Genomic DNA, 110,383 nt, shown 5'->3' on the forward strand with positions numbered 1-110,383 from the left:
TTAAGAATATACTTTTTACTTTAAAACAATAATATTAAAAGATCCCATTGTGTCAGTTTTCTGCACCTGAATTGGTTCTGCCTTTTGACGATGTGTCAGATGGGATTTCACAAGTATTTGACTTCAAAGAGCACACCATTTATGGTTTTAGAAACTTCTCCCTGTGGCTGTTTTAGTCTGTAGGTATTGTGAAGAAGCAAATTGGCTTTTTTGGATATTTTTAAAAGCTGTGCTGGCTCCCAGTAAAGGATAATGGAGAAAGTGAAAGGAATAAAAACAATGCACGCAAACAATGCTACTTTCAATTAAGAGAAGGAGAACAGTCATGACCTTAATTTGCTATGAAGCAACATGACCTTTTTGGGGAGTTTGCATCTGTTCCTTTTTAAAATTTTCCTCAAGTGAACTAGCTGTTGAAATTTTCCTTCTGCAGCTTTAGTGGAATCTTTTGTCTACCCATAGATGGCTTTTTACATAATTACTCAGCTTCTGTATGGCACTTGTCACGTTTCTATTAAACAGCCTGGCTGGTTGAAAACAAGGATGGGTAAAGCTCCAGGTTGCATCAGGTTGGTGTTTCTGCAGTGGGGAGAGAGGTGCCAGGAGGATTTGGAGTGTGTTTCAGAGCTCTGAAGTCCATCAGCCATGGCTGTAAGTGGTACACTTGCTTCACAGATGTTCCACTGCAGAGTGTGCAGCTGTTTGGTGCTGTAAGGTCACAGGTGTTGGTGTTGCACTGAGGGAATGCTGCTGCCAGGGCAGAGCCTTGGTGATCTGAAATGCCTGTGACAGGTCTGCAGGCTTCATCTTCCTCGCTGTGACAAGTGTCCTGGCTCCTGGGTCATCCAATCTGCCTTTTCTCAGTGACCAGGCACTTTTTTGATGTTGAAAGAACATTCCATAGCACTCATTATTCAAAATGTGTCAGCTCTGGCCCGTGTGCTGTGCTGTTAAGAATCATAGTGATATGCATTTAAAATAAACATATGCAAGTTTAAATTTTGCCATAACTGCTATTAAAACAGTGACTTTGCAGTGTTTTAAAATTAGTATGGCAGTGGTGATCTGTGTCAGTAATCAGTATTAAAACAGGAAATTCCTTCAAAGGCCGTCTCAGAGGGATTTGAAAAACGTTTTCATGTAAATGAAGAGGAAAATGCAGTCAGTTCTAAGAAGTAAGCAAATAAATAAACAAAACTCCTCAGAATATGGTGGCCAGAAAGCCTAGAAAGCCTTTGTTCTTCGCTCAGGACTGCAGGAGGGTGTGTCAAGGGCACCAGAGTGGCTTTGGGAGCTGTGGTGGGGCTCCCTGCTCTCCTCTCCCCTGTGGGTCGCTCTGCTGTACAGATTTGCAGGCTCTGGGCACATGGATCAGTTCCAAGGGCACCTAAATTTGGAAGAATGGGAGACCTGGAGAGGATTTTGCCTTTAGCTTTTAATTCAACACTCTCAGGCTGTGCTCTGCAGATGCAGTTTCTGAGGAAGAGAGAGATTTCTAGTAATCATTACCAGTTGGAGTCCAGAAAAGTGTGGATGTGAATGCAGTTCAATAATAGTAATTCCGTGTCATCTGAGGGAGTTAATCCACATTCTCTCTCTGGAGAAAATCAGGCCCTATTGCAGGAGCCTGCCCAACGTGCACTAGTTTCCTTGGGGAAGGAAGCAGAGATAAATTATTTTCCCTTTGCTATTTCCTTTTCCCAGAGGGAATGATCTGGGAACACAACTTCACTTTGTCCATTTCTGGACACATCCCTTCTCAGTGCTCTTCAGGACTGGTCTCTAGGGTTGAAGCAGTTTCTCTCAAAGGGTTTTACAGTCCTGAGCACTCTGTGTCCACCTGTCCCTATCAAGTTCTGTGCATTTGTATCTATGCTTGCTTTTTTTTTTTTTTTTTTTTTTTTTTTTTTCTTGTTCCCTGTGAGGTTGGAAGAGTGAATATTTGGGTGTGTCTTTCCTCATTACAGGGATTGGGATATTTTTCATCTCTCACAAGATAATAACACCATTAAAATAACAGTTCTTCAGGGCATCCTTGCCTCCTCCTTTTGTCATTGTTTGGGAAATATGACCATTTGGTGGGTTTCATCATCATTTGAGGACTCTTGATGCCTTCTCCATGATTAAAGATCAAAATACCTGTGGTTAGACCGGGCTCACTGGCAACTAGTCCCATCCCCTGGTGCCAAACAGATCCAACAAATTTAACATCTATTTCTCAAGTTTCCATGGATACCTGAGTAGAGCACTGGCAGTAATCAGAACGGCAGGGCATGCCATTTACAAAAGCTTTCAGTATTGTCACTGTGGAAGGGCTGCATTCAAAAATCAACCTTTTGTAGGAGCTCTCTTGCTTACTCAGCCATGCTCCTGTTATGATTTTAGCCACAGGAACTCCTTTGAAGGTTGTGCCAGGGGCTTGTCACCGTGACAGTGTAAATTTGCAGTTGGTTTTCTGGCTGGTCACTGTGGTCTCTGTGGATGCACTGTCATGGCACTTGAACATTACCCTGATGGATGTTAGCATAAAAACTTCTGGAAGTGGATTTTGGTTGCTGACCATGTGATTTTTTGATCTACTCTACAAATACTAATCAGGTAATTTCTTCTTATAAGGTATTTTTTTCTTTAAGGTTTCCTTTAAGCCTGGTAACTATGTGTTTTCAAGACCATCAAATAAGAAAAAATCTGGGTTTTGATACAGCAAGGAAATGTTGCTCAGAAGTTAATCAATAGCCATAGACTGTGGTTTTATAGGGGACTTTGCTAATGATTCATCAAATGCAATACCAGTTTTTGCAGTTTTTTCACAGTTACTATCCTTTTATTTTTTACATCTTTGAGCAAGATTTGGTTTAATAGGCTTGAAGAATATGAAGGGATTTATATACAGCATCACTCATGCTGACTGCTATAAATAATGGCTATTCTAGTTTGGCTTTTCTTTTTACCCTGCCCCCTGCTTATCCCTTTTTTTTCTTTTCTGTCAATTGATGAGAGTGGTTGGTTTTCTCTTGTCAAGACTCTATAAATGTGTGAATCATGTTAAGCCTTCCAGAAGATTGTCAAAATGAAGATAAACATATTCAAATTTTTTTCCCAATTCATGTTTTAAGAAAAAGGTGTCACTACATTCATCCAGCTTGATGCATTGCAAGATACTGTTTGAATCTAGGAATGCTTGAAAACTACATAACCTTTTTGCCTTCTAGGTAAACAAATGCCCTCCACAATGTTCTTATTCCTGTGTGCTGGATGCACAGTCTGAGAAGCTGAACAGTGATTTATTTTTCCTTGAGTAATATTCCTTTGAATATCTTGATTGAGAAGGGTAGGATTGCATTCTTTTCAGGATACAGTTGCATCTTGAGATGGTTCTTAAATAGAAACTTATAGTAAAACAGGGGTTTATAACTTTAGAGTTATATTTTGATCTTATTTTGAAAAACGAGAAAAACACCATTTCCCAACTCAAACTGGACTGGTTCACTGCTTTTTCTAAGAGAGTGATTAACATCACAAATGTTCTCTTTTATGAGTTTGGTCCTGGGAATTAGAGCATAATCTTAATAGTGCCATTCCTGACAACCTTGTGATGAACCAAGCAGAGGAGGTAGATGAGGACAGACATGAAGACGAAGGAGAAGCAGGAAGCAGCAGGAAGCCTTTTCCAGGAAGGTATATTTTCACAGGATCCTGTGTTTGGTTTTCTGTTCCTTACATGTTCCTGGAAGCAAGGAGCGTGAAGGTGTGAGATACAGGCAGACAGTGCCTGCTGAGAGGCAGATAGTGCAAGGAAGTGTGAAGGAAGCAAGTTCAAAGAAGAGCTTGTTGAAGGAAGAGAAGATTAGTTAGTGAGCACTGAAGGTGTATTGGGGAATATTTAGGGAGATCACAAAACATTGTCTTTTACCGCTCGGAGCTGCCAAATCTATTGTTAATCCACCTTTATCACAACGTGTAGCCTGCCTTTTGCAACAGGTAAACCAGGATCAGAGCTGTCTCTCTTGGCAGTAGTGCATGGCTATGGAAGAGCTGGAATGTGGGAAGAGAGGGATCACTGCAGGGCACTGCTGGTGAGTTCCTTTAACCCCAAACTCCGGGGCACGAGCAGGTTTTGAGCACACTGGAACCCATCAGGGGATGGGGAAGGAAATGGAAGGGAAAATGGAGCTGACTGATATCACAGAAGCTGGAAGACTCTCAGGTCATGCAGGGTGGAGCTGGATTTGAGACCTTATGGAGTAGATGGTGAAAGGGTTTGAGTGGAAGGCAGCTGAGGGGCGCATTTAGCTGTTGGTGAGGACCTGCTGGGGCATGACAGACCCAGCGTGCAGGGAAGTGTGATTGCTCAGCTTCAGTCCATCTCACCAAGCATTAGTGAGTTCAGATCAAATGTAGGTAAAGTAGTTTAGTCTATGTCCTGTCAAATAGAGGAGAAGTGAACATGACCCATGTGGCATTTTCAGAAGGTTATTGAGAGTTCTTGCGTGTTTCTTTCATCTCAAATTAAGTTCACAGAAAATTGGTGCCATCTTTTGGTCTCCTTTTGCTGCTGAGGCTCAGGAAAATGAATATTGTCCACAGAGTGAGTGATGGGATGAAACTAGGGTTGGGTTTTGATACTCTTAGCAATAATGGTAAAATCTTAAAATTACCTTAAAAGCACTCATAGTGTTGTAAAAATGTAATTCCTCTAAGTCAAAGCATAATCATGATGGGAAACAATATAAAAGCAACAAATGGAAAAGGTCAAAGTTGTAATGACAAACATGTCTTATTTTTAGAATTCTGTGCAAAGTATTAGGAGAGTTTGTTTTTTGGGTTTTTTTTTACTTAGGAAATCCTTGTGCTCTAATTGGTATCAGTGCAATGAATTCCAGTTCTTTGGGGGATCAGATATTATGAAAGGGTATCAGGAAACTTGGATTTGTATCAGAGATTAGCTATGGCTGTATTCATGGAAGAGAAGTGTATTGCAGTCTTCAGCAAACCAGCTGGATGCCTACTGGCATTTTAAAACAAAGAACTCTAATTCCATTGATGGTCATAACAGTGGTGCCATTGGTTTCAGTAGGAACAGAAGGTTCTTACTTCTGATATGAAATATGGGATCTTTTTATTATGCCTAAGAATATTTTAAGTGGATTTTTTTTTCTGTATTTGCTTCTCTCCATCTCTTTATTTTTTCTGTAATTGTTTTAAAAGGCCATCTTTGTATTTACAGTAAAATGCTCTTAGTTGTCATGTTACATTTGGAAGCTCTCATATTTTGTGCTTAATGCAAAGGAAAATTTCAGCAACAAGGAAAGCTGAATTAGGTTTTCTTCATCACTGCAGCAGTTGCCAGCTAATAGCAATATGGTAAACCCTTCTTTTCTTGTGCAAACATCATTAGGAAGGTTTGCTTGTGTCAAAATTATTTTGATGCTCAAAAGGTTACAGTCTTTTGAATGAAAAATGATGGGTTTATTCCATTCTTTTGTTGCCTGATGACTACTCTATAGAGAGTAAATAGAGTATAGAGGTATATACTTTATATGTACTCTATATAAGGTTCAGTACATCCTTCTTTTTCCTTTTTTTTCACCCTTTTTTTTCCTAAATTTTAAGTCCATATATAAAGCCTGAATGGGAAATAAAGAATTTGGCTAAGATTTTGGTATTACCAGCAACCTGACTGAGAGCAGAGCTGTGTATATACACATAGCAGCAGGCACCACATGCTGGATGGCTGGAAATTCCAGAAAAATGACCTTGAGATATGTGCAGGTGTTTGATTTGTGTAGTGTTCAGTGTGTTCGTGGTGAATTCAGTTAACATGGATTTATTGGAGTCACAAAGTTCAGCTGCAATAGTGACATTTTTAGTGGGTCTAATGCATCCCAAGTTCCCCTGTGCACCTGGTTCATCAGCCTACAAATAGCTGAGTGCTCGGATGATCTGGCATTTGGAACAGTGGGTGTGCATTATACAAATCAAAAAGGGTTCTTGCAGCTTTCCTTCTCAGCCAGGGTGCTGTCCTGCAGCCATTCTCAGCTGGGAGTTTGGGAGAGCCTGGAAAAGGCTGTGCTGGGACCCACTGGTGTCTTTATTGAGAAAGCACTTGTTTAAAATACAGGAACTATGATCTGAAGTGGGGAATGGTATTAAAACCTGTTGTTGAATCAGAAAATTGTGGGAAAGGTTCGTGTTGGGTTTGTGACCACTCTGTCAGGATAGAAATAGAAATTAACTTGTGTTGATTGGGATTCAACATACACACTGGTGTTCAGGCATGTTCTTACAGAGGTGATATCATAGTGATGCTCCTTTGCTTATTCTCTGATTTGTGAAACAGCTGTAGGAGAGAGATCCAGTCACGTGGGAGTGAGGTCTGAAAAGGTTTGGAAAGTGCAAGTTCTCTGGTGAAGCCTTTGCTTTTGTACTCCTCACTCTAAAGTAGTGCAGAACGTGCCTGAAATGATTTCTGATGAATCCTTGTTTCTTCTTTTCTAAAAATTTCAGAAATGTCCCGCCTTCCCTGGTGTGCCAGCATTTCTGGGCATTATGCTGCAAAGCCCAACACCCTGATTCCCAGGTTCCTGATTTGCTTGTCCTGGTAAATTCTAACTGGAGACAAAGCCCTCTTTAGGTTATCCATTGTTTCTGGCACTTGGGCTGCAGGCAACCTTCTGTTAGACACAATCCACTGCTCTAGCATCTTCTTTGCTGGGGAAATGAATGAGGTCCATAATATGTGAAGCAGAAAATTTTACTGATGCCTTATGCCGTTGAATTTTAAACAGATGAAATATTTAATAGGAAAGAAAAGATTTTTGTGTGGCTGCTGAACTTTTTTTGTTTGAGTGGCTTGTGACTGGGAGGTCCAGCCATCACCCTTCTTTAAGCTGCTGGCTTGAGACTGATTATCTGGGACTGTATTGGTCCATGTCTGGCTTTTTTAGTAGTTCCCTAAAGTTCATTTATCCAGTCCTGAATAAATGTGTGGCAAGGGCTCTCAAATATTCAGAACAGAGTGATGGCCTTCCAGCTGCCATTAACTGATTTTTCTAATGAAATAATTAATTTGGTCCTGCTGTCCAGATCTGTCAGAAAATCAGATTCAGCTGAACATGCAATCAGTGAAATATCCACACTGCATCAGCAAAGTTTTTGGCAATGTTCTGGACTTTGCTTTTAGTCTGCATTCTTTGACAGTTAAAGGTTAATCCTTCAATGCATTTTGTCAAAATCTACAATGTTGATGATCTCCTGAAAAACGGAAAGAGCTAAACAGATCAGGCACTGCAGGAAACCACAGAAAATAAACTCTTGCATCTGTTTAGATGAAAAGAAGGAATAATTTAAATTAAATCTGCTAAACCAGCAATTTGAGCTAATACGATAATGGGCATGATTTCATTATTAATACAATATCTTCTATCTCATAATTTCACCAATTCTGTAATTGTTTGGGAATCTGCAAATCAGGGCCCTTTGAATTGTTAAATAAAACTCCAAAGGCTGAAAATAGGAGCCTCCTCTGTTTTCACTTCAGTTTCTGATCACCTTAAAAATGCATGAGGTGTTCTTTGGCAATTGCTTAGGTTAGGACTAAAGTCAGAAATCCTAATTTGTTCAAATTTAGCCTATGCACGTGGATTGAAATTTTTCAAGCTATATTGCAGGTTAATATTCATATCAGAAGTAAATGTAAGAATTTTTATTCAAGAAATTTGCATCATATTTAGAAAAATATTATTTAAATACTGGTTTGTTTGAGGACTTATTTAATTTGGATTGTAAATCAGATTCCTTCATTTAATTTGGTGTGTAAATTGGCAAGAATTTAGGTGTTTATTTAATGCATACTATTTAGCTGTGTTTTTGTCATAGCATGTAGTTTGACAGAGATAAAGATCTTTAGTAAACATGGAGATAAACCTGGAACTTGAGCTATGTAGAACATTACTTGATTATAGTTTTTTGTTGCAAAAGCCATAATAAGTCATTCGAAGTCATTCTGCTTTTAAGAACTGTTCCAAATACCCTGATCCTATCCAGGACAGCCTAGGCATCATTTTTCAGTATTGTGATTGCACATCAGGTTCCTTGCCACACTTTTCCCATTCTCTGGCTTGGAACAGATGCTTTTGTTTCTGTCAAATCAACCAATCACAATGCTTTAGAGATAAGGGATTTTTAAATATTCTGGAATATCCATGCATTTACTGCTCTTCAGAACACAGCTGTAAAAATTGTTACACATGCACATTTTTTTTCACCAAGGAAACACTAACTCAACAAAATATGTAAGCTCCCACATGGACAAATACATTTTAACACCTTGCAGTTCAGATGGGGTAGATAGTATAATGTTACAAATATCCTATTTTCACTTGCTTTTAACAGTCACTTCACTACGTGTTGAGAAATTTTGGCATTAGATCCAGGATGCATTGTAGAATTATTTTATTTAGCTGGAGGAGCCATGAATGTAGTGCAGAATGGTCATGGGTTTGGAAGGGTTTTTTTTAATTAATTAACTTGAATCAATTCTTGGTAGGACACCACCCAAGTTAGTGTTTTCATTGGATGGATGTGAATATTGCTCTGGATATTTATTCAGTGCTCTCTGAGATATAAAAATGTGTATCCTGTCACACAGAATTTTCTGAGCTGCACACAGAGATATAAATAACTTTTCAAGGCTGATAGCTGAAGACAGGTTGGAAAATGCATCTTAGAAACACAGAATAGTTGGGGGGGATTGGAAAGGACCTTTAAGATCATCTTGCTTCAACCGCCTGCCATGGGTGGGGACACCTTCCACTATCCCAGGTTGCTCCAAGCCCTGTCCAACCTGGCTTTGAGCACTTGTAGGGATGGGGCAGCCACAGGTTCTGTGGACAACCTGTGCCAGTGCATCTCCACTGTCAGAGTAAAGAATTTTGTCCTGATGTCTAATGGAAATCTGCCCTTTTTCATTTTGAGGCCCTTACCCTTTGTCCTGTCATTACATGCCTTTGTAAAATGTTCCTCTCTGACTCTTTTCTAGGCCCCCTCTAGGTACTGGAAGGTTCTCTAAGGTCTCCCTGGAGCCTTCTCTCCCAGTCTGTCTCCACAGCAGAGGTGCTGCAGCCCTCTGATCATCCCCGTGGCCTCCTCTGGACCTGCTCCAGCACATCTCTGAAACATGAGTGCCGAAACAGGTGACCAAAAGAATCGGTGGCAAAGTGAAATTTGCTGAAAACACGTGGTTTGATGTCTACATTTTGTGCCTCGAATCAGCATCCTGAGTGTGGGCAAAGTGCTGGTTTCCAAAGGTGTTGAGTCAATGTTGCAATGTCTTGGTCTGCTCAGGAAGTACTGGTTTAGGTCCAGCCAGGAATGACAGCAGGATGCAAAGAATATATTTTATTAGCAATATTCTTTTTTTTTTTCTGTGTTCAAATACTGTTCTTTAATTCTAAAATAAGTAGTGTGTTGCTGGTGCAAAAATTAGGAGGCAAAAATTGCACAAAGGAGGCTGATAACAGCATCTGTTCCAAAGAGATCTTAATGAACCAAGCAGATTCTGTGCTTGTCACATTTGGCCTGTGACTTTTTGTACTTCACTGCAAGAGCAGTAACTTAATATATTCTTGGAGAACTTGTGTAGAAAATGCAAATACTGTGCTTCTGCAAATGCTTCTGAAAATCAGGCTGAACATGCATGTTATAGCTTCAAGAAATAAATGAAGTCACAAGAGCAATATTGGAGGATTTGGAGGAAGATTTTTTTTTTCCCTGGCAGGCAAATTATCTCATACTTGCCCACTGCAGGGTTTCTGAATCTTCCCTGGGAAACAACACATATTTGATTACCATTCTTCTCATGGTGATTCTAAGGTCTTGGAGAGCAGCTCCAGTATCATCTGAATTGTCAGTCATGTCTAGGAATTACACGCTATGAATGTATGTATGTGTGATGCATACAAGTAGGTGATAAAAATACATTGAAATGTATTACTTATTATTTGATTATTATTAATGTTGAGAGGCCTCTTACATCATTCTGCTTTACATCTAATTATAGCTTGTATTCTGTGCAAGAGAATTCAGTAAGTGCTCAGGGTTTAAATTCTGGAGCAGAGGGGTATGAGCATGGACAGGGTGTGTGGTACCTTTTCTACATTCTGTTTTGATAAACTATTGCATATTCATAAGAGTGCAGATTATATATAAATCCATCTAAGCCATCAGTGCTTAATTGTTTTAAGCCATTTCCTTTTCTATCATCGACAATGAAAATATAAAAGAAGGAAAAATAAAAATAGTGCCTTACAGTACTTGTCACTCATTTGGTCTGTGCCTTTAAATGAAGTTGTAGTATTGTATGCTGGGTAGAAATATTTCTTTGATGACTTGTTAATAATGCTTTCCTTTTTCCCAGCTGGATTCTGTTCTGCAGTAGTATTAACAGCTGCAAGATGTTCCAGTGCAGAGTGTAGGGAAGGATAAAAACAGAGACAATATTGGGAAAGTTTCACAATAAAGAGTCAGGATGGACAAATTGCAGCTTACTCTTCCAGCTTTCTCCAGTTGCTCTCAGCTCCTCTTTTCCTTGTAAATGAGTCTGTCTTTTTGGATCTCACAGCTTGCATTTAGTTTCTGCATTCATACATTTAAATCCTAGGCATGGTGTGTGGTGCTCAAGCTGCTTGTACCATCTATGATTTTTGAACATATTTAGGAAGACTTTTAAGATTGTACATGACAATGCAATGAAAGAATGGTAATAGTCATGAAGGTCAGATGAGTATTTTAAAACTGAAACAGCAGTTGTGTCTTAGCATGTTTTAAAGGCAAAACATGTGTTTTAGATGGCAGCTGTGGAATTTGCTTTGTGTTTTAGCAGATTCTTTACAACTGGAAAACAGTTTAGCAGTATGCAAAGTAACTGTTGTATCTACTCACTCTGCTTGCAGACACTGATGGGTGTTTGTTTCCTTTTAGATGCAGTTTCCACATCTGCTTACTCATCACCAGCCAAAAGTTTGGGAGACCCTGGAATAACTCCACTGTCTCCATCACACATTGTGGTAAGAAATGCACTCTTAACATACGTTGCATGCTTATTACCTTCTCCTGCCTGCTTAATGGGACATAATTTCTTTAGGGTTGTCATCTCCTCCGTACTGATCCTTTTATGCTATCCATAGTATTAAATGAGATTTTGGTCACACTGGAGTTGTTGACAGAGCTCTCATTCCTTTTGCTGGGGTCCTGGTTTTGCTGTTTTTTATTTGCTAAACTCATAGACTTGCTCCTGCATGTTTCTATATCAAACACAGGGGCTTCTTGATCCTCAGGTTTCCCAAGGTCTGTCCCTGTCTTCATCACTAATTTGTTTAGGCAGCCCCTGCCAAGTCTTCTTCCTTTCAGAAAAAAAGAAGGATATATAGGGTACTCAACAGTAAAACCCAGATTCTCACGGATTCTCAGAGAAAAGAATCTGCTCTGAGAGAGAGAAAAAAAAATAGAACTGATTTTATTTCTTAAGGAAAATAACCACTTCTGTAAGCTTTTAGAACCAGGAGCATGTACCATAGGTGTTTTAATCTCTTATACATCATGCTGATTTTGTTGATGAACTCCTATTAAAACCAGCTCCCACCCATTTTTAAGATCACCTGTATCATTTGTAACACAGTACATGCACAGTGTATTTCATGTTATTGCAAGGGATTGTGCTCAGAGCACATTTTTATCCTTGTCAGCCTTCTGCCTTAGCTTTCTGATTGAAGCTCAGAATTGTGCAAAAACCCATCTTCAGGATTTCCAGTGCTCTCTCTCATAGTTGTTGGCTCTTATTCCCTTCTTTCTCTCCATACTCTTGAAATTCCTCTTTTACTTCTGTCATACTGATGAATTATGTCATGTTTCAGGTACCAGGTATATGGAGTGATCTTGGAAAATGTAGGGACACAAGACAAATGTGCAGGAAGTGGGAGGTGTGGAATTAACAGAGATCTGTGAGGAATACAGTGGAACACTGCCCATAGAGTGAGAGCATGTGGCAGCTCCTCTGTGAAAGATAACAGTTGCTTTAAAGTGTTTCTGGGAGTACAGGCTGAGCAGCCTTTAGGGCAACAAGGCTGGTGAAGGGTCTGGACCATGTTGCCCTTGACTGTGCTTTTCAGGGATTGCAGGATTACAGGTAAAAGGCAGGGAGAAGGATTGAAATTCATCCTAAGCAGCTGAACAGCTGCCCACATCCTAGCACAGGAGGAATGCAGCATGTAGGGCTGGCTAAATAGGTGGTATATAAATTCTTCTTGATGGGATATACATGGGATGGATATCTTGGTGGATAATATGGGATATAAAGCCTATTGCTGTGTTTTGGGTGGGTTTGTCCCCATTATTTTTGAATGGTAATAGTATTTCATGTTCATACTTATGATATAGTTAACTCCTAAAACCGCCAGGTCCCAAATATATCACACTGATGTACACACTCTTCAGTTGATCAGTTTAAGAAAAAAAACAACAAAAACCAGCCCCAAACCCATAAGTTTTAATAATACAGGATAAGAGGTATTCCAAAAATGAGGATGAAGGAAGCTTTGATTAGAAAATGGTGTATGAAAGGCTCCAGCATATATGTTGAGTCATGTGTTGAATTTCCAACTCCATTGGAATGTGTAGCTTTCTGGTATCAACTTTGTCCACAAAGGCAAATTTAGGGAAATCCTCATTTTCACTGAAGAGATATGCAGGTCCTGCAGAGCAAAACTTCTGACAGGTTACAATGACTCTGCCCAGTGACTCAGTGTGTATTCTGCTGTTCAACAGAAGGACTCTGATGCAGAGGATGCTGTGGAACAGTTATTTCTCGTTGTTGTGGCTATTGATTTTGGCACAACATCCAGTGGTTACGCCTACAGCTTCACCAAGGAGCCAGAATGTATTCATGTAATGAGGTAAGGGCTGCAATGCAGCATTTAGTTTGTGACTGTGATAGCATGGGTTGCCTGCAGTAGCCACAGATATTTTCTGCAGGAGCCTGAAGTGACTGGATTTGTCTGGCATTACCACAGTGTGCAGATTTCTCATGGTTATGATTTTTTTTGTTGCATCTTATTGTATTCTGATTTGCTTTGGTAGTCAATGGGAGTACATCCCCTCTCTTATTTTGCTGAGTTTACAAGATGACAGAGTAAAAGGAGGAATCCGAGTATTCAGAATTGTTCAGGGAGCACAGTTAATTATTAAGTCAGGATGCCCTTATCTCAGAGACTGATTTTCTAAGGGTCATGGAGTTGCCCATCCCCTGGAATCACACTGTGTATATATAGTTGGGTGTACAACATCTGATTGCTTGCACTGGGAGTTTGTTTGGCTGATTAAAGGCTTTGTGGCATTAAATCTGAATCAAATCTATGATAATGATCCATTGATATTGGAAAATAAGCAATCAAAAGGCATGAATATGAAAATTATGGTTTGATGTGAAATCTGTCTCTGTTATATGTATGTAAAGGACAGGCTTTAGGTGCTGTGATGTTGGGGGTTTTATTTTTTATTTCTTGATTAAATCAGCACAATATAAGTCTGTGCAATCACAAATGCAAAAACTGTTGTGGCAGCTACCTGAAAGGTTTGCCCTGCAAGCCATTGTTATAATACTTTATAGATTTTTTTAAAGTTATTTATAACTTAAAACATATACAATTCTTGTTAAAATATATTTAAAATTACTATATTGTAACAAGAGCAAGACATAGATAATTTTAGACATAAAGTATATATGAAAAAGTTCTTGTAAACAATACTGCTGTTACAGAAGTAGGTACTGTGCTGTAATGCTGAGAACAAAAGGTCAAAAAGCCTGATTTGCTGCAGTCCAGTGTGATATATTGCATTTTTTTCTAAGCTAAGGTGGTAGCTGAATGCAGCTCCCTAAATCTCAGCAGACGCTACTGGTTGTGCAGTCAGTCTGCATAGTTGGTTTGTGTTTGTGTTTGTATTTCAAAGATCTACTGCAGCTGAGGGATTTGAAATACTGTCCAAAGGGAGGTAAATTTGGGAATTGTATTCTCCCATCAAGTTGCAAAGATCTCTACCATTTGCAGGATGAACAAGTAATGCTTTCCAGGTCTTTTCTGCATTTCAGCCATCCCTTGTTCTCTGAGCAGCACAGGAAAGGCCACAGGGCTGGAAGTCAAAGGACACACCCTGTGTTGCTGTCTCAGCTCTCAGGATGGGCAGGTTGGAACCCGTATTTATCAATGCCTATCAGTTCACTTTTGGCAGCAAGTAATTAATTGAAGTTATTAAGGAAGTTGGATGGAATGAGGGAAAACATTTCTGAAGCTGTATCTGAGCAAGCTTAAATTGTGTTGAGAACAACTCTGTGCTGTTCCTATAAACGCTGGAGATTTTACTGTGTGGAATTGCTGCTGTTTCTGGGGGAGTCCTTGAGGTGCTTTGGACTCAAGTTTTACCTTATGACCTGATTTTGCTATTGGAGTCACATTATAGGTTAGGTTCTCCTTTCCAGGATTCCTGCTGTCAGTCACTGGGCCATTGACATTCCAAGTCTGATTTGACATTTTGCTACTTGTGGTTCAAAACACATTTTCTTCCTTATACAATAACGGCAGCATGGCTGTGATTTCAGACCTCTGTAGCTGTGATATGAGATACTGATGTTGAAAGAAATAAAATAAATTACTTAATGTATTTCCAACCAGAAGAGAAAAACTTTTTTGGGGGGTGGAGGTGTTGCATTCATATTTTCAACAGGTATTTCAAACAATGGAAAATATTTCAATACCAATAATGATTTTAATTTTTTTTTAAATAGATATTTCGGTCTGGGAAGGATTTATTGGCAAGACATAATTGAAATGGACTTATCAACTAATATATGTAATATTTTTACATATATTAATACTCATGAAATCATGAAATTCAATTAAAAGAATGGTATATTTATTAAGATAAGTCTTCAGTAGTTCAGAAGGTATTAAGGGGCTCAAACTGTGTATATAATGAGGCTTACATATAGGATAACTTACAAATATTTCAGCAGAGTAAATGTAACTTCCCTCTGGCACTCGAGAATGTTTACATTAAAATAAAGCATACAAGTGATGCATGGTCCTCTCTATTTCCTAACATTTTTTCCACCTTCCCTCCTTAGTGTTGATCCTTTCCAGATACTTAGATCTCTGACTGCTTTTTAACAAAGCTGCTTTTCTCTAAAAGGCTAAGATGGGTTTATTAAAAGGTCCTGCTTTGGAAAAGAGTGAACACACAGGGCTTTAGCACCAGGTTTGAGTGTACATGATTCTTGTAATTAGGAGGCAAACAAAGTCATGGTTTTGACTGTGTGTGTTTATTTGCTGTGATGCCCAATGCTAAAAAAAAAAAAAAAAAAGTTTATAAGCATTGACTGAACAAAATTCTTTAAGAATATATTTGAATTATTTGAATGTATGAGTGGCCTCACTCATCTCAGTGTGTTTGGAGTTGGGTGTGGGTTTGTAAATGTTCAGGAAATGACTTCACTTTGATTGCAAAACATTGGTTACTGTTTCATCAGCTGTAGGTAGTACAGACAGCTGTTGATGGTGGCTTCTGTTACTGGTAGCTGTGGTTGGGGTTCTTTTTGCAGAGTGAATGTGTTACAAGGAGTGCTGTTTGCAGCATAACTTGGGACTGGAGTCCAGACATCTGAGCTGCCTTGGCCATGAGCTCAGCACTTCAGTGAGCAGGGCAGTGCCAGAGCCACACGGAAAATTTGCTGCTGTAGGAGTTAATAACATCTCATTGGGAGGGAATATATGAGAAATGACGCAGTTCTGAAAACTCCTCTTGATTTATATGCACTTACGTGAAGTTACAGATGTTTGGGCTACTGGCTAGATAGCATCCAGCTGAATGGGAGTATTTCACAAATGGAGAAGGGTAAATGAAAAAATGCAAATGGCTATGAAACAAATCACAGTCTGGCTTTGGAAGGAGGGAGAGTGTGGTCTCTTTTCAGTGCAACTTCAACCTTCAAGTTTTTCACCCTTCCATCTCTCCCCCGTTGGACTATAATTATTGGGAGACACACATTTGCCTTTTTTCTGCATACACATTGCTGATGGCTTTCAGCTGCATTTTGATGACCCCAGTGTTTCATTTCCTTGACTGTGGTGCTGCAGGTCTGGATCAAATTCTCATCACTCTGCACAAGTAACTCTTTGCTCTATCTTAGCCAAACTGAGGTGTGAGTAAGGGCATTTCTCTAACCTTTGTATAAGCTCATGCTTCTTTCCCCACTGACTCTCTTGTCTCTATTTTCACTTCTAGTATACAGTTAGATGCTTTGTGCCTATAAACAGGTCTATGTTATTTATACTTCTGTTCAGATACTCCACTTTATATCAGCCTAGGAACTCATATTGTCTGCATTTGAAAGAAATCTATCTTGGTTTTGTTTGAACAATTTTTTAAAACTGTAATTCTGCACTGTATGAATATCCCTCACATGCATTTACAGCATTTCTGGTGTGTAGAGGTTTATGCTTTTGATAGGCATTTCCTTTTTCTTTTTCTTTTTCCTAGTTATTACCATTATTTCGCCTGTACTGATACCGTGAAAGGAAACTGCAAACGAAAGTGTTGCAGTCCTACTCCTACTGACTAAAATCCTCCCAGAACTGGAGTAGGGCCAGGGCTCCACCTGGCAAGTGTATTGCAGCCAGGAGTTACCATTCTCATGCTTTTGCATCTGCTTCTCTCTAGAAAAACATCACACAGGGATATTTTTAAATCTCTGATTGCAAATGATAGAGTCCTGCTTCTCCTTCCTTACTGTCCTTCCTGTGACAGAACAGTAATACAAGCTGAGGGCTTTAGAACTGAGTGCTGAGCAATTACTGTGTCCAGTTTCCATCAGAAACTCATCAGGAAGTGAACATCCAATTCTCCAGGTGGCTTTGAAAATTTCATCTCGCAGCATTGGACATAAATTTGTCTTCATTTAAACTGCACCTTAAGCGTTCTTGTTCCGGAAAGAGAAAATGCGCTTGGCCATCATGAAAAACAAAGCAGCATTGTTATTAGCCACAGCCTATTTATGGCATTTCCCACCAGTGACTCAGAATGAATCATTAATGATTCCAAGCAAAAACGATATCAGTCTGTCTCCTCTCTGCCTGCAGCGGGTGTGTGGGTTTTAACAATCTGCTGGAATAGCAGTGTTTTCTGTTCATGAGCTGTGAGATCCCAGCTTCTTTGCATTGGAACCATATGTTTGCTGTAACACCTACTCAAAGATTTTTGGAGTTGACCAAGTGCGTTCCTAACAGCAGGTTAGAAGAAATGACCTGGAGCAGAGCCCTTGCCAGCTGATCGTAGCTCAGAGGCTGAGCAGTGGAACTAGGCAGATTTAGGAAAGGTTTTTTTCCCAGTGGATGAATTTAGAAATCATTCCGCTCCTCATCATGCTGTTTCTGCTTTCAGGACAGTGGAATTGTCCTCTGCACTGAAGGAAGTTCAGACATGTTATTCTGCTTGTGTAAAAAAGAGATTTTTGCTCTGTTTGATCCAGTGGAATGGTCTGAAGGGGTCCCAGCACTTCAGAAGATCCCATTCCTTGTTCCTTTGCCAAGAACCACCCCCTTAGATTGCAGATTTCCGTGTCGGTTTTCTGCCTTAGTGTGGGGGTCAGTTAATTCCCAATGGATCCAACTGTTTCGAGAGTGAAATGGAAATTATTTTTTGTACATATTCTTCCTATGTCACACAAACATCTACCACAGAAGGCAGACTTTTTATGCTTCAGAACGAGGGCTTTGGCAGGAGTATATTCTGAAAGTGCGTTTTGCTATCTTTAGAAAAAGCAATCGACGTGCAGTTTAATAATGAATGCAGTTGCCTGTGTGATCTTAACTTGGCTCCTGTTTGAGCTGTGTTATGATTATGTCTGAGAGCATAAACAGATTTTCCACTGATGCTTTTTTAAGAAAATATTTTCTGGTAAATGTTTGTTTCTCATACAGAAAGTACTTTGTATATGTTGGAGGGTGGAACAGTAATGTGAGTTTCTTCCATTCTGCCTTTTTTTTGGGGATGGAGAAAGAGGAGGAGGCAGGAGTGTTCACAGCTGTTTTTACAACTTTCTACTGTCTGACCTTTTTGTCCTGCCATGCCCCACTTCAGTTCCTGCTGCTGGGTGTTCCCATATTCAGTGTTCTTATTTATTTCCTTATTTATTTCCTTATCCGTTCTGTGAAAGCAGCTTTGGGATACTTTTGCCTTAAAGCTTTCACGGGTGTCTCCCAAAGATACCATCACAATATTGATGAGATGAGATAGTTTTATTGACCAGCAGTGACAGAAATATTTTGATGCCTTTAAGATCCTTGGAGCTTGGGGAAGTCTGCTTCATTTTTGACACTTTAAAACTTGTACAGCACTTTGAACATTTGAAACACAAAATCCATCAACTTCACATGAGTAGAAAGTGCAATGCAGAGAGCTCAGCATCTGCAGGCATGGGTGCCTTCAGAGTTTCAAGTGTCTAGGAAATGAAGCACATGATCAGATGTTGGTTGAACTGGCTTGTCTTGTTTCAGAGAATATTCTGGGACAGAAATGGGGATTTAATCAACCTCCTCATGGTGATGTTAGATGACTTAAGCAGGTCCCCAATTCAAAATGGGAAAAATGTCCTTTGCAAGTAACCATTCATGAAGTCTGAATCACTATTGGAAAGGCCATATTTGGGGTTTTATTAGTAGTGTTCTTGGATAATTACTGATTTTTTTTCTCTACAATATTTGTTGCGTGTGTTGGCTTAGGTAGAAATTTGAGGTACAGAACTGTTTCCCTGATTGTGTATGGCTTACTTCAGGAACCTGTGTTCTTATCTGAGTGTGATATATCCTTAAGAATTATACACTAACCACAAAAATATGTTGAGTTACCTGAAATGAAAATTGCACTCCTTTTTTCTTAGGTGGGAATAAAACCACTTGACTTTGATATTATAAGGTTTGAAATTACTGTCTTTGGAGGGAAAAGCAATCTGTGCAATTTGCCATCACGTGGCTTTTTCTCATGATACACTTGTTTTTCCCTGCTGCTCTAACCCTGAGCATCACTTACCGGAGCTGTTTCACTTTTTGGCCAGACGATGGGAAGGTGGAGATCCGGGTGTTTCCAATCAGAAGACCCCAACCACAATCCTCCTAACACCAGAGAGAAAGTTCCATAGCTTTGGCTATGCAGCAAGAGACTTCTACCATGACTTGGATCCCACTGAATCAAAGCACTGGTTGTATTTTGAAAAGTTTAAGATGAAGCTGCACACCACTGGTGTAAGTAATACCCAAACTGTGTTTGCTACTCAAGTTGTTTTCCTCTGAACACTGCTAAATTTTTGTCAGCTAGAAGGGAAGAATCTCTGCATTTAGAGAGTAAATTGAGTAAATTAAACTCTTCAGTTAGCATTATGATTCGTGTTGTTTCTCATTGCATTTGGCAACTGTATCTTGCCTGCCTTTCTTGTAGATCTTAGAAATTCAGTTATCTGCTTTGCTTAGATCTTCACGCCCTCTCTGGGGAGCCTGCATGAGGTTGGTTTGCTCAATAAATCTGGTCAGCAGAAATGGGATGTAAGAGCCAAACTGAGCTTTAGAGCAGCCGAGCAAATTCACCCAGAATTTATTGCCAGAACTGCAAGTGCCATTAATTTGACATTATTCCTACTGATTGTGTTTTTGTCTTTAATCCATTCTAGAGCTTTGGGAATCAGCCAGTACTTTCTGTTTAGAGGTGTTTTCTGGTTTCTTCTCTTGGTGGGAAACCAAAAATCTGTACTTTCAACTTGGATTCAATATTTGCATGTGCAACTTTATTGCAGTTATTTACAGATGCATCTGTTGCAATTGTTTAATATTTGGTGCATATTTCTTTCTCTGCCTGCAGTTCTCTGTAGGCATGGCAAGTGTTTAAAAACAAAGTCTAAAATAAGCAGCAAAGTGTCATGCTCCAGGAAATTCAAGTGATGAGTTAAATCCTCTTCAGAATAGTTTTGTCACTTTTTCCTAATCAGGTGAATAATGAAGAGTTCGCTGTCCTCAAGCAGTGGGAATTAATTTGATGTTTGCCTTTTTCTTTTAATAACTTCCAGTTATTTTCTTTCATTTAGAATCTTACCATGGAGACAGACCTGACAGCTGCAAATGGCAAAAAAGTCAAAGCACTTGAGATATTTGCTTATGCTCTGCAATTCTTTAAGGAACAGGCATTAAAGGTGGGGTAATGCTTCCTTAACAAGATTTTCTGTATTTATAACTAGTATAAATATGAGCTTAATATTTTTAACCTTGCCAAGCTTTGACCTAAGTTGTATTTGATGTAAACAAAGCAAGGCAGGTGTAGAAACTCTGGGTAGGCTGTGGACTCTGGAGAGCTCACAACAGCCTGAGGTAATTTCCCCTTGCACAGGTCAAGCTTGATTCACTAATAGCATCACTGTGATGCAGAGTTCTGAATACCTTTTCCCTGGCTTAGGTGTTTTCTACAGTGTTTTTAATGGGAAAAAGAAAGGTAGATTTGACAAGAAAATTTAAAAGCTTATTTTCCATTTCTGATTTGAGATGTTGCAGTGCTCATTTCTAACCATGTTCTTCTTGCATGACAAGATTGTTTTTCTTACTCTCCAATGAAATACAAGTCCCCAGTAAACAGGTTTTGAGGTTTTAAATCTCGTGTAAACAGCCAATTGTAAGTGAAGTAAACATTGGCTTCCAATGTGCCACTATAATGTCAATGTGAGCAGAGCAATTCCTGGGTCAAATCAGAGTATTCATCCAAGCAAGTGCTGTTTAAAATAGCCTTGTGGTGAAAAGCTAACCTGCTTTTTTGAATGGGTTTAATTTATTTTCTCTGAGATTCCAGTCTATTCCTTATGGCTGCAGAGAAACAATCCTGCCACTACAACTCAAATGCCTCATCTTGTCAAAGACATTTTCAACTATATTTTTGGGGGGTTGGTTGTGGAGTCACAGACTTGGACCTGTGCATAGACTGGGGACATTCTTAGCAAATATGAATGTTGGATAAAATCCCACATATTTGCTGAGCTGCCTGCTCAGGGCTCCATCCTTTTCCTGATGTTCATAACTAAATCCCTGGCATTTGTGAGTGAATCCTGGAACTAATTAGACAAGCCTTGTAAGTGAGCTGGTACTTTGGACTGTACTGTGTCTGTGCTGCCCTGTGCAGTATAAAGGTGCTACTTTTTCAGCCTGGGTTTTTGAACTGCAGCATAGCTAAACAAACACAACACCTTGGCTCAGCACACGCAGAAAGATTTTTTTACATTCTAAAGGCCTGTTGTCCACCTTTCTGAACCTTTCTCTGTTTGGATGGAGGTTTAGATAGGACATATGGTAATGACATTTTACTTGGAACCTTGCCCAAAACATGTCAGTATATCACCTAATTTGCAAATGCAGTACAGAGTTTCCTCTTTTCTTAAGGAGAGGGAAAAAAAGGACAATAAAAGTACTAAACTAGTCTTGAATGTTTACTTAAAGCAAAATTTTGAAGGACCAATAAGTCATTTTTTTAAACGGTTAACTGTAACTTCCCCTTGTTAACTGCATTATAAAAATTTGATTTAAAGGTAAGTGGTGTATAAAGAAGTCATTGAAAAATCCAGATTGTAAAACATAAATATTCATCAGTGATACCCCAAATATTTTTCTGTGTATTAATCAAGATGCAAGTGTGAATTCTTCAAGCTAAGAGCAAATCCGACACTGTGGCTAAGAATGTACATAGATGTGCTGTAATATTCTGTCAATTGCTGCTTTTGCAAAAGGCAACTTTTCTACTTTATTTTGAGCAGTAAACTTTTCTGTAGGCCTCCTTGAGAAAACTTCAACCTTAATCCCACCTTTTGGCACGGTAAAGCATTCTTGGCAGGTTGGAAGTAATTCTGATTTGTAGCATGGATGTAAGGAAGTAATTCTGATTTGTAGCATGGATGTAACAGGAAAAATTTAGAAAGAGGGTTACTGTTGTCAGAGCCAGCAGAAAAGAATGTTTTCCTGTAGACACCCATCGTTTTGTATTCACATCTATTTTCCATTTTTTTCTTTTTTTTTTTTTCTTTTTTTTTTTTTTTTTTTAGGAGCTCAGTGACCAAGGAGGCTCAGACTTTGAAAACACTGAAGTAAGATGGGTCATTACAGTGCCTGCTATTTGGAAACAGCCTGCAAAGCAGTTTATGAGACAAGCTGCCTACAAGGTAATATTACAGGCTGAATGCAGAAATACCCCTGTAAAGCCCTAGTTGATAGGCTAAATGATAAAATATATTTGGGGCAATTTATTATAAACTGTATAAATACAGTCTAGAAATGCTGAAAGAGGAGTTAACTCTACCAAGCAGTAGCTGTAAGTTATATGTATTCACCTCTTAAATGCCTTTTTCTTACTATTTGCTTTTATATATTGGTGTCCCTCACTGCAGACTCTGATATTTCAGTCATCTTGGACAGTGTATTCCTGCTGAATTCAGTGCGCTGGAACAGATGCAGTTTTGAGACCCTAGGGAAAGCTGAGTTTAAAATACTGGACACAGTCTTGTTTTGTTACTTTCTTTAGGTCGTCACAGACTTTTAAAGTTAAAAAAAAAAAAAAAAAGGAAAAAGAAGGGAAAGAAAAGAGTCTTTTTTTTCCAGTTCCCGTTTTCCCACAGTAGGAGTGAAAGGACTGTGAACCGGATAGTCTGGATAAAAAATTAAATTCAAATGTTATTTTCGCCAGTAAGAGGTTTATCTGCATTTAACTCTTTCCCCCCAACCTCCCCTCAGATATATGCACTTTCCACATGCACGTCCTTTATTTCAAATTCAGTTTGTGTCTTTAATACATGAGATGTACACATTCTTCTTTTCACCAGGATATTAATTTTTAGTTTGGTTTGGTTTTGTTTTTAGTTTATTTTTTTGGTCAGAGACTTGTGTAACCCGTTGGCAGCAGCTATGCAATGCACAGTTTGTAAAGTATCTTCTAATTCCTGAGTAATTTGCAGAGTGCTCCTGGGGAAGCACCCAGATTTTTCTGACTCTGTTTCTAACTATCTCTAATGTTGAGCAACGTTTTTCTTAACAGTCTGTATTATGGGATTGCTAATGCTAGTGCCAGAAGCAAAACACTCTTAAAGTTCTGATGGAAGGACACGGTTGTAGGTAAATCTGAAACACTAGAGACCCATTCATTTTCTCTGTATATTGTTGTCTGCCTGCTGTCTGTGTGCATGTGTGCTCGTGAAGTGGGAGCTGTGCAAGGAGCCAGGGCAGGGCCCAGGTAGATCTCTTGGCATTTCTCATTTGTGGCACAATGGAATGTTGTTAATTAGTGTCTGTGTCCGTGGTTGTGTCTGTGGTTGTGTACTTCTATGGGCAAGCTTGACAAACAGCAAAGTTTGACAAGGCTTTTAACTCGGGGTGTGTGATCCACTGCAGGAAAACTTGAGTTTAGGGAGATAATTCATGTTAACTTGACACGAGGCTGATTTTTTTATTTTTTTTCAAAGCAGTGGGAATGAAGAAACAAGTGCAGAAAACAGAATTCTGAATTTCCATTCAGTCTTTCAGATTCCTGTTGCTGGATCCAAATGTTCCACATGGCTGGATCAGAAGTTGCAGCTCTTGTTAGCTATTGGAAGATGGAAGCATCTTGAAAATGAGGGGCATCATGTAGAAAAAAGTGTGAAAAGGCAGTGGTAGAAACCTTGTAACAGAAGACACACTGAAGTACAACCACCAGTCTGAGCTGAGAGTTAACTTTCAGAAAATATTAATGAGCTGTGGAAATCTGCTGAGCAATCCATGTCAAATGAGGTAGCTCCAAGAGAACTGAAGTGCTAAAACAGCTTCAGTCACTGGTTCACAGTGCAAAGCACAGCCTTTCTGGAATGGTTAAGTAGCTGTCTAGCCAAAGCTAATGGAATGAATAAAGTAAGAAGTGTTGGAAATCTGCTTCTGTGCTCAACATCCATCAGCTCTTGACTAACCTATGATCTCAGTGCGCCTCTGATGTCCCCTCCTCTCTGCTTTGCCTTAAAACATTGCTAACCTGGAACTCCTCATCTGCCCAAGGGCTCCTGCATTGGCCCCTTCCAGCTGCTGTGCTGCTTTCTCCCTGAATGAGTAATCTGTGTGTTCCCTTCAGTCACAGTTCTTCCTCTCTCTTTCCATCCAGCCTATCAAAATCTGCTAATTCTGTCTGCATGACAGCTTTTCCTGTCTTTGCACACTGCTGAGCTTTCATCCAAGCTGTCAGTGATTCTGCATCTTGGTTACTGCAACATCATTTCCTTGCCTTCAGCAGCTGTAGTCTGGCCTGGTTTGTATCTTTTCAGAATACTGCCGCTGGAGAGTTTTGTAGCCTCACATTTGACAGGGAATCAGCCCACATTTGATTCCATCTGTATCATCTCAGACATAAGCTGCATGAGCATCTGTATTGCTTATTTATTTTCCTCTTCTGAAACCCTTTTTGAAAATGCTGGTTTTTTCATGCCTGCAAAAACTTGACTATGATTAACCTACTTACATAGGAAAAAACTACTCCTCATTGCTTCTTGCTGTTACTCTGCCTGCCCTATCTGTATTCATCTTTTGTGCTTTTTGTATCCTTAACAATTTTTATAGCTGAGTTGCTACCTCTCTGAAGCAGGTATTTGTTTATTCTTTCTGGGGCCTTCTGAGGGACTAACTCAGAGGTTGTAGAGAGTTGCTTGTCTTTACGGACTATTTTGCTGAATCAAAATTACCTTATTGCTGAATAACAGTTCACAGCTGCTTTTTCCTATCCCTCATGCTTAATTCCTGTGTATCCAGAGATAATTCTGAAGCTCTGGGACACTTGCTGAGGTCTGGTCAGAACTGGAGAGTGCTCTGTTGCAAGAGCAGAGTGTCAACTCTGTGGAACTCACTTAGCTTGAAATTTCCTTTCCCAAAACATGTCTGCAGGGTTTGTGTGCATTGCATCAGCATTCACTACATCCCTAGTAATGACTTGGAGGGTTGATAGTCATATTTGCCATTCTTCCCACTTGTAAAATGTAAGACACCATAAATAGCATCAACTTTCTTGTTTCTGTGTCCCAGTTGTTCTGCTTCACATTCTTTGGGCACAGTAAGTGCAGAGCAGAATCTGCAGGCTGGAATTCCTTGAACATGCTGATAGGAATAAGGTCTTAAGGAAGAGTTTGGAGTGTGACAGGAGTGTGTGAATGCAGAAGCTGTAAGATAAGAAAGTAAAACATGGCATAACAAATGCACTCAGGGCAGGGCGAAGGAAAGGGAAGGCTGGTGCATTTTCATAAGCTTGCCCAAAATACCCTCTGGACTTTCAAACATCAGTACTCTGAGGTACTGAGAATTCTTTTCTTCTTAGTATGAACTCTTTGAGTTTTGAAATTGAGTTCTAGAGCTCTGAAGCAGATTTATTTTTCAATTACAAATAGCAAATAAAATCATTTGGATAGTAAGATCACATAAACAAAAAGAGAGGCAGTTTAGGTTATGGGATTAAAGCATGTGAGCCTAAAATTCCAGAAACTTTATTGAACCATGCTGAACCTATGCTGAACATTTGTTATTGTTTTCACATCAGTTTTGCCATGGAATGTGCACAATGAGAATTATTTAACATGTTGTGTTCCGTGGTCAATGACATTACGTTGATCAGTACTACTTTACTCTGGAGAAACCTTTGGAGAAAAATAAACTTGCTGAAAGAATAATGTGACAGCACAAGAAATTCCTTGCTAATAAAAATGTGACATGAAGTATATTTTATTTTTAAAGGGGAGCTTGGGAGGCTTAACCAGATTGAAATTTGTGAAGCTATTCTTATTCCCTCGTAAGTCTGTTCTTCTGTACATAAAATGCATGCAACTAAAATTTATTTGTGTAGGGACAGTGTGGCAGGCTTCTGCTATAAGCTGCCTAAGAAGGTGTAAGCAGCACTGGGAAGCTGGTTATTTTTTTGAAACAGCACTTAGTGAGGCAGATGAGGCAGAAGTGTGTTAATACATCAACCATCCTGATTATTTGTAGCTTGTGGGGGTCACTTCTGTGATATTAAGATCTTTTTAATCAAGAGGATTAAATTGTTTATCGAGTATTGTTGGAGAGAAGATTCTGCATCTTATAGCTCTGTTTAATTAGGAAATGATAATTAATTGAGAGGTGAAGATTACAGAGTGGAAAATGTGTACTAATTGATCTCTGCTCACACAGTTGAATTCCTCAGCCAGGTTCACATGAAGGCAGAGATATCTGCTAATCCAGTTCTGTACATTTCTGTTTGTCCACTTTTGTGGCACAAGTTGGAGCATTTGGAGTTTTTTCTTTTTCTGAATGAGTAAACCAAGAGGTTTTCATGGCATTCTGTGTAAGAGTGAATTTGTACCTATCTTACAAAGTTCTGAAACACATTTCTCAAGTTCTTAGAAATTGCCTGAAAGCAACAGAAATAGCCAAAAAACAGTCTTCATTCTGCCTGGTGGAGAGACTGTGCCAGATGGCATTTACCAGCCCAAAAAGAAAATGATGGTTTGAAAGACTGTAAACTACAATCATTAGGGAGTGATAGAAATCCACAAATGTAACTCAGGACAGGGTCTAAAACTAAAGGGTTGGATTGTAATAAATTCATAGAAAAGGTCAATAGATTGGTCTAAAAGACATCTTGGATGCCAATATTCGGTTACAGAGAGAAGAAATATGAGCTGAAATTGGAACTGTAGTGAAAAATATTGAGGCAAAATCAGAAAGCCCAAGGTACAAAACAAGATGCAACTTAAAGAAAATAGCAAGCATGTATTTTTCTCAGTGCAAGTCCTTTGTCTTTTTAGTAAAATCAGCCTGAGCCATAAGGACCCACAGTGAGAATGTTTCTAAATAAAGGGAAAGGAGGGAGCCTGAGACATTAGGAAGAGACTTAAATAGAAGGAGTCAGGTTTTGCTGTTGTGGTAACTGGTGCATGCCCCGGGTACAAAAAGCATTTCTAGAGTATTATAACATGAAAAATTGAAAAGCTTATGAGAATTTAATGGCTTCATCTTTCTAATGCATGCTACTCATCAAACTTGCAAGTAATGTTCTCCTGCACCTTGGGGGATATAATGTAATGCAGCAAAAAATTCTTGGTAATGCCACTTGAAGCTGGGCTTTCAGTTACTGCCCAAATGTGATCTGTGACAGGAGCCCCTTGGGAAGGAGCTGCAGCAACATCACCCTGGAGAAATATGGACCAAAAGCCACTGTGGTCCCATTTATCTTCAGCTTGTCAAAAAACATGACTTCTACTTGTTGCCATTCAGCAATATGTGACTCAGCTGTAGTAATGCTAATTTGGATTTATTTATGGTCTCAATACCTGAGAAACTTTTTGAGGAACGAGAGGGCAGAGGCACAACAAAACAAGCAATTCATGCAAAGAAAAATATTGGTGATTTCTTGTGGTTGTTCCTTGCCTAATAAATGATCCAAGATTCCTCTTCTTGAAAATTGTGTCTGGGATTATTTCTGAGACCAAAATATGATAGGCTAGATCTAATGTCCTAAGTAAGGTCTGCTGCAATTACTCGTATTCTTTCGTGTCTCACAAATATAAGAAATCCTTTTGTCTCTCATGGTGACCCAGAAAGCTTCTGCCTTGCCTGTGTGTAACACAAAATTATCTTTCTTGTGAGCAGTTAATAAAACTTTTTGTCAAATAGGCACAGGTAAACTGCAGAACTTCCTCCATGACTTATGAAGAAAAATGCTGCTTCATGATTGTTAGCCAGTGATCATAATCCAGATATTTCCTGTCTTGTGTTCCACCTCCCTTCCTAAAGGAAAAAAAATTGTTTTATAAATTAAAAACGGGAAATTGTAATACAAAATCCAAAAGACACCCAGTAAGTATAAATTTTATTAACAGTGTCAAACAGTCTACATAGTCTCAAAGAATTCCAAGCTCAGATTGAAAATAAAAGAATAGATAATAATAGTAACGTATAAAATATGAAGTATGGAAATGCTGAGGTAAAGCAATCTGTACTCTTAGCTCGATAATAGCAACACCAGAAAAATAAATTGAGGGAGTCTGACTGTGCTTAGCAAAGGCATTTGTCTCAATCAGACAGCCTAGCTGTCTGTGACAAACTGGTTCATCTAATCAGTGGCCACACAAATGCAGCAGCTCTGGCTGTAGCCAGTGCAGCTCCACACATTCATTATTTTAAGTGTGTTGAAAATAAAAGTTACACTTCGTTATGGATCCAGATACCCCATTTGTTTTCTTGCTTTTCAGAATGAGATAATGCCATAGTTTCTGGGCAGCCATTAAGAGGGAGGAATGTTCCATGTTATTTCTTACCACAGGAATAGCTTTACTGACAGAGTAGTAAACTGAAGTGAAATATCAAATGGATTCTTCTTTGGCCTGGAGTAACTTGCTGAGTAACATTCTCAGGTGTGAGCATGCACAGATAGCCAGGGTGGTTATTCAGAGCCTGAGCACCCCTCATTCCAACAAACTTCACCAAGAGCTCCACTGAAAACCCTTGTATTGATCTGGGTGCTCAGAAGTGGATGCTTTTTCATTAGTGAAATTTGTTCTTAGTGATTTGCAAAATGTTATATAGGAAGCTTGTAGCAGAGCTGAATGCAAAAGTTGGGTTTCCAGTCCATGTCTGCTATTTGTACCCTCATGTTTTTAGGCAGTAAGACCATTTTTACCTCTACAACCAATGAAGGAATTAATTAGGAACTGAATTTCCTTCTCTGATCAGACACTGGACTGAGGCAGATAATTTGTTTCGAGTGCAGATTGTTTTAGTGCTACAAACTCAGCTTGTGCATCCTTAATGTATGAATCCATATGTTGTATCACTTTTTAATGTGACTCATGGCTGATGTTTAGGATTACAGAACTGCTTGAGGCCTTTGTGCTCCATATATTTTTAGTTTTAAAAATAATAATGAAAAAAACAAAAGTGCTGTGACAAATGTTTCCTTTTGATTCCAAGACACTTGAACAAAAGTTCTAATTACAATCCATACAGAAACCTGGGAGGACCTGAATAGCTGCAGGCTTGCTGCAGTGAGGCTGCTACTGCTGTCACCCTGTCAGACAGGATGAGCTGTCTCTCACTGATACATGCAAGGATTTGACACAGGAGTCACAAAGACAAGGAGAGAAAAGGTTGTGTAGGTGCTCAGCCCTTGGGAAGGATTCCTTCCTGCAGTCCTTTCTCAGTGTAGAATATCTGCAGCATTTTAGAGTCATGGAAGCACTAAGTGGGAGTGTTGGTTGGAGGTCATCTAGCCTGACCTTCCAGTTGAAGCAGGCTTGTTGCCAACACTGCACCAGCAGTGGCTTCACTGAGTCAAGTTTTCAAACTCTCCAAGGACAGAGATGCCTTTCTGAGCAGCTGTTCACGTGCTGCATCCTCACCTTTAGTGAAAAAAGGGGTTTAGTACCTCATTTTGGACCCCATAAGCTGCAGTGTGTGGCTTTTGTCCCTCCTTGTATCTTCTGGCAAGACTGAGAAAAATTGTGCTCTATTGTCTTTGGACCTGCCCTTCAGAGAGCTGCAGGCAGCTGTCCACCTGCTCCTTGGCCTACAAGAGTTTCTCCCACCATAAAACTAATTTTGACTAAGTAAAATGCTAATCTAATCCTCTTGGTCCTTCAGCATACGTGGTCGTGCACAACTATTAAAGGGAGAGTGGTGTAACTATTAACTGGAATTAGTTTCTGTGTTGTCAGTGGTGTCCACAAACCAGCTGTACAGGTACAAATGTGAGGTACCTTGTTGTCATCTATCCTGACTGGCTGCAGGTGAGAGGATTTCACCCCAAAACCCCTTCCACAGCAGCTCACTTATGAGTTCCCTGTTTGAAGTGGGAGCAGCAGTAGGTTCAGTGAAAAATGTGGGAAGGTTGTGAATTTTCTGTGGGTTAAGCTCCTTTATGCAGGTTTCTGGTATGGGCAAGCCCTGGGAATTCAGAAAGCACTGCCAAGCCTACCCCCTGGTATTTTAAAAGCAGGGAAATAGTGTATAAATATATAGTGACAATATCTGCTTCCTCATGGCAGAAGGGAAAAAATCATAGGCACCAGAGAGCCCTTTCAGGATAAACTCAAAGTCCTAAGGAAGGCTTAAAGGCTGATTTTTACTTTGGATTTCATCCTTTTATGCTTTTCATACTATTTCATCGTTTATGTTTGTGCAAAGTGAGTAAATAAAAACTATTTCAGGGCTCTCTTAGCTTCCAGTTTGTGCCTCTCCATCACTGGCTTTTTCATCTTCCATAGCTTGTATTCACCTTGTCTGCAAAATGAAGTTACCACTATTTTACCATAGCCTAAGATGTCCTTTATGCTTTCTCAAGCAGTTTTCTTACAGAGAGATGAGTATATTTGTCCTACCCCTGAGCTGCACAGATGGGGAAGCTGACACTGAAAGAATTCTGCAGCTGTGATAATCATCTAAAATGTTCCCACTTATGAAATGCAAAGTATCAATGACACCTGATCAGAGTAGGACTAAGGACAGGCTGTTCCACAAGGCTGATTTTAGTTCACCCAGCAATAATAGTGTGAAAATGTAGGCATTCATGTATATCTGTTAGATATCTGCATGTATGTGTAGTGAATGTTAAGAGTAAGTGAAATGCTCTTGTTTCTGTAAAGCAAGTGCCTCTGTGACACTGTAGATGACAGATCTTTGCAAGATCAGCCACCACCCAAACATTGTGTTGATTGAATTTAAAGGAAAAAAAAAAGTCAATATTCAGTTTTTATCTAGGCTCTTACATACAGACTATATAATTTTGAAAGGAGGGAAGCACCCAGCAGCTCTTTCTCCTGCCTTTGGCAAAGCCAGCCTCTCTGCTGTGCTCACTAAGAGGAATCTTTGAAAATCCTGTTTATTTTGTGGCTGTTGAGCAATTTTAAGAATCTGCCTTTGAAGAGATAAATGGGCAGAGCTAACTGGGCTGTTTGACCTCAGTCGTCTATTCTGTTTATCTGTGATATTTCCTGTACTGCAGCACTCTTCATCACTCTGAAATCTAAGGGCAAAACATCAGGGTATGTGATGGTGTGGTGATTTTCAAACATCTTTTTTGGAGGCTTCTCCAGCCTGAAGATCCAGCAAAAGTGAATGTACTGTACTTTTCCTGCAGCTTTGTGGTACCCACTCACCCCACTCCCTGCCAACCCTGCTTCCTCCCCTCGGGTGCCTCTGGAATAATGCTGGGAGTCTTTTCCCATGTTGCTCATCTTCTTTTCTGGCACGCTCTGCCTCCGTAATTAGATCTCACTCATTTATTTGTGACATCCCACAGTCTGATGCCATAGGACTGGAGAAAGTGCTAGCTGGTGAAAAAGGAGGAGGATTAGAGGAGCTCACTTACCCAGGCACTAAGTGGATGGTGTTATCACGAATCCCTTAACACAATGAACTGATTAGTTTAAACAGTGGAAGTTTCACAAGGCACTTAATTTCCAGCCCCTGTTTTGTCTTGCCTTGATTCAGCCTCACAATACTTTCTTCATGCAGTCTGCACAGTGCTTAACTTGCAATCATGCCTTTCCTACTGTTACTAATTATAATAAGTAACTTGGAAAATAGAAAAATGTTGATGTTGATTCTCAGCTTCTCTTGTTTTGGCTGAATGATGTCCTGCAGAGCTTGGTTTCATAATGAACCTCTTGTTCTTTACAGAGCTGTTTCGTGGGCTCCAACTTGTAAGTTTTATTTCGGGTGCCTACAAGAGTGGTAAAACAGGTGCCTTTTTAGTGGTAAAACAGGTTTAAAATGTTTTTCTTACCAACTGGAAAATGGATCCTTGCACTCATCTGGTCTGCAGCATTGCTTTAGAGGTGACTAAAATAGTGCAGTTGAGGTGACAAAGTGGGAGGGAAGAATGGGAGCCCAAGGCTGTGGTGAAGCTGTTCTTGCAGCTTCTGCATGTGCTCCATGTGCCACAGGCAGAAATGGAGCTTTGCTGGCTGGGGAAGAGTAGCATTTGGCTGTGACACTGGAGTTCTGGGCTTGTGGAGGGAGTTGCCACCTTCTTGTGGGTTCCTGTGGAACCCTGAGGGAATCCTTTTAGTCCCTGTGGCTTGTTCTTCCAACTGTGTAATGAGGGTGGCTCTTTCTCATGTGTTTATCTGTTTATTTATGCTATATTTGTGTGTCTGGAAATGCTTTATTAATTGTGAATGCAGTGCCTACAGCCCTGCAGCAGCACTGAATTTGGTCTTAGGTGACTAAAAAAATATATCTAAGCAGAAAAAAGTAGAATTCATCCAATCAGTTCTTTTAATAAGTTTTATAATTCAAAAGAACAGGTGCACTCCACGTAAGGCATGTTCCTTGTGTTACAAATCTGTAGTCAGGGTTCCCTCCCCCCCTTTAAAATATATCTGATTTATCTTTCTGAAAAAAAAAACCAACAAAAAAGGAACTTTATCTGTTGGTTTCAATAATTTGCAAGGATACGAATAGGAAACAGGTGCCCTGTCAATGATGGTGTATTCCCTAACACTGTACTTCTTTTGAGGTCGCTGTGGTGTAATAAATAAAGAACACACTGGTGTTCTATCTGTCTGAGGAGAACTGCAGCTAAATGCTGATGCTTCTAATTACAGCTGCATTCAGAGACAGGACATTTTCATCCAGGCCTGCCTTAAAAAGACTGACTGTATGGAATATTCTATTATGATGCTGTCTTTAATGTAATATACATCACAATATTGTATACAAAAAAAGTGCATTGATATTTTCTCTTTGTTTGTTTTTTTTTTTTTTTTTTTTTTTCTGTGTGTTGTGGCACATGAGGGTGGGTTTTAAAAGCAGCATCTTTGAATTTGTAGTAATGGTGATTCTGCGTGTGCACTGAGTGAGAGCAGTTCTCTGGAGTGCTCAGAGTGTTATAAGTGAGTCCAGACCTCAATATTTGCTAGTGGCGAGCAGTTGGCAGCTGATGCTGTTCAGGGACTCAGGAATGTGTTGTGGTCAGCTGTGGCTCTCCCCTGGTGACACCTCTCTGGCTATAAAAACAGCTGGTGGCCAGGGTGAGAATTTACCTGCACCTGGATGGTGAAGTTATTTCTGCTCCACTACGAGGCTTAGAAATTTGCTGTGGATGATGCATCTTGGCAAATGAACAGCAATGCACTGGCACCAGCACACAGACCTGTGCTACTGCTGGGAGTGAGGTCTGGGAGTTCTCCAGTCAAAAATGAAATCCTAGTCCTCAGGCCTATCAGCAAAGTTGAATTTTAGAGCAGTTCTTTTCATAGTATTCTTCTTCCAGGTGTATAAATGCAGCAATATCTTCCAAATTAATTTAAGAATTTTTTTTGTGCTCAAAGAATTTTTGTAATCCCATGATGAGTTTTCCACTTTTGTGTTCAAGGGGAAACTGCTGTCTGCTTCCTTCATGTTCCATAAGTGATGACTGCTGATGAGTGTTATGGGAGCAAGAAAATCTTAGCAGGCTGGAGTTCAGACACTGCTCTGTGCTAAAGTCTGCTATAAGCTGCCCTTGTCAAAAGCAAATTGGTGTGTCTGTCCCACTGCCAGAATGCTCTCTAGAATGTTGAATATTGAGACATTGTTTAGATCTTGCTCAGGCCTGTTAACTTGTCCCTGATCTTTATTACAGTAGTACTTGGGCAACAGTGGGCAAGAACACAGAGTGAGGCAGACAGAAAGTGTAAAATACAGCAAATTCCCAAATGCCTGCAATTAATAATTTTAACAAATGCATCACTGTTTCTTCATGTTGACTGCCTGCTGTTTCCACTCCTCTTTCTCTGCATGCTCAATATTTTTCTCCCATCTGTCCCTTGGCCGTAATGTTGGGACAGATGTACTGCCTAAGTCTTCCTCTTGGAACCTGTATTAAAACAACCTCATTGCTTCATTCCTCCCCTGCAATATTTATGTGCTCATGTTTCTCTATCATCCTCCCTTCCCCCATTTTCTCTGTGCTGTGTATAGATGTATAGATATATATGTAATGTGCTCTCTCTCATGGTGTAAGTAGAAATACTATATACAGAAGGTATGAAATACTGATTGCTGCATATATATATTTATATATATGTATGTGTGTATATATGTACATATGTGTGTCTACACATAAAAATATGTGTTGGATGCCTTGTACCTTTTACTGTAAAAGATTGTCTGTATGGTCTTTTTATGATGTGAAACAACACATTCTTCATTGTAACTGGTCCTTCAAACTCCCTAAGAAAAGCTTTTAAGCTAAAAACCTCAGCACTTTCTTCATGAGGTTCTGTTAGGATCAGCTGTGCTTTGAACTGTTAAAAACTGTCATTTCTGTTGGATGTTTTCCTCAGGAGATATTTGGGGTATGTTAAAATCATAGCTAGAGAGAAAAAGGAGCAAGAATAGCATCTGCTGTGCACGGAGGGTCTGAGAACACAGATCCCAGTCCATCCGCTGCAGGTCCCTGCCTTCCCCTCCTGACTGCAGTGTGAAAAGTTCATGGTTCAGGCTGCTGCTGGAGGAGGGGAGGAAGCAAATGTTATTGTAATGGTTTACCGTTTGCCTTTAGCAGAACCAGCCTTGGGAGTTAGTACTAAAATTCCCCCTGGAACAGATGATTGGCAATGAATACAATCTTCTCCCCACCACCACCTCCAGCTGGGAAATACCAGTGCATTCCATGTGTGTGCAGCTCAGTTGTCACCTCTGCAAACGCTTCACGTTGTAGCCTTTGGATTTTAATATCCTTGGCAACAAACTATTTTTTTCCCTAAAATACAATTTTGTCTTTAGTGCGTAGGTTTGCCTGAGACTGAGAATTGTCTGTGCTGCTGATGCATGCCCACTACAAGGAGCAGACTGAGCACTCTTGGGTTCATCCACTTGGCTGGATATAGAAAAAATCCACTTGCTGCTCAGATCCAGAGCTCTCACACAACATGATAGTGGATTTAATACAAGTGAAAACTGAAGCAGGGTAGTTGGGAGCTATTTGTTCTCCCAGCCCTTATTGGATAGAGCAGAAAGTGCCACCCTTAGAATTGCAGCAAGATCCAGATCAGGCTTTTAGCAAAACTCTCCAAAGGCAAAGAGCAGAGACAGTTTGTGTGCGGGCACCATACGTTTTTGGAATTCTCCAGCAGATCAGACAAATCTGTTTGTCAGAGACCTGAGTATTGATTCATATCTGGAACGTTGCTCTTTCCAATGCAACAAACCAAAGCTTCCTTTGTGGAAAAGCTCAGCTGGAGATCAGTGATGTTGAGGTGAGCTGACATGAAACCAGCCCTGCCTGTGCCTGCTACATCCAGATGGGTCACAGGAGGGAGAGGGTTTATCCTAAGTCATATCTTCATCCCCAGTGCAGCTCCAGGGCTTTACCTAAGCCTGCATCTGCCAACATGCTCACATACAAGTGCAGTGATGGCAGAAGAGTCTGTGCTTAATTGATACACTTTTTATACATTTTAGGGATACTCTGGCTCCCTGTAAATCTGTGTTTTCCAAAGTTTGAAAGTTTAGTTGCAAACGTTCTTTGTGATACAGTATTTTTTCAACATGTGTTGCCACAGAGCAAACCTGGCAAGGTTTGATATTCTGTAGTATTTGCACAATATTTTCCTTCCCACACAGTTCTGCTAATTTTGGATCATGCTGTTTAGTCCAGTGGATGTAACTGAAGCAGAAAGGTTTGCCCAACAGCAATAAAGGCTGCAAAGTGACCATAATCCCAGTCATGATGTGCTTGTAAAATAATGAGCAACCATGATTTAAGAGTTTAACTCTTAACTCTTTCTCATTTTAGAACTTACTTGTTCTTGTTTTGCATATTTGGTTTTTGTTACCAACAGTGAGGAAGATGCTTTCTTTAAGAATCTATTTATTTTACTTAGGATGGAGAGGATAAAATGAGTCAGTAAATACAGGAAAAAGGACAGTTTCATGTCTCCAAGTCTTATCCTGGTTCTACTTTTTAAACCAACTTTACTTGGAATTTCTGGGTGCAGGTGTCAATGAGGCAGCGGTCTCAGAGCCCACAGTGTAGCTGTATGAAAGAAGCCAAAATCTAGTCCAGGTCTGCAGACTTTCCATGTGAGTCTGCCTTCTTTTGGGGATGCTCTGGAGACACCACAGTGTGTGTGTGTATGAGTTGAAGGCTGCAAGACTCACTGTGGAAGCAGAAAAATGTTGTTTGGTTTTATTTGTTTGCTAGCAAGCTATAGTGTTCAAGCACTTAACTGAAAAGTAATAGCAAGTTACCCAAAAGTTGGCAGAAAGAGTTGAAAGACGTCTTTTTTAACAGAATATCATTCAGTAGGCAGAATTACCAGGAAGAAGAAATTAAAAGAGTTTTGCAAACTGTTCTTTGAATATTTTTCTTTAAGCCCAGTTCTGAGAGTGATGTAGTTACATAAGAACTTGTGGCTTTTTGAAAATATCTGGGTCTGAAGGCTGAAAATCTAGTAAGAAAATAGAAAGAATAGCAAATGATTTTATAATGCGATATTATTTTTAGGCCTGTTCTCATTACATTTTAGGGAGCCTGCCCCATTGTATTTTGTCTCCTTGCATATACTGAACATTTTGAAAATGTTATAATAGCAAATGTACTTTAAAGCAATGGATTTTGAAATAAAAAATGATAGTTGTAAGACAGAAGATGCATTACTGGCAGAGTGTATTGTATATTCCTATACAGTTAAACAGTGCAGGAACTTCTTTTTGGCAAGGACTGTGAATATCTGGGACATAAAGAAAGACACACTTAAAATATTGTTGTGGCAAGGAGAGGCAAAAGGAGGCTGAAAGGAGGCTGGGGCCCCTGTTAGCTGGCAGGTTCACAGGTTAATTAGGAGTTGAGGTTTTAGGCCAATTATTACAGGTTTCAGACCGATTTCCTTCGTTTCTCCACCTGTCATGTACACAAGTGCTCAGTTAGACACTTAGCATGGTAAGTGCATGCAAACGTCCCCATTACAGCCTGTGGAGTTGTGCTACACAGTGTGGGCAGGACAAGCCCCAGATGCAGACCTTTAGTGGCTCCTCTGTGGGGTGAACTCTTGAGGGGTGACCTGGCGGAGCCCAGGGGCTGAGGAGAGCCTTGTGCTGAGAGGGTTTGCTGGGCTGCAGGATTCCCCACCCCACTTCTCTGATCCCTTCTCTCTCACAGGCAGGAATGGCATCTCCTGAGAACCCCGAGCAGTTGATCATTGCCCTGGAACCCGAGGCTGCCTCTATCTACTGCCGAAAGCTGCGCCTGCACCAGATGATAGAGCTGAGTAGTAGGGCACCTGTCAATGGCTACAGCCCGAGTGACACTATTGGAACTGGATTTACACAGGGTACTTCTGTTCCTTCGCTTTGCAGATTCTCGTGCCTGGGTTTGCTTTGTCCCCGAGGGTTTCTCACCGTTTCTTGTTGTCTTTGTTCTCTTGAAATGTTTCAGGCTGTCATCGAGTTTGCTTTTATAAATGGTTTTGCTGCTTAGTCATAGTTAGACTTGTTTAGGTGTTGGCCCAGCAGACATCACAGAATGATTTGGGCTGGAAAGAAACTCAAAAATCACCTCGTTCCAACCCTCTGCTATGGGCAGGGACACCTTCCACTAGATCAGGTTGCTCCAAGCCCTGTCCAACCTGGCCTGGAACACTTCCCGGGATGGAGCAGCCACAGCTTCTCTGGACAACCTGTGCCAGGGCCTCACCACCTTCACAGGGAACAATTTCTTCTTAATATACACTTGAATTTTAGCATGCAGGTAGCTTTCTTTTCATGTCTTTATTTGGATGTTGTGGGAGTCTTTTAGTATTTTCACAACAGTATTTTTCTTCTGAAAAAGATTGAAATTTTTTTCAGTATTTTTCTATTTATCTTTCCTTAATTTAAATAAATACTTCATGTTGGATCATTTTTTCCATTCAATATTGTTGGAAGCAGTTATGTGTTTGATTATCTGCATTATTGAGGCAGTGCTAAATAAGTGGATCTACAAAGAAACAATTAGTCTGAGGTGTTCCAAAGTATTGGCAGATGCTTTTTGATGTCATGCTTATGAAATATATTTAATGACTTTCAACACTCAGTGGAACATGTGTGAATGAAGCAATGAATTTATCTGCACGCTGAAGAGCAACTGAATAATGCACTTCTGATTTATTGAGCTGGGGTCTGTTGCTACTGTCACTGTTTGAGGGGGAAGGACAGAGATGGGACCACTGTAAGTCACTTGACAGAAGATCCTTCATCACCAGAGCTTTTGGAGCTTGGCAGCCTACTGAAACCGGAGGGAAATAGAGGAAACAAAAAAGGAAAACGGCCTGCAGCAGTAACATTTGATTGCTGCATAATGTGCATATTTCTCTGTATCTCTGTGAATTGTAACAGTTGCCCAGATACTGATGGTAGTGTGACAATCTATCCTAGAAGGAATTTTGCAGAAGAGTCTGTATTTTATCACATTTGCTAGGTCAAAACAGTAGAGGCAAGTGGGAGGTTAAGCTAGTAGAGCTATTCCTGCACTTACCAAGAGCATATTTTTTTTTAGTTAGGCAGAGTGACTACATCATTCTCTCAAATCCATGGCTCTCCTAGCCAGCACTTGTCAGATGTGTTCAGTGTTTGGAGGCCCACACAGATTACAGGACACAATCTGTTTTCAGGATTCAGTCCCTTCAGGGCCCCTTGGCTTCTGTTCCCCTCATTTGTGCCCTGAACTGTTCCAGTTCCATGTGATTTTACATGAACTCACTTTCAGACAACACAGGGATTTGCTTCTGGGAAAATAATAAGGGAGTTTATCTGGTTGAGGTTTTGAAGCTGGGCAGAATCTGGCAGATCACGGATTTCTGCTAATGGGCTTTTTCTTGGGTGGGGGTACCACTCTCATTCTTGACTTTGTATGGTAAAAAGCTATTGGGGATGAGAAAGGTTTCATGTCAAAATTAATGAAAACAAAGTTTGGAGTGAATTAATTTGGGGTTGGAATTAAAATTTCATAAAGGCATGGCAAGCACCCAAGACAAGCTGAGAACAGATTAAGGAGAAAACTCCTTTAAATATAAACAGAGAGAAGCGCTCCAAGGACCATATTACTGCTGTGGAGTCAAAACAAAAATTTTAGTGTTCATAGTAGCAAGGATAAGCTTGCTTCAGTTGTAGTTAAAGACTGGCTCTTGTGTTCACTTCTAGCCCACAGGAGGGAATGAAAGGATTGCCATTGATTTCTGTGGGCTTGACAGGCCCTGCTTGGCCCCAGTGCTTGTTCTGTCATGGGATGCTTCATCTGAGCCCTCCCTGTGCTGCCAAGTCAGTGCACTGAGGCTGGGGCATCTTCCCTGCACCGTGGGGTCTTTTTGGGGAGGGTGCAGGAGCAAGTGGAGCTGCTGCTCTATTTTTCTGATGACAGGCACTGTAGAAATAGGAAGCAAAGTGTGCTCTGTGATTTGTGTGTTGATATTTAAAAAAAAAAATCCACTCATGACAGGATGCCTCTCTTGTAGTGTTTTATGAAGTGCCTTTGAAGATGAGTGATGATAACACAAGGAATTTACGGGTTTTTTTTAGTTGTTCAGTTAGAGAGGTTGATTTAGAAGCATAAATAGCAGAGGTTCTCAATACTCCTTGCTTTCTCTTGACAGACTATTCTGCATCTTTTAAACATCTAAGTAGCAGTTAAGTCTTGCAATTTAGTGGATTTTTATAATAGTCTTGCAAGATTACACCTAATTTTCATTGCTGTCTTGTGAGGATCAGTCCTGGTGATCACTGTGGCCTCTAAATTACTAATCTGAGCAGCAGTGCTTCTGGCTGCTGGTTTTGAGGTAGACTGACACCCTGAGAGGCTGGGGAGGCATTTCCCTGAGCACTCAAAATGAGCAGTGGCTTTTGGAAATGTGGGAATGCTCTCCCATCCCGGCTAGTGTGGGGGTGTCTGGGAGAGGGCTGGGGCTGTCACCTGCTGGTGGAGGCTGCTGTGAGTGCAGCTGGCTGCCAGCCCCACACCCTGCTGCCAGCACACACTTTGCAAGCCAGAGTGTATTAAAAAACTGCAAGTCAGACCTGCTTACAGTTTGCTTTTGATTAGTTTGCATTATTTGTATTAGGTAATTAATATGGATTAAAAAGACAAATAAGCATGTATGACAATATCAAGGAAGATCAGCATGGCTATAAACCATTTTTCCTTCTTTCCAGGAATGACATTCTAACGTTCCTGGTCCCAATGCAATGAATTTTGTATTTTGTTAAGAAGTGATACATACAGATCTTTCAGCCTGCTTGCACTTGTTTCCTGCAGTTTTTGATTTTATTTCTTCATGCTTTTTTATACTCAGTAACTTTTTTTTTTTTTTCTGTCCATCACTAGGGAAGGAACACGTGCGCCGGAACCGGCAGAGTCGGACCTTCATGGTGGAAAATGTCATAGGAGAGATCTGGTCTGAGCTGGAGGAAGGTACTGTCCTTTCTTGGACAAACTTTGCTCTCACTGGTTTTGTATTGCAGGCAAATATTGTGTTTCCCACAAAGGTGCTGTGCACTGCATTGTTCTCACAGTGGTTATAAAGGGAGAAAGGATAAAACCCACAAGTTCATGTGCTGCTCTTAGTTACAAGCGCTGAATTGCAATTCTGTGTTCTCTAGCATAATGAGATTTATTAATGAGATGGTGGAAAGCCATGCAACTAGAATATTTTCCTCAGAACAGGCTTTGTAAATATGGTATAATATTTGGTAGCTCACTAGGCTGTACACCAGCAGCATGAGCAGTCCCACTTTTCAGCTGTGCTACATCAGTAGCTTTTGACATCTGACTTTGATATTTGTAATCAGTCATTGTGTTATAATTACTAGCAAAGATCAGGTCTTCAGCAGGGCCATTGCTGGCTGTCTGTAGGCCATGTTATCCCTGGGGGCCCTCTCATTGCAGTGAGCTGGTGTGCTCACAGTGGTGTAAAAGCCCCTGGCCTCTGCCCTTGGCATTCCAGGTGATCGGTACATCGTGGTTGACAGTGGAGGAGGCACAGTGGATATGACTGTCCATCAGATCAGGCTCCCCGAAGGACATCTGAAGGAGCTCTACAAAGCAACAGGTAATGCCACTTTCACTGTTTGCTTTATGTAATTAGATGGTGTATTATATATTTCTGTAATGTTTTGGCTTGTTAGTGAAGGAAGTGTATGCCTTTATTGCATTTTACTGGCAGTTCTTCCTGAAATGAGACCAGCACTCAGAATTGGTATAAACCTGTCGCCCTGATCTTTTTCAGCCTTCTGATGTTTGCATTTTTGTAGTGGAGTTTCTCACAGACTTTTGATGTAAACAAAAATGATGTTTTAGAAACTGTCTTTCTTGTGTTCGCATTCCTCTCTGGAGGAGGGACAATTGATGGACTTCTAGTTTGACCAGTGGGGTTGGAGAAATGTCAACCTCATTGTCCAATCCCTGGTCATTGTCCAAAATCTATATAAATCGAGGTCAAAATAATAAATCTCTCTTTTTGCCCTGACTGCATGCCTGTCCTTCATTTCGTGTCCTCTAGCAACATAACCCAGCTGCTGGTTGGCTGAATCACTCATTTATAGTGGTAGTGTTACCGTGGCTGTGAGGATACAGGAGCAACAGTGAGGCAAAGGTGAGATCATGTGGTGTATTAGAGCAACTGTTACATTTAGGAAAGATCCTCTTTTTGTGGACCTTCTCCTATGACAGTCCTGATGGCTTTATTCTGATGTGCATGTGTCTGACTCGAAACGCCGTAATAATATCAAAGAACACCCAGAATATTAAAGCTGTTTCTTGTCTGTGCTCCAGGTGGGCCGTACGGTTCTCTGGGTGTGGACTACGAGTTTGAGAAGCTCCTGTGTAAGATATTTGGGGAGGATTTCATTGAGCAGTTCAAGATCAAGCGCCCCGCGGCCTGGGTGGATCTGATGATCGCCTTCGAGTCGCGCAAGCGCGCGGCAGCTCCCGACAGGACCAACCCCCTCAACATCACCCTGCCCTTCTCCTTCATTGACTACTACAAGAAGTTCCGAGGCCACAGCGTGGAACATGCCTTGAGGAAAAGCAAGTGAGTTGTTGAAAGCACATAATTAAAATATCCTAATTACATCAGGACTGAAAGGTAATAACGTGAAAGTGTAGTGCAAGGAGAAGGAAGTGCGGTTCCCTCTGGCAGTTTCCAGAATGAAAAGTTCTGACAGATCTCTTGCAAAAGCTTTTCTGTACAAGATTTGTACAGACTTTTCAGGTATTACAATACTTTTCGAATATTGCTTTCTACAGCTTCTGTTAGGCCACCACTGCATCGCTTTCTTTGACTGTATATTGTGAGTCTCTTGCACGTGTAATTAGCAATGTCAGATCAAACACAGAATTTGTTGCCTGGAACCTTAATTTTTAGCGGCCTGGATCCTGGAAAAAATCCAAGATTGGGAGATGTGTAAATATGTTTCTGGCTTGAGGGAAGTTATTAACAGCATCAGATCACTGGAGAAAACATACACTACTGCACAAAGCTCTGCAAGGGAAAAGCAGTCAGCTTTTGAAGTGATGGCAGGCTTTTGCTTTTTATAGTATTTTTACAAGTTTGATAGTTTTTGCTTGAGAGGCAGGGAGACATAATCCCCTCCAGAGATTTCAATTCATGATTTTCAGTATCAAGAAGTCACCCTGAGTGACAAGATCGTGAGCTGCTGTAGGAAAAAGCGAGCAGAAAGTAGAAATGAACATTTTGCATCTTTTGAAGTTACATACTACAGAAAACCTGGAGTTTAATGGCGTAAAAGAGAATGAACAAGAGAACCTGTGAATCTGGAGCAAAAGGCTTGGGACCTGAGAGGGGAAGATTTGATATTTAGTACCTGTACCTTAATTTTTTAAACTAGACAGTGTTGAATGTATTATGCAGGCTGGAACTCCTGCATCTCCTGAAGTTATTGGTAAATGCACTGTAAGCTTAAATAATTTGGCATCCAGCTAAGAGTCACTTCCTAAATGAGGCTGAGGTTCTGAAATCATTAAAAATTTCTGGAAATACTCCCCCTCACGAGTCCATGTCTTTTTTATTAGCAGTCTTAATGGTGAATCTTAGAGGAAATGCTAAATGCTCCCTCCAAATGAAATGAAATGAAATGAATTGGATAACAGGATAGAAAGAGTGTAAAGGTTGACATGTAATGTGCGTGAATGAAAGGGAGGTTACTGAGCTATACAGATGTGTATCAGTGATAGAATAGCATAATGCCTATTTTCACTTAATAAATGTTATGCCTCATTAAAAATGCTGCTCTCTCTTCTGCCTCCTGAGGCTTCCCAACTTGCTTGTTTCCTTGTGTGTTTCCAGTGGCTTTGGCCTGCTACTGCTATAATCTAAATGCTGCCCTTCTGGGGATGAATCAGTGCTGTTTCAGATGAGCGAGCACTGCATTGACTGCCAGCTGTTTCAGAGAGCAGTTGAGCATTGCTAATGCTGCAGAAGGCAATCAGGCAAAGAAAACAACAATTAGACAAGCCAAAATAATAATTCTCCCTTCAAGTTTTACATAACTGCAGTTGGTATGGGGCAAGGGTGAGGTGGGGCACTTCATTCCAAGGAAACTGCATGCAGATTCTGTATTAATTCATTTGTTTAATGGTGGTTGTTTTGCAGCTCAGCTGCAATGCTTTAATGTTCTTTCTCACTGTTCCTTTGCAGTGTGGACTTTGTGAAGTGGTCCTCCCAGGGAATGCTGAGGATGAGCCCAGATGCAATGAATGCTCTTTTCAAACCTACGATTGACCAGATCATTCAGCACCTGAGTATGTATCTCTGTGTGATTCCACTTCCTGGCTGAGCTCAAACTGAAGCTTTGCTCACCCATTTCAAACCAGTAACAGCCCTCCTGGTATGCACCAGCTGTGGACAAGTTCTGAAACTTGCAGCTCTCTACAGATCAGCTAGGAAAATAATAAAAGTAAAGGATGTGTCCTGAGCACATACACCTGCCTAGCTCTAGTGCTAGTTACTGAGTGTGATTCAGTTCTGTTACTGCCTAAGCTTCAATTACTCTGCTTCCAGGGCTGCAAGCATTCAGAGGGCTGACATGCACTGAGAAACCCAGATCCTGCCTTTATTCTTCCTCATTCAGGCAACAACTAAATTATGCCAGAGCTGTAACTCGTTTCTGACTATTCCAGCTATTAAGACCTAGAGTTCGTTCCTCTCTAGTGGAAGGTCACATTTGTTCATGACCATCCAAATCACAGACATCTCTAAAGCACAAATAGTAAATGATGCATCATGGTAAAAGTACTTCCAGGCATAGCTTAAGCAGCAATTTTATTTATTTGTCCATTAATGGAAAGTGACATGTGCTTATTGGGAAAGTTACTATTTAAGGTCTTCCTAGCAGAAGATGAAATTTGTATCAAGTAGAGTGAAATGCTTGTGAGAAAAGTGTTGCTTCCTACACGTTACAAAGCACGATTTGGAATAAATATCCAGCTTTGCTCAGTCATTAGCTAAATTTCAGAACTTAACAAGACAACAAGTATAGAGCAGCTTATATGTGAGCAAGGAGGGGACACCTGGGACTGCAGCAGTTGTGACAGGTAACTTACTTGTTTAAACTAAAAGTGAACTTACAACTGAGCTGGATGGTTTTCTTGAAAGTAGGAGACTTGGGCTAAGAAGCTAAGAAGGAGAATCTCTATAAATGTAAAGAGGGATTATTTTGCAGATGGCATTTATTGGGGTTAAGATGCTGGGGTCAGAAATAATAAGTGAATTTGAAATGGAGTGATTTATCTGGAATGCAATAAAGGTTTTTAAATGCCATTTCTGAAACGCTGTATGGCTTGAGGTGAATGAATTCATAGTGAAACACACTAGAGATAACAGAAGTGGGACTGCTGCATGCTGAGGGTGGCAGTGTGGTCACAGATGTGGCAGTTTTAGATCATGTGCGTGGAGCAGTCAGTGCACTCAGACACTGGCATTTTCCCTTGTTGAAGTGGATTTTATTGACTGGTCTCTGTTTCTGTTCAGGCGAGGTGTTTGACAAGCCGGAGGTGACCAACGTGAAGTTCCTCTTCCTGGTGGGCGGCTTTGCCGAATCCCCCTTGCTCCAGCAGGCCGTGCAGAGCGCCTTCGGCTCCAGGTGCCGGGTCATCATCCCCCAGGATGTCGGTCTGACCATCCTCAAAGGAGCTGTTCTCTTTGGCCTCGACCCTGCTGTCATCAAGGTGCGGCGCTCCCCTCTCACCTACGGCGTCGGGGTGCTGAACCGCTTCGTGGAGGGCAAGCATCCGCCGGAGAAGCTGCTGGTCAAGGACGGCACGCGCTGGTGCACCGACGTCTTCGACAAATTCATCTCAGCCGACCAGTCTGTAGCCCTGGGAGAGACTGTGACACGCAGTTACACACCTGCCAAGCCTTCTCAGTTAGTCATAGTGATCAACATCTACAGCTCGGAGCAGGACAACGTCAGCTTCATCACCGAGCCCGGCGTGAAGAAGTGCGGCACGCTGCGCTTGGATCTCACAGGAACTGACGCGGCCGTGCCCAACCGGCGCGAGATCAAAACGCTGATGCAGTTTGGGGACACTGAAATCAAAGCCATGGCTGTTGATGTTGCGACCTCTAAAAGTGTCAAAGTTGGTATTGATTTCTTAAATTACTAATGGGCCCTTTCCCCTCCCACCACAGCCTGTTTGTGAGACTGATCTTCTTCCACTGTTCCATTTTTTGACTTCCGTCTGTCACGTCTGTCACGTCATCACCTTGAGTTTCAGCAGGCTATATGAGAACAGCTGTGAGGTGGGGTATGTTGTGTTTGTGTCCTTCAGTGACCGAGGACTGCAAATTGGAAGAGCCTTAAAAAAGTTTAAGGAGCAAAAGGTCCAGAGGTAGTAGAAGTTACCAAGTTACTCAAGCATGCTTAAAGATCTACCTTTATAAAGTAAACACTGATTATTGTTGGGTCCTGAAGGTTAGTTAAAAAAATGTCAAGTTGTAATCACTTTGCCTTGTTCTTCTTCCTTTTCCTCCTGAAAAAAACTCACTAACCCACGTGGCTGTTGTAGGGGCTGTATCTGTGTGGGAAATCTGTTTAAACAGCACCATCCTCTGGCAATGGGAACAAATCAGTAGTTTTATTGTATTATTTTGATTTTGCCCAATGCTTTCAGAATTTAAAGCGCTGAAAATCAGTGACTCAAAGAAATAAGATCTAAATTACTTAAATTCCGAGCAAAGAAAATTCCCAGAAACCCTTAAAATTATATTTAGGAAATACAGATCTGTTTTGAGAGCCTGATATTGATTGCTCCAGTTTGAAAACGAAGCCTTTGTTGTCAAAGCTCTCAGAACAAGCTGTCAGATTAATTAGCTAGCATTGCTCTCATTATACTTTGGAAAATAATAATAACAATTTCTCTTTTGGGTCTTCTAAACTTATATTTTTATTAGTCTCTATTTGAAACCACAGAATCACAGAGTAGTTGAGCTTGAAGGGGACATCCATTGACTATCTGATAAAAACCTCTCCGTTCTAAGCAGTATCAGTTATTGCTTTTTCCAATTCTTATTATGTCCAAAATGAAGATCCCTAAAATCCAGGCAACTTATTTGACAGCCCTCACTGCAAAAGTTTTTTTTCTTACGCTTAAAAGGAATTTCTTGAGTTTAAATTTGTGCGCGTTGCCTCTTTCTCGCTCCTTCACTGAATACCTCTGAGAAGTCTGGCTCTATCCTCTTTCCTGTCTGCTCTCAGGCATTTGTACACATCCCTAGCATCCCCTGAGCCTCCCTGAGCCCAACAGCCCCAGTTCTCACAGCCTCTCCTCATGTGAAGGATCCCCCAATGCCTTCATCTCCTCCATGACCCTTTGCTGCTCTCAGTGCTGTGTGTCCGAGTCTCTCTTGCCCTGGGAAGCACAGAGCTGGGCCTGGCACTCACACATGGTCTCAGCAGGGCTGGATCAGGGCAAGAATCACTTTGCTAGACCTGCTGACAGTGCTGCTCCCAGTGCACCCAGGAGGCTCTCGGTGTTCTGTGTGGCAGAGGGACATTGCTGGCCCACGCTCAGCCTTGCTCCGTGTCTGCCACGACACCAGGTTGTTGTTGTGCTGCTTCCCAGACAGCTGGGCCACAGCTGCTCCTGCTGCATGGGCTTCCTCCTGCCCAGCTTCAGGGCTTTGCACTTGGCCTTGCTGAACTTCATGAGGTTCCTGTCTGTACATTTCTCCAGCCTGTCAACGTCCCTCTGACCCATCTGCTTTATCGAGCACTTACCCAAGTGATTATATTTCTTTACTTGTTCATTCCTGTGTTAAGATTTGGACAGCACAAATGATGGCTGTCAAGAAACATTTAAGCAATTCAGAAGAGACAAAACATTCAGATCAAAAGTACCATGATGTATTTTTTGTGGCAAACATTTTAATTCAGTAAAATATCTTGCTGGGTTGAATTGAATGGCCAATGAAGTGGAAGGCAGAAGCCAATAGAATGAAACTACAAATAGCATTAAATAAAGCTTACCTTGTCTGGCAGTGAGCACAGAGCTCTTGACACAGGAGAAATGCACTGATGGCCATGGTAGCATCTTGTTATTCAAATAACAGCTTTGTGGAAATGTTTGCCAGGCTCACCTGGCAAATTTCTTTTGCAACTAGAATAGTTTTTACTTTGCAAAATGCTACAGGAGGAAAACTTCTGAAACCTATGTTCTGTATCTGCCATGAACTGACAACTTCAGATTCAAATCCTAATTCCACTCCAGATTAGCAGACTGGTGCCAACCTGTAGAATCATCCTAAAATGCTGACACTTTCCAGAGCATTTATACAGAGCTGCCTGATTACCTGCTGGAATTCATTACATTTTCAAAACTTTGCAATGTTAATTATTAATCTAAACCTTCCTTTTTAAAAAGCTGAGCATGAGTTAAATCCATTACTGACACTTTTGGGAGATGAAAGCTTTATCAGTTATTTCATTAATTTATGTTCTAATCCTGCACTTAAATTTTCTGTGTTTATCCTTGGAGTTTTGCCACAGTAGAGAGCTGCAGAACTGATCCACTGCATTTTGTCATTGAGTTTTCTGTGTCTCCTGCAGAATTCCCTGGTTCAATGGGAAATGTGTTCTGCATTCAGCTTTAAAATAAAGAAATAAATAAAGGACTATGGAGAATGCTAGTCACAGTATCCTACTGGATACTTTCTATAATTACAAAGTGTGCTTGCTAGCAGTCTATTTCCTGCTGCCTGCTAAATGCTTTAAAAGCTAAATACTGGGAAAATTTTTTGTGTGTGTTGCTTTCCATGGTTTACAAACAAGAGAAACTTTAAGATGAGTTATGAACAATATAATTTTATGTATATACAATATTTAAATATTGTACAGACTCTTTCTTTCTACAGTGCTATTTTCTTGTATAAAAATGCACTTTGCCTCTGTTGATTTCATTCAGCTGTTAATTTTAAATAACACAGTTTCTCAATCAGCTTCTGTAATTATAGGCTTTTAAAGATGGTAAGATATGAAATGTAAAAGGCTGATCTCATAATAATAGGAAAGAAATGTTGGTGTGTCAGATAACACAACATTCTTCCTGCAATGCAAGTCATACCAGCTAAGCACATCACACAAATGCAATAGTCTGTTGCTGGGGTTTTCATTTCTTTGTTCCAGATGGTGACCATTCCATCTCCAGCAATTCTTCATAATAATGGATGAATCCTCCTGTAAAACCAAAAATCAGATTGTAAAATCTGGGTATACAGCTTCTTCACTAGGTTTTGGGTTTTTAATAAGGGTCTCCTCTAGTTTAAAAAACAACAACAACAACAACAACAAATGAAAAACTACCTTCCAAAGCCAGGCAACACTCTTGTATTGTAGCTGCAGGTAAGACGCAGTCTCTGTCTACCACTTCTATCTGCCAAAAAAATAAAATTCTTACAGAAAAATAGGCTTTGCTGTCTTTGCATGCTATATTAAGCTGAATCTGTCTAGTTTTGCACAGATTAGTTTTCAGTGGCCTTAACACAAGATTTGGTCTAACAAATGGCTGCCACTCCCCGTCTCCCCTGTTGAAGAGGAGGTGACCTGCAAGATCAGGTGGCCCATGACTTTTGTGCTGATTCCAGCCTGCCTACAGGTGGTTTCTGCAGCTCTTGTGAAGCACAGCAGTGATTCTCTGCCCTTTCTGATTCACCTTTTGTAAGATCCCATCTGGATCCAAGCAGGGGCTCGTTGCTGGAATCCCTGTAACTGTAAAATGTGGTTTACATATTTTTGCACTTCCTCCTTCAGTCTGATGAGAACACTGTCAAGTTTATCTTTGCAGAGCACTGAACTACTGAACAAACTCCCAGCTGTCCTTGTTGCCCTCTTTCAGAATGGAAAATTAGCTTGTCTCCCTAAGGAATGAGAATTGTTAAGTAGAATATTATGCTGTGGTCTGTAGACTATAACCCAATTAAACAACTTTACATTGTAAGAGGCATGTGGATGCCCATTTCAATAAGGGATGTTAGGCTGTAAAATTAATATGAAATTTACTAGGAAATGGGGCATTTATAGAATTGTAGTTGTGATACTTTTGTAGGACATTCCCCTGCAGAGAATTATTTTTTTTTTTTTGTAGGGGTTTCAGATGACATTGTGCAACCTGATGTTGAAAAGACAACAAGGCCAGCTATCCATAGGGAAAGCAGAAGGTCTTGGCAAGAATTTTGCCCTAAGCAGCAACTTGCAAGTTTGGGTCCAAGTTACTGAACTCTAGGCTGAAGTTTAGCAGCTAATTGTGATGGAATGATTAATTGTGCTAGAATATGATAAATGTGCAGTGGTGGTTAGGACAGTTTGTGTTGGTATGAGTATACCAATATTCATATACAGGAGTTTTAATGCATTATTATGAGAAGGCTAATTATATATTGCAGAGATTTAATAGCCAAGATAAGCTGCATATTTATGATATGAAGTGGCTTAAGCAGATGAATAGTATAAAAGTTGTTGGGCATAATGTCACAGTACTCACCTGCTTGAAATAACCTTAAACTATATTATAAAACCAACCATTGTGGTCTTGTTCACCTCTGTGCAAGATAAATTCAGATTTCACTGATACTTGGAGCTGTTCACAACTTGTCTGGATTGTATCTTGAGTGTTCTTGTGTCTCCAATCATGTCAAATAAAATACCTTAAAACTAATTTCTCTTTTTGGGTGCTACTATTCTTGCGAAAATGGCTATAAAAAGAAACCTAATTTATTATGAAAGTGAGGCAGTCCAAGTGGTTATGCATGAATGTGGGTGCTCCTTCATGTTTGCAGCTGAGCAGAAGTGACACCAACCATCTGTACAGCTTTAGTTCACTTGTGTGCCCGAGGTGGGACTTCACTGCTGCTCATGACTCAGCTTCCAGCAGAATCGGTGTAGCTCTCTGAGTAAGGTGTTTGGTGGAGAAAGAATTTGGGCAGTACCAGGAGCAGATCAGGTATTATCTGTAATGATGCTTTCAGAGAGCCAGGAATGCAAACACAAAATCGGATATATCAAAGAGAACTGTAATCTCTTACATCTTGTATTATTAAAAACTGTTTTATTGTTAAAAACGCATTGTCAGGCCAAGCTGGCCAATAACCAGGTATATTAGCATGAGAATGTGCCTCCTTATGGACCTAGGGATGTTCAGTGATGTCCAGCTGCACTGAGAAAAGCCTTGCCTAGCAGTTTGTGCAGTATTACGTTCTTCTGCTGTCAGCTGTAGGTCGTGTCCCTCTGAAATTCAGCAGTGTTGGCACAAGCTCTAGAAGTGATTCAGTGGCACAGGTGACCTTGGTCCACGATGCTGCAAAGATGCAGAGTGAGCTGAGATGCTTTAGCAGCCACTACACCCAACTTCCACCTATTTGCTGCAATGAAGGTGTTTTACAAGTGCTTTATGACTATAATTATAAACACCATCCTAATAGGCTAGGTACTGTATTTAACTTGTAATGAACTTGATTTCAGCTAAACATTCAATTAATGTTACTAGTACAATGGGAAATATAATTACAGTCTTCAGAGACACATTAAGAACCAAATTTTGCTTTCGGTGCTCTACCACACTGCTGAAGATTCCAGGGGAATTTCATGTGTGTGCATTCAGAATTTGGTTCTTGCGCTGGGCTTCTCTAAATCTTAAGGCCTTCTCATAGGAGTGTGTTTATATTTAAAGCTGCAGAGCCATCTTGATCGAAGGGATTTTGTGTAAACTGCTGGTTCTGAAAAATCACATCAGTCCTTACTGAAATTTGCAGTTTGTATTTGTGTGAATAGCTGTGGAACAAAACAACTTGTAAAAGGGCCTCCCTGACAGCAGTGTCCAATTCTCTGTCTTAGGGAGAATGAATTCAAAGCTCATTTACTCAGTGCAAGAACTCCTTGATTTTCATCAAGCAGAGATGCAGCCTGGATAAATTAGTTAGAAGTGCAGATGCTTTGTGTGACTGGAATCCAGGCCTGGTTTTTACCAGTCTAGTACTTCCTTATTTTAAGGAATAAATTTTGTTTTATTAGTTCTCATTCATGCTTTGCTGAGTTCTAACAATCAAAAACATTTTTGTGATGGAATCAATGCAGAATCACAGTAAGGTATTTGTGCATTTTCCTTCAAGTTAGAGACTTAAACCTGAGTATTCAGGAAAGGGAAGAAGTTTCCATCGCAGCCTGTGCAGTTCACAGATGCAAAGATTAGTTTCTTACAGCAAAAACTGTCTTGTGCCATCCTTACACCATATATTGTGTTATAGTTAGTTAACTGTCAGTTAACTGCAAACATTTTTCTGCAAACCAAAAATTCTGTACTGAGTTAATGTACAATTGATTAGGTACTGGCTATGATTTTATGATTAGGCACTGGGTATTTTCTCATTCTTCAGGGATTGTAATAGTAGGGAAAAGTTTACTAGATGGCATATCCCAGGAGCTCTGGCTTTGTGCCCAGAGCAGAAGTTACTGAACGAGCCCATGGTGTTCTTTACCATGTGATGGCAAAAAAAAAATTAAGAACTTGATAGATTGCAGCCACTATGATCCTCCTGTCAGTGTCCACAGGTGAGCTGACACAGACATGGAGAAACGAAAAATGAATCTAAGCTTACTCTGGGAATATTGTGTGCTGCAGCAGAGCCAAGACATCAGAGGAGGACGGTGCCAGACGGAGTGTAAGGAAACAAAGGACTTGGCTGGAGAGAAGTGTAACCACTTCTGGATGTGCTAGAACAGAGGCAGGGCAGTGCTGCAGCAGTCACAGGGTCAGGGATGCTTTCAAAGCAGAGAGTGGTGAGATAAAGCTGTGGCTGCCAGGGTTTGTTAAACTGCAGCAATCTAAGGAGTTAGAAAGGTGACTCTCCCTTTCCTAAGGGCAACAAGGAGTATTTCCTTCCCTTTGAGGAGTAATCTCTGCACCTCTAGTAGGAACTTCCGTCTGCCATCAGCTGATAAGAGCAGACACCAGACTGAACACATCCTCTTCCTTTGTAGTCCAAAGAGCAGCCTGAGAGCTGCCCTGGTGCTTCTCCCACACCAACACCCTGCAGGCGTGCCCTTGGTAACACCCGGGCTGCAGCTAAAGCACCGCAGGGAATGCATTGCCCAGAGGGCTTATTTTTCATCTTGTGACAGTCACAATGCATCTGTTTTCTCAGCTTGTGTCCCCCCACCAACACTTTGCCTGGATGAGTATTGACTCCTCAAAATGAGTGGAGCTGAAGGAAATTAGCTGTGAGTAGAGCAGAATCCAGCAGGGAAGGTGCTGGTTCTGCATGATGTATGCAGGAGTTGTATCGAAATGTGGGGTGTTTTTTTTTTACAAACAACATTCCAACATCCTTCTTCAGATGATTTTTTCCCTGTGCTCTGTGTGTTGGCAGAGGTCTGGATAGCAGAACTGTCTGCAGGGTGTTGTGAACACACAGCCTTGTCCATGAAAAATTCCTTACACAGTGGGCAGGAGAATAGATTTGTCTACTCGGGAAACAAGGTCAATGTTTCAGCCTGATAACTGTGTAAGGCAGCTGAAGAATCACCTGAGGATGTTCCAAAACACTTTAAAATTAATATTGTAGTTCTTTTGTTTTGTCTTATGGGTGAAACAGATGAGATTGGGGACCAAAAAGTGCCACACACTTATCGAGGATGTTACAGGACTGAGGATATGTACAAACTACTCTGATCCTATCCCACACCAAAGAGATTTTGATTTCTCCCCTTCAGAGTCAAATAGCATAATAATTCAGGTTTTTTCTCTTCTCTGTTCAGATCCATCCAGAATTTTTTGCTGACTGCAACTGCTGCTCTGTCAGAGCATCACAGGAGTTTTATGTAGCTGGAAAGGACCTCAGACATCAATCATATATTACCTTCTGCTGCAAAACAATGTTAGTTCTGCCCAAACTACTCCCAGATTTTGTTTAATCTGGTTTTAAAACTTCTGATGCTGAAATGGTGTCACCTGCTCGAGCAGTTTGTTTGTTTCACTGTCCTCATCTGTCTGAAGTCTTACATAATATCAGCTTTGACTCTCTGTGGTTGTCCTACCCCTAGAGAACACGGGAACAATTCATCTCATTCTTGCCCTGACAGCTTTTGACATATCTGAAGACCAGTTTCGTGCATGCCCTGAATCTAATTATTTAATTAAATCCCAGGTCCTCCAATCACATTTTCTAGACCTGTGATCTTTTTTTATGGCTCTGCTGGGAGCTTTGAGGATTAGGCAGTGGATGCTGGTTTCTGGCAGATAAGCATCTTGTTGCTGGGAGGAGATTTGGGAAGTGATGCTGAAGTTGTTCTGTGTGAACACACGTGAGGGACTCAGTGGGATCATCCCTCTCCAAAACAGCCCTGGTGAAGCATCAACAAACAATGAAATTGGATGTGGGGATTTGAGGCACGTTGTGGTTTTGTCTTTTGCCAGCATTGATTAAAGGCCTTCTTGTGTTTAAGCTCAAAGGTATGTGTTTAAACCTTGGGAGCTTGTTACAGGAGGTAATGTTATATTGGCTGGGTGTGTTCTGGATAAATGGCACTTATGAGAAAACCACAAGTCATGGCTGTGAAGCAGAATGTGAGTTTTCCACTCACTTCGCTTTTGGAATTTGCATCATTAAAGCATTTTCCTTGAACTCATATTCTGTGGAAGTTCTGATAAACTACTTGTGCTTTGCTTTGCCTGAAGTGTGTTGAGCTTTTCAGCTGCATGGAAAGTGCTGCAATGAAAAACTTCAAAGACGGTGAGAAATCTCTGACTTCATGAATGACTTGAGGGGGAAGTGTTGGCAGGGTACACTGAGCTTTTTACTCTGAATTTAAAATGCAGGAACTTAAATTTAAACTCCAGCCACAGAAAATCGGGTTCCACTCTGAGTTAAAGATTAAATTAATCTGGAACTCACTCCTACTTTTGGCTAGATGTCAGCATCCCTGTTATTAAAATCTCTGGCTTTTCTCTCTGGCTGTTATGGGACATCCTGACCTTTGTAAAATGAGGATCTAAACTGAGAGTTTTGGGAGAAGCTGCTTTAGACTTGGTTATTTAATGGCTATTTTACTCAAATTGATGGCTGGGTAAGAATCACATGATCTCTTGGGAGATTCTAAATGCTCTGTCACCTAAAACTATGAATGGTTTGATGCCAACCGTGAGTGATAAACTTGGTGCATCACTATTTCCTCTCTGCTTAACCAGTGCAGAAAGCAGAGGTGCTGTAAACAAGAGAACAGCTGACTGTAAACTCTGCACACAGGATTTGGTTCATCTGCTCTATTCCACTCCTCCAAAGCTGAAATAAAGATTTTTTTTACAGTCTCCATGCCCAAAATACCTCAGAGGAACGAAGAAGATTATGGGATTCGTATGAGAAATTTGGACAATCCTAAAAGGTCTGCCCTGTAGATGAGCGGTCCTGGTTGGGAACACCTGAACAGCTGGACCAGGTTTTGGATACTAAAGTAAAGCAAAAGCAACTGAAGAAACTCCTCAAATTTACTGAACCTTCTGGGGGCTTTTTGTGTGTGAAGTTATATTCATCTTCCCAGAGTACTATTAGCATATTCACCTACATTTAAATAATTAATTTCCTTGTTATATGCCAACTCTTAATTTTTTCTTCTTTCAGAATTATTGAAATCTGTGACAAGAGGTAGTGATACGAGGAAACGCTTAGTTTCTGGTTTGTTAATCAATTCCATAATATCTCGTTCTTCACAATTGCTTTATTTAATAGCACCAATTTCTGCTTTCAGGGCTTGACTTCCCTGTTAAGCATTTAAGTTTCAGAATTTTTTTTTTTAATCTTTTAACCTTTATCCCTTTGATTTTTTTTTCTCAGCCTATAATTTATTATACAGTCTCCTGTCAGAGGAGGAGGTAGACTAGGTGATTTTTACTGTATTGCAAATTATAATTATTATAGTTATTTGCATTAGTAATGGATTCATTCTTATCACTGAAAACAATTCCATTATCTGATCAGACAGTTATCTTCACACTGTCCGTGATCATATACTTTCATTAGGCACCTCTTTCTCTGTGGGTCAAAAGGAGAATTATTCTTTGATGCAGTCACTCTGCTCTCCACTTCTAACATTTTTCCCTGGTTAAAAAGAAGTTTTTATTACCTTACCAGGGGCTCTATGCAATAAAACCATGCTGCTGTGTTGCCATCCCTTCAGACCCAGCCGGGGATGGCACATGAGCAATGTCCCCTCTGTCACAGCCACGAGGGGAGGCGTCCTGATCCAGGTTCTATGGGAGGGAACAAGAGGCTGGTTTTCATGACCCAGCAAAGATATTTTGGCTCCTTTTGGAATTAAAGCAAAGGCTTGAGGATCTACAGCCTGTCCTTAGTGACGGGGAGAAGGTTCCTTTGCCAAGCCTTCCCTGCCTTCTGTGGGAGGTGGGGATCTGGAGGTGGGGGATGGCAGAGGGGCAAACACATCCTCTCCCACTCCCTGCTGATTTTGCCGTGCCTCTGCAGGGCTGTAAAATGGTGAGATGCACTATTTCCAAAGTGCAAGCAAGGGAGACATGGGAAAGGTTGGAAAGAGAAGTGAGGTCAGGCCACAGAATCCCTCAAGGGACCGAGAGCATCTTGGTGAGAGCTGGGGGTGGTGGAGAGCCATTGCACACTTCCCTCCTGGTGATTTCTTTCCCCTCATCAAAAGAGAGAAGGCTGGTGTTTGGGTAAAGAATTAAAGGCAGTACAGAAAAGGTTGGTCTAAAGTGAGGGTTTGTTTGGTTTGTTTTTGAGCAGCTCCTGTGGCAGTTTCTGTAGTGTGACCTGGGCTGTAGCCAGAAGACAGAGAAGTGTCAGGAGAAGGAAGGAAGGGGTGGCTCCTGCTCTTCCACACCTCAGGCAGGACAAGCTTATCCTGTATTCTGCATCTCATATAATTAAGGTGATGGCTGTATATATTCCTCCTCCATGAAGAACCTCTTCTGAGTGAGAAATGGTGCTGCACTTAGGACTGCACTCACTTTCCAAAGAGGATAATCAGGACTCCAAGAGAATTCATCCTCTGGAATAAGGAGAATGTTTCACACCCCAAGCTGTAATGTTCATTGCTGTTATTTTTCATGTGGGATTAAGACATAGGTTATATAAATTATATGCTACATTACAGTAATGTGAATGATTATCTGAACAAATGCATTACTGTGGAGGTTTAGATCCCTTTTTTTTCCCCCTTCACCTCCTTAATTGGTTAGATGTGAAGCCATTATCTACTTAATGCGATTAAGGGTAATATTTTTCGTAGGATAAACACACAACAATAATTCCATGGGCCAGAGCACAGAGGGACTTGAATGCAACTTTTGTCTTTGGGTCTCACAAAATATAGGTCATCAAAGTGATAGCAAGTGCAGTAGCCACCCAGTTGTTACTGTGTAATTGAACACGACATTTAGACTAATTTAAAGAGTACTTTGCTTCTTGTTTCTGCTTTTCCACAAGCACAGTTTAGAAGTAAGTGTCACATAGGGCACTATTAGTATTTTTTTTTAATTTAAAGCTGTGGAGCATCACATCAACCGTCTCCTTTCTTCCTCTGCCCTCTGCTGACCTTTTTTGACCAGTTAAGAATGGGGTTACATCTAATCTTTTTCTTGTCTACAAATTTTACGGAAAAAAAAATTGTATCTGAACTTATTATATAATTTCTTTGGCATAAAAAAAAGGTATTTTTTCCCAGTAAATGTCTCTTTTGTCAAAGAAACTGCTCCCAGATTATATCAGCAACAAGATGATAACAAATGTAACCTTGTTTTCCCACACTTTAATACAACCACACACAGTATATTCTTCTGGAGGATGACGGTGAGGCAAAACAGTTTGGGAATTACACTCCAATCAAGAAAAAAACAGCCTCCAGGGCAAAACATCATAAAATTCCTATTTGCAGCCTCCAAGGACATATCTCAGGAAGGTATGGAAATAAATAGGCAGCCACAACACTGTCAGCTGGGGCTAGGTGATGAAAGCTCTAACATGACAAACTAGATTAAAAAAACCCCTCCGGAGATTCGGGAAGGAGAACTCATCAATGCCAAATTAAGATACGCTCAAATATTTCTTGAGAGATAGAACCTCATTATGCCCCTGATTTATGGAGCAAAGTAATGACTGTGGACAGCATTGTCTAAAGACAACAACGAGTTCTGCTATATCGGTGTAATAATTAGAGTCATAGGAAATCTTCCATTTTTTAATCTTTTTTCCTCCAATTCTAAGATGATTTATAACAAAGGGGGAAAATGCATCGCACATAATAATCTAAAATGTAACAGAAATACGTGGCCCAAGTTGCTCCCATATTTAAAATATTTAAAATTCTTCTTGCAATGCTGCCCACCAACAAAATAATAGTAATTTCTAGCAGGAATTATAAAACCTAAACTATAGCACAAAGCGTTTTTCACCAAATTACTCACTCTATATCCACAATTACAGCCCATTTTTTTTTCCTTATGCTGATAACAAAAGATACATTTTAAGATCCTTGCTGTGCTACTCTTCCTTTAATAAATAAAGTGAGCTTTTCAAAAGCAGAAAAACGACACAGATAAAAATCAAAAAATTTCTGCATTTAAGGATGCAATCAAAGACTTGCCATGAATGGTGAGATATTAAAGTTAAAAAAAAAAAAAGAAAAAAGAAAAAAAAAAAAAAAACAATCAATTTGCTGTGTATTTTTGAACGTGGTTTGTCACAAATACCATTCCCAATAGATAAGAATGATTATACGGTAAAGAGCGTAATTTATATATCTCAAGCGTTCTGCTTTTGTCACCGCCATCGTTAAGGAATTTGACACGTTTGCAGGAGAACAATATATGTCAACTGAAATATATACCAATTAGCCCTAAATGGGACACTGAAATGAACGAGGCATGTGCATGCTATACTTACAAGTAATAACATGTGGTGCAAAGTCGCTCGCGTTTTCAAACAAGAATTCTTTTTATGTTGCCATTTAAAAAAAAAATCTAATATTTCAAAAGGTCAGGAATAAATAGCGCCATTAAGCATTAAAAGCTAGCTAAAGGGAAAGTAATTTGTTGTTCATTTAACATTGCATTTTATGTAATAGCTTTGTAAAGTGTTGGAGGGGGGGAGAGATTTTACTCTGCTAAAACAGGATGACGGCAGCTCCAGTTCATTATTAAAAGGAGATTTTTTATTATGCTATTGTCAACTTTAACGTCTTGATTCTGTTAGGTGTTTGTTAAAATTACATGGGCTGCTGAAGTGGCTATGGCAAAGGATAATGCTGAGAATATCATAACTGTCAAAACAATTGTGTAGGCAAGAATCTGCTTATTCCAAGGTAACGGAACAAAAGACAAAGGAGAAACTCTTCCGCAGTGTTAGGAAGTTAATAACCCTGTTGAGGTTTCCTCAGCAGGAGGCACTGAGATCAGGACACCAAATCCCAGGAGAGACAAACAGAGAAGGCAGAAAGAAGCAGGGGATGCCACAGGGTGGGGGGTACCTGAAAACCCAGCATCAGGCAGCAGCTCCCCTGTCTCTGGCTATTGATAAACCCACAATTATTTATCTTCCTGCAGAGGGTTTGTGTGTTCCTCCCAGGGCTGGATAAAGTGTGAAATCCTCTGTTCCTGTGGCTGGATCCTCTTCCTCCTGCCCAGTTGTGGCCATGCAGCAGTGGAAAGCCAAGGAAGGCTTTGCAGGAGCTAACCAGAGCTGGATTTAGCAGAGCCTGATGCAGGACAAAGAACTCAAAATCCTTGAATTTATTAGGCTTGACTCTATTACTCTACCACTGTAAGACTGACCGCATTTGGGAAAAACTGGAGACAAAATAAATGTCAGCTTTTAAGCGTCCTTCTGGACAGCATAGGCTGGGAGGAAAACACACAAAGAGAACTCTGCTGTGTTCTTGCTGCACTTGCTGCTGTCTGAGGAGCTGCACAGGGAGAGAAGGAATGTAACAGGGGGAATACTCCAGGAATTCAGCAAATTCAACCAGCCTGGTGTCAAATATTTCCAGAGATGGGGCACCTACCACCTCTCAGGGCAACCTACCCCTACAATAGAGAACTTCTTCTGTACGTCTAATCTAAATCAAATAGTACCTTTTAATCTGAGCAAGAAGCAGATGTGCAATTTGGAAGGGTTTTTAACATAAAAGCAAGCTGCATGTCTCTGACTAAAACTGAAATTGCTGGAAGATACTCTCTTCAGTTGTGTTGAAGCAAGGAACACTTTGGCTTTTATATAAAGAACTTACTTCAGCCCAGAGCATGCCCATAGGTTGCCAATCTTCAGTGCTAATGTTCCTTTGTCTATTATTTACATCCCCTATCTCCTTCCCATCACCCTGTGAGAGCTGGCAGAATGCATTCAATTAAAAACAACAACTACAACAACTCTGGGTTTTTTTTTTTCTATACTAGAAAAGTAGTGTTCCAACACAAAATAAATTGGTTTCCACCTCCACCACTGCACAGAATGTAAAGCCTTGCTGGGGGGCTGATGTCCTTCTGGGTGAGGAAAGGTCACCCAGAGAGGCAGAAGGAGCAGAGTGCCCAAGTCTGGGGAACATCAGGAGAAATACAGAAGGTCCTCAGGAGCAGTAGATCTGTGTAGCAGATAGATCCCAGCAGTTCTGTGAGGTTTTATCAGTGAGGATGAGCTTCCTCTGGCAGCAGAGGAGAAACAGCCCCCTTGCCCAGCAGAATGCTGAGGGACACAAGGAGGATTACACGGGGACAGAAATTGATTTGTTTTTGTTACCTGGCCCCTTTCGTCTTGCTTGAAATTATTTTGAAATGGGCAGAAAGCAGGGGAATTCCTCAGCAAGTTTTGGCACATTCACTCCTAAAGCTACTCTAAAAATTCTGTCTGTAGGGAGGTATCATCCACAGACTGAACCTCTGCCCCCCAAACCAGCAAAACCTCACCCCAAACAACACACAGCACCTGTATTGCAGATGCAGATTCCAGTGTTTTATTGGTAGCAAGGATTTGGGGATTGGAACATGGTGTGCTCAACAAGCAGTCAGAGTCTGCAGAACATCCTCCCTCACGGTCCCAGAACCACAGAAATGGTACCTGAGGATAAAGTAAATGAAAGCACCTTGAGCTGTCAGCAGTTGTTGAAATTATATGAGTGGATTTATTTTGATTTTAACACAACCTGATTTGTCATTTGAGACAACTGAATGGAACAAACCCTGAGCTTCTAAATTTGAAATATTACTGCTGGGGAAAGCACTGATAGGCTGTATTCATTCTGCTTCATTGCCCACTTACTTTAATGGTTCAGTTTTGGGGTTTCTTCCCCAGATTTTGTGCTACCATCTCTATAGGGATGGCCACAACTACTTGTGCAAAGGCCACAAGTCAGCAGAGGGGTGAGTTCCTACCCACAGAAATACACTTTGTGTATTCAGAAATGTGCTTTGGTGGAAACTGGAAACTACAACCAGACTTCGGACCTCTGCTTTAAGGTGAGTCCGAGTGCTGCTTGGGTGTAATAATTTCATTTTGCTTGAAACTGTTTCCACCTCCCATGTTGTCTTTTAAGTGATGGAATTTAAACTGCTTTTGAAAATAGGTCTAAAATTTAAACTGAACCTTCTGTTCCAGATACCAACTCAGGATGTGGATAAAATAAAATAACTCATCAAGAAAAAGAAGGAATTCATGTTTATAAGTCCAGGAAAATTAGTAAAACTGGATCAGAAAATCGTGCTTCTATAATCTGAACATCTAAGCCATACTTCACAAAGTCTAGAGGAATCAATTTTAGCCTTTTTCCCTCAGCTTTTTATAGCACCTTCCAGTGCAGGCTCCAAGTGTTAGTGTTCCTCACTGGAAGGGTGGGTTTATTATCACCATCCTCTTTAGTCAGTCATGACCTTAGGGGATATCAATACCAATGGAATACTTGGCTGGTTCCAGCTGACAGTGAATCAGACCCATAAATAATTTGTTTTTGTGAACAGTAGGAGCTTGGCAAGAATGATGCTGACAGTCCAAGCCAGCATTATTTTTTTTCACCCAAAGAGTTGTACAGAAAGTTTGCTCTTCTAAATCTTGGAGAGATTTTCAGTTTTACTTTGAGGTTATTTAAGGCAAAGGGTTGAAGTAGTGGGGGAATGGATGAACAGCATCTTGAAAAGAAGGAAATAAAAGGTTTCCTGGAGAACCTTTTCATTTTAATGCCTTAAATAGCTTTTCTTGTGAAAAGGCTTCCACTCTACTTACAATTTTGTCACCTATCTTCTGCAGTAACTTTCAAGATTTTCACAATGGATATACTTACTCTTTCCTATTTTCTCCAACTTCTACTGTGATAGTTGCAGCTCCCAGTTTAGGAAGAGTTGGGTTTACCCAGTTGTTGTTCCAAAGAAATTTAACCTTGGTAATGTCTCCTACATTAACCTCTGCATCAATATAGGTGGTGTAAGTGTTGCCTGGCTTGAGGGTACCCCTGTGAAAAACAGCATTTTATGGATGTGAGGCATGGAAACATTTACTGTTAATTATCAGTCTTGTCAAAGGCTCTGCTGTGGTGGCAAGAGGGTAGAAATTTAGCAGAGGGACAGTGTTTATCCTATTATATGGTAGCAACATTATTGACAGATTTCTGATGTAGTTCATCCAAAATCACTGTCTGTCAGAGGCAGCAAAGGCAGGTGGGGCTGATATGCTACCTTTTTGTTTCTCTCTTCATAAGATCAGTTTAAGCAGAATTATTCATTACAAATACAAATAAAGGGTTATAGAAGAAGTTTCTTTTCTATTGAATTTTTAACTTACTTGGTGATCTGGTACTGCTTTGTGTTCCCATCACTGCCATACAGGGCAACATTTACATATCCTCTTACTTTGCTCTTTCCAGAGAGGGTCACGGTTATCTTGTACCTCCAAACTGCACAGAAGAAATACGGTAATGTAGACTGCACCCATTGAGAAACAGTCTCCAAAATATCAAATTCTAGGGGGTTTTTGTTGTTATTTTCCTGTCTGTACAGTGTAGTTCAGACCAGAAGATACAAAACACCAGTGAGTCAAATCTGTCATTATGTCCCAATGAGATTAACATGAGAAATGGAAGATACTTGTGTAACTTTCTGGGAGAGAACAATGAGTCTATGTCATTGTAAATACAATACAGATCTCAGCATTTTGAAGGTTTTCATACAGTGTGAAGCTGGAAATAAAGGGGTGTCAGGGATAAATACAGATACAGAATCTAAGCAGCATGAAAAACTTCTGAAGCTCCAGGAAAATAATTTTTGTGGGTGGGAACTTCCTTTCAGTGTGCAATTAGCAAAAGGAGCTCGAGAAGATTCTGATTTGTGCTTACAGGGCAAACTAAGCAGTGTGTTGTGAGTGCTGGTGTTCAGGATAACTGAGCTTGTAAAGGAGGTTTTCTTCTCCATCCAGTTCTGAAACCAGCTGTGATCAGCTTGTTCTTTGCCTTTGTCCAATAGAGTTTTTGGCATCTCCAATGATGGAGATTTCCCAGCTTTCCTGCATTTAACCACTGCCATCATGACTGCAATTTTCATACTATTTAATAACAAATTCCCTTTCTGCAGCTTCTATGCATTGTCTCTCCTCCTTTCTCCCTGAACCTTCCAACCCACCAAACATCTCAGTAACCTCCACTGGACTCTAGAGTTTGTCAGCAACTTTCTTGTGCTGTAGGGCCCCAAACTGACATGGAGCAAAAGAGGAAAAAGCATGAAGAACAGAAGAGACTTTACATTGTGAGACCTGTTCATCTGCTGAAGTCAAGTGTCAAACAGGAAAATAAAATTTTTACAAAGGGCACATAGCAATGGAAGTGTTCAAAACTCACGAGGAAAATCCTTGTTCTCTGCAGTATTCAGGTAAAGTTTCACGACATCACTTTTAAATTTGTCCTTCAATCTGTCTGCATAGTGACCCATATTTGGGCATCCCTCTTCTGGGCACGGGAAACAGTTTCCCTAATGAAAACAAATATATCTATTAATAACATTATCCAGCCAACGAAGGAAAAGAAAACATTAGTCTAAGGCTTTATTTTTAACGATGTTTTCAACGGGGTCCATCCCGAAGCTCTGAGAAATACTTACTGCTTGAAAAAGATCATACGAAGCACAAGGATAACCTAAAAATCCGTCAGAGTAGATGATACTGTCCGAGTAATACTTGTAACTCCGCAAGTGATTGCAAGCCACAAAGTCCCGAGTCCCTACGAGAAGATGCCCCCAGGTTATTCTCCTTTTCTCTTACCACTCAAGGAAAGAAACCCGTGTCATCGATGTGCATCATTCCTCCTCAAAAGCCTCGTCACAGTTCTTGGAGGCTCAAACCTCAGGTTGGTACCTTACTGATGCACTCACGCCCTAAGGAATGTCACTGGCTCAACAGGTACAAAATGCGAACTTGAAATGCTTTGTGGAGACCGACTGTGCAGCTCAGCCCAGCCCCTGGCCCTCGAGAAACACTTATTGAAGCAATCTGACCGAGTTTAACAATAGAAACGAGAGCTGCCTGGAGCAGGTCTTTTGTAGGCAACAGTTTCATTACCATAACAAAAGAAAACCAAATGAAAAGTATTTAACAGTGAACTTCCTAGGGCAGTGCTGATTTGCTCCAGCTGAGGGCTTCGAAACAAAATTATTATTATTTGGGGGGTGCTTAAGAAAGGGAGACTCTTAAAATTAAAATAATGAATATATTATTTTCCTTTGTGTTGCCTGTATTTTCCGGACTTTAGGTTAAAAAGGAGACCATATACTATGCAGTTATTTCTTTGTGCTTAAATTCCCCATTATTGGTAACAAGTTTACGAAAAAAAAAAAAAAGGGGGGGGGTGGGGGGGATAATCAAAAAGTAATGCCTCCAGCTGCATTGAATAAAACCTGGAGTAAAAGGCCCTATCACAAACCAGTTAATGGATCCCCAGAGTTTAAGGTGTTTGCAGTAGTGTAAGAAAGAGCTCAGGTGGTGTACTGAAAAATCTCCACAGCAGAAATCTTCGGGCCTTTTAATTTAATTTTTTAATCTTATGTGCAATTTAATTTTAGAAAGATACACAGGAATCCTCTGATACTTACAGATTTTATTACAACCATGTAAAACAACGAAGAACAGTGTATTTGAGCAACTACATGCCAATCTTTTTTTAGCTCCCTAAAGACACATTGACATCACTTCAGTGCAACTCAGATTGTAATCTGTAATCTGTATTTAACAAGAAATCAAATTAATGGCTCTATCTCCGAAGATTTCAGCTGCAGATACCCTCCCAGGAGTAGCTGTGAACATCCACCAGTGCTGCTGCTGGGCAATTAGACACAAAATGCAATGTGCTGTTAAAGGCCCTTCAAAACTTTTGGCCCAGCTCCAGCAACTTTTGTTTCTGATATTAGATCCTTTAGAGGAAACCAATTTCCAGGGGCAAACCCTTTGTCTTGTTTATTTTTTTAATAAGCTCTGGAAAAATTGTGTGCTTTGAGCATTTTAACAGTTTCACCGCAGTCTGCAGCTGCCATTGCTGGTGGATACACCAAAAGCTAATGTAAAACACCTGAATTAAGGAAAAATAAGTGGCTACACTTCGAGGGATGGCCTTCCCCTGAATTTGTAATGCAAACAACACACTTACCTTCCCAGATGCCATCGATATCTACAATCTGTGAGACAGGGTTCTTGTCACACCCGGGCATCTGCTCTCCTCCATTTGGATAAAAGTCAATGTGCCCTATAGCTGGGCCTATGCCAAAACCTGGAGCATTTGAAACAGGGGTAAGCATGTTTTAAGTTAATGTTGTCTCATACCTGTAGCTGCTGGCTTCAAGTTTGCCTGTGCACAGTGTTTTAGGACAGGAGCTGTTGGTGGCTAAAGTGGTGAATTTGTTCTGCTCTGCCACAGCACAACAGCCTCGATGAACTATCAGAACAATTAAGTGCCACAGGGCATAAATAATTCGGTACAGTAAATAATAAATAATCAGTACAGTAGAGCTGCATACTCACCTAAGTAGGGGATTGTGGGAGCACAGTCTGTGTGGATAACATCAACAAAGTCTGCATCAGATTTGTCCAGTCTGACTTCAGTTGGAGTGCCTTGAAAGTAAGGTTGTGCAGGGTCCAGTCCTGAGAGCACAAGAGTTGAGTTATGTATAAATAAAGAGATGTAGGTGTAGAATCATCTTACGTATTTGATTGTATATAATGACTATCACAAATATAGTCACCTAGGGTTCCTTATAGCTAGGCAATATAAGCATTAATAAAATGAGGATATGTGCTCTCTCTTACCAAGTGGCTTTTCTCCCAGGAAGTCACCTGTGGGAAGCCTATTGAATTTTACTGCTTTACATACTTAGGACAATATTGAATTATTGGAACACTTGGAATTAACTTTTTCTTTTTTTAATTGGACTTCTCTTTAATAACACTGCTCAAACTGAGGTTACTGTGTCTGCATCCCAATTAACTGATGCATCTGTGTGGTTTCTTGAGTTCCTTGCTTGGGAGTACTCAGAGGAATTTGTTCTGATAGCATCCCATCTGCTTGGGGTTGTTGAAACCTGCCTGCCTACATTAGAATCCAGTCAGATTTTGGGAAAAACATCTCGTTTCGAAGCAATGAGCTTTGAACTTAGCAGAAAATTGAATCAATTTGCTTCCCGAATTGCTGCAGCAATTTCAGGTGCTTGTAAAGCCTTGCAAATTGCACAGGTTTTGCTGCCATATACTTGCATCTCTTCTTGTCCCTAGGCAGCATGTTTTGGGTTTGCTTTTCAACTGAGTTTTGTAGACTATTAGTCGAAGTTTCACCAAGCCTGAAATCCTCGAGGAAAAATAACAATCGGAAAGGGTTTTGTTAAAAATGTCCAAAAATTGTCTTTTATGCGTGAAAGGCCACTCTGCTCAATGCACAATGCCCTTGGCATTGCCTACATGATGAACAAGGAGATCAAACCCACAGTTTTAAACTCTGGAAGTGCTGAACATGTTAAAAAAAACCCCAAACCCTCTTGCTGTGTAACCCGTGTGCGAGCAAAAAAAATTCTCTCTTTCCTCCCATTTACCACAAGTTGCTCCTTGGGGTGCAGGGTGAAAGGGCTGTGATATTCCAATGAGCAATTACTAGTCTGCAGCCACAGATGCAGTCGAGGGAAGGTGGGGAGGGAAGGAAGAGCAGGGTTTGTTTGGTGGCCGTGGCTGCAGTCACTGACCCGTGATCCGGCCGATGCCCGGGCGCCTCCGGCCGGCCTCGCCCGCAGCGTGTGCTCCCAGGCTGTGCCCGATGATGTGAACGTCAGCTGGAGAGTACCCATAGTTGTCCTGGCAGAACAGCAACAGACAAACTCTGCTGTGCAAAGGGAAGACTTAAAAGGGGCTGGAAAATGGCTTTTAATTTGCCTGCTGACTCAGGAACTCCTAGAGGCTTTCAGCATCTCTTTTGCCAGTTACTTCTATCCAAAGCAAAGGTTTTCCAAACCCCCTTATTCAGCTGCTGCCCTGCTTTGGAGGTTGTTATAACTGCAGACAGCTCTGTCAAGAGTCCTGAAAGGCTCTGTATTCTTCCATAGGGCCCCTTAAGGTCACAGAATGCTTGTCAGCCTTGCAGCAGTCGGCCAGGCAGGAACTCTTGGTCACACCTGGCAGCACCACGCACAGCTGGTGGAGGGCATGAGAGGAGGGAAGCCTTCAGCCTTTTTGGGCAGGAAAGTTCAGTAGCTGCAGTGCACATGTGGAGAGTGAGAGGTGGGTCAAGAGCACTCTCTGGTTTTAGTATTTATAGTTCTTTTATGGGAAATTTGTGTTGAAAGCAATTGGATTAAGAGAAGGCTTCAGACCAAGCTTCACTTCTCATGTGAAGCTGGATACAAAAGGGGCATCTGTGGGTTTGTGGAACCCAAACCTCCTGTGGGTTTGGGAATTGTCCATCCCAGCATTCCCCAGGACAGCTGATGGGTCCTGTTTGTCCCCAGCCAGTGCTGCCAGCTGATTTTCTGTTCTTGTGAGCTCTTTGGTTCTGTCTCCAAGAAAAAGAAGTTTGCCATATCCATTATTTCTGCATACTTAAAAGTTCTACACTGCATTTGTTAACATCTACAGAGTAACTCTTTGTTCGTACTATGAGAATTTCCTGTAGAAATTATTTCTAGAAATGTATTTCCTCTCCTTAAGTTAGCAGGCTCTGCTGCTATCACACAGTGCCCTCCTTTAAAAAATAAAAAATAAAAAAAAAAAAAAAATTGTTCTCAGCACAACTGATCATGGAATAGAGAACAATATTTTCTGCTGGTTATATCCACATTTGTGAAAGTTCCAGAGCCTTTCTTCTTGGACAATCAGTATTTTAGCTGTAGCTTTGGAAAGAGCAGACCCTTACCATGAGAACATCTATGAAATAAGCGATTTCAGCGCCCACCACACGGATGTTGTTCGATGCCTGGGTGTACTGACACAATGCACCTCTCCTCCAGCTCACGCAGAAGCAGTTCACATCTTCCACAGTAAGCATCCTCTGTTTTGTAAAACAAAAGTAAAAACCGTGGTAAACACAGTATGGGATCAGTTCATGTTGGTCATTGTGGCTCAGCCACTAAACTTTTGCTGTGTTGTGTGAAATTGTATAAGAATGTTTTGAAAACCAAAGCTGTAGCATGGATGTGTGCTCAGAGGGGTTTGTGTGATCACACAATGCTGAAAGAGGATGATATGTAATGTAGTAATCACTTCAAATACCCAGAGCAGTATTTTTTACAGAAAGGAAAACAATATCAATTATGAAACGTTCAATTTTTATTTTTGATCAAACTAGGTATGTAACACTAAATAAGAGCTTATGCACCTATTCACTTCAGTGATTTAAAAGTACTATTTTAAGTCAAATTTAATTAGAATAGTTTTGATAGTAAAAGTCAAGAGTGGTTTTCTGATGCAAACTTGTAAGAAAGAGAATGTTTTTTATAGGACGGTGTATAAACTGTTAGTGTTCGTTTCAGATTTATGGCTTCATTTGGAAATATGCATATGCAGGCAGAGAATCAGAAGATTTAGTGTTCTCCACTGAGCTGGATTGTTTGGCTAAAAGTACTTTTTTTAGCAGCTTAAGTATATGGCAACAACTGGCAAAGGACAAAAAAAGGCAATAAAAGTGTCTGTGACCATACCATAAGTGGTAAAAATCAATATGCAGATAGGATTATTGCTTAATGGGAAGGAAAGCAAGTAACAGATACACATAGGAGGATTGACGTATTCACAATCCCCTTTGCTCCACTCTTTATTGAATAGATTCACTGAGACCAATTTGTTTCTAAATATAAACTAGAGTATTGTGATAAAACAAAGGCTACCATAAGAGATGAAGAATTTAAGGATTTATCTCATGCCTCTACATCCTGGAAAATTGATCAAACGGATTTACGGATGAGCTGAAAAAAATTGTGACCTATCTCATTGATAGTGAAGTTCCAGGAAACAAACCTCTATTTTAAGAGTGCAAAATGTAAGGCAATTATAAATTGCCTTAAAAAAAATAAAAACATCAATCTACTTCTGATACTTTAAACAAATTATTAACTGACATAATTTTTCTTTTCTTTTGTTCTAGCATCAAAAAGAAGCAGGCAAAGGGGATGCAATAAATGCAAAATACTTTGATTTTAGTTTCACATTGATCCTCATAGTGTTCTCATATGTAAAATAGGAATATATTATTTTAAAAAATTGTAATTATGTTAATGGTTGAAAAACCTTATCCTCAAAGTGACATCAACTGGTATTTTGCCCTGTGCTGCATGACTAGGGGCTTTCATTAGCTCCAGCTGCAATTAAAAGCATGTTTGGAGGACTTGAGAAAACCACAAGCTGGAATTGCACTCTGCATAGCTGCAGGGTTAAGAAATAATTTGTGGAACGAGCACAGAAATCAATAAAGCAGAGTGCTTTACTACAATCAGTGCTCATGGCAAGTCCTAAATTGAAAGCTTTGTTCGAGATGCTCCCCTTGAGGTCCCCTTTGGATGTACATTTCTACATCTTTATTGCTTTTGCTAATGGCCAGCCCATGTGCTCAGCCTCCAGCACCCACATGGCAGCCCAAACCTTCCTGATGGACCTTCCACACCAAAAACCTTCTTTTGGCTGGAGAATTAGGATGCAGGACTAATCTGGAGTCAAGCCAGCATCTTACTCCAGGGTTTGTGCTCAGTTTTACCAAGGAAAAGGGCACTTACTGAGCCAAATCTCCTCTCTCACTTCCTTAAAGAGAAAAGCTGAATGAATTTTATCTCATGCCTTTCCTCAAAGTGCAAAGCTACATAGCCAATTTGGTAACAATCTGAGAAGGCAAACTATTTTTCGCTTTCTTATCGCTCCAAATACCATGAGAAAAATTGGTAAAAATAGAGAAAACAGACCATTTATATGAATGTGTTTATAAATGCAAATTAAGGGTGTCCCTCTGGTACCTACCTGGCACAGGTCTGACAGCCAGTTTTCTTCTCCATTGTCTACAAATCCATGCACAATAAATTTGGTCTTCCTGCTTGCATTAAAATTTGAGGCTTCGATTGTTGAATTATCAACAGCAGACACCTCCTATATTGATATAGATTTTAAAAGAATAAAATTAGCATAGATAAGATCTTAATAAACCTTTAGATCTGCTTTCTGTAAATAAGTTTTCCAAGTTGCAAAGACCTGAACTGTGCTGATCTATGCAGATGTTTAAAAGTTTTGTAATGTTGAACACATCTGCAAGAGTGCACATGAAGGTTTATGTGTATCTCCATTCGATGCAAGCTTTGACACCTATCTTAGACAAGACTTTGATTTTATCTGTGGAAAAAAATTACCCCAAAATGCCCAGTTTCCCAGTAGTTCTCAATGGGGATCCTGCCAAGGAGGTGGAAGAGGAGGTCTTTTGAATAAATGGAGGTTTGGTCATTTTTAACACTTTTCAGGAACATAGTGAACATAGTTATGCTTATTAACTTTTTTGTTTGTTTGTTTGTTTGTTTGTTTTTGTTGGGGGTTGTGTGTGTGTGTGATTCCACTAAGGTTTAAACCACAACAGTTCTTACTTGAAAATCATCAAAGTTTTCTCTAGTGTACAGCAGGAAGCGCGTGTTTATATTCTCTGGTTTCCAGGGCAATTTGTAGATGGGCCTCTCCACCGTCCCAGACCATGGCACATCATCTGTGAAGCACCCAAGCCTGTCAAAGCAAACTTTGTCACCTGTAGCATGAAGACCAAAACAATGATGTGTGAATGAGGAGAGAAATGGAGCAGTCAGAACTCAAAGTATGGCTTCTCTGGGGGCGTTTTTTTTACTTGAAAATCCCACAATTTACAGAAAGCCAAGAGCAGCAGTCGCCCTTTCCCAGACCTTGAGAGGCTGCAGTTTACCCCAAAGAGAGAAGCCACCCTATTGCTCATCAATGAAGTCCTCAGAGGAGTTCCTCTCTGGTATCCTATGAAATACCTTGGGAATCCTCCCCCAGCTGTTGCTTTGCCCAAGGCAGAGAGAGCTGGTGAGTTTCTCCTAATGCCAAGCCAAAATACTGCAGATCATCAGCAATAAATTGAGACTGTGCTGAACAGCTCACATGAGAAGTCTTCTACTACACAAGCCACTGTCTTCTGTTGAATAGAAAGCTCGTCAGACTGCCTCCACCCCCTGGCCCTGGCATTTTTTCCCATTTCCATCACTAATAAGAGTACAATAAATAATTCCCTATGTTTAGTAGAGCAGTAACTTTGTTCTGAGATATGAAACATCAGCTTCTCTTGCTCACTCCTAGGGCAGAATTCCCAGAGTGGAGAAGGAAAACAACACCCATACTCTCATCTCACAATTCCTGTATGGAAAAGTGAACAACATCAACCTCAATCAGTAAGTTTTAAGGCACGAGGGCGTAGAATAATACCTCGAAAATAGGTGGGAAATACAGCAACACAGGAAGGCAATACAAACACTAACCCCATATGCTTACCTTCTGCTGCGCTGAGAAGAAACAGGGCAAGAATCCAAACTCCAAGCATCTGGAACAGCAGAAAAAGAAGCAGCTAGGATTTGCTAACCCACTCGTTTAGCAAGCACACTCAGCCCCCTGGTGCTGAATTTTCTCAAGGTGAACGCAGTGCCTGTTGTTTCTGCAGGATGTCTCCCTGACTGCTGCGTGTGCCGGACAGGTCTGAGTCAGCTTCGTGTTTGCATGCTCCACGAGAGATTGGGGGCCATAAACATACAAAAACACAGCTTAAAGCCAGGGTGATTTTTTTTCCTTCTGATCAGATGTATAGGAGCTACTTAGGCATTAGCATTAGGACTAGCAGAACATGAGCTGCCAATCCCCTTCACACTCCTGTGCCGTGAGAAGCCACTAATCTGACGAGGTACAAGGAAAAAAAAAACTGAACTACTTACGATGCAGTCTTGAAGCTCCTGGCATTAATGTGTAAACTTTTCATGTATTTTTATAGTCTGCTTTATCCTTGGAACTGTTTCTAGAAAGATAAGAATATTTGTTTCAGATTATAGCTTATAGATAAACTGGAATATAACCTTAATGGTTGGTTTCTCTCATAGCTCCAAAATCCATGGACATAGGTTTTCTTGGGCTGGATCCCACAATATGACTGGAGCACCAAAGGTTGGTAATTCCCTGCTAGCAACTCATCAGGAGTGATCCATGAAAGAAAATTATATGGATCTGTGTGTCATGTCTTGGCTGGGAAGGCTTTTATTTTTGGTGTTGTGTAGTTGGGGTGTAGGAGATCTACTGGGGGAGTTGGTAGGGAACCACATAATTTTTAAGTCCCATTCCTTGCCCCATATCAAGTGACTTCAGATGTGAAAAGCTCCTGTGTTTTCTGGGTCTTTTGATGAAGGCTTATCCCTCTTGGTAAACTCTTAGTGGGCTTGATATAGTCTTTTCATAGTGAAAGAGTTTCACCTTCTCCTGGCATCCCTTTAATTTCCTTGCTGAAATAAGTAGATGTAGAAGGACAGTTGTTTAACTCCTGGGATCTTTTCTGTACTACCCGTGTAACCCAAGTTTTGAGAAAAGTTCTGAGTGATGAACCGAGAGCAAACACACTGGAAATAAAAGCAAACAATTTATAAAATTCTTCCAAACATTGAGATATTGTTGGAATGCTACAATGATCTAGTAGAAACATCAACTAAAAGGTAAAAAGCAGGTGTGCAAATGGATAAGACTAGGTCTGGCAACCCCTTGGACCTGTTTGTCTCTAGAAGAAGGCTCTAAGTGAACTCAAGAAGAAATCAGACCTGAGCTGACTCCCCTTAGAGAGCTTTGTCAGCTTGGCTATATTTTATGGCTATATGTTTGCAGAGTTGATGCTCCCTGATCTCCACCTCTGGGAATGGCCAAATGGATACCAGGTGCTCCACTGCTATCAGCAGTGCTAATGGAGTTTATTTCTATAAACAGCTAAATTTTACTTTTTATTAAGACACCACCTTTGATACTGATTTAGAGCTCAGTGCTGCTGTCTTTAGTTGAGGTGGGATTTTGGGTTGTAAATAGGTTTGTATCAGTGGAATCAGTTCATGCCCCAGTGCACTGACAAGAATTAACACTTGCTCAAAACGAAGGGGCAACAGCTTTTCCCATTTCATATAAGAGCTGGTGGAAAAGATTTGAGTTAGGATTTTATCTGTTAGTCTGCTGCTCTTATTCAGTACTGTAATAATACAGGTCAGACAGAATAAATGGACAATTCCTTAGGCCAGCTGGATTTTAGCTGCTTGCTTCCCGTGTGGGAAGGCTGGGCAGGGCTGGGATGCAGATCCCTCAGTACAATGCAGGCTGCTCTGTGCCTGGGGGAGATGCTCTGCTCCTTGTGGCCTCATAGCTGGAGGCTTTGGAAGAGGGATAGATTTTGATCAAAATTAAAAAAGTGATAAACAAAGGCACAACTATGTTTCTCCAATCCTGAAGAAGGTGTAGTCTGGAATAGGAAGCAGGCAGAGGAGAGGACTGGATTTATGGTGCTGCAGGATGCTGTGGCTCTCTCTTGGGACTCTGTGGAGCTTCCCAGCACTGTTTATGTCTTCCTTGCCATGTGTAAATTCTCCAGGAAACATGCAGGAGTCAGAACTGCAGCTCTCTCTGGCTGAACCTCAGACTTGTGTTTAATTATGCTTTTAATTTTTTACACGCTTGTGTTTAGTCAAGGTTACAACAGGGTTGGGGTTTTTCTTTAAAAAAAATTCATTCAGAAGTCTGTACTCATAAATGTGTTCTCATGGTATTTCTACTCCTATTTCTGAGAAGTTAATCTGCCCAAATACTTGTACATCATTTATCAAACATGGGGAAATGGGAGTAAATAACTTATTAACTCTTTCTTCCTATTCATTAGCTCAGAGCTTGGGTTTTATACATGGAAAAATATCCACTGCCTTGGTCTCTTACAGCTGCAGGAGGCTCACTCATACCATGCTTTGCAGAGCAGTAATGGTCATTTTTGATGTGAAATGGTCAGTCCCAGGTTTTGCAAAGCCTGGTTTACTCAGAGTTTCCCTTCAGGGTTGTCAGTGGCCACTGCAAATGTTTGTGTTTGAAATTAAACAGTGTCCAGGAGCTGGGATTCAGTGTTTTGTCCCTTCCAAAGTGAGGAGCACTTGAGGTTTGCCTTATCTGGGTTTTCCAAGCAGGTGCAGGTACAAAGGGCTGCAGGTACAAAGGGCTCACCTGCTGCAGGAATAACCCGGCCTTGAGCCAGGTGCTGCTGAGGGTCTTCGGAGGGCAGTGCTCTTGTGTGGGGCTGGAGAACTCTGAACAGCAGCACAGGATGCAGAAAGGAGGTGTTTGAGACCTGCAGGGATATTCTGAGGACAGGTGTTGCCTTGAGGGTGTTTGATAATATCCCAGATTTTCTGTCTGTCAGTGTGGTGGGACTCAGTCCTTGCCTTGAGGAACGGGTAGAGTGAGACTGTGCAGTGTTTTAAATGGATTTTAGCACGTGTGGTCTCTGGTTGCTCCATAGTTACAAGCACAATAAACATGGCTCAAACACAAAAAACATTGACAAGTGTATTTGCAAAGAACTGAAAAAAAAAAAAAAAACAAACCCAAACGGAACAACTTTTTTTTTTTTTTTTTTTTTTTTTTTTTTAACCTGCTTTAATTGTGTTTTTTGCCAAGATTTCCATGCACAAGACTGAGGGTTTACTCAGCTGCCGTGTACAGACCTTGGGGACCTCTAGCAAGGTGTAAGTAACTGGGGATCTCCATATGCCACAGTTCCACGGCCACAGAAAGTTGACCTGAGAAGAAAAAAAAAAAGCTTGGAGCAAGATTTATCTTTTTGCCCAATGAAAAATGAAAGGGTGTCAGCTGTCACCTTGAGGGCTGTTAGTCCAACCCATAATCCCACTGAAGGCTTCCTAAAAGCCTGCTGCAAAGATTATTAGCACCTGCTATTAACAGTAACGAGGTGAAGTTGCTTCTTTTGAGGACTTTCAATATGAGGTTTGGTATGATTTACCTTGGTTTGTGATTGTTTTGCTGTGGAAAAGCCAAACATTTCAAATTATTCATTGCAGGGCTGTTTTCCAGACAGTTATTCCCCAGTGCATAGTCAAACATCTGATTTTTCTGATTTTTTTCTGTCCAAGGTGCAATGCCTTGTCCTTTCCCTTACTGAAATTCACATTGTTGATTACAAACCACGTGTCCAATTTAAGACCATTTCTCCATCTTTTCTCTCAGGGGTTTTTCCACTTGCCTTCTGACCTCTAAATGGGATACACTTACCTATGTCCATCTGCTCCATGTATTATATTGACTGTTTCTGCTCCCAGTCTTGCCCAGAGCAGAGAGAATATGGCTTTATTCCAGAGAAATTCAATTTTTGTAGTTTTCTTGGGGTCGATTTCAACATCAAGATACTCTGTGTAAATATCATCTTGAGAGAGGTCTCCACTGTGAATAGAAGGAAAAATGGCATCATTGGGTTTAACAGTTCAGAGATCACTGAAATAAATCATATTCTCCACATATTTTCAGGTTTCCCCTGTTTTTACAATAGAAATTTGTTCCCCATTTTTGCTGTTCTTCGTAAGAGCGCAGGGCACTGGCCCAGGGCTCTGAACAAGGAGAGGATGAAAACCAGTGCAGAACACTTCAAATGCGATCTTTAAATCTGTTCTGTGGCAGAAGGCTGTGGGGAGGTGACAGGAGTGAGACTGAGGCTGTCCCCAGAGCCCTTGTGTGGTGAGTTGGCAGGGGTCACCCATCTGGAGCTCAGAAACACAGAACTCATGGAAATGGAAATGCCATTTCCCTTTTACAACCATCCATCTGCCCTCATGGTTCTTTACTCAAGTAAAAGCTTCTTTCCTATCTGATGTTAAGCAGAATATCTGCAAGGCAGGATGAGTGTTACCACTGCTTAAATATGTGGAAAAAATGTGGATTAATGTTAGCAGCACTGAATAGTATAGAAAAACATTAATTTAACTTACCTGGCAACTTCATATTCTTTTGAGTTCCCCTGTGTGTCGTAGTAAACCAGGTTTATGTCTCCCCTCGTTTTCTTTACACCAGACAATTTGATAAATACTTTTTGTCTCCAAGCTGCATAAATAAAAACAAAAATAAACCCAGATTGTCAGTGGTGAGCTTGAATGCTACATTACATAAGTAATGTAGAGAGCTATTAGCAGTTATTTAAAGAAGCAGCACAGGTGCATGGCTGTAAATCACATCAAGGCACTCTTCAAACTTGTGAACAACTGTAACAAACCTTCTTCACTTACTGGCAAAAGGCTCATCTGCTGCTGTATTTAAAAAATACTTTTGGTCTACCCTCTTCAGTTTTTCTGGGAATCTGTCAGCATAGTGGCCCATCATTGGACATCCCTCCTGTGGACATGGGAAACAGATTCCCTAGGGACAATAAGAGCATCAGTTAATGAGGAATATTATTTTTCATGCTAGCTCTTATGAAATTAAGGCTCCAGATGCTATTCTGATCTTGCAAAGTGGTGGCAGTGCTGTCTGTTTTCATAACTTAACACCAAAATCTGATAAACTTGTTTTAGATAATGGCTCCTGCACCCAAGAGGGTGCAGAATGAGCAGGTTTGATGCCTGTGTATGGTAACAGTGTGAAACTTGTTAGTTCAAATATTTTTCAGTTATATTCTAGGGCAAAACACAGGCCAGACCCTCCTAGTCAAGGGGAACTTGCCTGCATTCACAAATGGGGGAAAATGAAAGGAGCATCATTCATAAGTGCATGTATTTAGGTGCTCTAATGAGTGTCCAATGTAAATTAGAGAGCAGTCAAGGATTTGGAGGCTCTAAATGTAGGGATTAGTAGGACAGATCTACCTAACTTGTGTTCCCCTTGCATAAAGGCTTGGGGTGAGAATTCCACAAGCTTTCATTTTTTATCCCAAATAGTTTGGTGACATCATTTATGCTCCAGGACTCCTTTTCCAGAGTGGGACAGTTGAACTGCTGTGTGCTGTGCTTCCTCCTACCCAGCCATACCACGGGACCCCAGCCCCCTGCATCCAAGTGGTATCTGCTCCAAAGAACTGGAATATTTTCTTTATACTTCACCCCTTCCTGGGCTGAAATACTTACTTTCTTAAAGTCTTCGTATGATTTGCAGGGATATGCCAGGTATCCAGTGGGGTAGAGGATACTTGCAAAATAAAACTCGTGGCTGCGTGAGTGGTGGCACCCCCCGAAGAGTGTGGCGTCTGCCGGGAAAAACTTTGTGAGCTTTGCTGAAATAACCACCCCTTATCCTCTGCAAGAGTTGCACTTGTCTCACCATGGAAACAGCTCAGGCACAGAACAGAACAGCAGCACGGGCCTGAAATGATTTCTTTTTGGTCTGAATTTCTAGTTGCAGGAGAAATTGTTGGGTTTTTTGTGTTTCATACGGAGAATGGTGTGCCATTACCCTACGATTTCAAGTGGGATGTATTGGTCTTCTCTGATGTAATAGTCCCTTCTAAGAAGACAGACATATATATATATATATACACACACATATATACACATATATACACACACATGTATATATATGTATCTATATTTGTATGTGTATATATATACACATATAGCTCTGTATATATATATATATATATACACATACATATATATATATAAAAAAAGATAATATTTATTCCGTTTTAAGGGCTTAACAGAGCATGGAGAACCCACCAAAATCTCTGAAAAGAGAGAAGTCTCAGGTTCAGAGGTGAGGCATGCACAGTCCCTGGAAACCCTCAGTGCTTTCACATAATTCATGCCTTGGAAGTGTGGGATGCCCTTTACAGCATCTGCAAGAAACCAGAGGTGGTGCTGCCATGCTGCTCATTTGGCCTTTCTCAGCCTGGGAAGTCTCCTGCTGGGGTTGTTGGACCTGCAGACTCTCTGATTCCTGCCTTTTTGGGGTTTGCATCAATTTCAAGTTACAGAAGCAAAGCTTAGGCATGTACGACGCCTCCTTTCCCTGCAGAGTTCTCTGTAGAGCACTGCTCTGTTCCTGCCTTTGTTGTTTCTTACTTCCTTTTTAACTTAGGAGTAAACAGGCAAAAAGCAATTTTGTTTTCCTGTTTTCTCCCAAACAGTGGGCAATTTTCACAGTTCATGATTCAGAACAGAAGAAAAACAAAACATGATGCACGCTGGAATTGTTTACCTGCAATGATGGCTTCAAAATCACTTTGTCTCATCTCTGGGATTAAATCAGCACATCCAGGCATCACAGTTCCTCCATTTGGGTAAAAGTCCAGGTGCCCAGTGGTGTTATACATCCCAAACCCTGAGACATGCATGGGAAGATGTCAGGGTCAGGGTGTGGTGCCCACCCCTGCAGGTACCTGCTGGCACAGGAGGACTTACCTGCTGCAGGAAAGTGAGCAGCATTGCTGTGTATAACATCAACAAAGTTTGCATCTGTAGGATCCAGTCTCACCATGGGAGGAGTGCCTTCAAAATAGGGCCCAGCAGGGTCTAAACCTAAAAAAAAAAAAACCCCACATTTATTGGTTGAGGAAGAGAGAGAAGTGTTGCACATGTTAATATAGCTTTTGCCAGCTCATGAAATCAGATGTTTAGTTTTGCAAAAGGCAAGCCCAATAATGAAGTGAATTCCAAGCTAAACTATTTAAAAAATGCAAATAGCATGGTTTTGTGAACCTTTTTGAGAGCTTATTCCAAGAGAAGTAAAATATTTTTTCAATAGATTATATAATGGCATACTGTATTACTAGGAAGGAGGCATTTATTACCCATGGACTTATTACTGGACTCTAAAGCTGTAAATAGGGAAAAACTAAGGGTTCTTCTTGTTTTGAGTGGGGCATGAAGTAACCCACTGGATGATGATGATGATGTTACAAACACTTTAGCTATGCCTGTCCTTCCACTAAAGAGTACTTCACCTAAAGAGAAAAAAATTATGTAATAATAACCATGTTTCTGAGAAGCATACATTTTGTCTGCTCTCATCTCCAGCAGTGCCAATAATTTAATTCCAGTCTACAGGCCAGTGTGTGGCAAGTTTTTTTTCCTTCAAAGACATGCTATTGGCTCTGGATCTGGGTGAGCAGCCTACCTGTTATCCGCCTGATGCCTCGGATCCTTCTCCCCGCCTCTCCTGCAGTGTGGGCTCCCAGACTGTGGCCAATTAAATGGATCTCGTAAGGGGAGTACCCGAACATTTTCTGATCATTAAAGTGATGGTGGTGGTGGTGGTAGGAGATAAGAACACAGGCTTTGAATAACAAGCAAAGAGAAGGTCTGACATTATGGGCCTCTGGGAACATCTAGGCCGACTTTCTGCATAGCAAACAGAGGGGGAGTTCCTTGAGTTAATTGCTGTTTAAATTACACTAAGAATTGACACAAAAATGATCCCATCTGGAATTTTACGTGCATAGTGATGAGGGGCTCACTGCTGTGGTGTTGGCATATGCTTGCTGTATTCCATTATCTGGTGTGACAAAATATGGACCATCTTTCCCATTTGGATCAATGCCTAACGCCATCTTCCGTAAAAACAATCATACTTTTTTCTTTATTTATTCTACTTTGCAGCCCTTTTCTTGGTCATATATCTGTTCTCCACGCCTATTTAGAATATGTGATCATATAATGAATAAGATTTTCCCTGCCATGCTCAGGTGGGGTCCATTCTCCTCTTTACCAGGTCTCACCTGCACAAGGTGAGTTATTGCACTTGCATTGAAGGTGGAAAGGGAGACAAAGGGTTCATTGAGATTTGTAGCAAGCAAAACCAACAATTTGATAATTGCTTGAGTTTTTTACATTGTTTTGTAATGTGTGTACCAAAGTTAAAGCATATCTGGAGAATGGGCCTGTCTGCCTATATTGTTAGATGTCAGATTCCTCTGAAAACATTTTCCTGCAGTGCTTCCATTTACAGTACAGCTGAGCCTTTCTGACAATGAAACTTCAGAAATTTTTAAATTAGGGAAAAGAAAAGGAAGTCTAAGCATCATTTTTGCATTTTTGTAAGGGAAGAAAGGGTGCCCTAGACTACTCACGATGCAGTAACAGAGACAGTAAATCAAAAACTGAACACATCTTCAAATGACCTGATATACATAGAGGAGAAAGATCCAGAAGCCAAATGTGTGAGGCTACACATGATTTTCCTATGAAGGAACAGTAGATTGTACCCCAGCAGAATTTGGTAAAGTGTTCTTTGAGCCTCAGGTTCTTGCAAGGTTGGCACTTTGCCTGACGGGCTCTGAACTTCCTCCTGCTGCACTTTAAGATGAGCAGCTCCTAGCCAAGGTGAAGCCCAGTGCCAGGCAAGATGCTGATTTTCAGCTGCTCCAGGTACTCGTGAGCCTTTCTGAAATCACTGGGAAAGGCTGCTGCACAAACTTTGCAGTCCTCACTCCGTGTAAAAGTGACCTCCCACCTTTGGGGCTCACGGCCAGGAGGCAACTGCACATTTTATCCTGCAGACAGCAAAACACGGGGTTATCAAGCGAGGCAGCTACTGCTCGTTTTGGTGGCGCTAAGCTGAGACATTAATACACTTCTGGCCCGTGTATATAGTGCTGGGAAACTGGCGGGCGCTGAATCGCCTCATTCCCATGGAATGCTGCCTTGCCGGCGACATCGCATGGAGACGTTGCCACCTGCTGGTCTCTAATTAACAGGCATCTCCTTAGCCTGGGCTCCACTTGTGCCCTTTGTGGCCGTGGGGAGTCCTCGCCGGGCCGATAATTAGTGTAATTAGCTGGCTGTGAACTGTTCAGCCCCGCCTGACCGTACGGGACAAGGCTCAGACCCAAAGCCGCAGTGTCACAAGCGCACGCCGTGCACTGAGGAATGGCAGGGGACAAAGCAGGGCCCTTTACCTGCAGAGTCGTGATGAAATAAGCCACCTCAGCCCCCAGCACACGGATGTTGTTCACTGCACTGACGTAGGTGCCTTTTGCTCCCTCTTTCCAGTCCACAGCAATGCAGTTGATGTTTTCCACTTCCAGTAGCAGCTGACGTGGGAACACACAAAGCCAAGTGTTTAAGGAAAGAAAATAACAATCAGAGATTCAATTTAAACTGGAATAAGGATTAAAACGCGACATAATAATGAAGTTTCTCATTCTTTACTAAATTCTTCACTGTAATTCTTCACGGTAGCCTGTACCACACTGAAAAACATCTTCTTACAAGACAGCATATAACAAGCCATTCCTCAAAAAAATGTCACTTATGAAAACTGTAATAAAAATATTTTACTCTATACACACGACTTTTATATTTGAAATACTTCTGCAATGCCATACAACTGCACAGTAGATTCCATGTACAATATTGTGACTTTCTTTGAGGGATATTGGTAGTTTAACTGAATTAAACTCCTAATTAAATTAGTCTTATTTACCATCTGGGTTTAAAACTGTGCACGTCAGACTTTAAAAAAATCAGAGGAGAGAAGAAAGGTTCTATTTCAGCAAAGAAAGCATTGGTCACTTTGGTACTAGGCACAGTTCTGCAGAGATAGTGATTTTTCCAGTGGAAAAATCATGTGTCAGTCTGCAGTTATAGCTGTCTGTGAACAAGGAGGTTTATTTAAGGTTACTTAAGGTTTGAGATAGAACAAGGAGTGGCAACAAAAATTAATCCATGAACAACAGCTAAAGGTGAATGACAAGGAAAACAGAAGTGAAACAGTAATGCATCCTGGATTCACTCCTTTCCTGTGGGGATCATAAGTTTATAGTGCAGAGAGCCAGAAAAAATTGCTGTTTCTTTTCAATTGAAAAAAAGAAAAAGAAAAAGGAAATGTGATATTTCAGATTAAAAGTCTTCATAGATTTGTGAACAGAAGTAGTGCTGCTGATTTGTGCCTTAGTGTCCAGTGGTGTCTTTTCCCAGCTTGGCCTTTTCCCTGCCAGCTCAGAAGCAGCAGCAAGCAGAGCAGATCTTGCTCATCTGCCACAGCCAGGCTACACTCTGCTGGTTCTGTGGGAGTTTCCACATTTCATATTTGAAATGGTGTGGGGTTTTTTTTGTTTTGTTTTGTTTTGTTTTGTTGTTGTTTGTTGTTTTTTTTTTTTCCTCCACTGAACTGTCTAATCAAACAAAAAGCAAGAAGTTTGGTCGTGTTCTTATGTTTGTTTGGGTTTTGTTGTTCAGGTTGGTTTCTGTTTGTCTCTAAGAACTGATTCGTGATGAACCAGGGTAATATTTATAGACTGAAACTTGAGCTTTACAAGTCAGGAGGGCCCCTGGACTGAAGGAAGGTTCAGCTGCTGCTGCTGGAGCAGCTGTGAGTTGGTGTCTATTCCCATGTCTGGACAGGAGTGTAGAGACTGGGGACAGCTCTGTTCAGTCATGGCTTTGATCTGATCTGCAGCATTTGTGAATGGAAACTCTAGAAAAAAACCATGTCAGAGAGGCCAAGGGGCCTTGACTGTGCTGCATCTTCCCAAGGGGGAACACTTTGGTGTGTGAGAAATTTAATTCTTGGTTTGTATCTTCTACTACCTAATGGAATGCAAAATGCATGGTGGACATTAATGCCTGAAGGATACCAACAGAGCTGACAGGAACCAGAGGATAATGTCTCATACCAAGCACATTTCTACCACCCAGCCTGTTTTTCCAGTGCTGCCAAATCCATGAATGATGAAGGAGGTTCTCCTATGTGAGGAAAAATGTGACTTCTGGATGGTCGAGGAGTTTATCGCCGAGATCACCTATAGGTTAAAAAATAAAAGGTCTTATCTGTTCCTGCTTTCAAACATTTAAAAAAGGCAGCTAGCTCATACCCTCAGGACTAAAGGGATTCTACTTTGACAGGACAAAATCTGTGGTTTTTTGAACTTGGGCACCAAAAATCTCATCTTTCTCAGTTCCACTATGGTTTACACAAAAATTGTGCCCTTGTGGTTTTTGCTGCTCCCATCTATTCTGCCTGAAGAATCCCCTTTTGCAGAATATGAAGCAACCTAAAAGTGCCACATTGTCACAGGGTGTCTCTTGGCCTGAGGTGATGAGTTTCTCCAGGGAGCAGCCCAGCAGCTCCACAATTCCTGCTCCAGCTTGTACTTTTCCTGACCTGACCTTTGGCTTCAATGTGCTGCTCTGCTGCTGAGCTGCAGCCTGTTTTTCTCATTAGCCACTCCAGAAAGCCTGGAAGAACTTCATGCAAGGACTGCCTGAAGCTGATCTTCACACATTGCTGCAAGCTACTTAATTATCTATTTTTCCTTGAGAATGTTATCTGTCTGTATTGTTCTCAGACAAATACAGGGGCTGTGATGTGAGCTCAGGGAGTTTGGGTGTGGAAGGGCTGTGTCCTAGATCATAGATAATGTTGAAGTTCAATGGGAAGTAATGGAAGCTGTATTTTGATTTATTTTATCAACAACAGAAGTGCTGGGCAACCTGCTGCTGAGTATATTCTATGTATTCTATTGTATTCTATGTATTCTATGTATTCTATTCTATTCTATGTATTCTATTCTTCAACCTTCCTCAGAGACTTAAATACAAGCAAAAGGTAGTCTGCCATAACCTATATCCTAAACCTTCAGGAAAATACCAGGAAACTTCTTGTGCCCTACAGTTCATTCATAACAATTTTTTTGTGTGTTTCACCCCGAAGTATATTCATTAGTGTACCTTCAAACTATCTTCTGATTCTGACTTGTTTGCCTATGGTGACTGACACAGACTAACAAACATTTTTAGGTTCAGTTGGCTTTTGACATTAAAAATAAATGTCACCTGTGAGTTGTTTCCTGTTTCTCTGGTGTAGAGAGAGAAGCTGATGTTCATCTCTTCTGGAGAATCAGGCAAACCTGTCAGAAGCCTCCCTGGTACCCCAGACCAGGGTGGGTCATCTGTAAAACAGCCAAGCCTGGGGTAGCAAACTTCTTTACCTAGAGTAGAAGAAACAACTTGTTTATATGCATGATTCTTTTGCTTGATGATGTATATGAGACTAAAGCAGTTTGAAGAGCAAAATCCTAAGGATTTAATTTATGATTGATTTTGAAATTAATTTTTTGAAGGTCATTTATGTGTCCTTTATGTGTACTGCCGATGTGGGAACACAAGTGGAGCTAAATAAACCAAGTAAAGGAGGATAAACCAAATAAAGACCCATACAGTGTTTTGACGCCACTTTCTAGGCGTCTAAATGATTAGTTCAGTTCCTTTTTAGAAAACAGCCTAGTAAAAAAGGCTTGTTAGAATTGGTCCTGGACACCTTCTACTCCAAAGCATTGTCATGGGAATGAAGGTAGCCTTGTACAAAGAATGATATGAATATTTCCTTCAATATAATGGGATTTTTTCTAGATCAAATGGGTCTCATGCTCACTTAGACTCAACGTTTATGTTTTAGCATTGTTGTGCTGAGCACCCTGTTGCTGACCTGTTCTTTGTATAGAGCAGCAATGTAAAGACAGATCTTGCATTGCCTTGATAGAAGTAGGGACATGGAACTCTAAATTTCTCTGTGGATTTTCAGCACAGAGTTCTGTTTCTTGCAGTTTAAAAATAAATTTTAAAGACAGCAGAGCCTTTTAGCATTGGTTCCATGCACTGTAATAGACATTGCCCTACAATGACCCAAAAATCATGCTACAATTTCAATGTAAAGGAAAATAACAGTCATCATCTGCTATGTACCACTTCATTTGAATTCATTTTCTACTGGCAGTGTTTAAAGATACAATTTCTCACCTGCTACTCTGCCAAGGAGATAAAATGCAACAATCCACATTCCGACCACCTAAAGCAAATTGAATACACAGGTTAAGCGTTTTATTTTGAGTGTTTTGTCCTTTTAAAAAAAGTTTAATGCAAAGAGAAATACAAAGACCTCCACCTGAAGAGGAATAACCTCAAACATTGGTCTGTGCACAGAGGGGACCCATCAGCCAAAGGAGGCCTGGGGGTTCTAGCAGACACCAATTGACCATAAAACAATGTTCCCCACAGCCAGTAGCACCCTGGGCTGCTTGAGGCGGAGTGTTCCCAGCAGGATGTGGGAAGGGGTCCTTCCCCACCACTCAGATTTACTGCTCATTGCATTTCTTGCACTGGCAATCCTGCATGCAGATTGCTGCTGGACTCAAGGAGATCACAGGATCCTGGGTTTTTTCCAGCTGTGATGGGAGAGGTGGGAGGTGTGGTACGACAAGAACAGTGGTATGTGTAACTTGGTGAAGTCTGCACACCTGGCAGCCTAGGCCCCTCACTGCAAGAAAAACTTTGATCAGATTCCTTTCCTCATGGTCTTTTCAATGGCAGGACTCCCATTAATCTCACCTCCTCCCTTCTCGTTTGCCTCATTCAACTGTTCTCAACTTCCTCTTCTTTTAGGTGTTTCCTACAACATCCACTTCCCATTTCCAATATACTGCTTTTCCTTTAAACCAAAAATATGAGGTGTCACCCCTGGCCACTGGGACAGCTCATTAGAAATATTAATAAAAAATGGTAAATTCCATACTTATAATCTCACTATGTGCATAGCACTCTCCAAGGGATATTTTTACAGACCTGAGAAAGCCAGAAACACAACACTCCAAAGGCCTTTGACACCATAAAATGCTTTCAGAGAGAAAGAAGAAACAATTGGGAAATTTACAGAATTTGTCCTTGAAGCTGGTGTGACACGTGTCAGACAGCAGGAATGTGTGATCCACCTCTGAGCTTGTTTTTGATGGAAGTGGGATTACTTGGCTGTAATGACATGGTTTCCCAACAAAGCCAAAAGGGATAGGTCAGAGCACTCTCTAATAAACTCTGAAGTCCCTGTTTGGTAATAGCTTGTTTTGCTTGTGTGTTAGGGCAGAGGAGTGAGGATGAATATCTCAGCAGTGAGCAGGAGCTGCAAAGTGCAGAGCTGAGAGGAATCACAAAATTTCCTTAGAAATACAGTTCTGATCCTAAACCTAATTTATCCATTGATGTAGTTACCAGAGGAAAGCTATCTGCTCGAGAAGAGTGGAAAGCAGAGAGCAAGTCTGGCAGTAAAACAGGAGGGATAAGGATCAGGAGTTACTCTAAGCAGCTGGTGAAGGGCAGGAACAGAGAGGTCCCAACTGTTAGCCAAAAGGAGCAGCTCCATTCAGCTGCAATGTCTGTCAAGGTGCCATCAGCATGATGAGAACCTGATGACAGTGCAGGAAAATCACAGCTGCTGTGGCTTGTCAAATGAATATAGGAGAGCTCCAGAGGGTTTCTTAATATTAGTGGGCAGCCCTCACACCCAGGAGATGTACAGTCCATGTCAGGAACACCACAGCAGGAAGCAGAGTAGAATTTCTTTACAGACCCAACACCTGAAAGGCAAGTAATGATTTAAGGAAATGTGGGAGATTGTTGCCAAATGAAAGTGATCAATTATTTCCTCCAGAGGATCTTCCTTTGAAGGCAGAAAATAGGAAAGAACATGTGGCCAGGGAAATAAAAGGACTAGGAGAAATTTTATCATTTATGGAATCTTGATGCATTCTGTAATTAGGTTCTGTAATTAGGAGGGTTGTAGAAGATAATTTTTTAGTGGGAAACCTTTCTGTATCAGTCTATGCAATGACAAAAAGATTGCAAAGAGGTTAAAAAGCTGGGTAAAAAAAGTCCAGGCAGCATGCAATTTGAAAATTCTTCCACTGGGCATTTAGGAGGCGTAGTGCTGAACAAGAGGAACTGGAAGGACTTGTTTGTGAATGTGATCTCAGCCTACCCAGTGCTGCTGGCAAGAGGCTGCTCAGTGCTGAGCTCAGGTAACATCCCAATGCACAGAACACAGGCAAAACCTGCACTAAATAGTCTTAAATTGATGTTCAACTGAAAAAAAATAAAATTAAAATTGAAAATATTCCTAGGCTGCCATTGTAATATATGAAAGCTACACTGGAGCAGTGGCTGCTCTCACCACAGGACACCAAGTCACCTTCAGGACACCGTTGCTCAACCAGTGACTCATGGGGAACAGTGGAGGGTTGGGGAGATATGGGAAAGTCTGCATAATGACTGTCTGCAGTGTATTTTTAAGTCCCACACATATACCCACACACCTTCCTGAGGACAGGCACACAAGCAGAGCCTCAGTGAGAAGCAAGGTCAAATCTCAGGAGTTCTCATTTACCAGCATTTTAACCAAATCATTTCACTGTCATAAAGAGATTTTTTTTAACATTTTAAACATTTGTTATGTATTGAATCGCTAAGAATTTTACTCACCATTCTCTTATAAGCCTTGTTATCTCTTTTTCTGGTGAGCAGTACCAAGAAACAAAAATGGCTGCTGTTTTCTTTAATGAAAATTAGAGAGCTTTGTGCTGAAAAAAAGGAATAGAAAATAAATTAAAAACCTATGGGTAACTTGGTAAAGTGGAAGACATTAGAAGAAAACAGGGAGGCAACAAAGGGCAATATTGGTAACTGGGAATTAATGGCTAAAAGTTACAGATTTCATAGGGAAAATAACAATGTCAACATGCATAATCTATGGGCATCAGAATTAAGGAAAAATATTTGATGCATGAAAGAATTAGGAAGATACAATGGTTTTTTTGTCTATCTTTACCAAAACCAGGTGAAATTCACAGCAGGGATAAAAAAGAATTCACAGTGATTCTCTGTTCAGACAATAATTTTAGATCTGATGTGGAATAGCTGTTGGAACTGGAAATTCAAAAATCACTGGGCTTCAGTAACTCATAGCTGAGAGTAACCAAAAAAAAAAAAAAAAAAAAAAAAGGAAACCATAATAAAAAAGATTGACAATTTTTAAAGTTTCTGATTTGTAAGAAAAGTCCAGATGCATAATTTGTGGAAAATTAATATGATATTAAGTTAAAAAAAAAACTAGGATGAATGACCTTAGGAATTTCAGACCTGCGAAATTTCAGTCCAATATCAGCCTGAGGCAGGATAATGAAAATCTCCACAGTAGAGTTTCTCCACTCACTCATGAAAGAAAAATTGTGAAAAATGGTTAAAAGATTAAGTTGTGTAATTGAATTAAATTACATGACATGACAAACTAACTGACAGTCTTATAAGATCAACATTTTAAATCACATGATTCTTGGATTTTAGGGAGATCTCTGCCACTTGATATTTTGATTAAGAAAGTAAAATTACATACATGCAGTACTACAACAGTTAAGTGGATTAAAATTAAACACATGGATTAAGTAGATTAAAAATGGAGTAATTATTGCATTTCAGGCTTTAGTTGGAAGAAGTAGAAGGCAGCTCATGGATTTACAAATGCAGTTTTTGCTACTGTGAACCATCATGTCATATAACATATAACATCATATATCAGGTCATTATCATATCATATATCTTACCATAATCAAGATGTGATTATGTTTTTTAGCTTTTTAGCTTCAGGGGTTTTTTTACTCACTGCTCATGCTGGAGCATCACTAACAAAAGTTTTAAAGGAATCAGTTACTGACATTACTCTGAATGCCAGCTTTCAATGCTGATGTTGCTGGACATGAGCTCAGACTGAAAAAATACTGACATCTAGGCTGAAGTACAGTGAAAAAAATTACAATTTTTGGATGTAGGATTATTTTTTGGTGTTTGAGGAATTAAATGCTGTCACACTGCATATAGTATTTGCAGATCTGAGGTGAACATTTGAGGAAGCTGTAACTGAAAAGACCTTTAAAGTCTTGCTAATGTATTAGTGGTGGCTTTTGAAGTGCCAAGAAAAGTTTTATTCTTTGTTTCCACGCAATTCCACAGTTGTGAGAATACTACTTTCTAATTTTCAGGTCTGCTTTATGCCCTTCAATACTGAAGTTTAAGTTGTCTACCTTCTTTCAGCTCTTTTTGATGTGTGATTCCTATTTTTTTTTAAATTTTTTTCTTGCCTTACCATTCCAACCATACTTCCTATATTCCCTGCACTGGCACTGTCCTTAAACAGAAAACATTTCTGCAGTTCTGTCTTTCCACTGTTTCATTCAAATCTTTCTTATTTTTCAGCAGTTTGGCTCAACGTTCAGTTAAAATTGTAAATCAATACAAAGGAGGAAAACCCATCCAGAGTTTAACATACAAAGCTTTGGATACAGGAATTGTAGGTTAAATTTCTTGTTCTCCCAGCAAATTCTTGCATGGCTTTGAGTGTGAGGCATTCAGAGAACTAACTGCACACCAAAGTATTGAACATTACTTTAAATGGTAAAAGAAAGAAAATGAAAAAAAATCACAATAGTATCTTTAGGCCTCATAACAGGGATCATGTACATATTTATCCTTTGTTATATCCGTGAATACCTGAAAGTACAATATGATTTTTAGTTGTTTATTTGAATGTAATTTTGTTGTTCAGCCCACTCTATACAAGACACAAAGAATACCATTTTTCCTAGGCACAGCCCACAGTCAGTGGCTCAGGCACACTACTTGAGCAGACTATCAAATAACTATCAAATACTCAGAACTGGTGTGCAGAGTACTGAGGAAAATGCTGGTGATACAGTGTGATAACTCAGGTAGCAGAGTAAATGGCAGAATTGTTAAAGACTTATTTTCATCTCCAGCTCCTCCCCTTGAGCAGCCCAATGCAGGGTCCTGATTCTGGGTGAAGGTTCTTTGACACTGCTCCAATACAAATGAGCAATAACAAGTGAAATTCTGCAGGAGGAAACTGGCCTTAACTGAATATCTCTGGAACCCACAAATTTAATATTAGAGAAATGAATTTTGTAGCAGAGCAAAGATGTGGAGAACCTTTTGCAAAAGTTCTTCCCCCAAATCACCCGATACAAACTAATAACCATGACAAGGCTCACACACATTGTCTGGTTTGGGTAGTAGATTTTTCTGAGTGCCAATTGCCCTCTTAAACTGAATCTGAAACAGTGGACTAGGACATTGACCTGAATGACTCAGAATAGTGATGCAAATTATTTTCTTGAGATATTTAATGTGAACAGTGCTCCAGTAAAAGGTTAGTAGGTATGTTGGAGGGTTCAGTAAAATGAAAGATTTTAAGATGTTCAAGTCAGTTGCTTAGAACTGGTGAACAAACTAAAGAAATTGTAGGATAATAGTGAAGAGAATATATTTAATAACAAGTCTTTGGCTCCCCAATGTGCAGTATTTGCTCAGATTTCCTAAATGATAGGGCTCTCACTTTACATGATATTCATGCATTTGGGTTTACAGAGACAATTATGATAATTTAGTCTCACTACAAGCATCATTAAAAAACCAAAACAAACCAACAACAAACGTGATTCAGTTTTAGGAAGTGGCTGTGCCAATTCTGAGTAACCAGGGAGCCTTCAACTGACTTGCAGCCACCACCTGGCCACTTGTGTGTCTTCCCTGGGTGACCTCCACTGTTCAGCTCCATGATCAGGCTGCTTTTTAAACTTGGCCAACTCCAAGACCAACACTTCTGCTATTGCTGTAGTATAGAATAGCCCTTGTTAAAGACTAGTTCAAGTTTGCCCTGTGAAGAGTAGTCTATCAAAAAAAGTCTCATTTTTCACATTCTTACACAAAACAGCTCTATAATTCTTCCCTGTTTCCATTCTCTCTTTAAATTTTCAGTGCTCCTAATAATCCTCCTTTTTCACTTCTGTTGTTGTGCTTTAATGCATTTTCCCTTAAAAATGAAAGAAATCCAGATACCATCTGCAAATACTGTCATTTTGTTCTTCCTTTAAAAACAGATACATTCAGTCTCAAATTACCTTAGCCCCACTGAATCCACCCTGTTTTCCTAGCTGCCTTGCATTGTCACAGCCCAGAAATTCTCATCCCCTACTGGGATTTCCTGCAATTGAAAAGTTTTAAGCCTCATAGCTGCTGCCCAGGGTCCCTCTCTGAGTGCTGCTGTTTGCTTTTTGCATCTCCACTCAGACCACCCTGTTCAGCCTGGCCCTTTTTGAGTTAAGGAGTCCTTGGAGTCCCGACCTTCAGCTTGTACAGACCCTAGTCCCCAAACCCCACCGATTTTTCAGCACTTACCACTCCGAATGCAGAAGGGGTTGGTGCTTTTCAGGCTCTGTTCAGCCAGCTCCCTCTCTGTCAAATCCTGGTGGCTGCTGGCCTTTTTCACTTGGAATCAGTCCCACAACAGTAGGTGCAGACCTGCCCACACGGCGTCTAATTATAGGCTTGGTGTGGGTGAGTGAGAACCTTTGTAAGAATGAACCCCTCCATGCTGGATATAACAGATGTTGCCTTTTCTTGTCTCTCCTTGTATGTGATTTATCAACGTTTTCCCGTCCTGAAATTTGGTTAGTTTGAAGGAAAGCAAGATGAGCCCCCACCAGAGGGGCTGTTGTGTGTGTAACATTCATCCCAGCCAACATGGAATGCTCTCCTGAGTTAACTGGTTATTGTGAGCTTGTGTTACAGACAGTGACTGACCCTCCACTGCGGGGGAGTTCAGAGCAGGAGCTTTATTTCCTTGCTCTGTGTCCCCCAGCAGCTGTCTTTTTGTCAGCTGTGTGGTGAACATGCCTTGTCAAAGCAAACCCTTATACATTTTCATACAATCAAATCTCTTTTTATATATAGATACTCTTTTAATCAAGAGAAGACTAGCTTATTTTAAACAAAAGGAATAGAAAAAATAGTCCTGCAACTTAAGGGCAATAAAAGTATCTGAGTTTTTACTAATGAAGTTATTCAATCTCTGTCTACCCACTACCATTTTTTTTAATCTGTGTCCTTTTAGGTCATGTGGGGTTAGCACATTAGATGTCTCTGTATCAAGCTCTCTTATCAGCTGGCATGCTCTGAATATAACTGGTGTAAACTGACATTATTGTGATCCACCTAGATTAGTGAAACCACAGGCACTTTCATTCAAAATAGTCTCAGGAGGATAGGATGATGATAATCATGTCATTTGTCCTTTCATGACTTGTCCATCATGTAAATCCCAGATTCTCTTCTGTGCTCTGGAGATTCTGAGTCAGCCACGACAGAAGCCAGTTCTTTCAGTTCCTGAGCAAGGTCTCGAGTCCCTGCAGTGCTATCTGCAGGACGGGTGCTGCCAGAATCACCTGCTCTGGCAGCTCTGTAGGAGAGACTGTCACCCTTAATCAGAGAGTGGTGCAAGTGCCTAAAGGCAGGAAGTCACTTGGACTGGATATGTGGTTCACATAAGGAGCCAATTTGTGGTCTTGAGATATGTACATTGCCTGGAAGAAGATATTTCAGAAATTACACCAAAAAAATGTTTCTCCATACACTGAATTGTATGCAGGGTAATCAGCCTGCAAGGCTTTGTAAAAACTGAATCAAGAGTGTCTGTCACTCCTTGTGGCACATGGCAGCCACAGGAATGTTTGAGTCTGGGTCTGGGACCTGGTGGAGTGGTGCAAGGCAGTGCCACATATGAAAATAATCATTAGCAAGAAGTCTGAGAGGAATGTGGAGGAAGCACTGGCCAGTAAGGGACTGCATCTCATATTTAATTTCTGCTTACATGGACAATGTGTGTGTAATTTCAGATAAGATAGAAGAGATCCAGCTAATTAGAAATTCTTGACACTCGAGTTTACCTTCATTGACTGGAAGATGGAGATTTGGCAGCAGTTTTGGGATGCTTATCTCCTCAGAACAATGCAGCTCATTAGATAGGTCTGGGGAGGAATGAGTTTGGGGAGCCAAGGAAAAGAGATAGGGAATGTCATGTGCTCTCATGTGCCTCGTGTCAAAATTCTGGCATGCAAGTTAAATGCAAAGCAGCCACTGAAACTGGTGCCTCTATTCATGATGAGACACCTTCAGAATCTGATGGACATCTTTGTGTGGCAATCAGAGCCTTTTGAAATGTTCTTCTTTTAGGGGACCAGGATTTCTGGATATGCTCAAATATTTTGCTGTTCTTTCCAGAGTTAGTTTTTGTGTGTTAGTGCCAAAAGAGTGTCACTAAGTTTCGCTGCCTGTGCATTTCACAGCAAATACACAGTGGTGTGATTAAACTAATGTAGGTCAGTACAACAAACCAGAATAATTAGAAAAAGGAATTTCTAATGCGTGTTGTAAGCTTTTGAGGTGTAGCTCCTTTTAGGAATAGTCAATTTTTCAGGGCCTGTTTCTATGTCTTAAGAGGAAAACAGAATTTAGTGGGCAGGAAGAAAAGTCTGGCTTTTGCAGCTGCCTCTGACAATGTGCAAGTGAACACATCCAGTGGTTTTTTAGATGTCAGCCTGAGAATTATTGAGAACATACAAAAATCCTTTTTGGCAACAGTGGTAGCACATACGTAGGAAAAAGTGGATCAAAACATTCACTGGGAATCGTGTTCTCCAAAGGAATCTCAGAAAAGTGTTTCAAGTGCAGCAATATATAAATTACTGAGGCTTTCATAGAAGGATAAATGTATCAAACTGTAAAAGCAACATTTTTCTTAGTCTCATTTCAATTTTAGAATGAAGATGGCTAATGAATTTCTTAGCTTGGATGGAGGTCATCCTGAAGCAGCTTTGTGTATTCCATCCTCTAAAGAATTGCTAATATGTATAGACAAAGACCCCTCAGCTCATGGAGAATCTTACCTGCAGTGTCTGAGTGGCAGAGCCAAGAATAAGAGATTTGCTTCATATTTCTATTGTTTAACTCCAGTGTTTTCTTTCTGGTCAAGTGGATAAATTTTAAATTGAATAGAGACAAACCCAATTAACCTTAGTATATGCTTTCCAGTATCACACAGCAGCAATTAAAGGCATGTTTTGGAAGTTATAAATATTTATGATTTTCCATAATACATGCTGGCTGCTAATGAAATCACTCAAAGAAAACAAAGCTAATATTACTATTGGTTTTGTGCGCTGAAGATTTATGGACTATAGTATTTGAACCAAATAGCACTAGAAAAAAGAGAGTTTTAGAACAGATGATGAAAGTAACACAAGGCAGAGGAGAGTCCCTACGGACAGACAGATCTTCTTTACAAGTAATGGGCAGAATGAAGGGGCAGAGGGTGAAATTCATTATTCTGAATGCTTTATCTGCTTTTTATGCTGGGGTATTGAACTTATTTGAACGAATCAGGTGAGATAAAAGGGAATAACTCTATATTTGCCCTGGAAATTGAAAGGCAGATGCAAATTTTGAATATGTATTTCGATAAAAACACAGCTCTGAGAAGCTCACCTCCAGCCCAGTGGCTCAGAACAACGCTAATCCTCTAGAGCTCTGGACACCATCACTTGGCCCCAAGCTTTCCTAGTGTCACAAAAAAAGGAAAAAAATCCTCTGGGATGACACCACTGCCAGCCTGTATTTTCACATATTGCTTATGCTTCCGGTGTTGCAAGACCCTTGAGGCAGCTGGGACAGGTTTGTGTTCCTCAGCTCAGCAACATGGGCGTGCTCTGTTTGTGCAAGGGCTGGTGATGAGGCATGTTCTTTCTGGAAGTTTTTATATCCTTGATATTTTAGATAGATAAAGATTATTGTGCTGGAAATAAGCCACAGAAATAGATTTGGGCATGCTATCGACTTCTGCTCCCTAATTACTGGAAACAGAGCAACTTACAGCAGCCTTCAATTTGAAATTACAAAGTCCCTGATAATACGTAATGACGAAAGGAGAATAAGAGAGCCCCAAGTTTTGTAGGGACTCCATCCAGATAGATTTACTGATAGATCAGTGATAGGTCAGTTGTTTAGTGGCAACTTCAACACCAGCCAGCTTTGGTTATGGAAGAATAACTCAAATAAATGTTGGGAATGTGCAAAGAGTTTTGCTTTTGCTTCTGTCCCAGCAGCTTGTCAAACAACTGATCCAGTGGCTTCACAAAATACCCTGACTGCATTAAAGTCTCAGCAAAATTACCTTCCAAGGGTTTGGGGTTTTTTATCCTTCTGTATGAGACAGATATTTGAGAACTGGAACCTGTTGTAGGGGGAAAAAAAACCCCAAAACCAAAGATGAAAGACCAGAAGAACTTGGAAGGCTTGCTCCTGCAAATTTCTGGTTATTTTGCAAAGATTTTATCAATGTATTGTAGTGGATTACAGTGGCATGAAAAAATCTAAAAAGCCACAGACTACGATAGCATCAAAAGTAGGAAAAAAGACATCTGCACAATTTGAATGCTGAGGTCTCTGTCTACTAGACCTATCTAGTTAATTTTAATTATTGTTGTTGTTTTAATTCTGGGCTCACAAACATTTATGAGGGGCATTTTGACAGGCTGTGATTTTGGGAAGAATAGAAAATGCTGTGCAATGCAGTAGAGTATTTTATTTTTGTTATCAGAGAATTCTGACAAAAAATAGCCCTTGTTTTCTCTTTAGCATACCTGCACATATGCCTTTATGAAAAACATGCCATCTTTTAAAATTATTTGTCTATCACATATTAAGTACATAAATATAATGTAAGTGGACCAGATAGATCATATTTTGGATTGCTAATTATTGCTGTCCCTTTTTCCATAAAAGGCTTAAGAGGTTTGTTTGTGTAGTTGTTTTACCTTGCTCCATTGTCAAAAGAGAGAAAAGAGTTTGACTTTGCCATAAAAGACCAAAGTGACTGTGGCTGAAAGCTTCATAATGGCTCTCTTATCAATTTATCATTGGCATAATTTTTGTTGTGAACACATGCTTAAGGAGTATAAAATTAAATTTGTATTGTAATTCTGAAGCCCTTATCATTTGGCACAATATTTAAATAATGTAAAAGACAGAATGGAAATCATAATATGTCCTTCAAATCCCTGGAGAAATGAGGCATGTCTGATTTCTAAAAGCACTACCTTTCCACAGGACAGCCAAACATATTGAGTGGTGTGTTTCACTTGACATTTTAAAGATTCAATTTAAATTGTTCTGAAAAGATGGCTTACCTTGTTTTAAAGATATGAAAGAATTGCCTGTCCAGAGCTTTATCAAAGGCACATTATCTCATAAATTATCAAACCCTTGCATTATTTGGACTAGCACAATTAATATGAAGTGATAGTATCCAAAGATTCATACTAGGAAGAACTTTAAATTTTAAATAGAGAAAAAAACAAGGAGGATTATTTGCTACGAGCAACACATAGCTGCAGTCAGTGTGGTTTTCTTTCACCTTTGTTTCATAAAAATAAATCTCTCTTGTTCTGTCTAAAAATAAATTAGCAAAGAAGGGCAGTGTAGATGTCTAATATACCAAAGAATAAAAATTAACTCAAGAAATAGCATTTCACACAAAGGGAAGAAATAAACACAATGTTCTAGTTTTAGCTGAAAAAGTTGGGTGAGAAAATGAATGTTTTTAAGTGGTCTAATCAGCTGTACCCCATTTGTAGCACCAGTCAGCAGCATAAATGAACTGTCACATTCTGTCAGAATGCTGTTGAAATCTATAGCTTAAAAATAAACAAAATGAAACTTGTATTTTTGAAAGAATATGGCTTAGTATTGTTCATAAAAACATCACATTATGTTTTAGAATTGCAAAAGGGGCACATTCAAGTATGGAGGCAGGAGAGGATGGGCTATAAAGAACTCTTGAGTCCAATAAGACTTTGTTTCCTTCCTGTGAGGAATGATGCCTTAAATGGCACTGATCACACTCCTGTTCATGCCATAATACCCAGTTCCTGCCCCTGCTGCAGAGATTTTTGTCATCCTCAGAAAAATACTTTCATTTATTTTGCTTCAGTTTCTCTCTGTAAGAAAGCAAAATAGTAGAGTCTCCTCAATTTGTACAACTTTGGGGCAGAGAGCCATGCATGGTTTATGGAGGATGCCCAAGATGTTGTAATTACCAGTTACAGATATTTCCAAACCATGTAGAAGTATCTGGGGGTTTTTATATATCTCCAGGGAAGCACAGGAGAGGGGAGCCCCTTCTTGCTCAAGAAGGGCATCTTCCCAAGAAGTTTCCTAAAGGGGTAAAGACGGATAAATTTCCTGCTCAAGACAGTTTCTGGTCCCACCCTGCTTGTGGGGAGATGATAAATAAAGGTATTGAAGAGTGACTCTGAGAAGGCAGACACCTGATTTATCAAATATCCTGAGCAAGCTCCTTCAGCAAACTTCATGGGAGGTGACAGGGTTCTGACTTCTCAAAAGTATTGCTGCATAATTTGAAACATCCCTGCTCATCAGCCACGTTCAGCCTTGTGTAACACACCAACACCTTTTGGTGAACCTCACTGGAAGCATTCTGGAATAGCTGGTTGTCAGGATGGGACACAACAGAATTGCCCAATGTGATTGATACACATAATTTCTGCACCCAAATGATAAACCTCACATCAGATGCAAAACTCAGTTACATGCCTGAGACAACAGCTGGTAATTAAAAAATAGAAGAATATTTGTGGGTAGCTTGTGTTGAAACAAAGGAACCTTAGCTTATTTTGGCTGATGATGATAACTCTTAGTGGTCTGGTTTTCCTGACCAGTACAATCAAAATGCTGACAAATTTGGAGTGGCAATGCTCAAGTCTGACTTCAGCATTGTCACAAAAGCAAAGTAGAGGTGGAAAATTCAGTTTCACTGGAAAAGAGAAAATAGTTTCTTACTGAAGGCTGCCAGAAAATTCAAGTTCCTCAGTAGTACAATACAGTTTTGATAAAGAAGATGACTGTTCCAGGTATAGAAAAGAGTCCCTGCTGGTAATTAGTAACATATGTGTTTTCTGTCATCATAACCATAGTTCACAGGAGTGTAGCTGCCCTGCATGGAGAAAAGGTGACAGCATTAACTTGGAAATTGAGCCTTTATATGGGTCTGGGCAAATTTCTCAAAGTCTGCTGAAGGAATTAATCCTTTGCTGCTGACTGCAGTATCCTCTTCCAGCTGGTGAGGGTTATCACAGTGTTCCAGGCATTCCTGGCCCTCAGCAAAGAGCCAGAGCTTGCCACATGCTGGGCTGCACAGTTCCACACCCACAGAATACGGACCTGGGAAAGTGGGGGGAGAGTTTAAGGAAATATTTGTCAATAAAATGGAACATTTTCATATGCTAGCCAACATAATCAGTATAAACAGTGTTTTTATTTCATGTTAGGTCAAAGCACAGGTTCCAGTAGACTGAGAATGCAGAGTTATTAATTTTCCTTTGTAAGACTTACTAGTTCATGACTGACTATTAACTTTTAGGATGTGTTTGCCTTTTTGATCAGGCTCCCTTAGCATTTTCATTTTGGGACAGGAGCATCTTTTTGAAGGGAATTGCCCCCTCCATTTTCCCCATTTACCACACTTTGGTTAACATGCTGGAATGGGGTGGACACATAAACTGCATTAATTTTGGTTAAAACTGAACAAGAGGTATGTTCCAATAGTGTATCTAATGTCCTGCAGATGCCAGTGGTTGCCAGGCCCATGGAGTCAGCATGAAGTGCCCTGCCCAGGCAGGTACAGTGTAGAACTCTGCAGAGCTGTGCTCATGGAGAGCTGGGCACATGAAACTGCAATTTAGGAGAAAATCTTTTATCTTTATATCATTAGATTATGCACTTACATATTTCCATTTTCCCCAGATATTATTCTGACTTCTTCAGCTCCCATGCAGCCTCTGTCTACATGACCTCGATGCTTTTTCCAGAGAAACTCAACTTTTGAAATGTTCCCAGAAATTTCCGTATCAATGTAGTTCAAGTATGTGTTGCCTGGTTGGAAGGTTCCCCTGCCAGAAGAAATGGACAGAAGTGATGCTTGGTGTTCTACACAAATGAGGGGAAAAAGAAAATTTGACTATAGGTACTAAGGGAGATGAGCTGTGGGGTGCGATGGGAGGTGGGGCTTCAAATACTACTGTTAGAATTTTATGAACTTTTTTAATAGATTTGCTGAAATTCCTTTGGCTTTCAGAATGAAAACACACATCAGTTAGCACAGCCTTTGTCAGTATTGCCATGACTTATTCTATATGTTACTTTCGAAAATTGAGATCTATCTTCAAATGAGTCCAAGTTGAAAAGTTCTCTCAGTGTTTCTGGTTGCTCTCAACCATGAAGGAAATGGAAAATTATAGTTTACGTTTGTGCCTTCTGGGCTATCACTATTCACTCTAACAAAACACACATTGCAATGTGCCATTAACATTGAAATTATCTGTGGGGTTATGGCTGCAGTGGTGTATTTATAACCAAAGGTAATCCTGGTACAGACCACTAATGGGGCTGCATTTAAACAAAGAGGAGGTTGCTTTTGTAATATTGAAGTTGGGTTGCTGAGCAGCATCTATTTATTGAGATTTAAATTCACATTTACTGGAAAAGGCCAGGCTGAGTGGACAGGAATCCCATATTCCAGCACAGTTCATGGGCAAGCTGCAACTTTCTTATTCACATATTCCTCAGAGGAGGGGATAATTAGATGACTGTACATCACTGAGCTCTTTGTCTTCTCAGAGATCACCAAGCCATGCCTGAGTCCAGCAGCAGTCACAGAGCTCTTGCCCACTTTGCTATGCTAACACCAGCCTCAGAAAACAAAGGAAAATACAGAGCAAGAGGGACCAGTATTGAGTTTCTCAGTACCTCTGAGGGTGTCCAGCACCTCACAGAAAACAGCTTAACTCAATAGTGAGACAGCATGGTCGAGTGTGTCTTGAAAAAGCAAAAAGGTTTTAATAGAAGAAGTAAATAATACTAAAAAACAAAGAACAAAGCCAAGCACAGTGTAGGGACAGGTCCCACACACCTGCTACAATACCTCGAGAATGCACTGAGGAGCCTCATGCTCTCCCTTAAGTATTGGATTATTTAGGTGGGTTTTTTTTGCAAACAGCCCAAAAGAGAAACAGCTACTTTTTGAGGAACAGGTAAACAGACCTATCAGTGGTTTTGTCTCAGCACTGAGCCAATCAGTGTTAGGAGAGCAAAGAAACTTCCAGTGTTCTTTCCTTAAAAGGTTTTGGGATGAACCTGAAACCCTTCCCTATATGGAGACTCCTGCTTGGGTATGGGGTGCATTCCTATAGACCAGCAATCAGATTTTTGCCACAATCTGCAGCACAGGGAACTTCAATCACTTCTCAGCTACTTTTATTACCAGTGTAAATCACAGACCACACAGGGCAAGGTGACTCATGTAAAAATAGCTGTGTATACATTCCATGTGATAACAGTGACAGAGCCACCTTTTCAACAGCCACATTAAACTTACTTGTCAATGGTGTATTTTTTTCTGAACCCATTAGTTCCAGTCAAGGCTACATCTATATTTCCCTTCATGGTTTCTGTTGCACATACTTTGACATGTATCTCTTTCCGCCAGCCTTGGGAAACAAAATCAAATGGATTACAGTTGTAAGGAGATTTCTTTCCTAAGGGCTAAATTTCTTACATGTTTCAGTGCCTCTAAGAGAGAGAAAAGGACTGCACAAATGCACTTATAAACAAAAACCACCTGTGATAAATTGCAGTTTGTTTATTAATTTTCCCGTTTCCTAGTCCTGTGGCTGTTTCTACATTAATTACTAAAATTGTATTTCTTATTGCTCCCTGCCATTTTGACTCGATGAGATTGGCAAAAATATCCTGAAATGCTCCCAAGTTTATTAACTTTGGCCAATAAAAACAATGCAACATTTTTAAATTTGAAATTATGCACTTACAGCATAAAATCCTCCCAATTTCATCCTTATAGAATTTTTAAAGCTGTCATGTAATAACCAAGTCTAACTCAAACGTGAGCATCATTTGTTCTGTTTTTACAATTATGCCAGCTTTCCCAAATAATGCTGGTACTGCATGTTCCTAACACCTAAAATTTTTAGATGTTTTATGGAGAACAACTCATTAACTGCAACATCTCTGCAGAAGTGTAAGGTCCTTTTTCACACATAATTCCTTGCCATTTTAGAACACACCACAAAATGAGCACTTACGAGCATATGGAGGGGAGGGCCCTGTGTTTAAATAAACCTTCTGCTGTTCTTTTGCAGTTTTATGTAAAAACTTATCAGCATAATGACCCATCATTGGACATCCTTCCTCTGGACATGGAAAGCAGTCTCCCTGTGGGGAAGATAAAAAATGTGTGTTATAAGACATCATCTATTTTAATCTCACTTCTCAAATTTTAGGAAAATAGGGTATTTCAGCTTTTTCCTAGGTTTTTATTTGGTTGGTTGGTTGGTATTTTTAGGTTGGTAATTTTTATTCTCAGTTCAGATTATATCTTTACTTTTTATCATTGTGTTTGAAAAAGAATTCGAGGTGGTCAGTCAGCTTATTTTATCTCGCTGAAAATCAGAGAGAAACAGGTTGGAAATCTGGCCTAATTCCTTGTGGTCTTGCAGAGATCATAAGTAAATACCATAATGAATATTGTGCCTTGCTACCTGTAAAGTCCAGGTAATATATTCATCTTTCATAGGGTCCACTGGAAGGTTTTCTGCTGGTTATAGGATGGATAACCACATTTCCAAGGGGGTCTGGCTGGATATCTGACTCATATGGTAAAGATACTCATGTTTAGGAATACTGAAGGTTGGGCTTTCAATTTGGGATTTGTTCTGTCAGGTCTTTATCTATTCCAATGCAGAGCCTTAATGAATTTAATTTACCTGCATAGATCAGACAATCAGATCAAGACCTTGACATCCATTAAAAAGGTTAAAAAAGATAAGCATGAAAGCAGACTAATTGAAGTCAGAAAAAATAGCATTGCTATATTTAGGTAGTTCAGTTTTGATATGTGGGAGGTTCTGTTCAAACTGGGTTTTGTGGACCTTTGGCTATTGGTGCATTTGATGAAAAAAAGGCTAAACGATCATCATCACTTCTCTATTGTGTAATTGTTTGGGTTTGGGTATGGTCTGAATGTAGTCTGAATGTAGTTCTGAATGTCCCTTGTGCCCATATCCCATGATCCCAAGTGTAGAAGTTGTCCCAGAAATCATTAAAAGAAGAAGGGCAGGGCTGTAGGCCCTCAGATAAATCCAGACCTGGTACTTACCAACACAAACTCTTGGTATGTGTCACATCGATATCCAACAAATCCATTTGGAGTGATGATGCTCTCAGCATAATACCTGAGACTTCTTTTATGTCCACAGCCAAAAGATCTGTATGCTGGGGAAAAAAAAAACCACACAAAACCCCAAACAAACAAACAAACAAACAAACAAAAAAACCCCCACCACCACAACAACAAAAAACCCAATGGGTGAAAAGTGATTAAAGCAATACATTAACATAAAGCCCATGCCAAAGAAACATTTTGGGGTCTCTTTTCCACAAAAGCACTTTCACATATAGTGATGTCTCAGGTAAAAGAAATAGCAATGATTAAAAGACATTTAAAGTGTGAATTATTTGGTTTTGTAGTAAGATATGGTACTTATGCCTACATACATTTCTTTCTGTTGGAAAGAGGTAGTTTTCAACAGAGGTGGAGATGCACCAAGGTGAAACAAGAAGCATTAAGGAGTATTCCCCTTTGATATTTTAAAGACTGGAATATTTCATTGCTACAGTTTTTGTAAAGCATACAGTAGTTACAATGAAATAGTTTTCCTTTTCTTACAGTTTTCCCAACATAGTATTCTGTAAAATCACAGTTTCCACTAATTTCTAGAATTAAAGGTAATTCTAGTAATTATTTTAAATCCAGTGGCTTTTGGTGTTTTTAAGAACTAAAAAATCTGCAGTCATTTGATAGCAATTGTGTGGAATCATCTGAAAAGCAGGATATTTGACAGTGTGTCCTTGATTTTGTCAGAACTCTTCAAAACAAGTACCTTTTTCCCATCAGATTGAAATTTATAAGCAGCCAGTAGGGAAAGAAGAAAGTGCTATTTGGGTTATATTGACACATCCCTTATAGCAAATGTTGTCTTCCTTGATTCCAAGGTCTCTCCTATATCAAAACACAGTATATTAAAGTTGGGTTGTTTTGTATAAAAATGGGCTCTGCTCTGCTTCAGCCTGTGGTGGGGGCTCACCAAACCACAGGGGGAAGTCTGGGAGGCACTGAAGTAGTTACAAGCCATCACAGTTTGTAGTGAAATCTAAATTTCCCCTAATGGCAATATTTATGCATCTGAAAGATAGACTAGTTGGTGTTGATCAGTTGACACATTGTTCTTTCCACAAGGAAGAAAAGAAACACCACACTAAAATCTCTCTGAAAAGTACTTGATGTCTGTTTTTCTTGAAAATAATCTGAATCATCAAAGCTTCCTGAGTATGTTTTCTTTGTAGCTCCTTCTTTAATTCAGAAGGGTTTGTGCTTTTAAACCCTCAGCTCTTACAGCTGGCTCAATTTATGTTAGTGGCAAATTCACTTAACACCTATAGCCTTTCTACTGCATCAAAAACTGTAGGGAAAAAGTCACTAAATATTATTTCTAAAGCACTTCATGCATAAAAACACTACCTAAATGTAAACATTAGCAAACAAAAGAAAGGTTACCAAACAAAGTAAGGTTTAACCAAGAGGAGGGAGTTAAGGCTGTCTCTATTTTTAGGACCTGCATAAACAACCAACTCCATCTGCTTGTGTTCAATAGAGCTGAGTTTCTCCTTCATGACAAAACATTGCAAAGAGCCTTGTGAAATGTCTCCAGATTTTTTTTTCTTCAAATGCAGACATTTTTTATGCATTCTAGTTGGAAAGTGGTTTTGTTCCAAGTGACTTTGAGCACAACCAGCTTTCAGTTCTCTTTGTTACTAAGTTCTTGACCAGTTCCAAGGGAGAGCATTTTTGAAAGCAAATTATTTAACTAGTGGTAGGGATTTCAAAACATTTAGCTGTGAATAACAGATGTTCTTATTTCTGTAGGTTAGGATCAGAAGACAGGATTTTGTGGACCTATTGTACTAGATCCCAGGGTAATTCTGATTAGCTGCTCAGCTTTCTTTGAAGAACTACTAATGGAGCAGTCATTTTATCATCTTTTATATTTCTAACCTTGAGCTGTTCCCTTTGAAGAGACTACAGTTTGATGGCATGGACAAATCCCAGTAATATTGGGAGTGATATCTTCCTAGGGAAAAGGAGAGCTCAGATTTTTAAATACTTGTTTTTGGATTATCCATGAATGAAATTTTACCAGTCCTTCATGTGAGGAATTCCCACTGAGGTCAGCCTATCAACACAGTGGGAAGCTCTTAGAAAGCTTGTGATGCACAATTTTCCATGCTTTAAGTGAAGTTTTCATTTAGAATTTGCCTTGGTTAATACAAAAGAATACTGGAGGGTATTTCAGAGGCAGTTTTAAATGTTCCATTTATGAGCATTGTCTCCCTTTTCCAAATCTGAGCTATATAAAGGTCTTACCTTATCCTAGGCTTTGTTTCTAACTGTAACTTATAATGAGGTATTACTTCTTTAAAATGTATTTACCTCTCATCAGGTCATTGATATCCCGGGTTGCAGGAGGTACACGAAGCTGGTTGCATCCCGGCATCTTCTTCCCACCATTTGGGTAAAAATCCAGGTGGCCACAAGTCTGAAGAATCCCTGGAGCTGAAATGCACAATGGATCCTGGCAGATCACTCTCAGGTGTTCTGTAGCCAAGCAGTGTGCCAATGGCAGCCTTTAAATGAAAACTTACCAAAGTCAAAGAAAAGATGACCAGCATGAGTGTGAATTATATCAACAAATTTTGCGTCTGAAGGATCCAGCCTAACCATTTCAGGAGTGTACTGGAAAAGGGGCCCAGCTGGATCCAAACCTAAATGAATGGAGGTACATCTGGTTTAGTAAATAATTGAGTAAATGAGATGCATATCATCACATACAGGTTATGTATGCTATATATGTGATTACATTTCTGCCTCTACTCCACATATAAAAATCCATTTTGTGGTCTACAGGTAGAAAAACAGGCAGGGTATTAATAGAAATCTGACTGAAGGCATTGCGGCGCAGCAAAATGCTGATGGCTGATTGGCTGATTTCGGGAACCATGATACAAGAAGAGGTTTGATTTGTTGTTTTTTTCATTCTATTGAAAAATATGGAAACTTCACATGTTACTCTGAGCATGTAGATTTATTTCTGAATTTTTATGTGGCAAAAAGTCTATTTTTATTTCCAGAATATCTTGGTTGAAAATGGTATCCCTTCACTTCAGTGTCAGTGAGGTATCTTTGGAGATAAACACAGCTCTGATCCCGTTTTCCCTGAATTCCTTGTGTGACTGCTCGTTGTGTGCATGGCTTACACAAAGCAATGTCTATGCAGAGAAAAGCAGAAAATAGTGAGGTTTAAAAGAAAGAGATGTGTGACTGTGTCACAACTTGTGTGCCACCATGCTGGCTGGACACAAATAACACATTAATTTGTTATTTATGACAAACCAGCACATTGCATTCTGTATTGTATGTTTATACAGCAGCAGTGATTCTTCAGTTCTCTTAAGTTGTGTGGAAATATAGTTTTATCAGCTGAAATAGCTGCAGTACCTGTTATTCTTCCAATGCCAGGCTTCCTCCTCCCTGCCTCCCCTGCAACGTGTGCTCCAAGGCTATGGCCAATGAAATGGATGTTGGCAGGAGAGTAGCCATACTCTTTCTGTGAAGGTTTATGGAAAGAAGAAAAAACCAGTGACACTGCAGCATGTCCCCATGCTGTGCCAGGACATGGCCAGATCACTGAGAAATGGAGACAAGTGTCTTGGTGAAAAGTTACAGTTCTGGGTGATGGGATCTCAACCTAAAGAGAAGCAATTCCCCATTTATTCCTACCCCTCTTCATTTTTAGGGTGTTCATGGCTATTTACCATCTTATCCCAATACACTAAATCTAGGGGATTTAATTTTTCATTTCAGATTTTCAAACCTCTTGAACTGCTGAGAAGTCATTAGTTAGCTTTTCAAAACCAATTACAGCAGTAAGGCAGCTATTTCCATTTGTGTGGGATTAGAGCCCCTTGGACCTGCTTTACTGGGTACTCCTTGCTCTTCCTGGCTCTCCTGAATCAGACCTAAAGGTGCCTCTCTGAGCACGGCCTTTACCAAGTGGACTGTTCAGATTCCAGGGATGTTTTCTGTACCTCGAGGAAGTTCACCAGGTACTCCAGCTCGGCCCCCACCACGCGGACGTTGTTGACGGCGTCCGTGTACAGACCGCTGGAGCCGCCCCTCCAGTCCGTCAAAATGCAGTTCACGTCTTCAGAGTGGAACATGAACTGGTGGAGAACAGGAAAACAACGGAGGAGGAGGAAACAGGCATCAATTACAGTTGTATCAGGGCGTATGTGAATTATACTTTGTTTTGTTTGTGTGACCAGTGACGACGTATCTTCAGTAATTCCTATGGATGCTGGAGATCAACACAAGGAGGCAGAGTGGAGCCAGTGATTAGAGGGCACTCACAAGCTTCCTTCAGCTCTTTTCTCCATTCCAGAGGCCTTGGTTGGCTCTAAGGTGCCAATTTTCTTAACGACAGTAACCCCGTTACCAAAACAGGTCCAAGCTTTATTCTTAAAATTTTTTAGGCTTGGATCATCTAAAAAGATTCTCAAATATGTGCTTGAATTGTTCAGCCCTGAGTATTTTAACCAAAATATTCTATTTAGACACTTCTGCCAACAGAACTTTCTGATTTTGTTTTTTATTCTGAAACAATTTCATTTTTCAAATGTGCCAGAGTAGAAAGAAACCAATCTGCTGAACAAAGCCTTTTGGTTTTATTAGATCAAATGTGTCACTCAAACTGACACGTTTATTGTGACCTTTTGCTAAGGTGAGAAAACTCACTCTTTTCCTCCCCTTTATTATTGGCAAGGAATTGAAAAATCAATTTATTATAGCTTTCCCTGCAGAGGTAAATGGAGCAAAAGGGCATTCAGCAGAAGGCTGAAGTGCACTATGCTCACAGCCAGGAACAAGACAGTGCCCATGTGGAACTGGGCTTCATTCTGACTTTTGTGTTCCTTAAACATGCTCTGAACTAACCAGAGAACAGAGGTGTAAACTTTACATGGGAATTTTGAGCCAGATGTGGATATTTAGATTTTCAAACACAAGCCAAATGACTGTCAAGCAATAGCTGTACCTACCCTGCATATGCTTGTTATCCAGGGGAGATCTGCTCCAGCAAGGTGTCCGTGTATAATGAAACGAGTTTTCCTGTGGGCTCGGAAATTCGAAGCTTTTATAGTTGAAGGATTTGTAGCTGAAATTTTCTGTGCCAAAAAAGTCAAACAACCAACAAAGACAACAAGGATGTGACTGTTCCATCTGTACATTTTGATAAAGGGCAGAGTACCCCAATGATTAGGGCATAGTTCTAGACCTGGAAGAGATGGGTCTTATTTCTCATTCCTAAACTGCCTTTTCAGGGGAAATCAATTGATCACTTCAACACATGCTTCACTTCCTCTGGTTAATTGAACTAATGATACTGGCATCTTTTGCACAAGGCTTTGTGATATACTGGTACAACATGCCATTGAAGTACAAGATTTTATCAAACTTGGCCATAGAAATGCAAAGATAGCATCTTCTGAAAGGTATTATGTGGTTGACTTTGAAACTGTACCTATTTTTCTTTCTTTTTTCCTTTGAAGATAAGACCTTCATTGCTTCATTTATATTTTACGGGAAAGCTCACCAGGCTTACAAATTCAGAAGCTGTAGGTATTTTGGTGTGTACTGAGAAAGAAGACATTATTTTCTTTTAAAGAAATTCCGAGTAATAGCTCTTACGTATTTTTGTTATGGCTTTGTTGACTTAAAAGGGAGATGTTATGCACTAATTAGCAGACATCTCACCTTCAGTGAAAGACTGATTTGTTAAAACCTAATAGGCCCTCTCAGCTGGAGGAGTTGGACTTGTTCTGAAGTGACTTAATAAACACCTCTGCTGATTGTGACAGCCATTTATATAAACCCCCTTAATTCTGGAGCCTTTTACCTGTAACAACTTGTGTTAGAGGGCTGTGATTAACATGTTGTAAATATACCTGGCTCTTCAGAGAGCTGAAATGAGGAAAAAGGAAAAAAGATGGAAGAAAATTATCATGTGTCTAACACAGAATTGGAGATTCTCCCAGGAGTCTTATGAGCAAAAATATGCGAGAAAAGAAATTGTCCCTACAATTGTATTGCACACTGTCAGTGTTTAAAAACAAAGCATCTCCTTACTTGGTATTTCACCCTGTTATCTCTGGTGTAAAGAAGGAAATTTGTGTTCACAGCATCTGGAGAGCTGGGCAAGCCTGCCAGTTGTCTCCCTGGGATTCCAGACCATGGAGGGCTGTCTGAAAAGCATCCAAGCCTTTCATAGCAAACTTCCCTTCCTGGGGTGCACAAAGAAAAAGATATTAATGTTCTGGGAATGTCACAGGTTCTGTACACGAAGCTGGTAGGAGAGGGTTGACACCAGGAAAGCCAAGGAAGCCTGATTTGGATGAGGATGGCACTTCTGAGCATTTTTCATTAAGGGGATCAGTGGTGCTTGGGTGCTTGTAGCAAGGACTTCAACCTCAGGAATCCTCCCTGCTGCAGACAGAGCCTGGAGCTCAGCCTGGTGCACTCAGGATGTGTTTGGTCCATCATATTGTTAACACAGCCCATGGAAAAAGACAATAAAATCTTGATCCAGGGAAGAAACCAGGTTTTGCAGTCAGCACAGAGTAGCCCTTTAAATCAGTCCTAAAATCCAGGGATTATCTAAATTGTTATTTCTTCCACAAAAGGTCATGAAGGAGCAAAAAGAAACCAAAATATTAAAATAGATACTTCTGGTTGTTCCACAATGGACATTGAATACCTCCCTTATTTTTTTATCACCATAAGATTTTATTGGAAGCAATAAAGTGGAATTTGAGTGGAAGCTTAGAGCAAAGCACAGCCTCAGGAAGTGTGGTCTGTGCCTGAAGGACTGGTTCCACAATTTCCATTGTGCCTACAGTAATGGTGCTAATATGACATGTGGGTGTTGCCATTAATTGTCATCCTTCCACACTGTTATAGCACAACAGTTGTGAAATCTCAAGTAATTTTTATTGCTATTAAAAAGTCTGTTCTTTCCTGTCATTAAAGAGGTATTTTCGACCAAGACTATTTTCTTGTTCTCTGCATAGCACTGTGAAGAGTAGGTGCCTAAACTCTCTTTACCAGGGTTGCAGCTACCCTGAGTGAGCTGAAGGTGGGTAGGGGGAAAACGTTCTGGAAGAATTTCAGTATCAATTTGAATGTAAAAATATCTTTCTGATTCCCATTCTGTTTGCTACCTGCAAAAACCTTTACAGAATTAAAAACTAATGACTTAAATGTGTGAAAGACATGACATGACTCAGTGGTCCTAATGAAGAATTATGTTAAATCCATTCCAATGAACAGGATTTTTCTAGAATATAGATATCTTGGTGTAAGCTGCGCATAATTTTTACTCTTTGTAGACTTCATTCATTATTTGTCTCACCTCTGGCTGCATTGAGAAGAAAAAGAGTAGTGATCCATACTGCAAACATCTGAAGTGAATAAGAACACAATACAAACATAGCTGAAATTAGAATCTGGAATTCACCTAAGGGTTCCCTTAACCCATTAAAACCCCTCAGAACTCAGTACTTCAGTCACTTACTGAGTTAGATCCAAAAAAACCAACTCTTCCTCAAAAATAGTAAGATTTCAAGAAAAGAGCTTTGGGTTTATTTCTGTTTGCCATGGAGATTTTGCATAATCAGGGTATCCTTCAGGAATACTTAGATATCATCTTCCTATCCTTGAAAAACAGAAACTTTTTTTCTCTGTAGAGCTGCAGTTTATGGGCATGCACATTGAATTCTTACAGGATTTGCAACAACATATTACAGACTGAAGTTTGTCCGAGGACTTCGTAGAGAAGTTACTCACAGAACTACCATAAATGATTGCATTTAAAAAAACCCACCCAGATCAAACTCAGTTTGTGCTTATAAATCATAGAGATGGTCTTGAGAACTCATTTTGATCCCTGCTATCAGCTATGCATGCTTATCAGCCCTCATCTGCCTGATCACTTAATCACCAGCTGATAGGTGAGCGTAGGGGTAAATGGAACCCATCATTTACTCCAAGGTGAAGCAGGGAAAGTCTTTTAAGTACAGTCTCACTACTACCACGAGCAACTTATCTTCAAAGAAAAATAGATAAAAAAAATCTAATGTCATGCCCAGACCATCCAAACAGCGCTGCACAGGCAGAGCCCTGCATCCCCTTCCTGACCAATCCTCCCAGTCCCCTGAAGTCCATAATACAGCTAGGAGAAAAGAGTTCACCCTTGTGAAACCAAGCGCAGGTTCAAGCACGTCCTGCTTCCATCTCCTCTCCTCCAGCCACTCACCAAACACCCTACCCCTC

The 110,383-nt window shown here is 40.4% G+C and overlaps 4 protein-coding genes across 4 annotated transcripts; 1 reads left to right on the plus strand and 3 right to left on the minus strand.

Moving 5' to 3' along the window:
* The first annotated feature begins 9,056 nt into the window (after positions 1–9,056).
* HSPA12A (heat shock protein family A (Hsp70) member 12A) lies at positions 9,057–47,095 on the plus strand. Its single transcript, XM_066323521.1, has 12 exons — positions 9,057–9,194; positions 10,981–11,066; positions 12,823–12,950; positions 19,160–19,346; positions 20,180–20,284; positions 22,172–22,288; positions 37,255–37,426; positions 40,450–40,536; positions 41,069–41,173; positions 41,896–42,154; positions 43,781–43,884; positions 45,113–47,095. Exons 1-12 carry the CDS (start codon positions 9,179–9,181, stop codon positions 45,745–45,747), a joined length of 2,001 nt encoding a protein of 666 aa, XP_066179618.1. The 5' UTR covers positions 9,057–9,178; the 3' UTR covers positions 45,748–47,095.
* A 13,484-nt stretch (positions 47,096–60,579) lies between these two features.
* On the minus strand, positions 60,580–72,064 carry LOC136364005 (inactive pancreatic lipase-related protein 1-like). The gene is made up of 13 exons (XM_066323522.1): positions 72,055–72,064; positions 71,621–71,669; positions 70,708–70,862; positions 70,097–70,222; positions 68,007–68,141; positions 66,844–66,952; positions 65,636–65,755; positions 65,265–65,384; positions 63,727–63,845; positions 63,468–63,597; positions 62,420–62,531; positions 61,923–62,090; positions 60,580–60,706 (listed from the first exon to the last, which is right to left on the minus strand). Exons 2-13 carry the CDS (start codon positions 71,667–71,669, stop codon positions 60,643–60,645), a joined length of 1,407 nt encoding a protein of 468 aa, XP_066179619.1. The 5' UTR covers positions 72,055–72,064; the 3' UTR covers positions 60,580–60,642.
* A 2,716-nt stretch (positions 72,065–74,780) lies between these two features.
* Positions 74,781–91,410, minus strand: LOC136364006 (pancreatic lipase-related protein 2-like). Its single transcript, XM_066323523.1, has 14 exons — positions 91,135–91,410; positions 87,370–87,467; positions 84,862–84,910; positions 83,899–84,053; positions 82,740–82,865; positions 81,021–81,155; positions 79,241–79,349; positions 78,526–78,642; positions 78,323–78,445; positions 77,254–77,372; positions 76,420–76,549; positions 76,126–76,237; positions 75,416–75,583; positions 74,781–74,925 (listed from the first exon to the last, which is right to left on the minus strand). Exons 2-14 carry the CDS (start codon positions 87,370–87,372, stop codon positions 74,862–74,864), a joined length of 1,410 nt encoding a protein of 469 aa, XP_066179620.1. The 5' UTR covers positions 87,373–87,467; positions 91,135–91,410; the 3' UTR covers positions 74,781–74,861.
* Positions 91,411–97,922: 6,512 nt separating this feature from the next.
* Positions 97,923–109,512, minus strand: LOC136364007 (pancreatic lipase-related protein 2-like). The gene is made up of 12 exons (XM_066323524.1): positions 109,464–109,512; positions 108,182–108,336; positions 107,095–107,220; positions 106,087–106,221; positions 105,497–105,605; positions 104,644–104,763; positions 104,432–104,554; positions 102,041–102,156; positions 100,968–101,097; positions 100,244–100,355; positions 98,595–98,759; positions 97,923–98,031 (listed from the first exon to the last, which is right to left on the minus strand). Exons 1-12 carry the CDS (start codon positions 109,510–109,512, stop codon positions 97,968–97,970), a joined length of 1,404 nt encoding a protein of 467 aa, XP_066179621.1. The 3' UTR covers positions 97,923–97,967.
* Between the last annotated feature and the right edge of the window lie 871 nt (positions 109,513–110,383).

This window comes from Sylvia atricapilla, chromosome 8 (assembly GCF_009819655.1).
Source record: "Sylvia atricapilla isolate bSylAtr1 chromosome 8, bSylAtr1.pri, whole genome shotgun sequence".
Lineage (NCBI taxonomy): Eukaryota > Metazoa > Chordata > Aves > Passeriformes > Sylviidae > Sylvia > Sylvia atricapilla.

Excerpts from the sequence above, each read along its gene's own strand:
- HSPA12A (XM_066323521.1), top strand. Across the intron at positions 37,427-40,449 it reads TGGAACTGGATTTACACAGG|GGAAGGAACACGTGCGCCGG; the intron begins GTACTTCTGTTC and ends GTCCATCACTAG. Across the intron at positions 40,537-41,068 it reads CTGGTCTGAGCTGGAGGAAG|GTGATCGGTACATCGTGGTT; the intron begins GTACTGTCCTTT and ends TTGGCATTCCAG.
- LOC136364005 (XM_066323522.1), bottom strand. The coding sequence starts at position 71,669 with ATGCTTGGAGTTTGGATTCTTGCCCTGTTTCTTCTCAGCGCAGCAGAA. Across the intron at positions 68,142-70,096 it reads GGCTGTCAGACCTGTGCCAG|AGGATGCTTACTGTGGAAGA; the intron begins GTAGGTACCAGA and ends TTTACAAAACAG. Across the intron at positions 66,953-68,006 it reads ATTTCATAGATGTTCTCATG|GACAACTATGGGTACTCTCC; the intron begins GTAAGGGTCTGC and ends CTGTTCTGCCAG.
- LOC136364006 (XM_066323523.1), bottom strand. Across the intron at positions 78,446-78,525 it reads TGCTCACTTTCCTGCAGCAG|GGTTTGGGATGTATAACACC; the intron begins GTAAGTCCTCCT and ends TGCATGTCTCAG. Across the intron at positions 74,926-75,415 it reads CATGGAGCAGATGGACATAG|GTCAACTTTCTGTGGCCGTG; the intron begins GTAAGTGTATCC and ends TTTTCTTCTCAG.
- LOC136364007 (XM_066323524.1), bottom strand. The coding sequence starts at position 109,512 with ATGTTTGCAGTATGGATCACTACTCTTTTTCTTCTCAATGCAGCCAGA. Across the intron at positions 102,157-104,431 it reads TATCAATGACCTGATGAGAG|CATACAGATCTTTTGGCTGT; the intron begins GTAAATACATTT and ends TTTTTTCCCCAG. Across the intron at positions 98,032-98,594 it reads TCTGGGGAAAATGGAAATAT|GTCCGTATTCTGTGGGTGTG; the intron begins GTAAGTGCATAA and ends CCACTTTCCCAG.